The 144179-nt window shown below is 39.4% G+C and overlaps 1 protein-coding gene, 2 long non-coding RNA genes and 1 other non-coding gene across 5 annotated transcripts; 2 read left to right on the top strand and 2 right to left on the bottom strand.

Annotated features, from left to right (window-relative positions):
* Positions 1-23458: 23458 nt before the first annotated feature.
* Positions 23459-24777, bottom strand: LOC114701977 (kinetochore protein Spc25). Its single transcript, XM_028882196.2, has one exon. It carries the CDS (start codon positions 24703-24705, stop codon positions 24025-24027), a length of 681 nt encoding a protein of 226 aa, XP_028738029.1. The 5' UTR covers positions 24706-24777; the 3' UTR covers positions 23459-24024.
* A 47250-nt stretch (positions 24778-72027) lies between these two features.
* Positions 72028-84140, top strand: LOC114701976. The gene is made up of 3 exons (XR_003735908.2): positions 72028-72386; positions 81325-81384; positions 83944-84140. It is a non-coding gene; the product is annotated as an uncharacterized LOC114701976 (long non-coding RNA).
* Positions 84141-84186: 46 nt separating this feature from the next.
* Positions 84187-134220, top strand: LOC119086735. 2 transcript variants are annotated; one of them, XR_005090076.1, is made up of 5 exons: positions 84187-84227; positions 85066-85221; positions 105525-105606; positions 124897-125036; positions 130776-131130. It is a non-coding gene; the product is annotated as an uncharacterized LOC119086735 (long non-coding RNA). The 2 variants fall into 2 exon arrangements; XR_005090077.1 differs by lacking the exon at positions 84187-84227 and adding an exon at positions 133295-134220 and having other exon boundaries at positions 84590-85221; positions 130776-131682.
* Positions 134221-140543: 6323 nt separating this feature from the next.
* On the bottom strand, positions 140544-140650 carry LOC114701997. Its single transcript, XR_003735916.1, has one exon. It is a non-coding gene; the product is annotated as a U6 spliceosomal RNA (small nuclear RNA).
* Positions 140651-144179: the final 3529 nt, after the last annotated feature.

Genomic DNA, 144179 nt, shown 5'->3' with positions numbered 1-144179 from the left:
GGTACCAGCATGGCTCACATTTAAGAATACCAGCATGAGCTCACAGATAAAAGAAAACCAGAAGAGGGCAGCAGAAAACATGTACAGCATATCAATCGTTTTATAACAATTATTCTTCCATACATTAGCACAATTTCCCCTCTCTCCTCCCAGTTCCCCCACCACCTCCCTTGTCCCCTAGATTCACTCCTCCTCTTCAGAAAAGAGCACGTCTTCCAGAAATACTGTCCAGAAAACACCATAACAAGTTATAAGAAGACTAGGCATAAAGCCTCATATCAAGATGGGGCAAGACAACCCAGTAGGAAGAAAAGGTCCCAAGAATAGACAAAAGAGTCGGACACACACACACACACACCACCACCACCACCACCACCACACACTGTTAGGAGTCCCACAAGAACACCAAACTTTACAACCATAACATAGGCTGTGGCTTGGCTAATCATTACCTCAGGATGAGTCTGGCAATGGTAAGAGAATCCTTGTTGCACCAGTAGTCAGAACTACACTCTTTTTGAAAGATGTTTATCCACCAGACCTACCATTGGTGTCCAAGGAAACTTCAGAAAGAATGACTTAGGGCAAAGATAACAAATCCAAAATGGAGGCAGATTCCAAGTTTGTCAGCCCAAGTGAAGAATCACTAGGTTTAGCAAATGTAGCCACTAATTCCTTGTGACAGACACCTTATATTCCACAGGTGGTGATTCTGTACTACTTGTCAGTTATTTATGCCTCAGGATAATTGAATATAGTCATGTAAATTACACTGTTCTTTAACATCAAGAGTATTTGGGGCTTTGGGGTGGATGATATTCTTAGCATTGGTTGAAATCTCACCGATCCAAGGACTTAAGGAGCCAAAGAAAGGACATTCTGTATTTTATATGGGAAGCACTGGTCACATAAGACTAGAGAGGATAAAAACACGGAAATGTCAAGACATTTCTGGAACCCAGTGGATGAGCAGGTAGTAGCAATGAAGACATATTCCTCTCACCAGGAATAATAAGTGATTCTGTTAGCCTTGTACTGTAGGGCTTGCTAGGCCAACATCTCGTCAACCTTCATATGGTTTTCCACGACCTACATCAACTAGAGAAGGGAAACTGAACTATTTTAAGGTAGAAACACATCCTTTTAAATGTCCCAAGGCAAGTGCCATTCTGAAGTACACCATTAAGTGTGTGCTAGGATACCTTTTGGAGCTGCCACAAGAAAGGCAGGTTGTCAACATTTTACAGACACTGCATCATTCTTAGACTGTTACTTTCAAGGAAATTGACATTTCTATTCACATTTTTTCTTGAAGACATTCTAAGCACTCAGGTTTTTTGGTATTCATAGTCTCTACCAAAGCTTTTAGACTACTGAATCTTACTTGAGAAATGTCAATGTGACATGAGACTTATGCCAGATTGTCTGACAGGCCTGACACCAATGTAAATATTACCACAACCTGATGTTTTCACATCTACCATGCTGAAAATTAAATACCATGTGGCACAAGCTGATTTCTTAGGCAAGAATTTCCTCAACTCTCTTCTTTTTCTGTGATTTTTTTTTATGATTAGATAGTAAACATCATGCTGAGAAAGAACATTTACAATTCTAGGAAACACTGCAAAAACAAAAGGAGAATCTCAGATGTGTCAAATCAGTCATTTTAATATCCTCACAATGTACTTTCTCTATGGTTGTTCCCTCAAGGTTTCAATGACAATCCCTAAAACAATAATTTCATGAAGTACTTTCTGTGTGCCAAGTAGTTCGTTCATTATTGATGGAGAAACAGGATAAAAGGCAACATGATTCCTATATAAATAACAATTTAAAGTAACAATGGGAGACATGCATAAGGGCAGTAGAAGACTTATTTTTTAAAACACAGAAAACAACAACAATAAAAGCTATAAAAATCAAGTCGTTTGAGCATTCTTAGTCATTTTAGAAGGTTATTTAAAGCAAGGTAAACTTTTAGGCACAAAAGTTACTTTTTTTCCTCTGCTACTATTATACTGTTTTTTTTTTTTCCTAATAGGTTTAGCTTGACAAAAGTGGAATTGCAGAAATTATTGGGATTTTGGCATTTTATGTTTGTTGTGTGTGAATTGAGGTTCTCTTTAGTATTATTTATAAGGTTATAATTCCACAATTTTCTTTTCCCCTCTTCCCTCTTAACCCTTCCAGATACTCCCCCTTGCTCTTTTTCAAATTCATGACCTCTTTCTTTTATTAATTGTAATTACATGACTACATATGTGTGGGGGGTGGGGGGGTGTGCGTGTGTACATATTCCTAATTATAACCTGCTCAGTCTGTATAATGTTACTTGTGTGAACATTTTCAGGACTGACCATTTGGTAAAGGATAATCAATTGGTGTGCCCTTCTCTGGGGATAATTATTTCTCCTGCCCTTGGGCTTCCTTAGTTTCTTAAAGTTATTTGTGTAAGGTTAAGGCCTTGTGGGTAAAAAGACCCATTGATAAGCTAGTTGTTACCACTTTAGATATATCATTGAACTTTGATTTGTTGATTAATAAAATGGCAACAATAATACAACCTTTTAGGCAAATATAGAAGCTACTATAGATAAAATAACATCTGATAGGCCCTTTGAACCTTGCACAGCATAGGGTAAGAGCCTAGTTTGTTATATGCTAGCTAAGTAACTGATTTTGTTCTTATGTTTTGAATTGATAAGTTTTCTATAGCACCACATAGGATACAAAGCAAAAGTTTTGATCAATTATTGCTTTGAAAGCTCTCCCTTATCCTTTAAATAGGCCTGACTATGCTAGATTCTGACGTTGATTCCTTCGAGTTCTGGTGGGGGAGGGGGACTTAAATTGACCAATAAAATGGGAGCAAAAGTACTGAGAGGCTCTTCCATGGAGAAATATGCTACTGCTGACCTATGCTTCCATTACCATGCAAAATATTAAAAGGTGGTGACAGAACAAGAGATGCTGAAGAATATGTTCCAGGCCACCATGGGTGTGGCAAGAGGAGAAAGAAGCCAAAATTATTTCATAGTAGTTAACATTTCATTTAGATGCAATTGATTAAAAAATTTAGTCCCATTCAATTGAATGGCTTACGGGAGCATGGTTTCAATGCTGTGTCATAATAGACAAAATTTGTACCTTGGAAAGAGACCCAGACTTACATCAAATATTTCTCAATGAGAAATAAATTTTTATTGCTTAATTAAGACACTGAGATTACCATAGTAAACCTCAAAATATATGACCAGTAGCTTCATATTGGTAATTAGTATTTATGATGGTTTGAATTAGAAGGGCCCCTGTGGTATGGACTGCCACCAGAGGAGGCCATGTGATGTCTGGGCCTGTGCAGCCACTAAGGACCATATCTGGGTCCATGGTTCTACCATAGCCAGGGTCTGCATTGATGTCTATGGCCCGTCTTGCCACCAAAGGTCATATGGATGTCCGCGGTCTGTGCTACTACCTAAACCATGTTGACATCCAAAGGCCATGTTGCCTCTGGAGTCACACTAATCTGAGTGACTTGTGCTGCCACCTAAAGCCATGGTGACATCTGGGCCCATGCTGCAACTGAAGGCCATGTCTGGTTTCCATGGCTCTACCACAGCTGGGGTCTGTGTTGATGTCTGTGGCCCATGTTACCTCCAAAGGCCCTGCGGATACCCATGGTCTGGACTGCCCCTGAAGCATGTTGATGTCCCAGGGCCGTACTGAGCTGGTCCCACTCCTCACTGGCCCTGTGAAAGCTGGCCCAGTGGTGTGAACAGAGGAGAGATGGCTCTAGTGGCTTGGGTACAGGAGAGCTGCCCTTGCCCTTCACGGGAGAGCTGGCCACATCCCCAGCTGGCCCTGTGAGAGCTGATCCCACCCCTCCATGGCTGTCACAGCTGTGAAGGATGGGTCCTTCACAGGAGAGCAGCCAGTGGCATGGCTGTGGGAGAGCTGGATCCATCCCTCATGGGGGTTGGGGAAGTGTCCTGGTGGAGGCCTGGACTTACCAACACAGCTACCACCCAAGTCCTCATCTAGAGCTTTGAGTTGCCCACCCCAACATCCATCCATGACTTGCAGGAACATGTGAGGGGCCCAGTCCTACAGAACCATAGCCACAGGATCTCCAAGACTTGGGGCAACAGCAGGATCTCCTAGAGGAATCCCAGTTAAGAGTCCACTATTGCCTTGAACCAGACCAAGGACTCATTGCAATGAATATTTACAAGTAAAGCTTTTTGGGCAAAAGGATATACTATGTGCCGCACTGCAGTTCCCAGTGCCACTACGATGAACTAATAAATGATTGGGAGTTAGGAAAGATGGAAGAATGAAGTAATTTTTTTTTAATTTTTTATTTCTATTTTTTTAATTTTCTTTTGGAGGGGAGGCTACAAGAGTGGAAGGTAAACATTGAAGGACTGGGAGATGAGTGTGATTGGGGTGCATGATGTGAAATTCCCAAAGAATCAATAAGAAAGTGTGTGTGTGTGTGTGTGTGTGTGTGTGTGTGTGTGTGTGTGTTATAATCATATATATCAATATATGAATGACCCCATAGGCCCATATTTGAATGCCTAGGCACCAGGGAATGATACTATTTAAAAGATTAGAAGGATTAGAAAGTGTGGACTTGTTGGAGTGGGTGTGGCCTTGTTGGAGGGTGTGTCACTGGGGATGGGCTTTGAGGTTTCAAAAGCCCCATAAACCCATGCCAGGCCTAGGCTCTCCCTCTTTATTTGTGGATCAAAAATATCTCTCAATTACTTCTCCAGCACTATGTCTGCCAGCATGCCTCCCTGATGATAATAGATAAACCTCTGAAACTATAAGCAAGCCCCCAACCAAATTCTTCCTCTTATAAGAGTTGCCTTGTTCATGGTATCTCTTCAGAGGAATGTGACAAATAGTGACTAAGACACTATTCATATGATTCATAACATTTGTGTAATATTGGAAAGAAAGGACTTCATGATCAAGCTTAATGTTGGAAGACAGATGGTACTATACAAAGACTTGTTCCGTGTTCTCCTAAACATGAAGATACATGAGTAAGAGCTCAAATAGAAAGTATTGGTCCTCTGTATTCTACAATAAAATTCCAATTACAGATCTGATTTCAGAATTTAGGTGATGACACTTCATCTTTGCTAACAATGTCATCTACTTTAGTAAATTTAATTCTTGGGTGCAAAAATGATCCAATTTCCAAGATAAAACTCTTAGAAACATTTGGAAAATAAGAATTAATCTTAGCCCAAACTCAAATTTATAAGAAATGCTTCAGCAAGAAATGGAGTGTTCAAGGTCAATCAATACTATGCATTAGCTCTATGGCTTGGTTAAGTTGTTTTCCAACTTTTCTGGGCTTTAGTTTCCTAGACACATAAAGATGTTGGATTAATGATACTCAAGATCTAACACCATATTAACCTATAGAATGTAGTTTCAAATGAGAAAATAAAATTATAGCCTCTTTCTAGAAGCTGGTACTACTGACTCTGTAAAAGTGAAAACCTATGATTAAATGTGAAAATAGTTCTCCGTATGTAGACACTGAAAATTGATCAAGACAAATGATGAATTAGCCCTGTTATATAACAAGTAAAAGTGTCCAAATACTTCTTAGCCAAGACCATGTTGGATACAAGTCCCTCTCATCCTTCATCTCTGTCTGGCCATGTAGCATGGTATTGGACACACACAGAAGATGTCCCAAACTTGTTTATTTGTTGGGTAGACTGATAAATCTATGAATGGTCAAATAGAATATGTGAATAATGACAAGATTTCCTTGGCATGCTTTGTCTGATGCATGCATAATTTACTGTATAAAATTTCATTTAGTGAAGAAAAACATGAATATGATTTATAAATGCTTGAATAATTGTTTCAGAGAGCAAACTGAAATAAGAGTCAAAAGATCTTAGCTGCAGACCTGTTAATTGGTAGAGTAACTTTGGTGTAACTGTTTTCACCCACTGAACCTCAACTTCCTCATCAATAAAATGTCTATTAAAAATTTATCATGTTTCCTGTGAGTGGTTATGAAAACAAAACGGTGTGAAGCATGAGAAAGCACTATCAAAATGAAATATATATCATAATCCAACACAGCCACTGAAGAGTGGTTTTTATTTACAACAGTAAAGGTTCTCAAAGGCAATAACCTCAGGAACCATGCATGATAATGGAAGTCCTTCTCTGCTTCTCACTGGACCATGAACCTACTCTTCATCAAGAGTCTGGTGCTTACAGTTCTGTCTCTAGAAAATAAAAGAAAAAAGTTTCTCATTATATCCTTGTTCTCAAAGTAAACACTGGTTTTACTTTTTCTACCAACATTTTTGTTTTCTCTCTTAAACTACTTTGGTTGAGTTTATGTTCCCATCCTATACTCTAGATGTCAGTATGCCCCAGGTCCAACCTACAGACTTCTTCCAAATGACTATATATGCTCTTAGTCACAAGGTGATGCCATCAGACCTAGCTCATCAGTAAGCTATCACTTTCCATTTAAGGTCATCTTTTAACTTTGCATGAACTTATTTTTCTTTATATCTGTTAGCTCAATATTTCTACTTGTGTCCCTAATACATATCTTAAACTCAACTATTCCCAAACTTATTATTACCCCCATATGTTTTTTAAGTATTTAAAACACAAAAACAAATAACTATGTCAACTTGACACAAGCTTTGGGAAGAGGAATTCTCAATTGAGAAAATGCCCATAGACAAGTCAGTAGAGGATTTTTTTATAGGCAAATTAATTGATATGAGAGGACCCAGCCCACTATGAGTAGTGCCAAACTAGAAGAGGTGGTCCTGGGTTATATTGTCTTATTTTCTTTCTTGCTCCTCATAGTTGAGTAAGAGGTATGCCATGAGGAGCAAGCCAGTAAGCAGCATTTCTCCATGGTCTCTGCTTCAGTTCCCACAAAAATGGAGTTCATGTTCTGTTAACCAACTACTCCTTGGCACAGAGCCTACCATGGACTGTTGTTGATGCACCAATTGAGACTCCATTGGAGAAAATTAATTTTTCCTTCACCAATAGATATCAGTTGTAATTGACTTTTGGTTAGGGGTGGGACCCAATGTCCACTCACCTCTCTCAGTACTTGGATACTGTTTAACTTGAACCTGTGCAGGTCCTATGTGTGGTGTCAGAGTCTCTGTAATTCCATATGTGCATTAGTTCTCTTGTATCTAGAAGACACTGTTTCCTTGGAGTCATCCACCATTTCTGGCTCTTATAAATCTTTCTGCCTCCTCTTATACATAGATCCCCAAGCCTTGAGGGAGAAGGATTCATGAAGCCTATCATGTAGGACTGAGTGCTCCAAAGTCATTCTTTGCACATTGTCCAGTTGTGGATCTCTTTGTTGATTATCATCTACTGCAAAAAGAAGCTTCTCTGATGAGGGTTGAGTGATCTACTGATCTGTGGGTATAGCAGTATATTATTGGGAGCACTTTTACTGTTGTGTTCTTTCAGCAAAATAATAGTAGTAGGTTTTCTCCTAGGCCCATGACCTAACTAGTGTCAGGTTCTTGGCCACTTTATCAGTGTCAGGTATTGGTTCCATCTCATGGAGAAGGCTTTAAATTCCATCTAAAAGTAGTTTGTTACTTTGTGCAACATTATGGCAGTTTTCTTGCAGACAGGTTGCTGTTTTAGGACACAGGGTTTATAGCTTCCTCCTTCAGAAGCACAAAGAGAACCTTCCAGCACCATAAACAATAGTCAGTAGGGACATATTTTCTAGTTGGACACTGGCTCTACTTCTTCATATTCAATGACATAAGTAAGTATTGTTCTCAGCCATGGGGGCTTACCATCAGGTTGTGGAGAGCAATAAATAGTCTTGGAAATATCCTGTGATGTTTGGCTCTGTTTGCCAAAACTCAACAAAATGTAACCCACTCTTGGCACTGGAGGTCGGAGTTGGTTCCATATGATGTCGAGTGTTGATTTCTTTCTCTCTCTCACTTTCTCATTATGTGGTGACTCTATTTAAATTGTTTTCATATATGCATGTGTTTTAGGAATCTGCAACAATAGTAGGTTCCATATGACTTTTCAAAAAAAAAGTCTTTAGTTTTAGTTGGCCCTCACTTATTTTATCCTTTGCCTTGCTCTTCTATCCCCCTTCCCATTCAATCCTCCTATTTCCCCAGTCTCCCCATAACACTATACACTATTTGTTCTTCCTTTGGAGATCTCCTCCTCCTTCTCCTCCTCATCATGAGGAATTCGGAGGTCAGCACATTGAATTTTTCTTTATTATCACCTTTCTAATATCTTCCCTTGGTATTGCTATGCCCTCATTTTTTCTCTACTGCACTACTAGATTAGTGTTGTTTCCATTTTTCAGATTATTTTCTCTCAGAACAAATGAGATCTGCACTATAGATGCAAAGGCACCTTCACAGGGGTGAAGCTTAGAGGATGAGCCACAAGGAGACGCCAAGGCTGGTAATGACCTCTTACTGAATCAGAAAAGCAGAGAGATAGAGTACAAAAGAATTCCAGAACTTAAAGAAGCCCTGTTTACTTGACTTTCTTTTTCCAGTTTGAATCTTATTGAAAATTACATACATATATTAGTTTTGAGATGTGTATTCATTGTGAAATGACTAAATGTGGCTAATAATAATATTAACAGCTCCAACATTTCTCAGCTTTTTTGGTGAAAACATTTAAAACCTAGGAATTTTCATGACCTACTTAATTTGTATGTGTGGAGAAGTGAAGAATAAGAGACACGAGAGAAAAGAGGAGAGAGACATAAAAGGTGAGAGAGAAGAGGGGGAGAAAAAGGGAGAGTCAGAGAGACAGAGACAAAGACGGAAACCAAGAAAGACAGCAACCTTAGGGATAGAAAAGAGAGCTCTCATCCAATAAGTAAGAAAGGGTGTGTGTGTGTGTGTGTGTGAGAGAGAGAGAGAGAGAGAGAGAGAGAGAGAGAGAGAGAGAGAGAGAGAGAGAGGTTTCTTGATAATATCTAACAATTTTTAATCTACACAGTTGAATATCCATTAAAATCAATATTTTACACAATTATCAAAGGCCCCTACAGTTCTGGCAGAAAAAATTAAATGTGTGAATATAATAATATTTTACACATTTTCCAGACACAGTTGAATTATTCTTCACAGAAACACTTAAAATTTAATGTTTGGATGATCCAAGCCACCTTTTAAAATATAAGATCGTCGCCACTCCATAGTTTGACTAAATTCTATAGAACGAAGAATTCTAAAATGTCAAAAGTTAAGACAAACGTAGACCCGAGCTTACTGATGATTTTCTTTCTTCCTGCTCAGTGTAACAATCACAGTGGCAGTAAAGAAAGCCCGCTGCTCCCGTCACATATTCTCTTCCACATTCTAAGTCTGAAAGGGTGATGATTACATCTGCTAAATACAATACAAAAGCTGTCACGAGGGATCAACATTTTAATGTTACTGTTATTAGCACTAATGCCAATAACTTCACCTACTACATGGATATTATCTTCCTAATTCCATTAGCATGGGCATGTTAAGCCTCCTCTTCCATCATTTGCACTTTTAATTTCCATGGATTTTTTTCACATTTTTCCAGTGTCTGTTACACTCTAGTGAGACAGATGCCCCTCAGTCAATAGGGCATCGTTCCTCTTATTAACACTTTTAGAGAAGCTTCTTATTCCATGTTGGTATTAGCTGGCAGTTTCCAGGTCCCACTTCTTTTTCTTCTGCATTTCATTGGGGCAGGCTGATAAGAAGTCCAATTCTCTCTCCTTCACACAACTGGGGAATAAAAACCACACAAGATCTAGTCTTCCTGGGAACTCCCATCAATCTGTCATCAACACATCAAGCCAATCCATTTCACACTTTTACATGAAACCACTTTTTAACCTTTCCAAAGACCCTTCCCTGCTCTCTTCGGGAAGCTCATTGGGTAAATGGTGAACCTTCATGCATCTGTTGGGGGTACATGTGTAGCCGTTGCTTTTCTCTGAACAACTGATGGGTTGGATCCATAATATGTAAAGTACCTATTTAGCTAAACTAATCTGTCTCTCCAATGCATGAGTCATTCAAGGAGCAGAGACTTGGAAATTGTTACACATGCCACCAGTTTGGAATTCATCCTTGTGACGGTCTTCTCTAAGAACATGGCAGTTCATTTTAGGGAAGTTATGCTCAACACCCAAGAAATCTGTTCAAGAAATATGATAGGCTTTCTTTTAGTACTCCAGCCACATACACATGAGATGCTGAGAGGCCACCTCAAGTCAAAGCTGCAAAGTTGTGGAAGTGACTTCCTTCATCATCTTCTAAAGCCTTTAATATTTTGTCAGATTTTATAGATGTTATCCATAAGTAGGTTGGCATACCATGAAAATATTCTGTTTTTCACAAAAGCATAAAACCTTTTCTTCCAAGTATTATGCCTCAATAATTACATCTTTCATTTCTAGAATTTTCAACTGGTTCTTTATTTTCCTGAACACTTAGATATGATGTTTTTTTACGTTTATATAGTAGTATCTGATGTTTGTGGGGTATGAATTTGTTTGCAACTTTTACTGCCTTTTTTCTCTTGGGAATTGTTTCTATATGTTTTTTTAAATGTCTTCTTCATTTTTTAAAGTGAAAATTTGCTCAATTTGGTCCACCTGAGTCATAAGGGACATGAATTGGGCAACTTTTCATAAATAAAGTTGCTCATTTGCTTCTGCTACATATGTAAGCTTAGGAGGCCTTTTCCCTGGTCATCACTTTCCTGAAAGAACAATCATTGACAGGTTTTAAGACCTGTTCCATCACACAGGGCTCTCCACTTGGAAGGGCATCACCCCTGGCTTGAGTATCTGTGGTCATCACTGAAAGATTCTTAACAACTTGAAAAGCACCTATTGTTCTTTGAGAGTTTGAACCACGTGTTGTGATTATATTCACCTATTCCCCACTCCTCCCAGATCCACTTCTGATTCTCCATCTACCCATCTTTGTGTCCTATTTTATTATAGCCATCATGTCAAATTCATGCTTTCCACTGACTCTTGAATGTGTAACCTTCTGCTGGAGGATGGGGCTATACTCCTAAAGAAACTGATAACTTTTCCAGCAGTTAATAATTGCCAATATCTCCTCAGATAGAGGTGGGGCTTTTTGGTCACCTTCCTTCTCCATTCTGAGATGTGCTACAGCGTGAACTTACACAGGTCTTCTGTGTGCATATGTGCAATTGCCCTGCTGTGTTGGAAAGACACAATAGTGGCTATCCAATGACTTGGCTTTTAGATCCCTTCTGTCTTTTCTTCTATGGTGATTCTTGAGCCTTTGGAGTAGGGTGTGTAAAACGGATGTTCCATTTAAAGTTGAGCATTGGACATGCTCTTATTTGTATCTTAACCATGGGTCTCTGTTAATCACCAAACAGAAATTCTTTGATGAGGGTTGAAAGATGATTTAGTCTATGTATATAATAACAAGTCATGAAGAGTCAGTTTAATATGTTTATTGATCTGAATAGCAGTAGTTTCTCCCTTAGGGACTGTGATCTGTCTGCCCACAGGTTCTTGGCCTGATAATAGTTACTGATTTCATCTTGTGGAGTAGGATTTAAACCCAATTTATAAGTAGTTTGTTACTCCCATAAATGTTCAGGCCACTACTGTGCCTTGCAAGACCAGTCACTATTGTAATGCTCAGGGTTCACAGTTGGTTAAGATTGATGATTACTTTTTTCCTTGGTAGCATGCATAGCACTTTCCAGAATAGTGATAACTAGGCAGTAGAGATGATACTTACAGGTCAGTAACAGTTTAATATCTTCATGTTTTATGATTTAAGTGTGTGGTGTCTTCAGCAACAGAGTCTTATTGCCAAGATTTGGGAATAACAAATGGCACTGTAAATAGTCTTTAATGTTTGAGGTTTATGAGACCTCACTGACCAACAACTCAATAAAATGTAACACATTCTTGACACTGAGATTTTAATTTGTTCTTCTGTAGTACCTATTGGGGCATTGTTAGCTGGATATATATATATATATATATATATATATATATATATATATATATATATATAAACTTCTACAGTACTGTTTCCATATGAGTTTTTTAAATGGTCTTACGTGTTATTTTGCTCTCCCCAACCACCTTGGTTGTTAGATTTAAATCTTCAAATATGAGTTCCATCTGGAATTTCTAGAGAGGTCAGGAGACTAGTAAGGTGGCATGGGGGAGGGGATTCCAAGGTGGGATGGGGTTGAATGCAGTAGAAAGGCTTAAAGGGGAATATGAAAGAGGAAGGATTAAATTACAGTGAGTGATGAGATGGGATGGTAGAAGAAAATAACTCTTAATGACTTTTAAATAAGTGTTTCTCATTTGTATTTTTCACTGGGCCTCACCTTAATGATAATATATGCAAGTTCCATATTAAATCATACTAAGAGTCATAAATATTCTGCAAACCCCCATGGTTTTTGTTAGACACATTTCCATGGAACAGGGGCAGAAATGATGCTGTTCTATCATGGTTGCTACATATAAGAAGGTAGACTTTGACTTACCCACACCTTCATGAAGTATATATAAGCATTTGGGTTTATTAAGACTTTTGCTCCGTGGTTCTGCCAAACAAAGTCAATAATGTTTCCATAGATCCCGCAGTTAATTTTAAAGATGACATCCTCAGAGAACTGAAGTCACTGGGTCAGATCTGCAGGGAGAATTAGAGATTGCTAGACATTCATTCCCCAGCCTAGCCCATATTCTTAGCCAGCTATGTGTTAAGAATAGGACTATAAAGAACCAACCTCTATTCTTTAAGTCAGGATAAATAACTTGCACTTTATAATAACGCATAACTTGAATTGATGCAATATTATTTTAAACATATAATTATACTAATTACAATGTGGATATCTTTTATTATAATAATATAGCTTACTAACATACTAATAATCTACAACAGATAGATTAGATGAAAGATTTCTGTGAAACTAAGTAAAACTATCTCAAAGGATCTGGACTTATCTAAGAGACACAACTCTGTGCATGTCTTTGAGGCAGTTTCCAGGTTAACTGATGGGGGAAGACTCACCTTTGGAGTAAACTCTACCTCCCAATAGGTGACTTTCCCAGGTAGAAACAAAATCAAGGCAAAAGCAACATTTTTCCTGACTGGCTTCATCAATGTCCTTCTATCAGACTCCTTCCTCCTCCTTCTCCTCTTCCTCCTCCTCTTCTTCTTCTCTTGCCACTGCCAATGATGATGTCAGTTTCTGACATTAGGCTTCATTTTCTTTGCTCTTCCACTTGTAACTTAAAAACATTGATTCTCTAAGAATCTTGGCAAAGACGCCGGGCAGTGGTGGTGCACGCCTTTAATCCCAGCACTCAGGAGGCAGAGGCAGGCGGATCTCTGTGAGTTCGAGGCCAGCCTAGGCTACCAAGTGAGTTCCAGGAAAGGTGCAAAGCTACACAAGAGAAACCCTGTCTCGAAAAACCAAAAAAAAAAAAAAAAAAAAAAAAGAATCTTCGCAAAGAACTACAGGCAACTGAGGAAAACTGGGAATGGGAGAGGTGGCCTTCCCCAGGAAAGAGCACACCAATTGATTGTCCAGTGCCAAATGGTCAGCCCTGGAAGCATATATACAGACAGCATTATATTGACTTAATGGGCTATATTTAAAAATATATATGAATGTGCATATACTTACATGCATGCAATAACAGTAAAAGAAAGGTGCCATGAAGTGTCAGGAGGAGCATATGGGAGAGATTGGAGAAGGGAAAGGGATTGTGTAAGTATAATCAAATTGTAATCTCAAAAATAAAAAAATATGAAACCACAAAAATAATCTTCTAAGTCTGCAGGATCAGATTAGGACTGGTGAAGCATCCAGCTTCATGATCTGAGCAGCTGCTGAGTTGCCAGCCTCTCCAGCATGCAGACAACCATTATCAAACTACTTTTGGGTATTGTATAAGCCAACCTAATAAATTGCCTATCATAATATGTATGTGGAAATCAGTTGAAGTTGGGAGTTATTGTCTTTCCTGTTGTTTAGGTTTGCTTTCAGTTCAAATAGGTCAAGGGTCACCTGTCAGTCAGGGTGCATTTACTTTAGGATCTTCCCTTTCTGTGCACACCTGAAACTGTTTGGTGACTTCACTTAGTTTTACAGCCTGTGGCTTCAGAATCTCCAGTTTGTGTTCCTGGAGTGACTCCTATCTCAGCGAGGTTGTCCCCCGAGTGTGTTGGAGAATGGGGAAAGGAAACACAATGCTGATAGCTGTATGGGCATATGACCCTAAGAGTTTTCAGTCGGCAGTCAAAACACTCTGTGAGAAGGAGTCTGTAGATGTAACCTTCCCTGATGTCCCTGAGCTTCATGGCTCTCCATCCTGCCAGTATCAATCCATAAACCAAAGAGGCACCCCTGGAGGCTAGGCAACCCACTGGGCTCAGGGGCCATCACTCTCCACAACTATCTTCACAAGGAGTGGAGTCACAAACCAGCATACCCTTCCCAGGCTGAGCATCCACTGAACTTCTCAGAATGTCTGCATCCGGCTCTCCCCTCTGCACAGCTGCAGTACTTGACCATCTGTCACAGGGAGACCCTCGGCAGAGTGTTCCCAAGATCTCTGACTTGTGATTGTCTTCTTCCTCTCAAGTTCCCAAAGTAGTGCAGTCTCAAACAATAAGCTCCTTCTCAAGATGGCCTCTGGCTACAACCCTCTGAAATGTGGGTAGTGACAAATGGATTTATTTTCACATGTTGACACAAATGTGATTCACTGTTACCAAATTTCTCAATTGTATTGAAGACTTTTGAGAAGTGTGTGCTTGTCCTATGGCTAGAACCACCAGGCTATCTTCACCAGAGACCCCTGGATTACCTTGTGGATAAGTTTTCAGCTTTTAGCCTTTATTTTAAAATAGGAATGGTTACTTTCTTTAACTTCACTTATTAGAAAGACCTCTCTCATATAATGAAGTTCCATGTCAGTGTTAAGAAACTATTGATTATGTACGTGACTGTCTACTTTTAGACTCTCCTCTGCCCTTCCTCACCATGGACATTTATCTTTATGCCAATACTTGCCAGTGTTAACTTGATTAGCATAACAGTGAATCCTAAAATCCGGTAGTTTAAGGGCTGGGGAGATTGCTCAATGGATAAAACATTTGCTGCACAAAAGACAACCTAAGTTTACATTCCCAGAATGTGTGTAAAAATCTGGATGTAGTAGTGAACATATGCATAATTCCAGGGATCCACAATGAGAAGATGGAAAAGAGAAAACAGGAGAATCACAGGAAGCTCATGGACTATGAGCTACAGGCATGCAGCAACCAGCAAGAGAGACTTTCTAAAGATAGAGGAGGACTAAAAACACAAGGTTGTCTTCTGGCTTCCACATGTATGTTATGGTATGCACATACCCCCACATATACACAGGCACATTAATAAATAAATAAATAAATAAATAAATAAATAAATAAATAAATAATCTGATAGTTCAAACAGCCAATGCTCTTTCCTACTATTTCATGTCGTTCAATAATATGTCTTCACATTTCTTTTTCAAGATATCTCAGATCATATGTGTATGTATCAATTTTAGAAGCAGCTAGTCCCCGTCTGCTGTACTTATGTGTCTGTGTATGAGGGAGTGAGATAGAGAAAAAGAAAGAGAGAGAGAGCGAGAGAGAGAGAGAGAGAGAGAGAGAGAGAGAGAGAGAGAGAGAGAGAGAGAGAGACTGGTTCTGCATCCACTCTATAGGATAAAAGAAAATAGTTATCTTAGACATAGTTAAATAATCTAGATCCAGAAAGACAAATATTTCATGTCCTCTCTCATATGTGGTTCCTAGCTCCAAATCTTCAGATGTCAGTTTACAACACAGAGTAACCATATAAACCAGGAAAGGGTAGAGGGACTGTGGGAGTTGGGACCTTAAGAGGGAAATTGCAGGATACATGTGATAAGAATCAGGAAATGGAAAAATATGAAGGGGGCTCCAATTGGGGGTTGGGGAGGTCAACATGGAAAAAAAGAGGTACAAGGGAAAAATATCAAAGTTGTTGACTAAATCTTCAAGGAGTCATATTATTTTATATTACCTAAAGTTATAATATATAAACATATGTATGTTTATATGAAAAGTATTTATGCTACTTGGGCTGCCAATGTTCCCCACAAGAATCATAGACTAACACAATCCCCAACAGCAAAAGTGAGAAATTTCCTCTCACATCAGGGTAGTCCAAGTGATTCTCAAAATAACACAGAATGTTCCTGTTGTCACAGATTTCTCCCAGGGGTTAAAGGTAAGCCCCCACTGCTGAAACACCAGGTACTTAGGACAGAGGATTCAAATTATTCCAGCTGAATCTAACCTGAAACCCTCCTTCCTAAGATCTAGCTTCCAGACACATATGAACCACAACAATGATCAGCAGGGCAAGAAATCCTTACAGGAGCAATAAGTGGCACTCACATGTTTGTGGCAACCAACACCTGTCTAATTGGACTCAAGGGAAACCATGCCTGGTAGGAGAAACCTAGTCATCTTCCTGGGGCTCGTGAGGTCATAGGTCTTAGAAGAGACTCTGCCATTATCACTTTAATAGACCTGTGTAATTCCTAAATACGTTCCAAATCTTGTCCTTATGCCCACAGATAAATGTAGCTACCACCCCTTTTCAAAGAATCTTCTCTTTACAGTGAATAGCAATCATCACAGAAAACCACAACTGGACACAGTGCAGAGACCAACAGATCATGAGAAACTCCATCTCAGTGGATATGTCTCTATATCAGCTCCTGCATCTATGGTTCAGGGATCACAGAAGATGGGACAGAAAGATTATAAGAGACAGAATACCAGGAAGTCTGCTATGAAATAGTCTCTCCTAGAAAGAGCTGCATAAATAAGATAGGAACAATGGCTAGACATGCTAACACAGACGGGGGAAAGCCTTCTGGGGTCCCACTCATAGACAAAGAACTGGAGGCAGGTAGTGACTGCTGAAAGGGGAAGAATTAGCCTCTCCCAGCAATGAGCTACCTAACTGGTTTTCCAGTGGTCATCCCCGAAACCATATACACGCAAACAAAAAAAAATTATAAATTTGTATACACTTATACATTTATGTATGCATATAACAATAATAAAAAAACAGGCTATCAATTTGAGAGTGGAGCAACATGAAAGAAGTTAGAGGGTGGTGACCTGAGAGAGTTTGGAGTGAGGAAAGTGATGTAAGTATATTTTAATTTAAAAATGTATGAAAAATTAAAAAGTAATAGGAAGAATAAACTAAATGTAAATTAAAAAGATTTAATTCATAATTATGGTATAACTTTGATGAATTAAATATTATACAGCATTTTAGAAGGTATTTTGTAGCATAAAGTTTATATAGATCATTCATTAAAATTATTAAATATTTAATGTAAAGTTTTTATATATATTTTACATATATTTGCATATATAGTCTTTTCTTTTTTTAATGTGCATGTGTATATAGTTTGTGTCTCTGTGTATATGTGTATTCAGATGTATTTGGGCATATATGTGTGTGCCAGTGTGTATGCATGTGGAGGCCTGAAGTTAATATCAAGAGTATTTCTTTGTTGTTCTTCTACCTTGATCTTTGAGTCAGGGTCTCCTAATCAAAGTTAGAGCTCTCCGACAAGGTTAGCCTCACTAGCCAGCTTGCTCCAAGGACTCCCTCTAGCTGTTTTTCAAAGCTGAATCACAATCACATAGCAGTGTCCACCTGATATTTGCATAGTTTCTCAGGTGCCAAACTACATTCCAATGCATGCATAGCCAGTGCTGTAAATGCTGAGCCATATATATATTTCAAATATTTGTTGTCAATTTATAGATGTATGACTAATTTTTATGTAGAGATGTATCCAATTGTTTTGTGTTATATGTACATAATCATAGCATCTTTAAAAGCAAATTCACAACTTTTTCTAATATGTATGCCTCATATTTTCTTATGTTAACTCATTTTATACTAGGTGGAACCTCCAAATTAATGTGCAGTTGAAGTTGAAGAGTGAGTAGATGCTATTGTGTTCTGGGTACTGGCATAAGAAAATCCCATACTGGGTAGCTTAAACAACAGACATTTATTGCTCATAGTTTTGAAGACTGAGCATTCAAGGACAAGGTGTTCTTAGGAGGAACACTTTCTGGCTTTATACATTGCTGTGTCTTCACAGAGTTCTGGTGTCACTAATCCTATCATGAGCTGCTTATCATCATAACTTATCTAAATTTACATTTTATTGAGACTCCTATTTCAGCCTATGAGACCAGCTCTCGGTACTGCTCCAGGGTTGCAAAGAGAATGCCTCAAAGTAGTGCGACTTAGGGATAATTCTTATCTATCTGAGGGAATAAGAATCACATATATACTGAGGGTCATATGCTTTATTTCTCTCCAGCTCTAATTCACTCGTTCTTTTGTTCTACACAGCTTATATACACATTCAATGGAAAGCTTTAGGCAATAAAAAAAGGTTAAAAAGGCTATATCTGAGGGTCATTTTGCAATCTTTGAGTAAGCTATAAGTATCAGAGCCATTCTGATAACACATGTGAAATAAACTCATCAGCTTTCTGATGAGTGGCACAGCTGCTGCTGTAATTGTGAAAAGGGGGAAGAGGGGCTGGCTGAAATGCTATCTCCTAAGATAGCCTATAAAGGGTTACAAAGGAAAAAAGCTAAATGATTGAGAGGCCAAAGAAGTAAAGAGGCTGTGTACTATTCTACATCTCTTAAGTGTCACTAACATGATAGATTAGCACTCGTGATTAACAAAACATAAAAGTGTTAGTTTCTCTCAGGCCAGGATAAAGCTTCAACAGAGAAGTGCAGCTGGGTGGCTGAGTGAGTAACCATGGCGACAGCAAGCTACACAGTTTGCGAAGCAAAAGTGGGGATGCACGGCAGCATCCCCACCTCTTTTCAAAGGCAGGAGGGTTTCTTCTTCATGAATTCTTTCTACCCACTAGATTTGCCTCGTGACTTCATCACTTAAACTAGAAAAGTGCTTCAGCTCTTCCTGACAAGCACTGGTGTTGAAAGCACCCCAAACCTAAAAAATATTCTCTGTGTGCAATCCCAGATCACAAATAGGGAAACTTGTAACTCTTTATTCAAAGCCACAAAGTTAGAACATCCTCTACAGTTCTGGAAGATCAAGAAACTTTTCCCATGGTTAGCTGGACATAAAGCTGTTTCTCTCTGGACTTGGTTAATTAGTTAATTGCTTTTTCTTGTCATCCACATAAACTTTGGGACCTAAACAATAAATAGTTAGTTAGCTGAGCCTTGAGTCTTGTATCATAAACTGAGATAAAGAGTTCTTGCAGAGGGTTAATTGCTAAGGAATTCGTGTAGGGAGTTAATCACTGGTATGTGTTATCAGCCAGACGTGGCAAGGGAGACTGGCATAGTAACTTAAGTTTATTTGTGTCTAAAAACCTTGGTTCAATAGACCAGACACCCGCAACTCTGTCCTTGTGCAGATAGTGAAGGTTTAACTTGCAATCCATTCACAGAGAGACATTCAGTTTAGTTTGAGTTTGCTCTGAGGTTTTTAATCAGCTAATTGTATGTAATTGTCTTGACAGCTAACTAATGATATAAAACAGACTTTGAAGTTTCTCACCCTTTTGTGGAACAAAGGATTAACTATGAAGGCATATTTTGCTCACCAAAATATACAGTATAAAGAGAAGTCAATTCACAGAAATCACTGTGCCCATTAAGTGGATAACACACTATCAATGGGCTATGGGAAGAGCCTCATAGTTATTTTAAGGGAGAATTATGGTAGCACACAAGAAAATTACAAACAGAAGAAAACACTCATTCATAGGCAGTGGCCTCATAAGCCTTGCTTGATGAGGTTCCTCCAGCAAAGAATTATTCATCTGGTGGGACAACCTTATGAATATCAGTTGTTATATGCTGAATAATTTTGTGTCCTCTGGCAGACTCCCATCTCCAAACTCCATCAAATTGAAGATCTGGTGTTTAGCATGTGGATTAGGGGAGACAGTGCAGCTTAGTCCACAAAACCTTGTTTCAGTCTTTACTAATAAGTATGACAATACCTAAACACACATACACAAACACATAAACACACACACACACACACATACACACACACACACACACTGTATGCCTGAAGTATCTCTTTCTAGCTTGCTGGTGTGTGTGTGTGTGTGTGTGTGTGTGTGTGTGTGTGTGTGTGTGCTGCTGTCCAAATCTTGTACCCTATTTGTCTTACTTTTCAGGGTATTGGTCAAAACTGTGAAACTGTAGTCAAAAGAAAATAATTTATTAATTTATATGAGGCATGTAAGAGCTCCATATCACAATCTACCATTGAGAGAAGTCAGGGCAGAAACTCAACACAGGAGCATGGAGACATAACTGAAGCAGAGACTATAACAGTGTTGCTTACTAGCTTGCTCTTTTCATTGTAGATATACATAAGAATTATAAATAACCATTTCACATACTCAACATAATTCAGTCTTAAATTTTCATTTTGCAAAGAAATTAGATCATTCATTTTAATTTCACCACAAGCAAGTTCTTAGGACAAAGACAGAAGGAATCTGAATTTTTCTGTTTTTGCCAAAATGTCATAGGAATGGCCTTTGTACCAGAAGCTAATATTGGCCTCCCTCTAAAACTTGAGCTTGACCCCCATAGTCCAAATTGTTCTCAGAAATACTGTTATCCAGGTTCTAGTAAAATGGCCCTTTAATCTCTACTTATAAGAATTAACCACTTTTCTAGTCTAAAGGTCTAAAGTCTTCAACTTTTCCTCCAAAAATCAACATGGTCACATTCTGTAGAGAAATAGCTATTTCTCTGTTATCAACTTCTGTTGCTATGATAAAATACTATGACCAACTTACAGAAGGGAGAGTTAATTTGAATTATGGTTTCCATGGGATAAGAGTCTACCACAGCAGGGAGGCATGGTAATAGAAGCAGGAACCTAAGAGATCACATCAGGAAGCAGAGATCATGAACTAGAAGTAGAATAAAGCATTAGAACCTCAAATCCAACCTCTAGTGACATACATCCTCAGCAAGGCCATACCTTCTAAACCTCCCCCAATAATGCCACCAACTGGGAACCAAATATTCAAATACCAGAAGTTATGGAGAATATTTCCTATTCAAACCACCACAGACAGTGTCTAATATATAACAGACATTATATTTATACATACATAATACAAATAAGTATTTATTGGATGGATAGGTAGATGGGTGGATGGAAAAAATGATACCAAGTAAAACAAGTATTTGATGACTCTAGTGTTTTGCAGTAAAGCGGATGGAGCACATAGCTGTAAATGGGGTATCTCCATCAAATCCCTCTCCTCAGAGCTGTGGGAACCCCATGGAAGAGGAGGTGGAAAGACTGTTGAGCCAGAGGAACTGAAGGACATCAGGAGAACAAGTCCTTCTAAATCAACCGAGCAAAGCTCATGTGAACTCACAGAGACTGAAGCAGCAAGCACAGAGCCTGGATGGGTCTGCATCAGGTCCTCTGAGTACATATGATAGCTTTCAGTTTAGTATTTTTGTGGGACTCCTGAGTGTGTTAACTACAGGGTCTGCCTTCTCTTGGACTCTTTTTTCTTTTTTTGGTTTGCCTTGTCCAGTGTTGATGTGATGGTTTTTGTTTTATCTTATTATATTTTATTTTGTTATATTTTGTTATCTCTTAGAAGCCTGTACTTTTCTAATGGGAGAAGTATATGGAGGGGATCCAGAAGGGAGAGGAGGTGGGGAGGGACTGGAAGGAAAGAAGGAAGAGAACTGTAATCAGGATATTTTATATGAGAACATAATGCATTTTCAATAAAAAGGGAAACAATTCATTTCCTTAGCTGAAGAGCAAATCAAGAGGCAAGCAGGAATACAGAAGCCTGTTTGAACTAGTCATATAGGAAAGCAAAGGCATTGAAGGAAGAGAAAATGTGAAAGAAGAAGAGAACAATCAACTTTTAGCAATACAGTGCCTTTTCACTTGCATTCTTCCTCTTTTGAGTAAGGTAAAATTGCATCTAAGGCAAATATTTCAAGTCATTTAAAGTTATTTTCTATTTACAGTTTCATGTATTTTGAAAAAAAAAGCTTCATAGTTGGGGGTTGTGCTGTAAACTTCATCAGACTTTTTATTGGCTAAGGAACTTGTTCTACTATCCGAAGATTACTCTTTAGCTGGCACTTTCAATGATGGAACAGTGGTGACCTTGCTAGAACTTAGAACACAAATGATCATGAATGATAGAGTAACGCACAACCCACAAAGCAAAGGCTCACCATTATAATGCACAGTTAGAGCACAGAAAATGCCTCTCTAACATGTGCTATTTTCCAGATTGAAAATGGTTTTTCAAAATCACACAAAACAAACAACATGAATGACTGAATTAAAGGTATTTGGTAACTACAAAGTGAAAGATAAACCTAAGTAAGAAATTCATACAGAGCAAATTTAATACCCATTGTGTTTTATTTACTGAAAATTCACTATGGCCTCTTCTGACTTTTAAAAATGAAGTTTCATTTATCTGATAACTATAGTTGACATTGACTGTTTGCTTTATGTGATTCACTGTTCTGAGTTTTTAACGTGATAACCTAGGAAATCTTCACAAAGAACCAATGGAGTTGAGTAAGATTTTCTATTAAGCAATATGTACCAAATGACCAGCAATATGTCAGAAATACTGAAGTCCTGCCCTATTGATTATTTAATTTAATAATTTAAATTTAATTTTAATCACAAATTTAAATTTAATCATAAATGATTTAAATCGTTTAATTATTGAGAACACACACTACTAAAAAATGTCCCTGAGTGGTAACTACAGAAAACATAGAGTGGAATCTAAGAGTTGTGCTAGTCAATGGGAGAGAAGACTTGCATCTATTGAGTTGACATGGCAGGCTACAATGGCAGTGTCTGCAGTACCTGCTGGTTACCCTAAGAAGCCTGACATTGGCAGAACCATGTGACCAGGCAGAAAGAGAGCAATCTCATCAGCATAGACTGAATTTCAAGCCATGCAGCATGCCCTGGCATCTACAGAACTGCCATGGTTCTATGGCACAAATTGATCGACATTAACGATCAATAAAGATCATCAATTCAACAGAAATGTTGGAGAATTTTTATGTAGTTTCTATGTCAGGCTGTAATTCAACAGGAGGCTCATTTAATTAGTTTTATGTATAAATTAATGACATATCAATTATACAAAAATACCACAATAACCTTTAAGTCAAAAGAACACAATAGCCAATAAAGCAGAACTTATAAGTCAATAAAGTTATTTGATAAGGAATCTTTTTTTTTTTTTTTTTCACAAGAGAAAACTGATCAAGTTTATTAACATGTGCATGCACACTGGACAGGAGAGCCCAAACAAAAAACTCCAAACAGGCTTAGAACTCACATTTACAGAGCATCTTCAACAGAGAACAGTTCGATTTTACAGACAAAGTGACAAGACAGACAGCAGGTTTGGCTTTTGGCTTCCACAGATGGGGAATTATGGAGACTACATTTACGGGAATAAGTTAATGAAGCAAGCTTGTCCATTTCCGGTGTCATGTCTGAAGTAGTAAGAGCCCTCTTTAGCAGTTAACTTCCATCTTTCTTTGTGGGTATGAGGCCAGACACCTTTATCATTTTAGGTCCTGTGTTTAGGAAAATTGAGCGCAGCAGTTTTCCAACTCTGTTGCTGTTTAACTGTTTTTAGCTCAAAAGTGTTAAGCCAAAGGGGCATGTTTTGGAATGACGTACTCTAGTTTCCTTCATACCATACAAAAACACTGAAGAACCACAGAGGGGCAAGAGGTGAAAATTATTTTAGGATATATACAATAACAAAGTAGAACAAACTGTCACCTACTATTTCTACATCAGTTATAAACCGTAGCTATAAAAGCTTTCCGAACATTAGCAAGAAACGCTGAAAAATTGTTGGTCTTCCTGACTTTCTCCTGAAATTCTGCGAGGCACTCAAGATGAGGCGAGCAGTCGGACACTTCATAATCCCTAGCTTCATTTAGGCTCAGGGAAAACATATATGGGCTCTCGGGATTCTTGGGGTCAATACTAGTGAATATAAACTGCAGTTTATCTCCATGAATCTTTCTAATTTCTAGTCCAAGGCAATCTCTATACATGTCCGCTGACTTCTGCAGCCGTTTCAATCTCTCTTCATTAGCTTTGTTAGCAGTAGAAATGGTTTCCTTCTTCCTAGAATATTCTTCCTTGAGGTCCTGGATATTTGCTGTCAGCACTTCCAATTCCTGCTTCTTGTCTTTTACTTCATCAATCATCTTTAACAGGTTATCTTTCTTTTCTTGAATAAGCTTATTCTGCTTACAGAGCTGATTTTGATATTCCAGAAACGTTTCGACCATCTTTTCTTCTTCCTTCAGTTTCAAAGACAGCTTTTCTGAAAGCGCTCTAATGGAGTCCTTGAAGGCATCCCTAAGCCCCAGCACCTGACTAGGATTATCACTGAGGCCGTTTCTGAACTTATCTCCAAATTCATTTATGCTTTTCTCGAAGAGTGCCAGTTCGTCTTCCAACATTGTGCAAGGCACTGGGCGGCCAGGAACGCCACCGTCTTCACCCCAGACCCGACCGTCCGGCAGGAACCAGCCAGCCGCGATAAGGAATCTTTTATACGTTACTTAGCAACTACTGTACTATACTAAAGATATACTCTCCAGGTATATATTTAGAAAATAATGGGTCATATATTTTAATGTATGTAGTGGGTAGCTGTTCCAGCTTTGACCTAGAAGTACTACCCCCATTGAGGCTTCAGGAACTGTCATGCCTACAAGGCAGGGCCAAGGCAGGAGTCCTTAAGATCTGAGATCCATATGTGCCGGCTCTCTTGGTTCCTGGATTCTGGACGCTGGAGGTAGACCGAGCAGAGTTTTCCAGAGAACACTGCTGGACTGTGCTGCACCTTTCCTGGACCCTGTAACCTATCCCTTTACTTGTAAGTTACCCCACAAAATAAACCTCCCTTTTAACTACATGGAGTTGCCTTAATACTACAACCAATAAATGTACATATGAATTTAAGTAATTACATCAATATCTAGATATTTTGAATACTGTATCTGAGACCTATTTTTATTCCCTGATATGAAGATGAAAAAAAATGAGATGAAGAATAAGCCATTCATTCAAAATAAATAATGAGTAAATACCAGGACTGATACTGAAACCTAGACCAATTCTTCAGTTCATGGTTTCATCGTGTCTCCAGCCTGTCAAAATATCACCTGACAAGTTATTCCCCCACTATAGTTCATTTGCTAAATCTTGTAAATTATTGCACAGTGCTAAAATTACCTTTTAAAAGAAGATCAGCACACAACTTAAAGTTCTGGTTTCTGTTATTTTTTTTAAAAAAAAAAAAGATAAATAACCACATTTATGTTTCATTTCTAAAACTGATTTGAGAATTTTTTTTGCCCTATATTCAAATCCGCCTAAAATCAAAGCAATAATGTATACCTAACACATTTCAGTCTCCTGATGCAATCTCTAATGGACTGACAAGATTCTGTTTATGTAAAATGAAAGGCTAAGAGAAGTGTGCTTTCTTTGTTTCCCTTAGAGCCGACTCCAATGCACCATGATATATTCATAGCAATACACTTAGAGATTGTGACAGCTAAGCCCCACAGGAAGTTCTTCAGCCCGAACAGGTCAGTCAGGTTGTGGATATTTCAGTTAAATCTTTTCTATTTCAACTGCTAAGATTGGCATTTCTTCTATTACTCGCCTTTATGCTTTCTTATTTTTGTGCTTCCTTGTTTCTTTATGTCATTTCCCATTTAAAAAAAATCTAACGTTAATTTGCATTTATCTTCCTGTTTTTGAAGGTTCACGTGTCTTATTTTTCCCAATTACATGCATGGAAATTCCTAGTTTTTTTTTTTTTTTTAAGAGAACATCTTAATTTCTATTTGTCTTATCATCAGTGGCAAAAGAAATGATGTGATTTGTTTCCACAATAGAAGACAGAGAAGTCAGTACTTGTGATTCACTTCAGCTATTATCCCACACCTGACAATACATTAATTCATGATGTTTGTAAATGCTATCTGAAGTTGTAAATCAGCATTATTAATGTTGTAGTTTTATTAGTATCCTATTAAATATCTGGTGCTCGCAACTAGCAAAAACAGTAAGATCCCTAATGTGCCATTCCCCGGGCTTATGAACTAAAACTGTATGAAGACAAGCCATGATTCTTCATGGCCAACAACATTATTTATACATTGAATTCAGTGTTTATCTTTTCTACATTTAAAAATCATTTGTGTAATTAAGTATGTATTTAAATCGTACACTCTACTGTTTTATATGTTTTAAGCTTCATGAAAAATATCTACTGTAGACGATTCTACAACTTGCTTATCTCACTGCATGTTCTGCTCTTGTTGATGACTATGTTGACACATGCGCCCTAACTTAAATTATTTAAATGTAATATTGAGTAAACTACAGCCAATCTGATCATTCTGTGAATGAATGTTTATGTTCGAATGCCTCTGTCAAGATTCTTCTACAAATTTTCTCAAAAATAAGTCTTTCAGCTCAAAAGCTTTGCATGGAAGCAAGGGCTAAGCCACACCTTGAATTGTACGTACACGTCATCTTAACTGAGTATTTGACAGTTCTTCTTAAATTGAATACAGCAATTTGAATACATACAAATTGATGTTCTCATAGGCAGGTGGGCTTTCCAACACCATTCTCATACCTCCTGATATGTAGGTTTGTTGGAATTTTTTATTTTTCCTATCACACTGCATAGTATGCCTCATTTGGGTTCAATTTCTACTTCCTGGGCTAGTGGTGAGTTGGGCATCTTTTCATTTGTTTACTGGTCATGAAGGTTTAGCTTTGTTGTGCATTGCCTACTCATGTATTTTCCAAGGCTGTCTTTTTCTTATAACTAGAAGCTCTCCTGTCTTTTATTCTGAATACAAATTCTTCATCAATTATAAGTACTACTAAATTTTTTTCTAAGAATACTGCTTGCCATTTTTAATGTCTTTTCCTGCAAATTGATTCTGATTAACCAAGGCCATGTTTTAATGTTTTTTTCCTTCCCAAGATCATAATATTTTCTCCATCTTTTTTCTGTTTTTTTTTTTTTTTTATAAAGTCTTACTCCATAGACTAGTTTGGCCTTGAACCTTTGATGTTTCTGCCTCAGATTAGCAAGTACCTGAGATTACCAAGGTTCTTGGCTTCAAGTGTTTTCAACATTAACAACTTTAAACACCTAGAATTTGCCTTTGTCTATTAAATGAAGCAGATTGTGTTATTTAAATGTGCATAACAAATTACTGAAGCATATGCACATGTACAGAGTGCATACACTCATACATATGTTAATGAATACTATTCTGACCAATAAATACTATTAATAAAGTTCTTACATAAAACATCAAAGCCAGACTTGAGCAGATCTTTGTAACCTGATAGTATGAGATTGTTATAAGACTGCAACAGTTGCTCAATATTTAGAAGTCATTGATGCCATCAGTCATATTTGTAGAGTTACATAGGAAGACATGTGGCATCCTCATTGAGGAAAGAATGTATTTCACAAAACTTAACACTTTATTAAAAATGATCTTAAGCTCAATGGCTTCAAACAATATACATTTTTTATTTCACAGTCCCAAGGGACAGACACCCAAGTGAGAAAACCGGGTTGCAAAGCCAAGGTGTTGAAAAAGCTCTGGTGTGGAGACTCTAAGAGATGGCCCATTCTCTCTCCTTTAGGTTCTACAGGATGCCCACATCCTTTGGCAGGTATCTGCTCTCTCCATTGTCAATATCAGCCAGTCAAATAGACTTAGTCTTGCAGTATATCTCTCTCTCATCTCTCAGTTCTAAGAATCATATGGTTGCATTGAGTCTGACTGAGTAATCTAGGATAATGTTTGTAATTATAGTCTGCCAATTACCAATTGTAATTCTCTTTGAAATTTTTTAATATAAAAAAATTTATAAGTTCCAGGATTAATGTGTGTGTGTGTGTGTGTGTGTGTGTGTGTGTGTGTGTGTGTGTGTGTGTGTAGTGTGTGGTGTGTTCACATGTACACACATGTTTATGTTGAGGCCAGAGGTCAGAGTTGGGCGTCTTCTTCAATAAACTCCATCTTGCTTTTTTAGACAAGGTCTCACATTGAGCCTGTAGCTCACCAATTTTGCTAGACGGGATAGAGAGCAAGCCAGAAGAACCTATCTGCAGCCACCAGTACTGCAGTTACACATGCTGCCAAGCTGAAATTCAAGTCAACCTGCTCATATGACAAACACTCACATTATATGAGCCATCTTCCCAGCCCAGGATGTAGACGACAGCTTTTAGGAACCCATTGTTCTACCTATCACAGCGTTGAGAAGTTTACAAATCCCAAGTTTAAAAATCACACAGCCATTTCTAACTGTGGTCCCACATTGATTAGAATCATTCCAATGTCTTAGAGCTATTTTTCATACAAGATCCAACACTACATACTATAAACTTTAATAAAAGAATATACTCTTTGATGTTCTGTGTCTAGAATATTTTTAAAGTTTAATGCAAAATATAGAAGTTAAACATTCCTTTTCCTTTCAAATTAAAAAATATACTACCTTATTAATATTTTAGTATAATTGGAAATAAATATGACATCCAATCCAAGTTACAAGATTGAGATTTGAATGCATATTCCTTTCAATGAAACTTGAGACTGTATACATTGACATCAGAATGGAGACATTCTTTCATTAAGCACACTATGAACTTGCACGTGTCTAAAGGTACTTCCTGCCATTGCACTGATACCAAGTATTTGATCTTTAGGCTCAAATGTAAGCTGACATATTGTCGCAGTCACGACACACACACACACACACACACACACACACACCGTTGCTTTTAGTTAATAAACGTTTAAGCGTCTTTCTCTTGGAAAGGTTGGCATCCTTCACTTTGGGAATGTCATTCGAGACACTTCTCTCTTTTCAGGGAGGCATCAGGGTCCATGAGTTCTCAAAGTCACAGAAATTAGAGAGCAAGGGAAACAGAGAGGTCAGCACATCCATCAGCATGACACACAGGGACCTTCTTTTGCTGAGACCTCTTCAGCAATTTAATGCCTTCTATTTTGACACTAGAATGGAAGGTGCTGTCAGCCTGATTTAGAAGGTTACTACTGTACATCTCTACATACTAAGTGCTCTTTTCACTTAAAGTCTTTCTTTTCTTGTCATAATTCAATGCTCTCGGATATTCCTTGTCACATGCTGATTATGAGCTTATAAAGGTATTTTTTTAATCTATGGAGAGAAACTATTAGCTCACACATTTTTCTCTGAGCTTCTCAGCCTTTTTGAAGAAAGATGAGACCAGCATAGGAAGGGAACAGTAAGAACTCTGGGGCTGAGTTTGAGATTCTAAGATCAAGAAGAAAACTAATTGCTCATTTCACTGTGGTATTGATTGAAGTCCTACACCTACAAAATTCAGAGATTCCAGGACTCAATACATCCATGTGTGGGTGGGATGGTTCCAGAGATCAAGGTCTGGTGTCTTCCCCAATCTCCTCTCCACCTTCCTTTCTGAGACAGGTCTCTCTTGTTGAGTTTCTTAATGGGCTGTCTGAGGTCTGGGTATGTCTAGGGTGCATAAAAGGAATTTACTGAAATGCAGAGAAATCAATTCAACATAAATTTCTAGAAACCATCAGGTGCTTTTCTAAGCACTGTGAAGAGATCTACAGTGTTATCAGAAAAAGAGAGAAGCACAAACCAGTTCCCACATAGTGGGGAGGGGGGAATGTCAATGAGGGCTCTGTGAGGAAGACGTTCTTTTGTGGAAGCAGTCAGTCCTTTTCTGTAATCATGGAATCACACAGTGCTGGTGGATTTGAGGGCAATACTAGGAAGCAAGATAGATGGTGTCATTTAATAGAAAGAAGAAAGGCTTAGTAGTTACATACCATTGGTCCAAAAATTACTATAACACTGGCTGGGGAGGTTTGCAAAGATGTTTTACTAATATGAGAGAAAATTCTCACATAAAAAGGGTCATAGGTAATGGTTCCCCACTTGTAGGCTTATTTTTCTGATTAAAAAGTACTTAGACATTTGAAATAATCCAGAAGGAAAGCATGCCACATTTCAACTGTAATGAATAATGTCAATTCTATTAATTTCCCACTTCACTTCCCTCCAAACCTTTTCTTCATAAGGGGGCACAATTAGGAATAACAGAGAAGTGAGAATTGTGGTCAGGAGGGTCAGTCCCTTCTAGACTGATAAGAAAATTACTAACTCTGGAAGTTTCTGGTCAGTATATTTCCAACAGGATACTCCACTGCTGATTCCAAAACCCAACTTCCCATTCCACACTTTCACATCAAATTTGGTTAAAAATACTTCTCACTCAAAATCAAAGCTTTTTAACATGGAACACAAATCCACCCACAGTATACCCCCTACCAGCTTTACATTTGGAGATGTGAAGCTATTTTTATTTTCTTCAACAAATGCCTATAGGATACCTATCCATACCTGATATGAACAAGGTATATATTTATTAGTATGAAGTGACTGAGCTGGAAGTCTTTGGCAGAAAAAAAACATGATAAAGCTACAATGTGGTGATATTTTAATTGTGCTGAAATGTGGTTTTATTTGTATGTTAATAAATAAAGTCTACCTGGAGATCAGAGATCACATAGTGAGGCATAAACAGAAGTCAGGTGGTAGTAGCACATACCCTTAATCCAATCACATGGCAGGCAGAGTCTCTCTGTGGTCAAGGATACAGCCAAGTGTGGTGACCCTTGATTCTTTAATCCCAGTACCAACCATAGAGACCTGGAGGTCTGTATAGACAGGCAGTGATGAAGAAATAATGTGGCTGGACTTAGAGCCAATGAGAAGGCAGAACAGGAAGGCAATAAAAGTGCAGTTTAGACGGGAAGAAGCTCTCTCTCTCTTGGGAAACGACAGTAGGTGGTAAGCTAAGGCTAATCATGGCTATTCGCTATTTCTCTGATCTCCTTGGCTATTACCCCTGTATTTGGCTCTGTTTTTCTTATTTAATAAGACTGTTTAGAAATTAGTCTACACTACAATTTTATGAACTTAAATAATCATTGCATCTAATTCATTTTCTAAATTATATATGCATTATTTATGTAATTATTATTATAAACTGTTTGGGTCTATTCTATCTATATTGTACTAATGAGGACTTAAAGAGTATAAGGAAATTAAATAAACACCACCCCCCCAAAGACTAAAGAGATCACTCAGTCATCAAAGTGCTTGCTGTACAAGCTTGAGGCCTCAAGTTTAATCTCCAGACCCCACATAAGAAAGCCAGGTTTGAAAGCACACACTTGGAATGCCAGCAGTGGGAAGACAGAGACCAGCAGATCTCTAGCCTGTTCAGTGAGTCCCGGCCCAATGAGAGACTGTCTTACAAAGCAGGGCTGGAGAGACGGCTTATTGTACAAGCGTACTTGTGACACAAGCATAAGGATCTGAGGTCAAATTATCTGCACCTGTGCAAAAAGGTGATCCTATCAGTAACCCGAGTGCTGTGGGTGGCAGAAACGGGAGGATCCCTGGAACCTGTGACTACCAGCCTAGTTTCAGGTTCAGTGAGAGACCTTGTCTCAAGGGAACAAGATGGAGAGGGATAAAGCAGGATTCTCTACATTCTCCTCTGGCCTCTGTATATATGCACATGTGGTAGTTTGAAAGAAAATAGCCCCTGTAGGCTCATAGGGACTGGCACTATTAGGAAGAATGGCTTTATTAAAGTAGGTGTAGCATTGTTGGAGGAAGTATGTCACTTGGGGTGGGTTCTGAGGTCTCAGATGCTCAAGCTAGGCCCAGTGTGGCAGTCTCTTCCTGCTGCCTCTTTATCCAGATGTGGAACACTCAGCTCCTTCTCCAGCACCATGTCTGCCTGCATTCTGCCATGCTTCCCATCATGATCATGATGGATTAAGCCTGTGAAGCTGTAAGCCAACCCCAACTAAATGTTTTCCTTTTTAAGAGTTGCCATGGCCATGGTGTCTCTTCACAGTGATAGAAACTCTAAGTCAGTGCACCTATGCACAAATGCACACAACACAGAGAGAGAGAGAGAGAGAGAGAGAGAGAGAGAGAGAGAGAGAGAAGAAGAAGAAGAAGAAGGAGGAGGAGGAGGAGGAGGAGGGAGAGAGAGAGAGGGAGAGAGAAAGAGAGAGAGGAGGTGGATGACTCATAGGGAACAAAACTCAAGGTTGACTTCTGGCCTCTACATGCCGCATGCACACACACAATGCGCACATGCACTCAAGTCCATGTGTACCCACACAAACAGAATTTGAATTATAAAATGTAAAGATTTGTAGTTAGGGGTCTTGTTTCCCTCCATCCTCAAGATAAAGAGCTTGTTTGCATTTTTTTCATTTTCATCTTCCCTAATGCGTTCCAACAAACACTTTTATGTTTTCAGAACCAGCTTCATTTTAGTAAAAAATTAATAAAACATTAGAGGATTAGTTTTCCTGCCCTCCATACCTCAATAAATGAATTTCCTGATTTGGCCAGAAAGCACCAAATGATACAGTTGAGCAAAGTAGTTGCTGCATCTTCATAATTATTCTTTGGCCTAAGGATTTTATCCTTGGGTTGTTCGGAAGCATTATTTATACATGACATTTTGAGGCTGGTAACTCTCTTCACAAATGGTCTTTCATTCCCATGTAAAGAAAAAGAAATTCTTTCTGCACAAATATTCTTCAAACTCAGAAACTCTTAGATGTATAATCAATTTTGACCCATTTGGGAAGTACTACTTACCCAGGGAAAAACATAATCCCTATTACCTTGGAAGCAGTTGCCCCAGTTTTCCAACCTTAAGCAAGGACAGTCTTAGGGACTTGAGTCTCTTATGAAAATGTTCTCATTCATTATGTTGCCCAGGCTGGATGGTGACCCAGTTGTGAAAGAGATTGTTCTGTTTGGGACTGTTCTTGTGTTCCAGGGCACAGGAAGAATGTCATTCAGTTGCCAACCAAGGACAAGAATGATAGGCAGAAGTACAAAATATGATATAAGATTTTTTTTTTTTTTTTTTTTTTTTGGTTTTTTTCGAGACAGAATTTTTCTGTGTAGCTTTGTGCCTTTCCTGGAACTCACTTGGTAGCCCAGGCTGGCCTTGAACTCACAGAGATCCGCCTGCCTCTGCCTCCCGAGTGCTGGGATTAAAGGCGTGCGCTGCCGCCGCCGCTGCCGCCACCACCGCCGCCGCCGCCGCCGCCGCCGCCGCCACCACCACCACCAGGCTAATCTGCAACTCCCAGTAGAGAAAGGGAAAGCCACAAGGTCTCTTTTATGCTATGCGAGTTCACTGTGTTTGTTATGAAACGACATTCATGCACACTACAAAAGACATGAACCTGCAGAAGACAAGAGATTTAATGTAAGTTGCATCCTCCTCCAAAGTTCAGAAAAGCAGCCTTGGGTGGGTGAAGATGAGCTCTTCATGACCCATAGATGGAAGCGTGAAGGCTGAAAAACAGACCACCTTGGGTTAAATATTACAGAACCACATGACTCAGAGGACTAAGTCATAGAAAGACATCATATTCTAGGGGTATATGCTGGACTCAAACTTGGGCTATTCTTGTCATCTTCTTCCTTATCTCAGATAGCTGCATTTCTGGGACATTCCACAGTTATTCTTGAAAACTGCAAATAAGGAAAAGAAGGGTAGGCTGTTCTCCAGTGTGGTGGTTTGAAAGAAAATGGCCCCCAAAAAGGAGTGGCACTATTGAGAGGTGTGGCCTTGTTGGAGTAGGTGTGGTCTTGTTGGAGTAGGTATGGTCTTGTTGAAGGAAGTGTGTCATTGAGGAGTGGGCTTGAAGTGTCATATATGTTCAAGATACCACCCAGTGTTTCAGACTACTCCTTATTGACTGTAGGTTAAGATGTAAGAATACTCAGCTCCTTCTCCAGCACCATGTCTGCCTGCATGCTGTCTTGCTTCCCACCATGATGATAATGGACTAAACCTCTGAACCATAAGCCACTCCAATTAAATGTTTTTCTTTATAAGAGTGGCCATGGTCACCCTTACCACTATTGCTAGCAGTCTAGTCTGGGGTCATCCTTGTGGGTTCCTGGAAATTTCTCTAGCTCCAGGTTTCTCCCTTACCCCATAATGTCTCCCTCTATCAAGATATCTCTTTCATTGCTCTCCCACACCGTACCTCCCCCAGCTTGATCATCCCATTCCCTCATGAACTGGCCTACCCTGGTAATTAGATTGGTGAATACGATAACTGTCATCACAGAGTCTTCATCCAGTAACTGGTGGAAGCAGATGCAGAGTTCCACAGCCAAGCACCAGGTTGAGCTCCAGGGGTCCACTCAGAGATAGAAGAGGGATTCCATGAGGAAGGGGGTCAAAATCATGATGGAGAAATCTACAGAGACAGCTGGACCAAGCTCAAAGGAACTCACAGACTTTAGACTGAGAGCTGTGGAACCTGCACAGGACTGGACTAGGCCCTCTGAAACAGTTGTGTAGCTGGGTCTGTTTGAGGGGCCCCTGGCAGTGTGATCAGGATCTATCCCTGGTGCATGAGCTGGCTTTCTGGATCTCATTACCTATGGTCAGACACCTTGTTCACCCTTGATGCAGCGGGGAGGGGCTTGGTCCAGCCTCAACTGAATGTACCAGGCTTAGCTGTCCCCTCAATGGAGAACTTACGCTGTTGGAGGTGGGGATGGAAGGTGGGTTGTAGGGGGGAGGTGGGGGGGGGGAGAGTGGGAGGAGGAATGAGAGGGGGATCTGTGCTTGGTAAGTACAATGAATAAAAAAATTTAAAAAGAGAATTGCTGTGGTCATGATGTCTCTTCACAGCAATAGAAACCCTAACTAAGACATAAGGTTATAGGATAAACCTGTATTAACTAAGCCATAAATTGAATTTAAGATAGAATAAGTACTCTCCATAGTAAGGATGTGAAACAAGACTATCAGTACTTAATGAGATTCATAAGAACCACAAGTTGTAACCCCCACTAGGCTTTGCTGGGGCTGGCAAGAATCCATAGTAACCAAAACCTTCAGGTTAATAGGCACTTTTGCTCAGTGAGGCTCAGAGTCAGTCATGGTACCTGAATGTCTTCATTTTGTACTCTGAGAATTTCTTAGCTTATTACACAGATTCACTCTTTGATGATCCATAAATTCCTGTTATCTTTGCTTTAAAGATTAAAACCTCTTAGAGAGCAAGTGCATTCTGCTAAAAGCATTCCTTAGATAAGGTTTATCTTGCTCACAGAAACTACTTCGGGTGATTGACAGAAAGTCCAGCATCAGAATATTGACTGACAGTAGAATAGGTCACCTGCACTCTTTACTAAGGGGATTTTCTTACCCACTGACCTCTCTGCTGCTGAGCCCCACAAAAGAGTAAGTTAGTTGGGTCTTACTTATTAAGACGTTTCTTCTTGCTGGCTGTTTCCTTCCTAGGAAACAGTGAGCTATGGTGATGATTTAATTCTGCTACAGTGAGCCTGACAAATTTTATTCTAGAGGGCCACCATTGCAGTCCACTCTAATGTAAGACAATGAGCTGTTGTTGTTGTTAGTCGTGATAGGATATAAGTCCTTCAGTTCCTCTGCAAATGGGGCTGTGTTTTCAGCTTAGTTGGTAGATTCCTTCCCTAGGAGGCCCTGGTTTTGATTCCCAGCACTGCAGAATAGGGTTGATGGCACAGGACTATAATCCTAGCACTCAGGAGGTAGAGGCAGGAGGATCAAGAGTTTTAGGTCATCTTTGGATAACTTGACTGACATCCTGTCTCAAGAAAAAAAGAAAAAAATTCTAGTAACAGAACTTGAGCAATTTGAAAATAACATTCTTTCCCTAAATAGATTGTATTTTTGTGTGTTGTTTTTTTTTTTTTTAATTTCTAAAATACGTTTCGTAAAATGTCTAGTTGGCTGCCCCTGTTACCACACACCATGCCGTGAAATCTGGGAAATCCCAATTATTAGAATTTCATGTTTACAAATTCAGGCCTAAGTGTTTAGTAAATAACATGTCTACTTGGAGAAACACTGGTGCCCAGAATTTCTGCTTTGTCAGTTAACACCTGTCCTTTAGGAAGAGCTTCCTGAACCTCTGTGCTGAGGATCCCAAAACTAGCTGCAGACTTAACAACGACCACAAAACTGCTGGGATTCCTTAGTCATCTTGGCAATGAAGATGGCTTTTGCCATTCAAGGGCTAAGTTGTTAATAAACTCTTAGTGGGACTGGAGGACCCAAGACATGAGCAGAGAGATGGGTTCCACAGCCTTGCGCTCCCCTTTGACTGGGATAGTCCCACTTTGGCCTGCTGTCACGTTGCAATTTGTAAGACAGATATTTAAACCATTTATTCTCAAAATGTCCTGTGAGGACAGAACATTATCAGAATACAGACAAAGCTAAATAATAAATATTACCTACAGACGTAAGGTGATAGGGAAGAAACTGAGTTGAGGAGCATTGTTTCTATACTGTTTCAGGATAGAAATAGCATATTATAGAAAACAGTATTTTGAGGGAAAGTCTTATCAACCTGACAACATCCAGAAAACAACCAGCAAAAATCAATTGATAAGGCCCCTGTATGCAAGCTGGTGTTGGGAGATATAAGCATTAATAGGGGAGGGATGGCCTATATAACTCGAGGCTCTGACTTAAATAGCTTACTTACTGATTGTGGAACAACCCCAGAAGGTTTAATTGAGTCTTTCAAAGTCAAACAGTTTGTTTGTGTTTGTTTGTTTCTGATACGACTAATGATTCTGAGTTAAGGCGTCATCCACACAAGTCATCCTAGTTAAACCATTTTTATTATATAACTTGGGACACCTCAGGTAGGTAGCATTGGTGTCCCCCACAAAACTCATGTTCAAGTAGAATGGTACGGTGTGACGGGATCTGGAAAGGTCTCCAAACGAAATCACTTTGGGTTTAGAGTGGGCCCCAAAAGTAATGACTATTTGTTATCTAAGAAAAAGGGAGAATATGGAAAGACATTGCCCGAACACCACACACACACACACACACACACACACACACACACACACACACACACAATGAGAAACTGCAGAGACCAATAAAGGCAGGGACTGAATCAATGTGTTCATTAACCAAGGATTGCGACAGGTTGCTGACAATGGCTGGAAAGAGGGAAAGAGGCAGGTCGCTGATGTGTCCTCAAGGCACACAGAGAAACTGATGCCGATCTTGCCAACAGCCTCCTGATCTGGGAAAGACTAATTTCTGCTCTTTAAAGCCACACAGTTGGAGTTGGGGATTTAGCTCAGTGGTAGAGCGCTTGCCTAGCAAGCTCAAGGCCCTAGGTTTGGTGCTCAGCTCCAGAAAAAAAAAAAAAAAAAGCCACACAGTATGGAAAACTTGTGACAGGTACCTTAGAAAATTAACATATGAGCTCTGCTCCTTTACATTAATTTACTTTAAATTATAATTTAAAGTTACCTTAAATTACACAATTATGAGTACGAGGGTAGAATTTGTGTGTGTGTGTGTGTGTGTGTGTGTGTGTGTGTGTGTGTGTGTGTGTGTTCTATTATGAGAGAGTGAGTTTCACTACTCTTTTGTCCTGTTTTGGCCTTTTTTGAGTCAGAATTTCACTATACAATGATGACCAAGAATTTGGGGTCCCTAGTAGACCACACATCCTGCCATTATTGTTCTTTCTGGTATAGTTAGAAATCCAGAAAAACCCCAATCCTGCATCATGCATCCTAATTTTATCCACTCTGTTTGCAATCTACCCTTGCCCTACGGCTCAGGGTAAAACACTGCTTGCGTCTCTCCTCTCCAAACTGCACCCAGTGCTTTGCATACAGAATGGCATTCGATAAAGGTCTATGGGAATAACCAAAGCAGTTCAAATAATGCCCCTAAAATACTTCATTGCTGCCAATTCATTAGGCCAAGCTCTGTGTTGTCTTAGTTCAAACAGGAGAGACACCAATTTGTCTGTACTTTTCTATTCATTTATTCATTTAATTATGTGTGAAGTGACTACAGAGTGATGAGTCAATGTACAATACTTCAAGGTCAGAACACAGTGGGCATCTGCACATAAAAATGGACAAAGATGGATGCTGCTTCTAATAAGTGTGGTTATATAGTTATGTTCAGGCTTCCAGAGAACCACGGGGGAGACAGAACTATCTCTCAGTGCCAGAGGTTAGAAGTTCAGGTAGATGATGCTGAGGTGGGTCACAGGTGGTGAGTACAAACGTGTACAATTATAAATAAAGGGCAGAAGGTAGACTATTTGAAGCAGAGATGAGAGTTTACATAAAATCTGTACAGATGAAAGAGGATAGACTTACGCAAAAGCAGTTCGGGCTCCTGCTGTGTGTGGGGTAGAGCAAGAAATAGATGAAGTTGGAAAGCAGTTGGAAGCCATGTCCTGGTGAGACAGGGGGCACTGAACTTCATCTTTGAAAGTGGGAAACCATGATCATCATGACAGTAATGGCACCTTTGAGCACAGACGGATCAAGTTACATCCATCATACTCTGATGAAAGAAATTCACTTGAAGACTGCCATGATAGTCACTCAAAAAGTCAACTTATCAAGCGTTTTTATTATAAACAAATCTATGTATTTATAAATGAAATTTCAAATGAAATACATTAAACTATTGTGTCAAGCACTTAGCAAGGATATCATCTCTCATAATATTCGCAGTATATTCCAAGGTGAGAATTATTACTGTCCAATTTTACAGGTAAGAAAACTGAAATAGAGAAAGATGTCATTTTGCCCAAATTTACACATCTGTCAAGCCAGGGTTCAAAATATCTTCTTATCAGGAACGTGTGTAACTAGAGTTTTAGAGGGGGAGCCTCAGTTCTAGCAGTCCCCAAAAAGCTAGGTTTGGGGGCTCAGTCCAATGTGCCAATTAAAGACATGAGTGATGCTGAGAGACAAAGATTTAATCAACACATTGGAAATACGAACAAGAGCTCCAGTGACTCTGATCAAGGAAGACCCCTGACACCAGTCTCCAGTCTACACACACACACACACACACACACATGTGCAGCCACACACATGCAAACACAATATGCACACATACACAAATACTGAAAAATCATTTTGAAACAGAAAGAAAGCAGACCCACAGTGAAGGCAGAGGTGCTAGGCCTCTATCCTGCTTTTAAGTTACCTTATGCCTCCCCCCTCCCCCCGTGAGGAGTCAATGCATTTTAGTAAAAGTGTCCTTCGAGCACAGCAAGTATTCTGGGATACCCATGTGCATTAAAGTGATGATGGATTACCAAGGCTCAAGGGGGTTAGAGGGTCACCTTGGATTAGCCCCAAGTAAAAGTCCAACATGACATGATTCATATATTCCTCTGTCACCTCTTTGTTCCTTTTCCTGCCTGGCCTAATTCAAATGCTCTGCCCTGTCTTGTTGGCATTTCGCTGGCAGGTATAACCTTGTTTTAGTATGTCTAACCAATCAGCACTTGGCCCTTTCAATTGGTTTACATTGCCAATGGATTTCTGTGCCACCTTCTGCTGCAGTGGGGCCCTGGGTTTTCACAGTTCTCATAAGCACCCCTTTGAGGCCCTGCCTCACACAAAGGGAGCATCCTTAGGATTAGGACTAGGAGAGCATTTGTGGTTTCCCAGCGTGGCTATAATAACATGCCATAGTATGGTGGCTTTAATAATGGAAATTCATTTTCTTGTCGTTCTAGAGACTAAAAATCTAAAGTTGAGGCCCTAAACATCTTAATTTCTTCTGATCTTCTCTTCCTGGCTTGCAGATAGTTGTTTTCAACATGTGATCTTTCCTTGTGTACATCCATCCTTACTGCTTCTCTTTGCTCAGATCACCTTTTCTCAGAAGGACACCACCATATTGCTATAGAACCCACCTTATGGGCCCCATCTTTATTCAGTCATTTCTTTAAAAGCCCTGATTCTATGGCCACACTTGAACAAACTGGAGCCTAACATTTCTATATGTGAATTTGAAGGACGGGGACATAATCCATCCTATAATACTTGGCCAAAATATGGGTGCCACCTCTGCAGAGCAGCTAACATCTCTTTGCACTTTATCTGGGTACCTAGTGACACATCTTGAGACAGACCCTGGGAATTCAGTGTTGCTAGGTGAGATACTTTCCCTTATAAAGAACCAAGAGAGTAAAAGAAACATGGAAACTGAAACTGTTATGGATGTCTGACTGCCTTCCAATTACAGCTTTAGTCCTTGATAGCCATTGCTTTAAGAAAGTCAGTGATAATTCTAAACCTCATCAGATTGTAATAATAGTGCTTACCTCTATAGGCTTGGATCAAATCTCATAATGCCTGCTAAATCCTTAAGATATTCCCTGGCTTAACGTAAGTGCCTCAAAGATACTAGATACTATAGTAGTTGAAATCCATATATACACATACAAATCTGTATACATTATGTAGATTACTAGTCTATATTCTACACTTACAGAGATGAGCACAAACGTAAGATTTCACAATGATGGAGTATCACAAAATTCAAAATGTTGGCAACTGTTTATTGTGGTTTGTTCTGACAGCTTTCTCATGAAGCAATCACCTCCCTTATAGTAACAGATTTTGAAATTTGGCTCAGAACTGTCTATTATTCAACTAGTGATGGGGAAATGTTTTATTTTGTCAGCTGATGAAAAAGATAGATGTCTTCTGGGAAGAGCTCCTTCTCCTGAATAAAAGCTAAATACAACTTTATTTGGTTCCTAATGTCATTCTGTAATAAGGAATAAAACTCTTTAGGTAAATGGCTTTTTCTTGGATGGAGATGGGAAATATGATGAACGTGGATCCTCTTTCCAGGAAATAAAGAATTTTCAAATGACAACAACTAAACAGAAAAAAAATGCAAACATGTCAAAGGCTCACAAAAACCAAAGATTACCAGTGATGATTCAGCATGGCTGTCCACTTGATTGGATCTGGGACCAACCAAGAGACATGTGTCTGAGTAGATGTGTGAGAGCATTTCCTGGAAGGATTAGCTGAAGAGAAAGAAAGACTTTCCCCATGGTAGGCAGTCTTGTCTAGCAGCAGTCCACATAAAAAATGAGCCAAGGGAAAAGAAATAATGTTTTTGCCTGCCTGCCCTAGATCTCTGGCTGTCAGTGCATCTACTCTGCTGCTGCTGCTGCTGCTGCTGCTGCTATTCTTATTGCTACTACTGCAATCCTTTGCTAACACTGGAATTCAGCTTCTTTGGCCTCCAAATAGACTGAAGACCTATCCTGACATCCTTATGGCCAGATAGGGAATGCTAAGGTATCCATACTTATAAACTGAGCAGATACCACATGCTTAGCCTCCCCAGTATGAGGACAGCCATGGTCAGACTACACAGCCTGAATCATGTAAGCCAACCTGAGAAGTCCTCTTTGTAATGGATATCCATTCTATCAATTCTGTTCCTCTAGGGAACCCTAACTAACCCGGCACCCAATATGCAAAACTGAAGCCACCTGAGACAAAATGGTGAGAGAATATTAGATTACAACCTAACGCAAAAAAAATAATTGTTTATAAATCTACACAGATAGTAATGAAAGATGACTTGTAGAAATAAATGGAGAAAACGTTATTCGGCAGAAGAGCAAACAATGCTGTGTTTGCTTTCACAGACTTCTGCTCCATTGATGATTGTGGACTACATTCACAATGGTAATTGTGGTGCAGAAATGAGATTTGCCCTTCTCTGACTAGTTCTCAAGTTGAATCTTCTCTACCCTTCCCCCCACCAAAGCAGGATTACAGAAATGTTTCCTTCCATTCATCCTCCATCACTGATGACCAGGGCCCACCTTCTCTACTTGTGGGTGAAAGTAAACTCCAGGCCACAAAAGTGATTATTATGTACAACAAATATGAACAACAACAAGAAAATGTTTAGGGAAGATTAGGAGCTCACTTCACCATCAAGCACAGGTAATACTTGGCTAATGTTAGTGTAATTTCTCAGTGTCTTAGTCACTGCTCTATTGCTATGAAGAGACACTGTGATGATGGAAAGTCTTATAAGAGAAAGTATTTAATTGTGGGCTTGTCTACCGTTTCAGAGGCATAGTTAGTTATCATGGTGGGGAGCATGGCAGGCATGGTGCCGAAGAAGTAGTTGAGAGCTATATCCTGATTCCACAAGCAGAGGGAGAGAGACTGGGTCTGGCATGGGCTTTTGAAAACTCAGAGCCCACCCCCAGGACACACTTCCTCCAACAAGGCCACACCTCCTCAACCTTCTAATCCTATCTGAACAGTTCCACTCCCCGGTGAGTAAGCATTTAAATATATGAGCTTATGGGAGCTATTCTTATTTTTTTTAATTCTTCTCTCATATATTACATCCCAATTGCAGACCCTCCCTCTTTCACTCTGCCTAGCCCCTCTCCTAACTCTCCCTCTCCCCCAGATCCACTCCTCCTTTTTTTCCCTTCAGAAAAGAGCAGGCCTCCCAGGGATATCCACCAAACACAGCATAGCAAGTTACAGTAATATCCACACTGGATGAAGCAACTCAGTAGAAAGGAAAGGGTCAGAAATGCAGGCAAAACAGTCAGAGACAGCCCTCTTATTCAAACCACCACACTCAGAATAGGACTAGAACAAGTCTCATTCAAGAAACTGGAGGCACTCTAGATGCTGAGTCTACCTTCCAACTCTGGTTCCTTCCAGGACCACATGGTCCTCTCCCAGCTTGTGTCTATGATGCCCCCCTTTCCTCTACAAACTCTAGGAATATTATTTCTCTTCTCCTCCATTCAGTAACATAGCCTTTCTTCTTCTTCTCCTCACACACTCCAGTTTTATTGTACATGCCCTGAATTTTTTCTATTGGATACCGTCTTAAGATTCTGAATCCCAAATCCACCTTAATGTTTCCACATCCTCTGTCTTAGTCACTTCACAAACAGCCCCATTAACAAAGTACCAAACAATGCCAAAACTGGTGGCAAAAATTGGCGTTTCTAGAATATCCCATTTCATCTCTTTTTCTTGCTCCCTTTGCCTCCTCTATCCTTTGAAACATCTATATATTCCAGTCATGACCATTCTAGGGAAAGTCCATTGGGGCAGGTACAGATGATATAAGGAGGCAGAAAACGGAATCCTGTCTGATTTTCCATGCATCTGGCGGGATTGGGGTGGGGGTGAGTATGCAGTTATTTAGAAAAGATTTTCCTGAGGGGAAGAAATCCTGGAACAAGGCAGAGAAGAGAGACAGCATAGATACGGCAGCTATAACTTGGTCGATGAGTTAAATGCCACACTTCATGTTATAAAGTTCCCCATGGCATTGGAAATGGTGAATGCATTAGACACCATGTCATGTGACGACCCTATGAATCATCTGAAGAACAACTGGAGGGGACTAGAAAACAGAGGTACTGAACTGGGCCAAATACTTATATAACTGTCAGGTGAGAGCTATATAAGATGTAAATTATAGCAAAGGTTGTGGATATGGAGCATGGGATGGTCAGACTGACCCTAAAGAATGGTCAGAACTTACCAAATGACCATTTGTACCTGATACAGGGTTTCAAGTCCCACCTGGACTATTCCACTTAATCTGCATTACACTGACCCAAGCATGAGATTGGTATTATTATCATCATTACCCTTTATTTCACTCATGGACACTGATCTAAGTTGAATGTTAGTCTCTGGGACTGTTTTGTGCTACCTCTCTTCTCCTCATGTAGATTTTTTAGATATCTCATATCTAAAAGGACCATCTTCTTCCTGTATATGTACTATATTTACACCAAGGATAAGGCTATTTATTTAGTTCCTTGGTCAATAAAAGTTGTGAATGTGACACTGTGCCAATTCCAAGTACTTTGGGGATAGTCTAAATTTTCCACCTCGGTCTCTTAGAATATTAGTTTATATTGATACTTTCTCTCAGAACCCAACAGCACAGAGATAAACCCAAGCCTTATGAAGAAGCTGCATGTGGATGAAAGATCCAATACATCTTCCTGTAAACTGGCACCAACTTCTAGCCACACGGGGATGTCATCTGGCACTATCAAATGACATCTCCCTCACCTATACAAAAGACCATAAGAAAGTTGTGCAGACAAACTCAGTCACAGAGAACATAATAATGACTACTTTAAGCTTTGGGATAATTTGCTCAAAGCAATAGTTAATCAAAGCATTTATAAATGATACAACTTTTGTCTCTTACAAGTGTCCTGTGATGTGCAGTATATTACATAGTGTCTTACTTAGGGTTACTACTGTTGTGATGAAGCACCCTGACCAAAAGCAACATGGAAAGAATTTTTTGGGCTTAAGCTTCCACATCTCTGTTCATCATCAGAAGAAGTAAGGACAAAAACCCAAACAGCAGAAACCTAGAGGTGGAGCAGATGCAGGGGTCATGGAAGAGTACTGTTTACTGGCTTGCTCCATATGGCTTGCTCAAACCTACTTTCTTGTCGAACCCAGGACCACTAGCCCAGAGATGACCCCACAATAATGGTCTTAATTTCTAATTAAGAAAATGCCATACAGGTTTGCTTACAGCCTGATCTTATGAAGGCATATTGTCGATTGAGGTTTCCTTTTCTCCAATGACACTAGCTGTGACAAGGTGATATAAAACTAGCCAGGATACATGGTTAACCTAGGCTAGTATCCTAATTTTCCATCTGTTGCTGTGATAAAACATTGGCCGAAAGAAACTTGGGAAGGCAAGAGTTTATTTGGCTTATGGATTACAGTTCATCATCAGGGAAGCTGGAGCAGAAGTGTAAGGTGAAGGCAGGAACTGAAGCTAAGTCCAGGGCAGAACGTTGCTTACTGGCTTGCTCCCCACACTTGCTCAGCTTAATTTCTCATACAACCCAAGACACCTGTCTAGAGGTGGCACCACCCACAGTGGGCTGGGCTCTCGCACATCAATCATTAACAAGGAAAATACTCCACAGATACTCCCACAGGCCAATCTGTTGGAGATAAGTCCTCAACTGAGGCTTTCACTTCCCAGGTGACTCCAGTTTGTGTCAAGTTGACAAAAACTAACCACGACACTCAGTGAGTGTTGAATAGATGTCCGATGAGTAAAAACATGAATAATTAGATCAATGTATGGTTTTGATGAGTGTGTAAAAACCAACAGTTCTTAATGGCTGGATAGTTGTGGAAACTACATTATATTTTGTCTGATGATTTCCTTTAGCAGAAAAATTGCTTATGAATACATTTATACAGCTCCATTGCCTGGTCCCAGCCTGATCTTTAGCCACCTTGGGGAGCAAAGGAAGAGGAAAAAATGTTGAGTCAATGACAAAAATTGAATATGAGATTTTAATAAACTTGAGGGTAAACACTTTTCAAGTGAACTACTTTTTTTCTGATAGAAACTGTGTTCAGATTTTAAAAAGGCTCGGGCCTTCCTTAAGCACTTTTCTCATAAATTTTCACATTAGTGTCCTTGGTGCTGCTTAGCCGTAGGTCATGTGCTTTGAAACCATATTCTTTTCCTAGAGTTCATTAGAAGCTCTTACAGCTCTAGTGATGTGTGGTCCTGAAGTTAGACTTATTAGTGCAGGATGAGCAATAGATGCCTATGTGTCAGGTCTATTTACCAACGAAAAACCTGTTTCAAAGAGACATTTGTCTTCTGTGGGATGTGCTGACCATGGCTAGTTTATTTGGCTCTTCCTGACGGGAAATGATCTTCATGAACCCAAAGCTACAATCCAGCATGAGAAATTATTACACTCTGGTAGTCAGGTCACTTACCAGTTTGGTTTGAACTGAAGTTATTGCTGGCGTTTTCTAAAAGTTGCTCTGGCAGACCACAAGCTCCAGCTGTTCAGGTACCGAATCATTCATCTTTGTAGTTGTGACACTCGTTTGAGTAACTGGAACACAGTTTGCTGGCCAGTCAGCTTTGTCTCTCTTTGTCTCACCTCTCCTTTCTGTATCACATTCCCATTTGAAGAATTTGAAGAATTTTGATTCACCTATCTTAATAAATCTCAAGCCAAGCCAATCTCAGTTCCTTCCTCCTCCATTTCACCTATGTTAGGTGGATTCTTGAGTTACTGATCAACTGGCTGGGATCCTTTTGGTCTTAGTTGGTAGAAATCTTGGATAGGCCAGGAGAGGCTCTTCAAGTGCTGGACTTCCATGCTTTTGTTCTTCAGTGGTTGACAGCAGTAAGTGTTGGGAGCAGCAGCAGGTGGAAATGTCTAGTGTTATAACTCTCATGTATTCCTTAGGTATTGAGACCTTTAGCTCTGCAAGCACTGTGGCTCTAGTTTTGGACAGCTGCCAAACCTTTAGGGCCATGGGTCTTAGACCTCAGAATCATGAGTCCTTAATCATAGCTACTGGTATAATTTCTAGACCTGGGGTGTCTGAGACCCATGGCCCTAAAGGTTTGACAGCTGTCCAGAACTTTTCCATCCCCCTGAGACTTTCAATTTCTCTTCTACACTCTTCTCTTGTTCTTTAGTCCCAGCTCTCCACCCTGTCCACTTCTGCCATTGTCTTTAATGCCCTGGCCACTCTCCAGTCTGTACAACCACCTCTTCTTCAGTGGTCAGGCAGTCACCTTGCCATTTTGGCAGCTCAGCTCAGCATGCCAACTGTTCAGCTGTTGCTGCTGCTCCTGCTGTTGCTAACACCCTGGGGCTTTAACATCTTAGTGTTTACCCATTCAGTCTGCACTACTAAAGTCTGATACCCAAAGACCACTGCAGAGAAGGCCTTCGTTAGGTCCAATGTTATAATGTGGAATCAGTACAGGAAGGGTATCTCCCAGACAATACACGAAGTGAGCCAAAGTGTCTGCTTTTCAGCCAAAGGAGGGGTGTTTGTACCCGTTACAACCCATCTCCCGTGCAAAGGAAAGTTCATGTTTGCATCAATCACAGCACACCCCTGCAATGCAAATGAAGGTTAATGTTTGCACTAACACAGTGATGTTTCTTTGTCATGTCATAGTTGTCCTTCTAAGTCACAAGGGGAAGTGCTTTCTCTGCACACGCACCCCAAGTTTAGTGGAAATCATGGCAGGATTGTCGAGAATTTGCTGAGGCTTATGATAGCCCAAAGCCTGGCAGAAACTATTTGAAGCGTCACTGGTTAAAGCTTCAGAAGCCAGACTAGTTAGCTGTGATTATTGTACAGTGTCTTCAAAGCATCTGTGGAGTGTTCAAAATACCAGTGCTGGCAGATGGGTGCCCTTACCCCTCTTTTGCTCAGGGTAGCCAGACTAGCACCACTGTCAATCGGGGAATCAAAGCACTTGATTACAATAAAATGAACATTGGAAGTGTTTATGGTAAATAACTAGTAATTTCAACTTATTGGAGGATGTGTAACACCTTCCCAGTGCCCCAGGGAGATGTGTGCCCCGGCCATCTGCCTCACATGCATAATCCTTTAATCATCCCATCCTTCACCCAGTCTCCAGTCAGTGCCAAAATGCCAGTGAACTTTGTTTCACTCATGTTTAAAACACTTCTCTGTCCATTTCTCAGTGTAGGAAGAAAGGAATGTAAGCTTTTCAGCATGCACTCAAGGCCCTTTTTGATCTTGTCTCCTGATATTTTCTGGCTTCATTTTTCATTGAGCATCACTAGGCAAACTATGGCCTAATAACTCACATTCTATCACTCCACAACCCAAAATATTACATAACATTTTTCTCCTCACAGTCTTGCTGTATGAAGTTTCTCATTCTCCAGTAGTCCTCTGTCATCGTGAGTTGTCAGAACTTACCTTGCTTTTATGATCCAGTAAAAATGCTTCCAACCATCTCAGATTCTGTTCTACATTTCTCTTCTTGTTAAGTCATCTTGAGTTCCCCTTCCACCCTGATTGGTCCTGCTATACCTCGGTGTGAAAGCCACAAGCACAGGAGTGACAATCCAGAGTCTAGAGTATTCCTGCTGGGCTTGAACCTAAGACCCACTGATCAAGTGCCCCTGACCTTGGGAGGTCTATTTTTTGTCTTCTCTCAGTTTTTACTACTGGAAAATGGGAGCAGGATGATGTCAGCTTAATACTTCATTATGATAATTCTATGACTTCATTATCTGGCATGATAGAACATAAACCGGGATCACTGATTAGAGGTTCTCAGAGTACTGTCCAGTCTCACCTGACTATGTGTTCAAATCATGAATTCCAAGATCATACCTCCAACCCCCGAAATGAGAAGTATAAGCACAGGGCTAACCAGTGCACTGATCCCTCTTGGGCCATGCTAAGGCATGATCAAGCTGTAAGCCTTACAGATGATCTCTAAGGTGCCTGGAACTCCTCCCGAGCATGTAAACTAATGGCTAACAATCCTCTTCAGTCACTGGGAACTGCATTATCCCATTTGAAAAAAAAAATACTAAAAGATTGGCTGGAGAAGGAATTAATAATGTCAGGACAGTGGGAGTGAAAAAGAAAACAAAATATTCATATTCAGGAATTAACGAAAGGATCAAGAGGGGGAAATGCTGTGAGACGAAAGAGCCATGATGGAATTCTCCTTGTGGCTTCTTTTCCCATAAACACAGGCTACTCACTTAGACCCATATGTTTACTAAAATTATCAACAAAATCTTCTTTCTTTAAAGACAGGATTTGATGATGCCTTAAATTCCTGATCCCCTCTTCTACCTCAGTTTCTCAAGTGCTGAGATGCCAGGTGTACAGCACATGTGGCTGGAGAATTGTTTAATTCTTCATTTTCATAATAGTGAGCAGTATTAAATTATCTGTGAAAAATTAACAAGCTTTCCTACCTGTCTTTTGGGGGGTATTACTTCCTTGGAACAAGACAAGTAGAAAACTGTAGAGAAAGGTGTAAATGACCCCATGCTTGTCTCCCAACATAAATGTGCACAAAAGTTCATAATGAGGCATAACAAAGGCTTCACCACTTGGGGTTCAATGTAGAGAAACAATTCTCTGTAAGACTGAGGTGATGCAGCAATCCTGGCACAAAGACAAGCCCTCGTGAAACAGTCAAGACGTGTTAGAGGAACAGAACAGACATCTGCACACACCAAGTCCATCATAAGAGCCTCCACACACCTCTGCATACCTCCAACCTTTTTTTAAAGGGTTCACAATTTTGTGCACTTACAGCGCTGCAATGGATATTTATGTTTAAAGTTTTTACTTTCCAAATTTATTTTTTGACAGTTTTGTATATATATATATGATGAATTTTAGTGGTTTTCACCACCACTCCACTTTCTCATCCCCCCTCCCTCTTCAGATAAAACCCTTCTTTTGAAGAAGTAGCCCTCCTGCTGTGATGTCTTATGTGGCCCAGGAGGTCAATTAGAGCAGCTGGCCTGAGTGTGGATGGGCGGTTATTTACTGGAGACAGCTATGCCCCTGAAGAGAATGACAGCCCACCCCCCATCCCCAGGAAATGTTTATTACCAATAGTTCTTCCTGGAAGTGTTGGGCCTCATGAACCCCTCCCAATAAATGTTAAAATTTTAATTAGGAAAAAAAAAAAGGACAACACACATGTAACACAATAAATGTCCACCTTCTTCTCCACCTCTTATCAAAGTATTCAAACAGACTTTCTGGTAATGGGCCTTCCAGGCAGAAAGACCTATTTGAGGGGAAGTTTGAGGATAGTGAAAATAGTTGCAAGTGAATAAACCAATTACTGCAAATGAAGTCAAATAGTCTTACAGGAGGCTTATTTCACTCTTCTTTAAATAAAGATTTGGTACTAAAAATGTTGGGAAAAGCTCCCAGGAATAATTCCACTCTTCAAGCCAATATTACAGATCCTGAAGGTGGAAAATGAATGATTTAACTCTGTTTGCATGTGAAGATATTTGTAAGCAAGGGAGGAAAATATGTCCACATGAGCCCTTAGAGAAATTAGGCAAGCGTGTAAAGCCAGCTAAATATTTTTTCTAAGTGTGATTTTATTTCCCTGGAACTCCAGGTTGACACAATAAATAAAGAGAGCATAACGGAAAATTATAATAATGGTTATTTTATTGAGGTTACAGGTAAGACATTGTGCTGACTGCTTTAGTTAGGATGTTAAGTATCTCTCAAGGGTCCATGCATTACATCTCAGTCCCCAGGAGGACAGTGTTGGGAGTGAAAGTCTAGGAGGTGGGGCTTATGGGTCATTATGTCACTGGGAGCCTTTCCTTAAAGGAAGTCATAGGAGCCCAATCTTTCTGCTACACTTTGAGATATGCCTGCTATTTTAAGTATGTTCCTTCCAATGACATAACACTGTTGTGAGTTATTTGATTATACTGTGTAAAGATATGTCACTGTAATTGGTTTAAACAAAAAGCTAAATGGCCAATAGCTAGGCAGGAGGTATAGGTGGGGTTGCTGGACAGATAGTACTCTGAGAAGAAGAAGAAGGTGTCACTAGCCAGATACAGAGAAAGCAGGACATGCAGGGGGAGAGGTAAAACCCATGAGTCACATGACAGCATATAGATTAATAGAAATGGGTTCATTTAAGTTATAAGAGCTAGTTAGAAACAAGCCTAAGCTAAGGCCAACTTTTCATAATTAATAATAAATCTCTGTGTCATGTTTTGGGAGCTGGCAGTCTAAAAAAAAGCCTGCTACACATGGTGCCCAATGTGGGGTGCCAAATGTACCAGGCTTTTTCTTTTGGGCTAACAGCCAGATCCAAAATCATGACACATAGACTTCTTATTAGTTATGAATGCTCAGCCTAGTTTAGGCTCATTTCTGGATAGCTCTTTTAAGTTAAATTAACCTGTTTCTCTTTATCTACCTTTTGCCTCAGGGCTTTTTACCTTTTCTTTCTGTATGTCCTGCTTTTCCTGCTTCTTTTGTGTCTGTCTGTCTGTCTCACAGTTGTCTGGCTGGCTGGCCCCAGGTGTGTCCCTCTCTTTATCCCTCATTCTCTTCTCCTTCTTCTCTTCTCTCCTTCCAAGCCTAGATTTCTCCTCCTATTTATTCTCTCTGCCTGCCAGCCTCACCTATCCCTCTTTTTCCTAGCTACTGGCCATTCAGCTTTTTATTAAACCAATCACAGTGGTATATCTTTACACAGTGTAATCAAATATCTCTCAACATGCCACCAGCTGCCACACTCACCAGAGGCCACACTTGTGAATTCTTCCATCCATATAGTAGAGTCTGGGCTTCTAAAACTTATGAGCCTAAATAAACTCTTTCTCTTAAGAAATTGTCTGCTTTAACTATTTCATTCAGGGAATGGAAATCTGAGTAACATATTACTTCAAAGATGCTCATTTGCTTTATCTTCTGATTCTTATTTTCCAGCTAAGGAAAGTGACCCATGAAAGAATGAGCAACTTGTGCAAAGTCTGTGTTAGAGAGTGGTAAAGCCAGGGTTTAACTGGGTGTTTTTAAACAGTGTACTACACCATGTATCTGCCCCTCTGAGCCTCTAATGATGGGCTCTGGACCCCCATTGTACAGAAAGCCATTGGCCAATAGAGTACGCAATAGATAAAGAGAATCTAGGTAAGCATTGTCTCTTTTTTCTCACTTATATCTAACATCTCCTTGTCCAACCACATTTCAGAACCCATAACCAATGCCAGAAACTATTTCAGTTGATGTCAACTTTGCCTACACCACAGAGTCATGTAGGTAAAATTGAAATATATCAAAGCAGCAGTATCACTCAAAAGACTTTTAGCATATTTTGTTCTGGAATGGGACCAGGACTCCACCCTACCTACATGTGAATGGGTTTCTCAAATTTAGTGTGTACACAATAGTTCTTTTCATTTTCTGTCTGTTCAACCCAAAGAATCTTAAATAAACTTCATCCAGAACAGCCCCTTGAAGGCCAGGCACCTTGGACTTATCTCTTATTTCTCCTTTTGTTTCATCTACATTGAATCCATTAGATTGTATCAAATATTGAGCAAGGGCTTGTTGGATAAAGTTCATTTATTTACCATGTGCATGTTGGTATGGGCTTTCATTTGAAAGGATAAATTCAGTTAAAGCTTGCATGTACATAGACATGTGCACACATATACATGTCACTTCATAGACAGCCTCCTCTGTCATCTCTACATGTCATTGAGAGCTCAGAGCCCCTGTGAAAAGCAGGAGTCTAAGGCACCATTGCAAAGCTTTGGGCGCCTTTGAGCTCAGACACTTTCTGTATTATTCTTTTTCCTGTCTTTCCTACGTTCATAGTCATTGGCATATACACAGATAATGTGGATGGCCCTGAGGAATACTCACCTCTCTGAAAACAGGCTGACAGGGAAAAGTTCTCTAAAGCAATAATTTCCACCGCTTTTTAGTCAGGCAAGCAATAAATGCCTTTCAAGACTGATTAAACAGACAAGTCAAACCAAGGCCTCCAATCACTCACAAGTGACGTCTCTCATGTTTCACTATCACAAAGTACCTCTGACTTCCCACACTTACTAAACAGTGGTCTGAAGGGACTCTTAGTCCATGGCCACACATTGGAAAGAGTCAGTGGCCAGTGCCAGGAAGCCATAGAAGGGTATTTTTTTTTCTTTCTGGGGACTATTTTGCAGGTACAGCATGCAAAATCTGGGATTTGTATTTTATCTGAAAAATAAAAACATCCTACAGCAGTGCTGTCAAATACAAATAAATATGGGCCACATGCGGAATTCTAAGTTTTCTAACAGGCCCAGTAAAAATAAATTGTTAGAACAGGAGACATTTGTTTTAATAATATATTTTATTTGTCATAATATATATATCAAATTTTCTATGTCTAGTAAATATAGACATTATTAATGAATTATTTTACATTTCCATACTTTTTCCAAGATCCCCTGTGTATTTTATATGAATAGCATATTTCAGTTTGAGTGCTAAACTTTCAACAGCTCAAATAAAATTTAATCTCACCAAAGCACCAGAGTTATATTGAATGGAAAATGTTTTTTTCTTTTAATTAAAATTAAATTAGAAATATAGTTTTTTTGTTACAAAACAGACATTTCAAGAGCTTAATAATGTGGGATAGCTTTTAGCCATTGCTCTAGACAGTATGTTTTTACAAGTCAGAATATGGATTTTTATAACTAAATTTTATTTTCTATTTACAGTTTCATATATGTGATTCTTGCCTACTGTCCACTCTCACTTCCTACCTCCCTATCATGCAGATCTACCCTCCATCATCCTCAAAAGTCTCTCTCCTATAATTAGTATGTTTGATTTAGTTTGTATCACACCAAGATTAAACAGGGCTAGAGCTATCTGTTGGAGCTTGGAAGGCTCAGCAGAAGGTACTAGACTAAAGGCAGTGATCCCCTCTCCCAGTAGCCAATAGTGTAGTGGTAGGGGCCCATCAGCCACTTCTGCTTCCTTGACTGCTGATAGGGTTCAGGTAACTACATTTCATGTGAGTTAATGATTACAGTAGTTGTACTGAGTTTAAGAAGTGGCTTTTCATAGGCCTTCACTCCATCTCCTGGCTCTTACATACTTCCAACCTCCTCTTTCTCAATGGCACCCTAGCCCTAGATGGGGTGGTCCAAGTGATCTCTTTAGAGCTGGGCCCACATCTGTCATTTATTTTCTGAATTTGGGCAGCCAGGCATCTCTGTCTTCACCACTATTCATTGTGATGAGAGGCTTCTCTGATTAAAGCTGGAAGTGGCTGTCTCTGAGAATAGGTATTGAGAAGGCAGTTTCCAGCTGTACCAGTTAACCACTAGAAACATGTTCCCTGGGCTTGCTACCTCTCTATGCCTGTGTGGTTAACCAGGCTGGTGGGAGCAGGAATTAGTCACCCCTGGCAACTGTGGAATGTCTTCAGTCCATTCAGAGGGGCAGTTGGTTACCCCCTGACACATCAGCTAAGCAGCTATTGCACAGGCAGGCTTCTTGCTTTGTAAATGGCATCTTTATATTCCCTTTACCCAAGTTGATCCTCTCCACATTCCACATGCTCATTTCCCCAGTACCCTCCCAATAAACCTTTCCACCCCACAATATTCTTCCTCTTTGTTTTCTTTTCACCTGTGTTCTATTATCACCCTTCAAGTGATTCCTCCCAACCACCCCATTCCTTTTCTTGTTTCCGAACATTGTGTTAGACATACCATACTAAAGAATTGAAGCTAGGATCCTCATAGAAGAGAGAACATGTGTTTTTAGTCCTTTGGGACCTGGGTTATCCTACTCAGAATAATTTTCCCCATTGCAACCATCTCCATACAAAATTCATAAATACAGTTTTCTTCATGGTTGAGGACCATCCCATTGTGTATATACCACATCTTCATTATTATTCATTCTTCAGTGGTTGGATATATAGGCTGCCTCTGTTTCCTAGAGATTGTGAATAAGCAACAATGAACATGGATGTACAGGTACTTCTGTTGGAGGATATAGAGTCCTTAGTGTGTATATCCAGGGATGGAATGGCTAGTGCCAGTGCCAGTGGCAGTTTTAGCTTTTGGAGAACCCTTCAGGCTGTTTTCTAGGCTTGTACTGGTTCACACTCCCATGTAGTGGGTAGCTGTTCCAGCTTTGACCTGGAAGTATCCCCCTTGTGAGGCTTCCAGTAGTTGCCATGTCTACCTATGACCTGCCCCTGGGGTGGGGCTGAGATAGGAGCCCTTAAGACCTGAGATCTGGATGTGCCAGTCTCTTGGTTCCTCGTGATCCTGGATGCTGGATGGTAGACCAAGTCAGAGTTCTCCAGAGAACCCTGCTAGACTGCACCTCTCCTCTCCTGGATCCTGTAACCAACCCCTTTACTGGCTGTAAGTTACTCCAAAATAAACCTTTTAACTATGTGGAGTTGCCTTGTTAAATCCCCACATTACCCCCACCTGCGGTGAATATGTATTCTACTTTCCCTGCATTCACAACAGAAGTGTGATTCTTGATTTATGATATTACAGCCATTATGACTAGAATGAGGTGGAATCTTAAAATGCTTTTAACTGTATTTCTCTAATAGCAAAGGATGGTGAATACTTTTTACAGTACTTTCTAGCCACATGTATTTCTTTCTTTTTTTTTGAGAACTATATGTATAATTCTGTAGCCCATTTTAATGGTTTATTAGTTTTCTTTGTGTTTAGTTTTTTTGAGTTATTTGTATATTCTAGAAACTAATCCTCTATCAGATATATAAATGGAAAAGATTTTTTTTCCCAATTTGGTGGGCTACCTCTTTGCTTGATTGACAGTTTCCTTTGGTGTACAGTATTTTTTACATTAGGGGGTACCATCACTAATTGTTGGCCTTATTTCCTGTGTTACTGGAGTCTTATTCAGAAAATTGTTGATTGTCCTTATATTGAAGTATATTTCGTACTTTATCCTCTCATCATTTTAGATAATCAAGTCTTCTTTTTCCAAACATAATACTTTTATTGATTATTTGGGAGTTTCACATAATGCACTTCAATCACATTCACTGCCCAGTCTCCCCAGGTCCACCACCCCATATCCCTGTGACCTCTCCCAAAGAAAATAAGAAAGGAAATTTGTGTTGTCCATACATTCACTGGAGCATAGTCAAACTCCCAGTGGACAGCCCCATAGCAAGCTCTCTTGTTGGACTATTTTTGGACCACCAGCTTGCAAATAATGACCCAGAGAATTGTTATTAATTATGAAAGCGTGGCCTTAGCTTAGGCATTTCCCCAACTAGCTTTTATAACTTAATCAATTCATATATTTTTAAATCTACGTTCTGCAACATGGTTTGGTTATCTCTATCTTAGTATGGCACATCTGACTTGCTCTAAGTCTGCTTAAGAAAACCCATGCTTAGATTCCTCCTCCCAGTCTCTCTCCCTGCCTGGATGTCCTGCCTATTGTCTCTTGCCTAGCCATTTAGCTCTTTATCAAACCAATCAGAAGGCAGCTTAGACAGAGACACATCTTTACAGTGTAAACAAATACAGTGCATCACAGGCCCTTAAAGAAAATTGATTTCTACCCCACCCCCACACCTTCCAGAAGCTATCAACTGTGAAGAACTATGCTTCAGGATTCCTATCACAATTTTTAAGAGTTCTCCTCAATGTCTTTCTGTCTAGACTGCTTTTTTTTTATTTCTTGGAGCGGGGGGTGGGGGGTTGGGGGGGAGGAGGTTGCCACAGAAGCCTTCTATGTCTCTTATTCCCAACTATGAGTCTGCAGCCTTCAGTACCAAAGCAAAGTACACTTCCTTGCCCTTTACAGTAGTAGCAGCACAGATCATGGACTTCTACTTAGTTTCTGGCAATAGCACATACCACAACATCCAGATGACATCTGGCATCAGCAAGGACCATGAACCTCAGCAGGGTCTCCAGAGATCATCAAGTCTTATGTTGAGATTTTTTTTTTATCTATCTGGACTTGAGTTTTGTCTTTTTCTACATGTTATTATCCAAGTTTCATTGTACTATTTGTTGAAAATGCTGTCTTTTTTCCAATGTATGTTTTTGGTATCTTTGTTAAAAATCAGGTAGGTGTAGTTGTGGGGATTTATATCTAGATCTTCTATTCTATTAATTTTGGGAGAATTTGGTTGAATTTTAAGTGCCTGTTAGGTATAGAATCATATTATCTGCAACAGTGATACTTTGACTTCTTTTCCCATTTGTATCCTTTTCTTTTCCCCCATTCTCTTCTCTTCCTACTCTAGGTTAGTAGAAATGCTTATAATTTTCTTCATTTAGCATCATGTTGGCTATAGGTTTGCTGTATATAGCCATTAATATGTTGACATATGCTCCCTCCATACGTAGCCTCTCCAACATTTCACCACTACAGGATTTTTTTGTCAAGGGCCTTTTCTCTAACTAATAAGAAGACCATTCTATTTCTGTCTCTGAATCCGTATATGTACTAAACAACATTTGTTAATATACATATGTTTGTACCATACATGCATCTCTGAAATGAAACCAACTGACCATGATGAATGATCTTTTAAATATCATCTTGGATTACATTTGACAGTATTTTATTGAGAATTTTTACATTTATGTTCACCATAAAGTTGGCTTATATTTTTCTTATTGTGTCATTTTCTGACTTTGGCACCAAGGTAATAATGGATTTATAAAAGGAGTTTGGAAGCCTTCCTTTCTTCTCCATCTTATAGAATAGTTTGAGTAATGTTGATGCTAATACTTATTTGAATGGTAGAGTTCTGCAGTGAATCCATTTGTACCAAGACATTTTTTGTTATGAGAAATTTTATTACTGCCTCTACATCATTATTAGTTATATATCTCTATTAATTATTTATTTCATCCTGTTTTAATTTTCATAGATCATATGCATTAAAGAATTTATACATTTCTTTTAGTTATTTCCAATTTATTGGAATAGAGGTTTTTAAAGTATATCTTTATGATTTCTGAATTCCGTTAGTATCAGTTGCGATGTCTCCCTTTTTATCTATAATTCTATTAATTTTGGGCTGTCTTTCTCACTCCTTTTTTGTTAATTTGGCTACAAATTTGTCAATATTATTTATCTTTTCAAAGAACCAACTCTTCATTTTATTGATTCTTTGCATCTTTTTTTGCATTTGTATTTCTTAAGTTTTTGCTTTGATTTTTAATTATTTCTCCCCATTTACTGTTTTGAGATTTGGCTTCTTCTTATTTGTCTAAATTTTAAAGAAACTCTAAAACCTTAAGGTATATCATTAATTTTTTCATTCGAGTAGTCTCAGATCTTTTCAATGTGTGCTTTTAAGACTATCACTCTTAAAACTGTCTCCCCTTGTGTACCATAGATTTTAGTAAGTTGTGTGTTCATGTTCACAATGTTCTGTGATTTTTTAAATTTATTTCTTGACTTCTTCATTGTCCCATTTATCATCCAGTAATATGTCCTTGCAGCTTCTCTTCTCTCATTCTCTTTCTCTCTTACATTCTCTCCCTCCTCCCTTCCCTCCATCTCTTTCCCTCCATCTATCTCTCTCTCTCTTTTAAACAGTCAAATAAGCAAGATGTGATAGAGGCCTTGCTTGCAAAGTTTCAAATGAAACCAAAGACTCTATCAGAACCATTTGTGTAATATTTTGGATTAATGAATCTGTGGAAGTAAAAACAATTGCTTTGCTTAAACAGTGGATACTGGGTAGTTGAAGAATCATATGTGATTAATAAGAGATTTCCATCATTATGGCAAAATCTTCTGGGAAGCATTTCTTTATGGTCAGCACACAGAAGCTGAGGTCTATGTGGGATCATGGCTACAACTCAAACTGGACACAAGAGTCTTGTGTAGAGCACTGTTTTTGAAGGCATAAAGGATTAAAAGGGGCCATGGAGAGTGGCTGAGGCCTAGCAACACTTGGTAGTATCAGAGTCCTTAAGGAGAGGCAAGGAGACCACTGGTAAAGATTCGATCTGAGTTTTAATGAGACCCAAGTATATTGGAGATGCCAAAGCCATAGGATGTCCACCATGATGCTGGAGGGTGTGAAGTGGAACTGGCCTAACCTTATAAGACAAGCTGTGTTTGCTACAGGTGGAAAAGCCAGAGAGGTTAGACTGACCTTTGGAGTCCAGAACATCATGAGTGAGTCCCAGATGTCAGACATTGTGCTACATTGCTAGACTTTGGTTTTGTTTAAAAGTGACTGGAATAAGAAAGCATACAAGTTGATTTTGATTTCACATTTAAAAGACTTTGAATTATTAAAGATAATTTGGCATTCTAAATAATTGAAATGTAGAAAGAAGGAGTATTTTAAAGGACTATATTTTTTATATTATGATATTAAAGTGAAATTTGGGGCACAAACAAGAAAAGTAAGGTTATGGTTTAACAGTGATGTGTTTGTCAATTAAAAAGAGGTAGACTTATAATGGGAAGAAGGAATCTCAGTTGAAAATTTTCCTCTATCACATTGGCCTGTACACATGTCTGAGGAAGACTATCTTGATTGATGATTGATGTAAAAGGGCCAAGCCCAACGTGCACCACACCATTCCTAGGCAGGTGGACATGAGCTATATAAGGCAGCAAGCTGAGCAAGCTAGAGGAAACAAGCCAGTATAAAGTGTTCCACTGTGGTTTCTACTTCAATAACGTGCCTTAAGTTTCTGTCTTGGCTTCCTTCAATGGTAGACTGCAACCTGTAAGATCAAATAAGCCCTTTCCTTCATATGTTGCTTTTGACAATGATGTGTATTACAGCATCAGAAAGCGTATTAGGACCACAGGTATGACCTTACCATCCAAAGAATATAGGGAACTTTTATATTAACTTACACTTTTTGCCTAAGATAATCATCTCAAAGTCTATGCTCATTGTTCTTTTGCATTCTTTCACCTAATAGATTCTTTCTATTGCTAGAAGATAGTGTGTAATTTGTCACACATGCATACAATCACAGTATAGTGACTTACCATACTGTATATAAGTTTGACATTGCTTGCTATTAAGTGTGATTCAATAATCTATAAAATTTATCTTCAATCTTTGTTCATTCCTCTGTCATCTCTAAACAGACTATTTGATCATTATTCCAATTATGTTGCCTAACTTTAATGTTTGCTCTTTTTGATTCATCTTCCATAGAGACTCCACAGGCATCTTCTGTGGATATGAATAATATAGTTTCCATATATTATATTATGGAAATTGTAACTATTTTATAATTATATATTAGATATATAATTATAATTCACGGATAATTTAATTTCCATTCCCATTATCTTTTAGGGATTCCCTGAGAACTGAAGGATAATGTCCAAGATCTTTATGTAGACTTTTAATTTGTGGAATTGTCCTATCACTGTAAAACACCAGTGAACATGTGACTTTGACATTTCTTCCATCTAGTTGTGGAGTCTCTTTCAGGCATTCTAGAGCCTTCACTGGCCTTATAACTTGCCTTATCAATAGGTGAAATAACAGAAACACGATTTCTGAGAATGGGTTTAAGAGACCAGGTATTTTCTGATTTATTTCTTGCAAGTTAGTTAGCCATGCAGGACCCTAATTCAACTCCTGGAATATGGGAGACTATGTGGAGAAAAGACAAGGTATCAGAGCCAAAATTCAACACCAAAGGCAAGACAGCTGAGAGAGGTCATCTTCTCTCTTGAAGGCTAGTCAAGTCTCACCTGAAATAAATCACAGGAGTTACCCAGACAATATCAGCAAAAGAGTCTCTCAAGTAATCACCAAAAACAATATGAAATTTAGAAAATTAAGTCCTGAAAATGAAATTTCAAAATGAGTCTCCAATCAATGTGAGAGTGCTAGCTAAATATTTGCAATGTAGAACTTTATTTCTTTTTTCTTTTAACAGTTTCCTTTTAAGATACAACTCAAAACAATCACTCATTTGAAGTGAAAACTGGAGTTTTTGTATATTCAAATATTTTTAAACTGTCATTTCTGAAAATTATTTCAAAAATAATTTTTCTTTATCTAGCATACTATACATTCTTTATGTTTCTTGTCTGTAAGCAACCTTTAGCCTACTTTCATATGTCTACACTGGCATTTTCTGAACATTACAAGTAATACATCATGCAACTCATGGCATTTTGTGATTATCATCTTCCACATATATTGTGTTCAATATTCATCCATGTTGTAGCATGTAAAGATGTTTTGTTCTGTTTATGGCCAAGCTACCTTTTATTATACAGGCATCCCATATTTTATTTACTCATCAGTTCTTAGACATTTGGGTCGGTTCTGCCATTTGCTGTTATAAATCGCATTCATGTAGCCGGTAAACACTTGTTTGCAAGTTGTTGTGCTGATAAATATTTTCATTTCTCTTCACTGTGTATCTATGGTCAGAATTTCTGAGCCAGATGATCACTATACATTGAATCATGGAAATTGTTTATAAAGTTTCTGCACAATTTTACATTGCCATTAAAAGTCTATGAGGTTTCTGATCTTTCCATCTCCCTGCCAACATCTTCTATAACCTTCTACTTTCATTCTACCTGTTGTCATGGTCTGAGGCACTGCACAAAGTCTAGTTTTGATTTACATTAACTTCATGATTATGGTATGAAGTTGCATAATATCTTTATGTACTTATTAGAGAAATGTCTATCCCTAAGACTTGCCATTTTATTAGATTGTTTATTATCTTTATAATTAACTTATAGTCCTCCCCAATAATGAGATACAAACTCTTTATGAGAAATATAATTTGCAAAAGTCTCTACAGTTTGCTGGCTGCTTTTTCATTTTTTCACTTCCCTTTTCTGCTGTTCCTATTTGAACCCAGGACTTTAAACATACTAGGCAAGATTTCTGTTACTAGAGTACTATTGAAGTCCTTTCTTTATGCTGTCAGGGGAAAAAAATAATCATCAGTGTTACCTAACTGTAAACCCTGAGAGCTACAAGAATGATTAGATTGGTAAGACATGTCTACTGGTTCACTAATGACATGAGCATCATAGGAGTAACCAAGCATTTTATGACTAAATTTAAGTGTCACTCCACAACATGAAACTTATACTATTATTGGGTCAAGAGCCTGTGGCTAGCCAGGTCATTGGCCCTAGGGAAGAACTCACTATTTTTCTGCTAAATAAACATAGTATTAAAATTTGAATGACTTATTGTTATATCAATAAATTAAGGCATCTCTCAACATTCATCAGAGAAATTTATATTTGTGGTAGATAGTAATTAACACAGGGACCAACAACTGGTCAAGGTGCAGAGAATAAAGAACTATGGAGTGGTCAGCCTTAAAGGGGACATCTCTATCATACCTCTCCTTCAAAGGCTCGGGGACCATTGTCAATCACTTTCTGATTGTGTTTGAGGGCCACCCCACAAGAAGGAACTTATTGTTGGTTCTGTAAATCTGAGAAAGAACCTGTCACTTTTGTCATAGGCTCTAGAGGAGAACCTACTATGATTGTTTTGCTAAATGGTCAAGTTATGAGACTACCTTCTAAATGCTCATGTTTGTTAATACTCTAACTTCCTTGAGTAAGCCTTGAAGCACATTTTTTAACTTTTTGTTAAAACTCATTTTAGGCATTTATTTTGTCTTTTGTTACTTGGTCTTTTAGCATCAAGAATTTTTGCATGTTTTCTTCTGTCTGTGCTCGTATTTGATTCATTTTGTGTTAACTTCTATGTATTATGAATAAGAATTCAACTTTAATTTTTGCAAGCATCTATACATTTGCCCTATAATTGTTTCTATTAAAAATTATTCTTTCCCATTTATTAATCATGACATCCTTGTCAAAAATTAGTTGATTGTTGTCCAATGTGTATTTTAGATATCTTTGTCAAAATGAGGTTGTTGTAATTGCATGGGTTTATATCTATGGCTTCTATTCCATCTATTCCATTGATCTATGTGTCTGGTTCTGTGTTAGTATCATGTTGTATTCATCATCATGGCTCTTTCTTATAACTTGATATTGGGTATAATACTATAGACAACATTATTATTATTATGTCTATTTTTGCTCAGGATTACTTTACCTATTGGGATAATTGGTACTCCATATTAATTTCAAGATTGGTTTCTTTTCTGTTATGAATATCATGGGCATTTTTATTGGGTTTGCATTGAATCTGTAAATTGATTTTGAAAGAGTGGCCATTTTCACAAAAATGATTTTTTCCAATCTAGGACCTTCAGAGATCTTTCTATTTTCTAGTGTCTTCCTTGATTTAGTTCTCAGAATCTTAGTTTGCATCATCTCCTTAGTTGGATTACTCCAAGGTCTTTCATTTAATTTTGAGGTTATTGTAAATAGGATTGTTCCCCTGATTTCTCTCAATGTGTTGTTAGTGGTATATAGAAAAGCTGACTGCTTTTTGTATGTTAGTTTGTTATCTTAGCACTTTGCTGAAAGTATTTGTCAGTTCTAGGGGTTTATAGTAGAGTTTAAGATCTCTTGTGTATAGAATCATGTTATCTTTAAACAGGTATATTTTAATTTATTTTCTTAGGTATATTCCATATTATTTCTTTCACTTGTTTTTTTTTCTTGCTAAGACTATGGGCAGCATATTGAGTAGTTATGAAAAGAATGGACAGCCCTGTCTCATTCCTGATTATAAATTATTTCAAATTATCCTATATTTAGTATGATATTGGCTCTGAATTTGCCATTTATATAGTCTTTATTATATTCAGGTGTGTCAACTCCAGCCCTGTTCTTCTCAAGGCTTTTATCATAAATGGGTATTGGCTTTTCTCAAAAACCCTTTCGGCATCTTATAAGATGGTAATGTTGTTTCTTTCTTTAAGTCCACTTATATGATTTATTATATTTATTGATTTGCATACATTGAGCCATCCCTGAATCTCTAGAATAAAACCAACTTGATTATGCTGAACAATTTTTTTGGTATATCACTGTACTTGGTTTGGGAATATTTTGATAAGAACTTTTACAACTATGTTCAACAAGGATATTAGTCTATAGTTTTCTTTTTTGTTGTTGCATTTTTGTCTGCTTCTGGTAATAGGGTAATACTACCTTTGTAAAGGGAGATTGGAAAGGCGCCCTTCTATTTTAAGTTAATTACATAATTTGAGAAGCATTGGTTCTAGTAACATGCTTAAAACTCTGATAGAACTCTGCTATAAATCCATCTGGATATGAGCTATAATTTTTAGTTTGGAGATGGTTTTATGTTATTATTGTTTCAAATTTTTTACTAGTTATATTTATGTTCAAATTATTATCTCACTTTAACTTGGGTGGGTCAGATGCATCTAGAAATTCATTTATATCTTTTAAGCTTTCCAACTGAGTGAGATACAGGTTTCCAAAGTGTGTCCTTATAGCTTTCTTAATTTATTTTATAATCTTTGCAATAGCTCCATTTCATGCATAATTTTATTGACTTGGATCTTCTCTCTTTTGGTTAATTTGACTAAGAGTTCACCAAGATGCTGATCTTTTCAAGTAATCTACTCTTTGTTTCATTGATTTCTTTGTGGTTTTGTTCATTTCCATTTCATAATTTATACCTTCTTTTAGTCCAGTGCTTTGGGGTTTATCTTTTTTTCTTTCTTTTTTTTAAATTTTGTTTTGTTTTTTAAACAAGTTGAGGGAGCTCAGAAAGGAATTTCTGCGTACCTGGCAAGCAGAGTTCAATTCCTGATAGTCACATGTGGAAGGAGAGAACTGGTTCTTGCAAGTTGTCCTCTGACCGAGAGAGAGAGAGAGAGAGAGAGAGAGAGAGAGAGAGAGAGAGAGAGAGAGAGAGAGAGAGAGAGACTAAATAGTAAAACAGTTAAACTAAAAAATTTATTGATCAGGGTCATTTATACACATATGTCATTAAAGCCATAAAGAAACAGTGGATGTGAAGTCTGATATAAATTTTATGGCATGGGTTAAATTGAAGTCTTTTCTTAAAATGAAATGGTGAGTGTATTTCTTAATTATCACTCTTTTCCTTGAACACAGAGCTCAGGAATAGTTCAACACCATTAGTACACCTTCTGTTCAAGATAGATGGATTTAGTTGTTGCTAAACAACTGTAAGGCAATCATAAATCTCCTTCATGGTATGAAAATGATTCTGAAAAACAGTCGCTCAAGTGACAGATGCCCCTACAAAATGAATTGAATCATCTGATGAGCAGTGACAGCAAAGGTCTTTGATTTATTTATTTATTAGAATTCTGGATAGGTATAGATGTCTTCAAAAGAAAGATGAAGTGAAAAATAAATAGTAAAGTGAAAAAAATTAATTGAAACAAATAGCCAGAAGTTTTACTCTCGTAACCACAAGCCTAGGGAATTCCAAGAGGTTGGTGGATGAAACCCACAAACATTAAGAAGGATTGCTGGGCCGGGCGGTGGTGGCGCACGCCTTTAATCCCAGCACTCGGGAGGCAGAGCCAGGCGGATCTTTGTGAGTTCGAGGCCAGCCTGGGCTACCAAGTGAGTTCCAGGAAAGGCGCAAAGCTACACAGAGAAACCCTGTCTCGAAAAACCAAAAAAAAAAAAAAGAAGGATTGCTGTAGAATTACATTTCCTAGCTAGATAACATATTTGTATCTCTATTAATCTCTTCCAGATGGGAAATATATGGCCCATTGCTCTAAATGATACTAAATTCAAATTTTAAATTGCATAGTCCCTGGTCAACATATTAGAATAATTAATTCTTCCAGGAAAAATTGACCACTACTTAAGTCATAGGGTGATTTGCTGAAGGTTACTTTACATTCAGGTTCCAGTAGAAATACCATTCACTATAATTCCTATGGTCTTATTTGATGAGACTGGAACTGACCAGAAGCCTATAGAAAATTAAAAGAACGATTATTAGTAAGTAAATTTTTAAAAAAGAAAATTAAACATAGGAATCTTAATAGAACATCTTTGGTGAAAGCTGCTCACATTCCCAAATTATGAGTTACTACAAAAGTCTCGGGTCAGTATTTACATTCAAAATTAGCTCTATTTACTGGCTGGACAGTCCTCTATTAGAAGGTCCTGATTACAGTACCCTTCTAATTGGATAGAATTATGAATTGCCTCAAGCATTTATTCACTGGAATTTTACTACTGGATTTATTGCTAACAGTGTCTAGTAAGGTCTTTCCCAATGAAATTAAGAACAATTTTTCTCAAGTCTCTTCTAATAGGTGAAATAATCTTGTTGAAGATCATGAAAAGACAATTTAGAGAAACAATATAAAAAGACTTAACTCGCAATGCTATGAATAGATGCAGTGCATAAACATTTTTTAATGTTTGTCATATCACTATGCGATAAGACAGGGTAGTGGAAGAGGTAAAGGCCAGGCCTGATAGGCTATCCATGTTCCAATGGATGGCGCCACAACCATGCACATATTGGAAGCACTAACTGGACTTAGTAGGTTTTTTAAAAAGTGTATGAAGTTAGTATTGAATAACCACTTGGTGTGCTGTTTTCCAGGGAAGATTAATTTTTCCCACTCTCAGAATTCCTTAGTGCCTCTAGTTCTTTGTGCAGAGTTGAGGCCTCTTTGGCTTTCCCCTGTCCACTTAAAAATGTCTATTAGTGTCATCCTTGTTCAGTTCATGTTTAGGCAGTCATGTTGGTAGTAGTCTATAGGTAATAGTCTATGGCTTCTGACATTACTAGAAGTCACAATCTCACAGCAAACTCCCTGGTCCTCACCTATAGACCATCCCCTCTTCTTCAATATTTCCTGAGTTTGGGTGCAAAAAATATTTTTTATCCATTATTACTTGATAGATGTATCCATTAGGACTTGACTCCATCATTCTGCATTTTTGAATGGTTGGTTTTTCTATAGTGGTTTCCATCTGTGGCAAATGGAAGGAAAAGTGGTAGAGGTATGAGAGCAGTTGGATGGGAAATAGTGGGGTAGATTTGACCAAGACACATTACATACATGTATAAAATCCTCAAATAATGGTTTTTTAAAAAGTAGGCTTCCAGTATTTTCTTCACAGTGCATACCAATGTATCCTTGAGTAAGTAGATAGAAAAGGAATAGAGATACTCAGGGTACTTTTGACATATTGAATCCAATGGTTTTGGAAATTTTGCTAATTTATTGTAAGAATGTCATTGGTCTATCTGGAATAATGTGGGTGATAAATATAATATTGTTTTCTGCCTAAGGAGTAATATTTTACAGAAGTCTTTCATAAGTGTTTCTATTAAGTGAGTTACAAAATATAAAATGTCCAAATTTAGAAATGAAATCAAGCATCTAATTTCAGTAACTCCAATAAGCTGTAGTTTCTCAAAAAGAAAATAATGTACCAGGTCCTGAGAATGTATATCCAATAATACCTTTTCAATTCCTATGGATGTTGGAATCTAGATAAAATCCATCTGATGGCCTTCAAAGTGCCATTGAGAATTTGGGTCTCAGGCATGTCCCGTTTTTATAGTTCTTACAGAATTACATTGTTGGCAGGTGACACATGCCCTGAAAAATTACCAGTTATCTTGCAATTGCTGCATTGGTGGCAATTCACTCCATGGGTACCTTTAGGGACAAACTTTATTAATATTCATTTGAAATGATTTAGAATCACAAAAAGTTATCTTGAGAGGACCATAGATAATGTCAGTAAAACATAACAAGAGGGTTCTTCTTCCTGTTCAAAGTCTCACCAGGATTTACCTTTTGAGATATAAGGTTGTATCATGGCCTTTGCTACAGCAGCTTGTTTGGCTTAATGTCCTGCTCCAGCTTTATGGTTAGCATATCTCCCTGACTGTAGGAGAGTCTCAACCTTTATAACAGCCATCCTTCAAGGAAATAGTAATGCATCTAAAGCTTCTCAAGTTATCACCTCTACTTTTTAGTAAGGTGAGAAATCCTCTCATCATAGAAGCACATGAAGGTCGTAAGCTACTCCAAAACTATATCTGTTCTTAATATATACATATTCTCCAGTATTTGACTAGTCGACAAACCTCTAAGTGCAGTAATTCTGCCATCTGGATAAGTTTTATTTCAAGTTAAAAATCATGGTCTACAGACCTGTTCTAAATGATAGATAACAGATCCTGCTTCATAACCTCCAGTGTCAGATTTGAAATTAGATTCATCAACACAATGTTAGGTCATGTTTCTCAATGAGGTTTCTGGTACACATGAGTGAGGCACATAAAGTTTCTAACTGAAGCAAGACAGTCACACTAGTTCTGGTATTTTTGGGAGAGCACAGGATTCAGTCGATAGTGGAGTAAACAGGGTTGTGACAGGAGAGTATGCTGAGGTTAATGGATTGGATGAAAATTATATATGCACTCAGCCAGTTAGTGCCTGATGAGGAACCAGAAGACCAGGCAGGGATCATAAAATTTGTTCCATGGAAGTATCAAGGTCTGAAACTTCACTTATTTTTCTGTGTCTAGGAGAATGATGCTTTAAAATCTGGTCAAGAGCAGACAAAAGAGTCAGAGACAACCCCACTCCCATGGTTAGGAGTCCCACAAGAACACCCAGCTACACAACCATAATATATATGCAGAGGACCTAGCTCAGAACCATACATGGTTCACAATTGCAGCTTCAGTCTCTGTGAGCCCTGTTACCCTTCCTTAGTTGATTATTCCCTGGGCTGTGTTCTCATGGCATCCTCCACCCCTCTGACACCTGAGATACTTCCCTGCCCTCTTTTGCAGGGTTCCCCTGACCTCAGGAGGTAGAGAGTGGCCAAATAAGGGAATAAACCATGATAGCAAGCTTTAGGAATGTAATCTAATTGTTTATAACAAGGCAGAGAGAATTGGGGAAGGGCAAGGCCTGCCAGAGCTATGTTTACCATGCTTAGGCCTGCTAGCAAGCATCCTTCACTCAGTGCGTGTGCACATCACTCCTGCACAAACTAATGAAACGGCTTTTGATAACTAAGGATTCCTAAATGTGAAGCACACTGAGAAGCCTTCTTCAAAATAGGGAAGGCCTGTTGAGTCTGTACCTTCAGAATCAAAGTCTCACTTGATCAATCTAAGAAAGATGTTAATATTACAGAAAAGTTGGCATTCTTTGCCAATAGTACCCAGATATCCCTTGTGATCATTTTGAGCCTAGGATAAGTCTTACAGACTTTGAACCATCATGGAATATGGAAGATGAACAGTACAAACCAAATCTTGGTGGAATCTCCAAGAAAACTTCAAATAAACAAACATCACTAAACCATGAACAAATGCTATTTACACAGTGATTGCTAAACAAAAGATTTACCCAGCATACATTGCATAAGTTTGTCAGAGACTCCAATATAGAAAGTATTGTGAGAGCTCTGTAGCAGAAAGAAGGCTTTCACATATACCTAAACTAAGACTGTTAGTGGGGGAAAGTTAGAGGCAAATTATGCAGAAGCAGTTAACCTATAGTCATCTGAGAGAAAGGCTAGATTGAGAAACTTTCTAGCTCAGATTGGTGTGTGAGAATGTAGTATTCAGGAGATTGTGTTGATTATTCATTGATGCAGAAAGTCACAGTCAGTTGGATGATGGTCCTGGATGTAGAAGAAAGTCAGCCAGCAATAAGCAAGAGAACAAGCCAGAAAGCAGTATTCCTCTATGGCTTTTGCCTTTGAGTTCTAGCCCCAACTTCTCTGGATAATAGACTATGACTAGAAAGTGTAAGTCAAATAAATTCTTTCTTTGGGTCAGAGTATTAATCACAGCAACAGAAAGAAACCAGAACATAAGCACTGAACATAGTTAAATAGGAATGCAATTTTTGGCCATAAATTAGAAGTGTGGCAAAAAATTGTGGAGTCTTGCAATAATCAACTACATTCTGATGGATTTGGAAGCCAACATGAGAAGGATATAGATGTGCCATTAAATTAGTGATTACAAGAGTTTGTTTAGACTTATAAATGGACTGTCCATTTTTTGTCTATTAGTCCATTTTCTGATACTGTAACAAAATATCTGATGCTTATTGGTATAGAAAATACAAAGCTTACACTTTTGGAAGTCAAAGAGCATGGACCTGTCATTTGCTTGACTTTTGTGATGGTCTTCTGGCTATATCATAAATTATGGACAGCACCATAGTGGGATTATGTGCCACAGAGAAAAGGAGAGCATATAGTGAGACAGGATGCAAGGCAAAAAGGAAATGCAACAAAATTGACTTAATAACAATTGTGTCAAGAGCTACTGTACCCATCAAGAGTTGTCTTAATCCCTTGCAAAGGTGGTACCCAAGACCTATGCTCTTTCCACTAGAGCATACATCTTTATGGTTCTACCACCTCACCCTACCACATGGGAGGCTAGTCATCAGCATGTGAAACCTTGCTGCATCAACTCAAAACATACCCAGACCATAATACCTTCCATATCTTATCTAATCACACTGAATCTAATCTAAGCACTGAAGCTGCTGTGAAAATTATGTTGGTTATTGAGCCCACTGTGCTGATAAGGAATGTATGATCTAAAAAATTCACTAGACTTTCTTAGTGGTCTCAACATCAGTCTATCCAGGTTTAGAGCAGTCAAAGAGTAATCCAATGAGATGACCCAACCTTAGAGGATTTCAAAAGTTCTCAGCTTTGAGTATACAGTGATACACCAAACCCCTGGGGAAAAGACTAGCCAGCAGGCAACTTAGAGTTGCAGTAAGGGTCTAGAAAGTCAACATTTAGTTCTTAGAAAATTAACAAGAGAACAAAAATGAAACCATAGTTTATCGGTTCCTACTCTGTAGCTAAATATATAAGGAAACTAGGAAAATGGATAATCTAGTAATACACAACAACCTATGAAAAAATTAAAGATGGGGATATCTAGTGCAATTTAGACTTTGTTTGCTAAAGTGAAGGAGGTTTGCATATCCAGCAGTCACATGCAGTTTTAAAAAGGTACAAAGTAGCTCTCACACAATTGCATAGGAATAAAATCTGATAACCCAAAAGACTAGGCCACAGTCTGCTGAAACACAGCATGCCTTCATAAAGTCTCTCATTTCTTGATCAAAGAAAACCTCAAGAAAGATTATTCTTGATCACTTCATCAGAAATCCAGCTGACTTCATTAGGTTTTTCTGTCTATTCACATGTGTAGCAGGTGGATCTTCTTACATTTCTCTGCTGAAAGACACCACAGAGAATCTCAAACTGCCACAGTGTCGAGAATGTGTATCCCAGAATATATGTCATGATCCTTCTCTGCCAGGCTGGCCACCATTTCCTCCTTGTTGGAGATGAAGCTCTCTGCCCTAAAGCTTATCGAAGGGTGTAATGGAGCAACAGCGTAAAACAAACAAACCCTTCAAAATGTATCTGTCCAATGAGCTGAAACTATTAGTCTTATATTGACATTTTTCAGAAATAGGTGACCTGAACAATATTTAATATAGCTGGTAGGCACATTTGTTGGTTCTAATGCCTTACAAAATGAAATCCATCTCCCCCAAAAAGCTTTATGCAAGATATCACAATGTTTAAACACATTATTTAAAAATATAAACACAATGTTTAAAGAATATTTCCAAAGGAGGATGGATTTTGTATCTAACTTATGAAAATAAAACCTTCTTAGACATTACTTGTCATATATACACAGAATGTCACTAAAGTTTCCAGCCAAATGTGACAAGATGCCTAGGGGTAAATAGATTGCATATATCAGAAGTCGATTCTAAGCATCAATGTATTATCAAGACTTCAATGATTAGTGAGATGAATCCTGAAGACAGAGCAACCAGCTTAAGATGTACAAGCTTCACGTTAAAGAAATAACCTTACAACCATGTTAATGTTCGAAACATAACTAAAATATGGCGTAACACTACACTGTTGTCTTACATTAGAAAGAGCTGCAGTGAGACTCTGATACATAAAGGTCTATCGTGGGCAGTAGAAACATTCACCATCATCTTCATCCTTCCCATGCAGAATACAACTTTTAAAACGTTCTTATACCTAACATTTACTCACACAAAAATTTATGTTTGACAGTATTTTCCATATGTCTCATTTGCAGTGCTTCAAATACCCAGCACCATTTCTAAGCCTTCTTCCAGTGAAGGCAGGGAGAGTCATGATTTTTCAGGGGGGTCTTTTGGAGATGTCACTAGTTTTAGGGGCTAATGAAGCTAATCAAATGATGTATTTGATACAAACATTGACTGGTTTGCTAAGGGTCACTAGACACCCACCCATTGTGCCTCACTACCTTTCCCATGCTTTTAGTTGTTTGCTCCACCAAACTGAAGCTGTTTCCTGTGTGTGCACAACCACAAACCAACATTTCCTGCATTGACGTTCCTGTTATCATCGACTTTGATGGTGCTTGCTAGGCTTCGAGAACATTCATTTCCCCCTTTCACTTCCCCCACTTCTTTCCATAACCAACAGTCTGAATATAAAACTTTGCTCACCCATCCTTTCCACAAGACATTTATGATTTAAGCTTCAAGAGTCTTCGTGGGAGAACTCTCCCCTCTTCTTATTGCAATAGCCTTCTTAATGTGTTTCAAGTTCATGTCCAGTTTGGATGCTTTCCTACAGCAGTAACAATGTCATAACTTGAACAGAATTCACCCCTCAATTGTTGTTTTTCTACAACATGCCAAGACTTGGACAGAATGCTGATTCCCGTTCTGCTCTCCTCACCCAAGTGATAATACCATCTTACTGAACTCTTTGCAACCTGTTTTGGAAAGCCAAATCCACAACGGTGAGTCTCTACCCTCCCAATTCCAATATCCCAATGTTCTAGCCTTTTTTTTTCCCCTTCGGAAGTCCACTTTAATTTTCCCTCAACTTTGTCTTTTTCTATTCTTTCTCTAAATCCTTCAACACTTTTACAAATATGGCTAAACTTCATGAATCCTGCCTAGGAAACTATACCTCAGTTTCAGGTTCAAGGCCCCCAGCACTGGCAGGAGTTCTTTTCATTGTCAGGGTAAAGAGTGAATTATCTCTTACCCCTTACATCCAGACTATGAGGTACATGCTCTTGAGAAAACTTGGAATCTTCCCAAACTCTCTTATTCTGTGAAGGGCTGTTTGTTTCCATACCCCTGAGATCTCACCCAAGTACATAGCTTTTCCCCACCCACCACTTATTTGGTATAGATGGAGACAATACCATTCCTTCGAAAAGCTTTTTAGAGACATTGCTTCCCCCAAAGGCCACCTTTCTTCCCTGGGGTCTTTTATCATAAGACATTCCCATTGCTTACTCCAACATTTCTACCTCTTCTGTCTTTACTTACCCGACTTGAGTCCTTGAATTTTCTCAACTTCAAAACCTCTGCTCACTCTACTTCTTTACCCACCTCTGCCAGACCTCACTTTGTACTCTAACTTCTTATGATTTCTTGTGTTGTAAATCCCTGTGCCCTTTTTGGTGGCTCTGTGGGAGCTTAGGGACACCAACGGCAGCACTCCGAGGCTGAAACATCTAAGAAAGGACAAACTAAAGGTTTATCCACAAACAGACTTGAGTAATACCAGGCGACGGCCACTGTCTCTCCTCTCTCCCCCGCCTTGCTTTAGTCCACAATCTTCACAGAATTAAACATCAGGGCAAAGGACAGCATAAAGACGCACTACACCAATAATGGTGAAAAAAGCGTCTGCCCTTACATCGAGCTGGTTGCCTCCATTTGTCCTTCTGCCAAACTATAATCTTTATAAAAATGAAAAAGGCAGGAGATGAGACTCCATTTTTTTCTATAAACCAATGAGCTTTATATTTCTGTGATAATGCTTCAACCATGGCTAACATTTAAAATTGGAATCTGTTATTTATGCCTCTGTCTGTATATTACATATGCATGCATACATGCATGTGTATGCTTATACAAACTGTGTTTGTGCAATATTTTCTTACATCCAGATGGTATTACCACATTCAATTATAAAATTTCTTATAAGAGCTCATTTTGGATTGGCTTAGAGCTAAATAAAAGCTATAAAAATTAAGAAATTCAAGTTTCCATATGACCAATGTAAAAGTGTTATTATAAAGTCTTTAACAGAATATCTTAAAAACTCAAGTTCACATACTTTAGGTGAATCTTTAGCTAATGAGAGTAGTTTGATATGATAACTTAAGTTAACAATAAAGTCTATTTCTGAATTGTCAGCAAGGCAAGCATAAATTTATTTCATTTGGGTGTTCCTTGCTTATGCATACACACTATACTTGCTTGATATACATATTCTTGGTTTGTTCTATGTGCTTGATATTCATGACATATGATGGCTCATGACTATTACATCTGAAAATTTTCTCTCAAAATTATGCTTATCTATTTCATAAGTTAGATGCCATATGCACTCTTCCTTGAAAATAGAATTAATCTTTCCATGTATGTATATTTAGCTTAAAACTTTTGAATTGACTTTAAGGGTCAGATAATCAAAATACCATGGCAATTGCATTATTTTGTAGTTAACTTTCATTGGGTCTCTTAACTTTCAAATCTTTAAAATAATGCCAACCACAGCCATTTTAACTCTGTCTTCTCTAGTTGATTGTGATATACTCTGATACTTTCCACCCATGCCAACACATTAGCTACAGGGCAGAGGGTTTTATCAGCAACAAAAGAGAACTATCTCGGATACCCACACAAAAGGACCATGCCAGGAAATTGGAAACACAGGCAATTTAACCAAGGTTTATCCTGGAAGGCCATATTTGAGAACGACTCTCATTTCATCAGACTTGACAATACACCTTTAAGGACAACGGCTAGCTATTTGGGGGAATCTCTCCTGGTTCCTGGCTTTCAGGGTCTCCAGCGGTATAGGTGAGGAGGGAAAAGGCTTCCCATCAGGCTCAGGAGTCAGAGGTTCTTTGGAGTCCTAAGGGAAATAGAATCCCTGCCATATCAACAGGCTCTACCAGCCACGTGGGTGATGAGCCCTTAGCTCGGCTTCTCACCCACAGAGGCTTTGAGAAGTGCAGTTTGAGATTCTCGGTGTCGTCTTCCAGCAGAGCAAATGTAAGAAAATCCACCTGCAAATTGCCATTCTTGCTACACCTGTGTGAATAGTGAGGACAAATCCAACAAGGTCAACCAGATCTCTGACTGAGTGGTCAAGAAAACTCAAAATGTGGGAAAGACTTTAGGAAGATATGCATGTTTCAGAGGCACAATGATGCAGTCTTCTGGGATTCTAGTCCCATGTACTTGTGCTCAAGCTACTTTGTATCCTTTTTAAAATGCACATGACTGATACACAAACTATGTTTGGCAGAGATTTAATTGGTTTTTTCTTCCACTGCAGACATAATTTGGATGTCAACTTTCAAAATATACTTGGTTCTTATACCTTGTGCAAATTGTCAGCCTTCACCAAATTTTCTGTATCTTGCACAAATTACCAACCAAGTTTTCTGACCTTCCAGTTTCTTTCAGTGTCGGACTATCTCTCTACATATCTCCATATTTCTAAATTAACTTTCTATTTTGTCTGCTTCCTGTGAGACTCAAACCTCTTTGTACAGATATTTTCTGTAGTCCTGGTTTTTCTGCTTGTTTCTGGCAGATAAATCTCAGCGTTTGTTATGCATTTATAAAAAAAAATCATCACTGTGCGGGCTATGCCTGGGCACTATTTTCTTCTGGATATCCAACTGTCCTTACCACTAAACCTATCATTGAAATGCTAAGTCATTTTATCGAGAAAGTCTGCCCAGTTACTGTAGAACATTACCTAGAGCATCAGAAAACTCAAGGAACCGAGCTGGTGCCCCTCCATCAGAATAGTCCATCCATCAACCCTATACACCCCTGAAGTGGACATCCTCGGTTTCAGCTTCTGCTTCTTTAGTTAATACACCACTTTTCCCTTAATAGTTCCCTTTATCTTTGTATGCATTTAGTCAGCATGCCAAATAGTCCTTCTAGGGTAAAAACTCTGACCCTGGAGATGGTTCCATTCTATCATAATCTAATTGAAATTCTCATCACTGTTCCATAAAAGTACACAGCAACTTTCATTACTGTACCTCCCTCACTCTCCTAGTCACCTACCGCAGGACCTCTGCTTATAAAAGCTCCTTTTAAATTCTTCTTACCAAAAATCTCTGAATTAAACTTTGTTGCTTTCCTATTACAATAGTCTGCTTTAAAAGTATTTGCCTTACTCAACTTCAGATGTTAAGATCTCATTTAGGATTTGGTTTTCAGAATGTAAAATACATAAAGTTATCAGATAATCAGAACACAATTGAATAGGACAGTGCAGTTTCCAGAAACAAAAACTTGATTTCCCATTTAACCAAAATGGCCTTTAAAGAATTTTAGCGGTTAAGGATTAATTCAAGAGTACTATTTGCATACCATATGCAGACCTGACTTTAATCCCCAAATAAAGACAGATGATGCTTAAAGACTATATGGCTGATAAGTCACTTGTAGAACTCTCCAGATCTTTTAAGTGAAGATTGTGTTTCCTTAATAATCAAGGACATGGTAAAAAAAAAAAAAAATCAGCTTAGAACACAGAAAACTATGCTGTTAAGAATCCGAATGTTTAACTTTAAGAGATTGCTCATAAGGCAAAGAAAAGTCTTTTATAATATCTTATTAAGAGAAGACCACTAAGCAAAGAAACTGTTGCCATTTCAATAGAGAAAATGAAATAGTAGTATTGTATCAACATAGTATTTGGTGCTAAAGTCTAATTTAAAATCTTGTATACAAATTTATTAACACTGAACCAGATTTGAGCCAGGTGGGGGTGATGCACGCCTTTAATCCCAGCACTCGGGAGGCAGAGGCAGGCGGATCTTTGTGAGTTTGAGGCCAGCCTGGTCTACAGAGTGAGATCCAGGAAAAGGCACAAAGCTACACAGAGAAACCCTGTCTTGAAAAAACAAACAAACAAACAAACAAACAAAAAACACTCAACCAGATTTGACGATAATAAAGAAGTTGACCTTTCTGTGAAACTTAGACAACTTTCTCTGTCCAGGCAGGTCTTCCCCCTATACGTTCTCTTTCCATTTTATTTAAGTAAAAAAAAAAAAAATCTTTTTTTTTCCTTAACAAATAAACAAAAAATCCTTCATGCTTTTCATCCAGAGTTCCTCTCTGCCGAATGGCTCTTCTTGACTCATGCACATACATTGATTATAGCCTCTTATTACAGTTACTTATATTGTGTAGAAAACCTCTTGTGACAGAATAAAGAAAAATTACAAATGGGACACTTGGTAACTAGCGAGGCAGGTCTTAATGGAGCTACTGAAGTAGAGGAAAGAGAATAGAGGGTAAACCGAAACCAACTTCCAATACAAAATACACAGCTTGTGATTCACACCAAATGACCAAAGTGAAGCATCCGTAGACAGAAAGATGCTGAGAGTAGTTTGATTTATATTGAGTGGATGAATTCTTGTTAACTTGTCTTTAAAAGTTGTTTGCTAAAAGAAAGCTGAAAACCTAAATATCAGGGTGAGGATTGAGAAGGACAATAAAAGCATCAAATCTCAAGAATGGTCGTTTATCATGATGAAAGATTGTTAGTGACTGTTCCACAGGGATTCGTTGCTAACACTGACAGGGTATTACTAAGGCTAAACCCAGTATGAAGAATGCTCTAAAGAAGCTGGCTGAAGTTTGAAATTTGGTCAAGATGAGATCCTTGTTGTTTGTTTGTTTGTTTGTTTTTAGGAAAAGATTATTAAATTAGTTCTTAGATGACGAGAGAGAGAGAGAGAGAGAGAGAGAGAGAGAGAGAGAGAGAGAGAGAGAGATCCTCCCAATCAGTTACTTTGCAAGATTCATGACATTTTGTTTGTTGTAGCATCCCTTTGGTTTAATTAGAGTAATCTCTGTGATCATTGAATTGAGACTGTCCACTGGAATCTTGTGGAGTCACCAGTGGATACAAACTGAAAGGAATGATTCCCTCTTGCCCTGAATCAAGCCATAAGAAGTAATTCGGTGGTAAGGGGTGGGACCTCCTGAGTTCTCTCCTCCACTTTGTCTAGCTGTGGAAAGGCTCTTTCCCATGCAGACCAAGCACAGTCATTCATATTTGTTGAGAGTTCCTGATTGAAATGGCTGTATACTATCCACAAAATTTCATTTTATAGCCCTTCTCCCTACCTTCTGGTTCTTATAGTCTTTCTCCCTATGACACAGTGTCCCCTAAGCCTTGGAGGAGATGGCATAAGCCACTTGGTTATGGCTGAGCATTCAACTGCCACATTCTGGGAACCTTCTGCAACCATAAGACTTTGCCTTCATCAGTATTCACTGGAAATAGAAGTTTCTCTCTCTGGGGCTGTGAGTGGTAATTGTCTTGTTCTGTTGTCTAGACCAACATCAAACTCCTAATTCCTGTGCCTCAGCCTCCTCAGTACTGGAACTATAGGCATACAATACCATGCCTAGTTAGGGAGTAGATAATTATCACCTGTCTTCCATATATTACTACTTTGTGAAAGACTAGCAGAGTTTATGAATATGTATCTCATTTATAGTCATCAATATGATTTATGGGAGAGATTTCCATTATGGCAAAACCAAATATGTTCATGAATGTACCCAAGTATATAGCTCTTAGATATCAGATGGAAATCAAAGGCATTGGTATATAAATAGAAACGTATGTATAGCAAGTAATGCTTTGTTGTTTCATATACTCTAAATATGATCTACAGATCTAGTGAATATCAATTAATTTAATTGAGCAACATAGTAAGGTCTTAAAGTTATCAGACATCTTGGAAACAGCCTCCTATCTAACACACTATTAAAGATAGAACCAAACATGACTGGGAAAATATTCAATGAAATGATTACTAATGATATTCTGCTATACTCATAGATAGAGGCCTAGCCCACTTGTCATCAGAGGGCCTCATGCAGCAACTGATGGGAGCAGATGCAGAGACCCATAGCCAAACACTAGGTGGAGCCAGGGGAAAGCCCCCCTCAGCAGAAAAGGTTCGGGGAGAGGGGGGGAATGATAGAAGCCAGAGGTTTGAGAACACAGAGCCCACAGAAACAACTAAGCAGGGCTCATAAGGGCTCAGAGACTGAAGTGACAATCACGGACCCTGTTTCATTCTGGGCTGGGTCTTCTTCATGCATGTTATGATTACATAGCTGGGTGTTCTTCTGGAACTCCTAACAGTGGTAGTGGGGTGTCTGATTCTTTTGCCTGCTCTTGTGATTCTTTTCCTGGTCGCGTCGTCAAGCCTTGATATGAAGATTTGTGGCTAGTCTTATTGTCACTTGTTATGCCAAGCTTGGTTGATATCCCTGGGAGGCCTGCACTGTTTTTGTTGAGAAACAGAGGAGGAGTGATCTGGGGGAGAAGAGAAGTAGGAGGTGCATCTGGGAAGAGTAGAGTGAGGGGAAAACTACAGTTGGAATGTAATGTATGAGAGATGAATAAAAGCAAATATAAACTAAAGACAGGATTGTTTTCATATTGTTCACGATTGTCTTCAAAATAATGATTCAATTTGAATAAATATAAATTTATATTTTTGTGACCAGAGAAATATCTAGTAACTGAAATGATAACTTATTAAGACAACCTGTATAAATTGAGTAAGAAAATCCCTAAGTACATAAAAACTACATGATTTTTTAATACTCAGTACTGATAACTTAGGACACACATCTGTTTACATTAAATCACCAATATTAAATTAGCTTCATTTGACAAAATTTACCTATTGCACAAACTTGAATTCTTAAAACATTTGATGTTGTACTTGTAGGGAAACATTTTAGCACATGGAAATTAGAAGTTTAATTCTTTCATTTCTATGATTTTTGGAATATTTCTTTTATATAAGAACTACTGAAATCAATGAGATGGTTTGGCATATAAAGGCACTGACTACCAAGCATAATGACTGGAATTTGATCACATAAGGAAAGAACTGACTTCAAGTTTTCCTTTTGTTACGCTTGCTGAGGGTTGGGGTTGTTTTCGTGATTTCTAACTAACTGAAAATAAAGACTCACACAGCTTTGCAAATGAAACAATGTAAGTTTATTCTGATTGGAAGCAATGCTACAGACTCAAAAGAGAAATACTGTTAAGATTGACAGGGGGCCCAATAAAGTAAGCATAGACAAGGAGTCTAAAGGGAAGCAGTTTGGGTAGTTCTGTATTTTGACTGATAGAGTAGGTCATACGTTTATTTTTCCTACTGCACGTGTCTCTTCCCAAAATGCATCTGATCATAATCATATGTAAGTCCAATTATAAAAAAGGCAGAGGCTGTAAATATGGTATTCTTCCTAAAACTTCACTTGAAGGACACAGTTTGCCTTACTGTGCAGGTATCCAAAACTAGTTTGGTCCTGCTTTGCCTTTCTATTCTTCACACCAGATACATTAGGAATACACTTTAATAGAAACTGTGTTGTAGAGTATTAATTTAAAATGTGTTACATTTGTTTATGCTGTGGAGCATTTGCTTTAATGATGCAAGGATGTGTTGCATTTTTTTATGTTGCATTTGTTTACTCTGTGAAGCTGTGATTTTTTGCCTATCTAAAATGCCTGATGGTCTAATAATGAGCTGAATGGCCAATAAGAAGGCAGGAAAAGGATGGGCAGGACTGGCAGGCAAAGAGAATAAGTAGAAGGAGAAATATAGGAGGAAAGATCAAGGACCAAGAGAAGGAGAGGAGGATGTTAGGTGCCAGCCACCCAGCCAGACATGGAGTAAGAGTGAAAGCAAGATTTACAGAAGAGAATGGTAAAAGCCCAGAGGCTAAAGGTAGATGGGCTAATTTAAGTTAAGAAAAGCTGGCGAGACACAAGCCAAGCTAAAGCTGGGCATTTATAATAAGTCTCCATGTGTGATTTATTTGGGAGCTGGGTGGTGGCCCATCCAAAATAGCAAAAACAACCAACAACATTTTGGCATTGTAATGTGGGGCTAGAGTAAAAGAAAAACCAACAACAAACTGTCTAAATTTAATTGTTGTTGTAAGTGAAGAAACCCATACTCTTGTTCAGAGAACCTAATGTAGATTGGGTACTAACAGAGTCTGGGATTGCTTTGTGCATTGTTTGGAAAGAAAGATGTATAGGTCATGCAGGTGAGGAGCTAGGCTACCAAGTATAAAAGATGTGTGTGTATAATCCAAAACCAAATAGGGTCCCAGGCCACTAACTTATTCCCTGTGCTTGCCTGCCTGACCTTCCCTCTGAGAGACTTTCACCCTAATTCATCAGGGAAGCTGAAGGCAGATGGTCAGTCTTCTTGTAACTGCTTCATGCTGACAAGGGGTGTAGAGCTGAGTAGGGCAGAATAGTCTCTCCTATTCTATCCCTAATGCTGTTATATCTCCTGAGGCCCCATTGGAAAGCATACACAAAATTTCTCAACCTGCTAGTCCAAGGTCTACCTGATATAGCCTTTGGTCATGGTTTAACCAAGTTTCCCTCTTTGTTCCTGGTGGAAGCTATTGCTGAAGGACCTTCTGTCTGTAATTGGTCTGTTGGACTGTGGAAGACATGTATGGAGGCCCCAAAATAAACAAGAGAAAGTCTCCCTAGGCAATGCCAGCAGTATTTACTTTAACAACTCAGAGTTGAAAGACTGATATGTAGGCTCTCAGTTGTATACACTACCCTGAGGATAGTTTTGATATTTTGTTGTATTTTTCCAGGTTTATTAATAAAAGAAGCATCCATCCTAATGTTATGAGCAAGCTACCTTTTGTCCTGTCGTAAGTAAAGAGCTCTTATTTTTGAGGACCACTCCCAAAAGGGTTTTATTTGGGCTTGAATTTGATCCTATGCAGTCTCTTTCATGGCTATGGTTGTTTCTTTTGACAATTGCTTAAGTTGAGTCCAATATGGTATCCAGTACATTGGCCAAGGTTCATACCTCCAGATGGGGCTCTATAAGGCCCCCCATTGTGCTGCCAAATCTGTAACAATTGGATGGAAGATTCAAAGTTTTTTGGGCTGGGTTTGATTGTCTGACCTTTGATAGTCCAGAATATCTTTTTAGGATCCCATAATAGCTGAAGTAACTTTGTGATTATATTTTGTGAGGTGAAAACAATTTTAGTAGATTTTTATATGAAGAGACTTGAATTGATCCAGAGGTGGGCCTCCTGCAGCAGACATCTGAGCAGACATGGCTAGGCAAGTGAAGAGGAACAGCAGGAACATAGACCAAAGAAAGGAGAAAGTTCATGGTAAAGCATAGTTGAAGGTCTTTAAGTGTCATTCCCGCTTAAATTATTGACTTTCCTACAAGAATCTGTTAGACCCACTTCCCACCCAGGTACTTGTGCCACTTATATTGTGTAGGCAAAAGGGGAGTTTTAATAGTTGGATTCGAGGTTAAATGTACTCATCGGGGCATGGAGGGAAAGAAGATGTTACTTTGGGGGTTGATTCAGGAATGGACCCTTATCTTAAGTATGTTTATTGTTCTTCCCCTTGGGCTGATTGCCAGGAGCTAGTTGGTTTCTAAAACAAGTAAGTTTCTGGTAAGGCCCAGTCCTATGCTGATGCTAGCTGCTCATAACCCCTTTTCAGAACAAGAAGACATAAGCAATGGGGTTTGGCGAAACTTAAATGGGATGGAATGCAATAGTAAGCAAACTGCAAGTGCCAGGTTTCCTACACAGCTGTAGTTCAGTTGAAACCATAGAAAAAGAAACTTAGAGAAACTATAAAGATGGCGGTCAGGTTGAAACCACCATCACCGACCGGGTCATTTTACTTAACTTTAGATTGTTTTCTAAAGAAAGGCCATAGATACTAACTTGCCTCGGGTGAGTAATTCATTATCACTATTGGTTCTAGATAAGACTTCCTGTGATTCTTCTGTGGTGATGATGATGGTCTCCTGCAGAGGCAAGGAAAATTTTTCTGGGCTGTTCTAGTCAGCTTTCTTTTCCATAGCTAGTAGAGTCGTAGATGTCCCTTACCTTTTCCTATGGCAAAGAAACACAAAAGGGGCTGGGTAGAGATCTGTTGATGCCTTTTTGCAGTGTTCAGGCTTTGTCTGAATTTTGGAGGTTCCATCAAATGCAACCCCAATTATGACTGTCATCATTTTGGCTTATGTTTCCTCTCTTAACTCATTTTTTTCTCTTTAGAGAACATTTGGGTTCTGATAGACAGTGAATATCATGCCCACTAGCTAATTCAGTGGATTTGGGCTTCCATATGTAATTTTTGTAGTTTCCTTCTTGTATCATATTGGATGATGAAATATTGCCCCATTAAAGCTATTCCCTCTAGAGTTATAGGGTCAATATTAGTGTATTTGTAGAATGCTTCTTTGAGTCTGGATGTTATGAGTAAGTAAATTCATCTTCTTTAGATATAAACTACATTAATGGATGAATTATCCTATGAGGCCACAGTTGTAACTAGAATGAAAGTTCAAAACAGAAGTGATAAGCTCTCTAAACCAATGGTTCCCAACCTGTGGGTCATGACACCTTTGGGAAGTTGAATCATCCTTTCACAGTGGTCACATATTAGATATCCCACATATCAGATAGTTACGTTATAATTCATACAGTATCAAAATTACAGTTAGGAAGTAGCAAAAACATATGGTTTTCTAGTAAGAAAACAGAATTTCCAACTTCCCTTTTGTCTCTCTCTGATTTTATCATAACCAAGTGGCTTAGTTTTGTCCTTTTACATTCACCCAGTAAGAATCTCCAGGAATTTTGCTCCCATCTACATCTCTTCCTCAGTATTACAATCTGTATCAGATGGGGCAGTAGTTATTGTATTCCTAGCAAACATCCCTACCTCTTTTCCAGCTGTTGATAGGATTCATTTCATCTCTATGGCAGTGCGGAAAGCAGGAAGAACAAATACTCCTCTCCCCAGACAGATCACCTGACGTGGTCAGAGTCTGGACACACTAGCAAATTCATCTGGATCTTCAGCATACACATTCAATTTCTCCTTCATTTCTAACTATCCGCCACTGGAAGAGGCACCTGCACTGCCCAGTTACCTCCTTTACAGAAAAGATTGCTTCCACATTACATAGGGTTTCCCTGCAACTGTTAAAGACCAGTTGAAGTTGTGGTTCCTGGACCTTACGGAGAGCATCAGGAAGTGCAAGGGAAGACTGAGGTTTTTGTTTTGTTTTTGTTTTTTTCCTGGTGGCACGGGAGTGGCACTAGGAATTACTGCAAAGAGAATGGAATGCTGATCACCCCTAAGAGATAAAAGCACCTTTGAATCAAGGGTCCTGCACTGCATCTATATTTTCTTCATTTATGTTCCCATTTCCTTTGCAGGAGTGGTTGCGGTATAGAACCATAAAAGCCTGAACATGAAACATCTCAGACCATTTCCCCTGTCTTCTACAGTGATGATCTAACTGGCATGGGATGAAGGATGATTGATGGGGCATGTCTTTTTGTATGCTGCAAATATGTGTTGCTCAAATTGGTTGATAAATAAAATTTTGGCCTATGGCAAGGCAGCTTAAAGGCAGGCTGGAAATTCAAAGAGAGACACAGGAAGAAGGCTGGGAGAGATACCAGGGAGCCACCAAGGAGCAACATGTAATGGGACACAGGTAAAGCCACGGAACATGTGGTGATATATAGATTAATAGTTATGCACTAATTAAAGTTATAAGAGCTACATTGCATGAGTTGGCTGTTTGAAACCTGGAGCTTATGCAGGGACACTTGGCTCAGTCTGGGAGGAGGGGACTGGACCTGCCTGGACTGAGTCTACCAGGTTGATCCCAGTCCTCGGGGAGGCTTTGCCCTGGGGGAGGTGGGAATGGGGGGTGGGCTGGGAGTAAGGGGAAGGGGTGGAAGGGGGAGGGCAGGGGAACCTGTGGCTGATATGTAGAACTGAATGGTATTGTAAAATAAAATAAAAGGGAAAAAAAAGATATAAGAGCTAGCTAGCAAAAGGTTTAAGCCATGGAGCCATGGCCATGCAGTTATAACTAATATAAGCCTCTGTGTGTTTACTTGGGGAGTATGAATGGGAGAGATTTGTACCAACTGCTGGCAGACTGGAACACAGGAAATCTACCAACTACAGATGATGCTACAGTTACAGATGACATTTGAGGGCCACATTTTTCTATATCCCAGATAATATTGTAACCTAGGTGTTGTCATCTAGGTCAAACTTCTGCCAGTGTGTAAGTATATACCCTAGGGGCAGAATAGTGCAACAACAAGGGAGTTTCCCATGAGAACTTGCAATGGAGGGTAGAGGCGGAAAAAAATGGAGAACTGCTAGCCTATTTCCATGAAAAAGGAATCCACTAGAGAGGAAAGAATGGGATGAGTATCTAAGCTCCCAGGGTACTCCCTGTGGAACCTGGACATTCTCAGTGCCTTAGTTTTGATGAATATTGACGCCTCTTTTGCATCCTTCGCCTTTTTTGATAGAGTTTTAGCTGTGGCACCCCTGGATGAAAGCATAGACTTCTAGCCACCCTCCAGTAGTTGTACCTGGTCTCTTGCCACTGAATCTCTTGAGAAAGGCGTTGGATCATGTGTCGAGTTACTGCCTGAGTGAGGGTTGGAGGAGAAGTTCTATCTATGGTAAGGAATGGTGATTGATTAGTACTATAATAATTACAATTGGATCCTGACAGGCCATATACTAGGTTAAATAAGTCAATAAAGGGCCATGATATCAAAATATCTTCTCTCAAAAGATGTTGGGAAATTTGAGAGGGACATAACATAAGGTGTTTCATAAGTTTGGTCCAAGTAAAGAGTGATTCTTCCCTAAGTACAGAGGGAGGATTAGTCCAGTTTACTTCACAGAAAGGACATGGTCCCTGAGTCCTTGAATCCAGAGACTCTATTATTTGAGGACTGTGAGGCCCCCAGAGTTTAATAACGACCTGTTTGAAGAAGTCACATGACGTTAAGTCACAGGAAAAAGGGCTAAAATCAGACATATTGATGTTAGTAGACAATAGATGCTTGCAAGCCAGGAGAAGCAGTCCAGCAAGGTTAGCAGAAGGAGGCGACCCTGTTCTAGAAAAGAGCAGATTTCCCCCAATGAATTAGAGGTTGGCGTTTTGTGTTTCTTTCCCTTTCAACCATTTACTTGCCTGTGCAGGCAAACCTATGGATTACTCAAGCAGCCCTGCAAAGAACGTTCCTAGTGTTTGAATTTCAAGAATAGTAAAACTTGTAAAACCAATTCAGCTTTGTACAAAGATCAAAAGGGAAAGCAGAAGAAAATGAAATAGAAAGGGAAGAAAGAGTTTGGTTTTGCTCCAGACAGCAGAAATAATGTTTTTATGAGGAGGGGGAGTTTACCATGCAGTTGGCTGGGGAAAGGCACCAGTTGCTTTTTCCCCCTGCCCCTCTGTCGTCGTTTCTGTCTCTGGCAAAGGAGATGGTAGGTGAAGTGAAGTCCAGCCACGGCCACCTATATTTATAGTGCAAGGAAAACACAGTCTGATGATTCTTTTCAACCAAACTAATTAGTTCAACTTGCCATTACAGTCATAGATGTGCAAATAAAAAGGAGAACCATAAGGGAATGATGGAAGTGTTTAGCAATAATATAATAGAGAGTTTATTTTCTTACCTCCTGCCTGGCTCAGCAAATTATTTTACCACTGGTCAGGGTCAGAGGTAGGTTCAGAGTTGCCAAGCATTCCCAGATTCCTGGCCTCCTATCCAAATAATGGAAAATCAGAGCTCACAGAGATTTGTAAATGAAGCAATATAAATTTATTCATAGTGAAGCAATGCTACAAATGTTACGGGGATACACTGTTAAGATTGGCAGTGGGTCCAAGAAAAACAGTAATCAAAGACCCCAGGTTACAGTCTGGGATCTCTATTAATGGAGTCTAAAGGAAAGTGTGGCTGCTTACTAAGTAGCATATTTTGGATGATTCTCTATTTTGATTATAGATTAGGTCATATATCCATTTTTCTTACTGCACATATCCCTTCCCATAATGCCCCTGATTTTAATCATATATAAGCGAAATTATGCAAAGGTAAAGACGGTCAGTATGGTTTTCCTCTTAAAAGTTCACTTGAAGGACACAGCTTACCTTACTGTACATGTATCCAAAACCAGATCAGGCTGAATTGGCCTTTCTCTTCTTTATATCAGATACATTGTGAATATAACTTGAATAGAAACTGTCTAAATTTGATTGTTGTCAAGATGGAAGAAGGCTATGGCTATAGTATTGTTCAGAGAGAGATTTATCTGTAGCCTAATACAGGTGAGGGATTAAAGGGTTTTGGGGGTTTCTTCAGGCACTGTTTGGAGAAGGATATGTATACATAGTACATGTGGCTAAGTGAGCTAGGCTATCAAGGAGTATACGTAACCTAATAAGGTCCCAAGCTGCTAAATTACTCCCTATACTTTCATTCCTCTCTCTGACCTCCACACTCATGCTGTGTCATGAGCAGTACAGGTACAAATGAATGAAGGAAGAAAGAAAGAAGGAAGGAAGGAAGGAAGGAAGGAAGGAAGGAAGGAAGGAAGGAAAAGGAAGGAAGGAAGGAAGGAAGAAGGAAGGAAGGAAGGAGAAGGAAGGAAGGAAGGAAGGAAGGAAAGGAAGGAAGGAAGGAAGGAAGGAGAAGGAAGGAAGGAAGGAAGGAAGGAAAAGGAAAGGAAGGAAGGAAAGGAAGGAAGGAAGGAAGGAAGAAGGAAGGAAGGAAGGAAGGAAGGAAGGAAGGAAGGAAGGAAGGAAGGAAGGAAGGAAGGAAGGAGAAGGAAGGAAGGAAGGAAGGAAGGAAGAAAAGGAAGGAAGGAAGGAAGGAAGGAAGGAAGGAAGGAAGAAGGAAGGAAGGAAGGAAGGAGAAGGAAGGAAGGAAAGGAAGGAAGGAAGGAAGGAAGGAGAAGGAAGGAAGGAAGGAAGGAAGGAAGGAAGGAAGAAGAAGGAAGGAGAAGGAAGGAAGGAAGGAAGGAAGGAAGGAAGGAAGGAAGGAGAAGGAAGGAAGGAAGGAAGGAAGGAAGGAAGGAAGGAAAGGAAGGAAGGAAGGAAGGAAGGAAGGAAGGAAGGAAGGAAGGAAGGAAGGAAGGAAGGAAGGAAGAAGGAAGGAAGAAGAAGGAAGGAAGGAAAGGAAGGAAGGAAGGAAGGAAGGAAGGAAGGAGAAGGAAGGAAGGAAGGAAGGAAGGAAGGAAGGAAGGAAGGAAAGGAAGGAAGGAAGGAAGGAAGGAGAAGGAAGGAAGGAAGGAAAGAAGAAGGAAGGAAGGAAGGAAGGAAGGAAGGAAGGAAGGAAGGAAGGAAGGAGAAGGAAGGAAGGAAGGAAGGAAGGAAGGAAGGAAGGAAGGAAGGAAGGAAGGAAGGAAGGAGAAGGAAGGAAGGAAGGAGAAGGAAGGAAGGAAGGAGGGAAGGAAGGAAGGAAAGAAACGAAAAAACTTATTTAGCTGTAAGTCAATCAGAACAGAGCTTCTAAAATACAATCTACTTTAACAATACTGTATGATAGTAGGGAAATACATACTTACAAATACATAAATATATGTGCATACAATTTAACCATAAATCAAGCCTGAACACAGAAACATTATATGCACTTATTGGTATGCACAAGACTCTCATTTTTTCCTAGTAGCTACAAATTCTTCAAGTTAGACTTAGAGAAAATTAGATAAATAGAAAGGCGTCATTAATTCAATTCTCTGTCATTTTTCATGTAAGGGAGACAAAATATTTATAAACCATTAATTCATTTACAAAAATTAGTAAATGACCATTAAATAACAAAATCCATCACTGAAATTCAACCAAAAATGCAAAAAAGTACCAGTCAAATCCTTACCGTCTGCCAACAGAATAGAGCCTGGAACACAGGATCAAGACCTCGACTCACCTGTTTGTGCCAGTGATTTTGTGTAAAAACAGAGCTTCCAAGCCGTGGGCAGCCTTATTACCTGATGGAAGACATGAGGATCTTAGGGCAAGGTCCATATCCTGAGTTACAGCACCACCCGTCCTAACCAAACCAGATATACCGAGAACCGTTACTCACGTTACCGTAATAGGGAAACCACCTCTGGGCTGGAGCTCACTAACTGATGGACTGCCAAGGTCTGCAGGAGCTTATATAGATACGTAGTTGATTGATCACAGGATGTATACTCTGTAGTTGTTAACCGCAAGCATGTAAATTTTTTTTTCAGTTAGTGAATAACAGGAAATGTTTTTACAAAAATACGGCTAGTTGTACCAAGATGTTGATGAGGCAGGAGGGTGTGGTGACACATTTTCTCACCCACATTTTCTCACCTCCCACTCCCATCTGACACGTGACCTCGTACTTGCTGTGTAAGCCAGGCCGACTTCAAATTTGTGGCAACACTCCTGCCTCTGCCTCGCAGGACTGTGATTACAGGTTTGCGTAACCATGCGCATTTTTCCACATTTCTTTATTTGCACTTATCAAGGCCCAATTTGCATATGACCTTTGCCCTACAGAACCACTCTGTTCTCATTTATGGCTTTCCTTCCTCCTTCCTTCCTTCCTTCCTTCCTTCCTTCCTTCCTTCCTTCCTTCCTTACTTCCTTCTTTCCTTCCTTCCTTTCTTCAGAAACACCAGAAGGAGCTAAAGGAAAAATATGATTATATTTTATTACCAGTCTCTTAGAAATACTTTGGGCCTCAACATCTCTCACTCATACAATCCCTCCTCTCTCTCGCTGATTGGACTCCCGGAGCTCCACCTGGGGCCTGGCCGTGGATCTCTGCATCTGCTTCCATCAGTCATTGGATGAGAGTTCTATCACGATAGTTAGGGTGTTCAGCCATTCGATCACTGGAGGTGGTCAGTTCAGGCTTTCTCTCGACCATTGCCAGTAGTCTATTGTAGAGTTATCTTTGTATACACTTTGCTCAGCCTGGGTGAAGGGAGGAGGGGACTGGACCTGCCTCGACTGAATCTACCAGGCTGAGCTGAATCCCCAGGGGAGTCCTTGCCCTGGAGAAGGTGGGAATGGGGGATGAATTGGGGGAAGGGTGGGAGGAGGGAGGACAGGGGAATCCATGGCTGATATGTAAAATTAAATTAATTATAAAATTAAAAACATTACTATATCAAAAAAAAATAAATAAATACTTGGGGCCAGTGACATGGACCCATCAGTAAAATGACCTGCAACCCAGCCTGACTGGAATGTGATCCTCAGAACCTACAAGTGAAGGAGAAACCCTACTATTGCAAGTTGTCTTCTTCCTACACACACACACACACACACACACACACACATAAGTAAACAAATGCAATAATTTTTAAATGTTTGTATTGCTCCTTACTGCCTTCCAAAGAGCCTGTACTGTAGAGCATGACAATGTGACCCTTTATATCTGACTCACCTCTCTACGTTAGCCAGCGTCCACATGCCAGCTCTGTTGACAACCAGTAGTTTTCTCACTCCATGTTCATTTCCACATCCAGCCATGACATATGCTTCTCCTTCTGCTTCAAAGGCCCTCCTTCCATCTTGCTAAGTCCTAATGTCTGAATACGGGAGTTTCAAGAATTTTACTGCCTTAGAACAGCTCCCACTGACAGTAACATAATACCAGAGACTAGACAACGTTATATGGAATATAGGTCTATTTGGGGCTCATGGACCTGAAATCCAAGGTCAGGAATCCACAGCTGATGGTGGTCTTCTTTCTGGTAGAATCAAAGGCAATACCAAGTATGATGGTTAACCTGGGTTGCCAAACTTGATTGAGTGGAGAAATGCCTACAGAATTGCTAAATCACATGGCAAAGTATGTCTGTGAAGGTATTTCCATATTATAAAAGGGAGAAGAATGTGGGCAGCTCTACCCCATTGTGTTGGGTGCCTGGTGGAAAAAAAGGAGGTAAAAGGAAAGAATTGCTAGCTCGGGGGTTCTACTCTGTATTTTCTGCCACCCATGGAGCATGTACTCTGCTACCTCCTCTCCACCATGGTGGTTTGAAACTATATTTTTCCTGTTCCCATCCCATTGCCCCCCGACAAGGCCAGGGTTACTTGAATTCCTCTAGTCTTCACCTTATTCTTATACGGCATGGACCACACCAATCGGCATGTTTCTGTATTTTTTGCCTTAGTCACTAGACCAGAAACTTTTACTAGAACCAGGTGCCCTGTGTTTCTTTTGGTTGGCAAGAGGTAACCAAAGGTTTCAGTAGTGGATGGGCATCTATCTGTTCCTACCGGCAGTATCTGGTACACTATGAACATTCATTAAACTCGTTAAAAAAATTGCTGAATTTGTGAAAGTAATAAGAGGGTGAGCTTCTCTAATGTTTAAAACTGAACAACATGAAGAGTTGGCAAAACACATCTCACAGTCCTGATGTGGAAACAAGGCAAGCTTACATGAAGAATTAGAAAGAACTAACAATGTGTGGGAGAAAGAATGAAATAGTGATTGGTTTTTCGCCAAATTGGTTTCACCTCATACAGTCTAGTGAATATGAGCATCTGCTTGGCTGCCACTCTGAGGGTCCATATATGCTTGTATTTCCAAGATCAGATCACCTTTCTTTTCTCAAAACCAAAAGGGAGTTCCTCCGCAGAGCCCAGTCCTGAGACAGCATCAGAGCAAGCCACATACTGAAATCAGCTTACTACTTTCTAGATAACCAATTGGAATGCTATCCAGTTTCCAGGACCACGAGACAAGTTCTGCAGAGTCATATCCAGACACACAAGCAGCGTGGCTCCTGCAAAATAATTCATTGTACATAAATAGGACAGGAGACTGTGGACAAGTGTTGCTAAGTACCTGTTCTTTGTATAGTCCAGTTCTAAGTGGCAAGAGATATTGTTAGAACACAGATTTGATCATATTTCAGTTAAATCTAAGAATTGTCTATACTATGTTCCCTCAGCTGATAGAGGAATAGAAAACATGAATCTACTTTGTTGCTTAGCTGTGAAAACTGTTGTCTAATAACTGGGTTTCTAAACTCTCTTCTGGGCTTTCCATCCACTGCTTTTCTAACTATATCCGATAGCTTACCCCCAAGCATATTCAGCGTGTTTGTTTTCTGCTTTAAACTTTCTTCCAATCCTCTATAATTTCTTATAAGCCAAACAGGATCCTCAACAACTATGAACTTAGGAAGTATACCTACAAAACAGGAATGGAGGGTGGGAATCAAGAGGTGAGGGGACAAGCCACCCAGAATATGTTTCAAAAAGCCCCAAACTGCCACCTGGGCACAAATTGCTTCCTGAATTCCTATCTTAACATGGAGAAGCTGGACTATTGTGCTCCATGGTCTATCAGACGTTAGAAAGAGTATTTCAGAGGGGGACAAGGAAAGTCTAGTCTATAGATCACAATGTCTCCTATATTCAGGTGGTCACAGTTCAGGACAGGAGACTTAAGGGTCAGTGCAGTTAGTTAATCCCTTCTCGGACATTCTTTAGATTCTCCCCTGGGCTTTGACTGATGTTTCTGCCAGTGTCGGATGCTGCTCAAACCATCCTACTTGAGAAATCTGGGTCCCTAGCAGCCAGGTTTAATAGGCCACGAGAAGTCTGAGAGTGGCACCTGTGGGTTACTTAAGGGCAGAACCTATTCCTGCCCGGCCCCACTGTGGTGTAGCAACCCTTGTTCATCCCTTAGTGACTCTTTCACACTTAATATTGGGTTGTACTTCCACTGAGTTTCGAACAAGATCTCACCGCCTCTATGAAGCATCCCCTGATCCTTGTAGACTTTTGAACTCTTTTCTTCCTGTAACTCAAAGTACTTGCTCTTAATGCTTTTTTTTTTTTTTTTTCTGGCTGAGTTGAATTTTGATTCTTCATTTGGGGATTTTTTTTCCATTGGCATTGGACAAAATTATTTAGTCAGCTGTAAGTCATTTGGTCAGATGTAGGTCTTACCTTTCCAATGGGAACTAAACAGATTGTGTCTCACCTCACTGAATTCTCTCCAGTGCCTACCCAGACTGCTACATACCCCAGGCTTTGTGACCCCACATGGAATCAGCGACTTGAAGAGCATTAGCTGCACTTCTTGCCTGGATTGTGATTTTCTGACCTTAAATCCGTCTTCTCAGAATTCTCCATTTTATTTGCTTTTCTATGACATTCATTATCATTCAAACCACAGTTCTCTTTTGTTTTTTAAAAAAAAATAGCTTTGAGAGATTTAACCACTTCACATTTTAAAGACCAGCTGAAAGTCTTAAAAGCATATATTTTTGGAGAATTCATTACAATTTGCTTGCAAATGAAGGCCATAACTTTTTCCTACACAGACAGATCATGTTCTTTTTCTAGCATTACTCAAACCTTGATAGTGACCCCTCTTCTCTGCCTATGGAAACCAGCTGGTTGTGGGGAAGGCAGAGACAACAATTCTGCCCCTCACATAAAAAGGCAATTCAACTTATACTGGACACTGTTCTGATGCCAGAAATGACCCTGGCTTCTAAATACAGACTGCATTGTCTGGAGAATGTCATTTTCTTTGTCTCTGAAGCTCTCAGGCTGAATGCCTCAAAATGCTAGAGCCTCTTGTGTGTGTGAGCTTAGGGAGACAGGAAGAAACTCAAGCCTCTTCGTTTATAATTAATTACTTCTTTAGGGAAGACATTGCCTTGTAATTACAGTATTTATCTCTATGTATCTATTATTTCTGATTGTTTCTGTCTTATATGCTCTAGTTAGAAGCAAAAATTAAATGCAAAATATAGAATTGATCTCAATTATGTGACCCTTAGTATGCAATCTAGACTCCATAAGCAATACAGAGATGAGATAGAATATTTATATCGCCATTAATACAGGTTAAGATCTGTTGAATGCATGCTGTGAGCCAGGCACCCTGCACAGCTCTTTACGTGCATGGACTCATTTAATACTGTAGCAATTTTCCTAGACAGGTAATACCATTAACTCTGTTTAACAAATACGGAGAAGCTGAGTCAATTCTCAAAGATCAGAAAGTCAGCACATAGAGAAGCTGCAATGTGATACTTAAAGAACCCCAGCTCTCTCATTAGACAGAATCAGCAGTTGTCTTCTCAGCCCTGGTCTTGCTGCCCAGGAGATCAAAAGTAAACCATAAACTTCCTAGGTTTCAGTTTTCAGTATGAGCTAGCCACGTTACTTCATATCATTTAAGCATTTGCTTATTGGTTCATTTTAGAGCAGGTAACATTTTGCTGTTTTGTATTTTCTTGTAAGAACCACTGGTAACTCTGAAAGAGAAGAAGTGTAGCACACCACTTAGACCCCAGTTTCTAAGTCACTGCATTACATGCTCTAAATGCACTAACTCATTGAATCTGTGGCAGACTGTGGAGCCGATTCTCTTCCTCCTGTACTTACTTCATAGCCAAGGAGGTGGTTTGATCCCAAGCAATTATATTTGACCATGTCAGGTGGATTAGAATCTCAGTAGTCTGGCTCTGGGGTGTATGCTTTTAATTACTATGTCATACAAGATGGCAATTTAATTTTCTTCTTAAATGCAGGTATTTCAGAATGGGTTTTTGCATAGATTCTTGTCTCCTTTACTGCTTTACCTTGTAGTTCTTGTCTTAAATTTTAAAAATTTTAAGGTCACAGATCTCTATTTTTTAATTTTTAAAAAAATTATATATGCTTTATTATAAATATTTGCAAATAAATAAACACAGCAAGCTATTTTTGTACAACTAATGATGTGATTTTTATTAAATACTCCTTTTAAAGACCTAGATATTAAATCAAATATGATTTTCCCCTCCTATAAGCAATGCTAAAAGCTAAGTTCTTCCTCTCATTTTTCAACTTGTATTACTTTCGATGTGAAGGGTAACAGAATCTGCTATTCCCAAACATGCCAGTTTGGTATAATGATTATTCTAACAAGGACTTAGTGAAGGTCTATGCAACAAAAAAAAAAAATCCAAAAAACAAACAAAAAAACCAGTCTGTCTTCTGTCTTGCCAAAAAGTAGGAAATAAATTTATGAAGGTGCCTATCCTTCCTCCTTTACCAAGTTCCTCATCAAAGATAACTTCAGACCCTTGCCAGCGTAAACCAGAAACAGGAAGCATCCTGCATCTCAGGCTTCCCTAGTCAGGATCATCTTCCATCAGGGTACCAAACATTTGTCTTCCCCAGGTCCCTACATCTTTTTCCATTGTCTTACATTTCTCCAAAAATGTAGTCTCCTTTGGCTAAAACACTGTGGAATTCCCAATTCAAACCAAAGTTTTTGACTTGTTCATCTGAGTCTCCTTGTATGTAAGGCACATACATGCTCAAAAACTCCAACTTACTTTTCTTCTGTTAATCTGCCTTTTGGCACAAAGTCCAGGTAAAATCCTACAAAGGAAGAAGAAAAACATTTTTTCTTTTTCTTCCTCTGCAAATGCTAGAATATAATTCTACATGGACCCAAGAAGAGAGTTAGTAACATGAATATTAAAGATAGTATGTTTAAAGGACACATTCTGTGCTAAGAATTAGAGCAGTGACAGATTTGAGGAAATCAACACAAATATGGAAAAATCAGAGTAATTATAATAAGCAGTCGGTCCCAGATTGGCTAATTTTGTTTTGTATATATCATAAAAAACAGTTAAGTCACAGGGGCTGAAAAAGACTGATAAGTAAGTCAGTCCCTCATCTTCAAAAAAAATGGAATAAATAATTCAAGAACAAATCTCAATGGAATGTAATTTTTAAAATAAGATGCTGTATTATTTTTAAAGGAAGTACTAACATGATTTTTTTTAAAAAAGCCAGTCAGTAGGAATTTCACTGCAAAATCATTGAGGTATAAACTAGCACATATCTAAAAGAATTTCTAACAATCAACACATTACCCCAAAGATTTACACCAAAAAAACAAAGAAGAGACCTAAAAAGCAAACAGATTCACTTTTAGTGGGACATCTACTATTTACTTAAAAATATGGAGAAGGGAGACCATTCAGCATTCAGAGCCAAGCTAAGCTTTGCCAAGTTCCATGCACAGTGAAGTGGATTGCTGGAGACAGAGACAATCACCCTTCCTGGCAAGCCTACTCTCCATTAGTGTAAAGAGCTATTGTGACCACAGTTAAACAAATTAATAGGAGAAAACCTAAGAGAACAGCATATAAGTATAAGATTTGAAATCAGGGAAGTAATGCTATGCAAGATGAAGATAAATGATGGTGTCCTAGAAAGGGACATAAATTATAAAGATTTACAGATCACAGATGATTATGAAAACAGATAGACATATATGTGTATTCATACATAGATGACAGACAGAATACATGATATATAGATATGGAGATGTGGAGAAAGATTTCAATAAGTATTACTTAATGAATATTTATACAATATTCTTTAAAAATACTAGGATACTCTATGACTGTTCAGACCAAAACATATCCATGAATCTTAGTCTTTGATTTAAGAGTTTAGTCCCAAAATATAGGTAAGTCTACAGTGACCTTCATGGCAGAAAAAATTTATATATTGATTCTAATAAGTAAAATATTTATGGTTTATATATTTTTACAATTGTTATACTAATTCATTGCTGTATTTTATAAAAGAAAAGCCTCTGATGGAGTAGACCTTTTATTTCCACTTATTGTTTGAGATAGAAACAATAAAGTTACATTTAGTCTTAGGGATACTATAAATCCTTAGCCTCTGTGGTTTTCTAAAACTACATGTTTAATTAGACTATCATTTATCATTCTAAGGAGTTATTGTTAACAGTCACTTTAAGAGAGAATAAAGGCAAGTAGGAAAGCTGATGGGGATTAAACCTCCCTCCTACTTATTATTAGTAAGATAAAGCAATGAAATTCTGCAGTCATGGGTAGCCAGTAGATTGCCCATTTGCACCAAGAGCTTCAACCAAGATCATGTTCCTCATATCTGTACACTGTTCCTCAGTCTATTCTTATGGGCTGTGTCTAGTCATTCACAGATTGCAGGGCACCCTCTCCCTTAGCCTCTAGGCTAAAGCTGCCGCTGAGGTGACAAAGCAGGGGGCACTTGGGGTCCCCTCTCAGGCTTTAGGGAATTAGGTGGAATCTGTCAAGTGGCCCAGCCTCATCTTGCTTCCGTGGTATCTTTTTCCTACAGCGGTGCAGGGCAAAGCTAGCTTCCAGTGGGATTTGTTTTTTCAGAAGCTACAAAGGTATAAAGGGCTAAAAACATTTCTGCGAAGAAGGAAAAACAAGCTGAAAGCTGCAAACACCCCTCCCATGTTTACAGCTTATCTCCAAACCACAAAAAGTACATTCTCAGGGCTGTACATTTCACACCCTCTGAGGAGAGGCAACGCTTCTCAACTCAATGCACTTATTTGGTCTAGCCTTCAGTTTTCTTCAGAAAATTGGCTGGCATTAGAAATCATATGCCTTGGCCCCCACACAATGCCCCTGTTTCCACCATCTCTTGAGCACCCTCTCAGATCTGTAGCAACTCTAACCCAAAAATCCCAGATGCCAGAGCCACCTCGATTTTCTACTCGCTTGATAGTAGTAAACAAAGTTGTTTCCCTGCCCCTCATCTTTGTATCTTTTAAAGACAGTTTCTGTTTTTATCAGAACAGTGTTCAATAGACTCCCGAGTAGTTGCTGCAGATTGCACTGTATAGGAGAGGCTCTTGGAACAGAAGTGAGTTTGATAATGTGTCCTTCATCCTCGGGATGCTGAATAGAACATCTGGAAGACAGTTATCATTGTCCCTACATGACTTTTCCACTGATCTGTAGCCCATCTGGCCATTCTACCAGGAAGCACCTAAGAATGCTTGTACTTGTAGGCTGACCTACTAAAATAAGCACCTGCTAGCATGAGCTGAGGCCAGGACGCTGCCTAGATCCCTGTTGCTCACAATAAAAATAGTTTGATGGTTAAAATAAAAACAATAAAAAATAGAAAGAGTTCTAGAAAACTATCACTATTTTAAAACATAAGAAAAATTAGATGAGCTGTAGTTATATTTTCAAGTGCATTTAAAAGGGAAGGAAGGAGTTTAAAAGTACTCATTGCACACACACACACACACACACACACACACACACACACACACACCAAATACATGAATAGGAATAAGTACAGTAAATGTATAGAATTAAGAGACAGTGTAAAATAATGTCCATTATCACATTTATTGTGAACATTTTGTGGCTTCTTAATAGAAGGGTTTATTAATCCTTAATAGAGGATTAATAAAGGATCCTTAATAGAGATACTTTTTAATAAAAGGATCCCTTCTAAATTTCAAAATAAAATGTAGTAAAGTGTACCCTAAAAAGATCTAGAGATATGCTTTATGTGACAAAATGAAGTGTCCTTAAAGTACAGTGTAGTAATATTGAATGGGTAATTAACCAACAAGAAGTATAAATTCCCACCATCACTGTGACTAAGGGAACACCATTACAATATTCCTACCTCCACCTAAAACATGTAACAAATTAGAAAAACTTCAAAGACATAAAAGGAGGGAAAATGTTGACACAAGACAATGGGCATCTAGGCTGCTTCTATTTCCTGACTACCATGAATAGAGGAGAAATGAACAATGATAGTTAAGTATCCTGTTAATAGGTAGAGAGCCCTTTGAGTACATGCTCAGGGATGGAATAGCTGGATCATATGGTAGCTTTATTTTTATTTATTTTTTTATTCATTCATTCATTCATTTATTCATTCATTTATTCATTCATTCATTCATTTTTAGGAATCTCCAGTCATGTTTCTGAAGTGGCTGCAATAGTTTACACTCTCAATTATAGTATAATCCACTACCCCATTTGTTGTTATTTGTAATTTGTAATGTCATTCCTAATAATAGCCATTCTGACTGGTGTGAAATGGTGAGATGAAACCTTTGTTTTCCCCTTTGAGAAATGGTCTTACTTTGTAACCCTGTCTGGCCTGGAACTCACTATGTAGACCAAGTTGCCCTTAAACACACAAAGATCTACCTGCATCTGCCAGTGAAATACTGGAATTAAAAGCATGTGTGGCCATGCCCAGCTGAGATAGAATCTTAAAATAATTTTATTCTGCATTTCCCAGATGGCCAAGGGAATACCATTTTTAGTGTATCAGGTCTGTTGAGGTTGTTCATCCACTTGGAGTTTTGTGTGCAAAGCAAGAAATAAATATCTAGCTTCATTCCTCCACACTGACTTTCAGGTTTCCCAGCACCATTTGTTGAAGATGTTGTCCTTTACAATATAAAAAAAAAAAATGTACATTTTTTAGCATCTTTGTCAAAAATCTGATTGTTGTAGTTGAGTACACTTATATTAAGGTCCTATATTCTATCCAATTGATTTATGCCTGGCACTGTAAGGCTGGCTAACAACATGGGTCTTGGTAAGTTGTAGGATTAAATAAGGAGTTTATTGCTGTTGTTTAACAAATTGACAGAGCAGAAAACTGCCACCAACTATCTGTACTTACACCTATGGACAAAGGCTGCTCCCAGATATAATCAGAAAAACTGCTCCTTTAAAAGAACAGTAGTGAATGCAGAGATTCATAGCTGAGTAGGATGTAGGAGCTAAGCCCTAAATAATATATTTATACCACTCCATTTAATACTGGGGGACATTGTGTAAGATGTGTGGGATATTCCTTTATACTGTGTGAATATATGCCACTGTGATTGGGTTAATAAAAAGCTGATTGGCTTATGGCTAGGCAGGATTTTCAAGGCAGAGAGAATGCTGGGGAGAAGAAGGGCCGAGTCAGAGGAGATACCATGAGATTCGGAGTGAGCAGGATGGGAAGTACATACATGAATTAAATGAGCCTTGGGGCAACACATAGATTAATAGAAATGGGTTAATTTAAGTTATAAGAGCTAGCTAAAAGCACGCCTAAGCTACTGGCCGAGCATTTATAATTAATATTAGATCTCTGTGTGGTTATTTGGGGAGCAGCTGGCAGGACAGAAAAATCTGCCTAAGAAGATGAAGTAGGAAGTATGTAAAAGACTCCTGAGCCCCACCCCATGCTGGAATTCTGACTGGCTTGTTCATGTGTAGGTGAACCCTACTGCTGTGAGGTGACAGGTACGATGGCCGTAGCATGTCCAGAAGACACTGTGTCATGGCAGTTCTCCCCAAACTCTGACTAACAATCTTTCCACACTCCCTTCTGTAATGCTGCTGAGGCTTGAGGTCGGGACTCTGATATGCACATCCCATTTAAGGCTGGGCACGCTGCCATCATTTTTTGACTAATTGTGAATCTTCATATTAACAGCCATTTATTGTAAAAAAAAAAAAATTCTCTGATGTGGGCTAAGAGCTACACAAATCTACAAATATAAAGATAAGTATTTAGAAGGCAGTTTGATAATATGTGAATTTAGTGAAGTAGTAGTAGTAGATTTTCCCTTAGGGTTTATGGTTATTTTTATTTCTTCCTTTGAGAACTGTTTAATAGTTCAGTTCAATAGCTCATTTATTGATGGATGATTTTTAGTGTTTAATTACTACAGTTCGTTGTAGGTCCTAGCCAGATATAAATCTCCTGTCAATAGTTAGCAAAGACTTTCCCCATTTTTCTGTCTCTTCACTCTGGTGATTTTTGTTTGGTTCCCCCCACCCCACCCCCGGGAGTGGGGGGGTAGTTGTTGTTTTTGTTGTTGTTTTTTCCCAGGAAAAGGAATTTTAACTTCACATTTGTCCATTTTCAGGGTTATTTCTTATGGCATTGGGGTCCTTTCTCAGAAAGTCCTTCATGCCATCTACATCTGGAAGCATTCTATCTGTATTTTACTAGAGTTGTTTCATCAGGGTTTACATTGTCTTTGATAAATTTTGAATTGATTTTGTGCAGAGTGAGAGAAGTGGACCTATTTTCCTTCTTCTAGGAGGATATCTGGTTTTCTTCTCACTGCTTCTTGAAGAGGTTTTCTTCTTTCAGTGGATGTTTTTGACACCTTTGTGAATAACTAGCTTGTTGCAGCTATGTGGGTTTAATTCTGGGCCCTCTCTCCTGTTCCATTGGTCTACATGTCTACTTTTGAACCAGGACCATGTATTGTCATGCCCCAGCATTGGTTTCTATGCTAAAGGTGACTGCAGTTACTTGGGGTGTATGTGTTTCCATTTGAGAGGCAGGGTATGTTTGCCTAGTGCTGTGAAGAATGTCACTGGAATTTTAATGGAGATTGTTCTTAATCTGCAGATTTGATCAGTGATATAAACACTTTTTGAATATTAATTCTGACAAGCTGTAAGAATGGGACGGCATGGCATCTTCTAGTATTTCTGTAATTTCTTTCTTCCATGCATTAAATTTTCCACTGTAAACATTGCTGATCTCCTTGAGGCTTTTTGTCCCTAGATATTTTTTTTTGCTTTGTTTTGTTTTACTTTTTGTTTTTGCTTTTGTTGTTTAGTTTTTTGTTGTTGCTTTAATTTTTGCTTAAAGCTACGGCAAATAGAATTGTTTCCTGATTTCTTTCTCAGGAAGTTCATTGTTGGCATATCAGAAGGCTACTGGTTTTTGTGTATTTTGTTTTTGTATACTGCTATTTTGTTGGAAGTGGTTATATTATCCAAGAATTTTTCTGGTAGTTTTTATGATCCTTCAAGCATAGGACAACATTGTTTGCAAATAGGGATATTTTGATCTCTTCCTTTCTGTTTACATCCTTTTATCAGTTTACCACATCTCACTGGCCTTAGAATTTGAGGAGAACATTGAATAAGAATAGAGAGAGTTGGAACCCTTATCTTGTTCCTGATTTTAGTGGAAATGTTTTCAGTCATTCCCTACTTAGTGAAGTAGCATCTATACATTTGTTATATATAGTCTTTCTTATGTCAAAGTATGTCCCTTCTGTTCCTGTGTTCTTTGGCACTTTTATCTTTAAAGGAAAGTTGAGATTTGTCAAATGTCTTGTGACTACTTAGATTATCACGTGTTTCTTGTCTCATAATCGATTTGTGTGCCCTATTATGTTCAAAGTTTGCCTATGTTGAGCCAGGCTGACATTTTGAAGGAGAGGAACACACTTTTTCTTGGGGATTTTTGTCATTCTAGAAGTAGAAGCTAGAAGATGACTAATTTCAAAAGTTAGAGGTGCTGGTGCCTGATGAAAAGTCTGAAGACAGCAAGGAGCCCAGCTGTCCAGAGGAACACTTTCATTTTCAAGGACTGCACATTTCTAAATATAACATTGTCCCCTCTATTCTTCAGAGAATGTGTTCCAAGAAGGTCCTTGAATGCTAAAATCAGTTTTGTATGTAATTGTTTTAGATACCTTATATAAGTTAAATTAATGTATATTTGTCCTTTTTTATGAACTTAACTTCATTTAGGAACATGTCTAATTTTATCCATATTTTCAGATTTACTGCATATTTCCATTTTCTTTTTCTCAGATTGCCTGTTAGTGGCCTCTACTGCATACCCCACCCATTTCCCATCCCTGAATTTTTCTAGTTGTATTTATTTTCATGAAGATTCCCCAGACTTTTTTTCTAGATTTTTCCTATAGTCCTGATTCCTTGATTAGAGATTACTGCCACTTACTGCAGTGAAATATCTTATAGGGTTTGCTCGTAGTACAATTTAACAGTCTGTGTTTCTGCTTAATGTTTCCAATTAGGCTAAATACGTGTATTTAATACAATGTCTTAGATGTAATAAGTGTGCAGTAAATATTGTTTAATTGGTTGAGTACTCATAAACTTCTTGGAGGAACATTTCATTTGGCTTACTATCCCCCAAGGCTTAGGAAGTACCTGATGCATAGTAAATGCTTAATTGTATTATTTATAGGATGAACAGGAGAGATTAGGGTAGGGGAGCTGAGACCACACTGTTGAATACAGAGGTCAGTTTCAGCTCTTGTCCTACCTGGCCTCTCAGCAGTATTTGGTCCACCTTTGAACACTTCCCTAGAGGTCCCAGAGTCGCTCAGTTTCCCCCTTCCATCCTTCATTGTTACTTCTTGTCTACCTGTTGTCCTTTCTCTACCTCCAACCTTGAAGAATGGTTTTCTGCTACATTCTCTCATTAAGAAGACACTGGTTATCTTCTCTTTAAGGACACTGGCTTGCCTATATGATATCATTCATTCATGGATTTTAAAAAAAAAAAACCATGTGTTGCTGACTCTCTTGTTCAAATCTTCAATCCTGACACATTCAGTAACTCCAATACTATATTGTCCTATAATCCACCTGGTATTTCCACTGGAATTCCACATCCAATATCTGATACATGAGTATATTTCAAGCTTTCTCCTTAAACTTGTGCCTCCCATTGTGTTCTTTGCCTCTTCTCATGAGGTTTTCCCTTCTTCATTTGTCTCACACTCATTTGCTAAATATTTATTATAGTCATCTATCACTCCATACCTATTAAATCTCTTAAAAATAAAAATTCAGGGTTTTTTTTTATATGTTTCTGCATGTTAACTGACTTCTAGGGGGATGTTTGCTTCTTTAATGTGTGGTACCTGAGATCTAATCACAGGGACACTCCTAGGTAAACAAACACTGTATCTCAACCTCAACCCCAGTTTCTCCAGTCGCTCAAGGTTCTTGTGTGATTACAGCCCAGTAACAGTTGAGTCTGCAGCTGTCTGAAGACTACTTAGGTTTTATATCTAAGGTGGCTTACTCCTCCATTGCACAATTTATTCTGGAAACTTGAATGGAGCTGTGAACCAAAGCTCACTGGTAGCTTCTCCACTTGTCTTAATATTCTCAGAGCAGAGTGATAATGAAATCCCTTATTCTGAGAGTCAGTATTCCAAGAGAAAATTTACAGAGGACAGGAGATAGAAGTTACCAGACCAACTGAAATGACTGCCACAGCCTTTACTTATGCTTCATTATATTGGCTAAAGCAACCCTAAGGCCTTGAAAGATTTGAATGCATAGAGAAATAAATTCCAGTAACTCATGAAGTTGTAGAAAGATAACATACCAAAGGACCAGATTCAATGGCAGGAAAGGAGGATCTATCATTTTACTTTTAAAGATATCAGTATACATGCCTCCGTGCCTTACACTGGCTTTTTCCTCTTCCTCTTTCTGGGATGTTGTTCCTCGGAAACCACCACGTTTTGCTTCTTGCAACTTTAAGGTCTTAGCTCTCTCACTTTTCTCACTCTACTGTCAAGCTAGCCGCTATTGTGCTCTTCACTGAACAAGTTATTTGATAATACATGAAAGCATGCCCCCTTGTGACCATATATGACTCCTTGCCTGTGACATACCCACTGAATTCTTGCTTGACCAAACTTTAGTCAGACCCTTCAAATTTGGCTTCCCTTAACTTTTAACACAGACTAAATCACTAAGGTCTGAGTCACCTTCCCTGAATAGCTTATTCCAAGAGCAGACCAGCCTGCAAAGGGAAAAAAACATCGAAGCAACCTGACGTTGCCACCTGCTCTTCCTGCTTGTGCACCTTCCTGTCTAAAAAACTTCTAGTTAAATTCACCTTCCCCCGCCCATGCATGAAGACACTTGCTCTGCTTGATTTTGAGGTGGTTAGAATTTTTAATATCAGAACTTCCTCCCACCTGCAATAGCCTTAAAGTTCTCATCTCAATCTGTTTATTTTGATTTGTCATCAGGAACTCTTAATTCATTTTAACTCACATCATTTATCATGTTACTTATGACTTTCTACGAGTCTATATAGCACACCTATTTAAGTTCATGTACTTGTTACGTTTTCCTCTTTCCCTTATTAGAATCTAAAACACAGGGCAAAGCATACTTTCCTGTTTCGTCTGCTCATCTCCAATCACCTATTTCACACATGGTAGGTTCTAGAGAACATGTAAATTTAATGGGTAAACCTACTCTTATCTGCAGTGTGAGCAAAGCTGAACACACCTAGCACATCAAAATATAGAATTAAGAGATATTTGGTACTGGTTCAGCCAGGATCTCATTCTCTACCCCATAGTTAACATAGTCTAATCCAAAGGGTAGCACTCTGTTTATTTATTTTAGTCCTTTCTAAGTCTTTTTTCTTCTCTTTGAGCCTTTGTTCAGAGACAAAAAGCCAAGTTATTGCCAAACTGTTCTCCATGATGTTATTAACCGAATGAATTTTCAGTTGCCTCTTGGTACATCCCTGTTGGTTTGTGTTAAACTCAGATTGCACTGAATAAAAGCCACTTCTCTAGCCCTTCCTTGTAGCCTGACCCCTTGTCCTCAACTACAATGTTCTATCTGCTGATGTAACTCTTCCTCCCTTACCCACTGATCTGGGTCTGTCCACCTACCCATGTTTTCCATACTTTCACGGGGTGTACCATCGCTGTCTCTCTCACATGCAGTCTTCCACATGCTATTTTACTAAAATAAGTTTTTATACCCACATCCAGAGACAGAGCAAAGACAAATTTTCTGAATTTATCTTTTCTTTGCAATCATTGATTGAATATTTATAGTTTGAATTTTTGTCAAAAAGATCCAAGGAAACAGACTTTATATCCCAGCATTTTTCCATTCCTCACACATAAAGAGAAGAAGAAAGAGCAAACGTCAGTGTTTTACAACCACCATGGTCTCCAGATCATAAGCACATTATTTACCTTATCACACATTGCTGATCACTTTAGCAAACTGTAAGAACCCGTTAAAATGAATGAGATGCCAGTGCCTCTGACTCTGGCTCAAACATCACAAACCATGAGATCACTCAAATATATTCAAAGTACACATTTTGTGGATTCACAAAATCAAGCTGGGAACCACTTGAAAGAAATTTATAGGATTTCTGGGCCAGGAGATAAAGCAAGAAAGTTAAAAACTGAAAACTGTAGAGAACAAGAAATCTTCTCTTACATTTGAAAAGAACAAAACAAAACAAAACTGCATTGTAAATGTAGCCATAGTCTAACACTGTATTTTATATCTTCTTATCTTGTTTTCCAAATTTTAGGCCTTGGAACAAGATAGTGAAAGAAGGAGCCTCAAATCCAGGTCAACATGATCAGTCAGCATCTGAGTCTCATGTGGCACATGTAAGTCATTTTTGTGTCTAATCCATAGAGTAATAATGTGGACTACACAAGAACAACAACAAACTTCCCAGTAAACTTATAGCCAATTGCAGAGCTAGACGTTAATTTCCAATGAGAACACACTGCTATACAAACAACTAACACTTTAAAATTCTGTTCTCCTAAGTTTCTATGTAAATTATATAGATTTTCTAAAGACTATGAACCACAGATAGAGTCGTGAATTAATGAGAATAACAAACACTTTGGGGTGAAAGGAGATTTTCCTAGCTGATACAGAAAATTCAATACAAGGCTGAAACAATGGTGATTTTTGTATGCCGAGGGATATTTGATAACGACGCTAGAAAGGGTTTTGTTTTTACCGTAACTGAGTTGAGGGTTAAGGTTGATACTACTGGTTTCTGGTTGATAGCAGTCAGGGAGAGTGCTAGCTATCCTACACAGTGCAGGACAAGCCTCACAATAGAGAATTTCCTAGCCCAATATGCTAATGCTATCAATATTTAGAAATTTTCAGTAAAGAGTATAAAAATTGTGCTATAGATGTGGAACTAATTGTGTAATGCACTGGAAATTCTTAGCATAGACTCTGGCATATGTAAAACATGTCATAAGATAAAAATGTCTAGTTGCGTGTGTTTATATATAAATATGTATACATGGGCATATATATAAAACAATAATAACTAGAAAAAGAGGAGGATATGGATTTAAGAGAGAGCTATGAGAGAAACATGGGAGAAGGTAAAAGGAATGGGAGGGTGGAAATGTTGGAGATGCAGTGTACTTGTGTGTAAAAATGCCCCCCAGTTATATAGATTGTTTAATAAAGACTAGCTCAATTAACTAATACATTGAGAGGAGAAGAGTTACATATTTTACATAAAAATAGATTCAATTTTTTAATAAAATAAACCAAAAACTGTAAGGTGAAACTGTTTAGCCTTGGATGGAGAAGCTTCTAGGAGAGATGCTGATGCCATGCACATGTTTAAGATCTGTTTCTACTCCCAGTTACTGAGGTTCAGTCAGTGGGAAGAGGACTGAGAGCAACACTCTTGTTGCCCAGTGGAAAGCAAGTGTCAATCCTTGGGAGGCTGGCTTGTTCCTGTAGAAAATAAAAGACCACATTAAAGAGATTCTGTAATAAATAAATAGATAAATAAATAAGAATAAAATTTTAAGAAATCAGTGCTTATTTCAATAGTTAGTTTGTGTTTTCCAAATAAGGACAGGTGTCTGGCCCAGGCTTGCATTTCTTTCTCTACTTGAGACTAGGGAACTAACTACATTTTGGAATTTGTGCCTAATTATATTCTCTCCTGAAGACAAAAATAAATTCAACCATCCCAGTTATTTTCTAAGGCAACAATTTCCTTTAATAAAACTGCTAAGTCCCTCCATTTGTTTGATAGGTCTCTGGAAGCATGTCTGGGCAAAGGGGTCCTCATATCTGTCTTCAAACAATGAAATGGAGAATAGTCTTGGAGGATACTTAATTCCAAGGAGCTGTGTATAATCAACTAGGTCATGAGTGTATTTATCAAAGCTCTTCCTAATCTACAGCATTTCATTCATTTATGATCTTGGCATAGAAGTCCATGTGGACTTAGAGCTTTTTTAGTTTTTTAGTTTCTTGAGTATGAGCCCATCCAGTTCCTGGAAGCTCAGGGACCATGTACATAATGAAGCAATAGTTAAAACGAGAATGGGAGCTCCAAACCGATGATGTTGTCCACTGAGAAAAAGAGGAAAAGCAGCAGCAGCTTATGCACCAAACAGAAAAGAGACAGGATGACACACCAAACAACACCCTATTGTTTTTCAAAGAACCCTAAAAAACACCGCCATGTCACACAAAAAGCAAATTTTAGACTATTAACAGACCAATGTTACATAATCTTTCTTTGAAAAGATCTCCCAGCCAACTCCATCTTCAGTTTCATCTTTGAATATTCACATTATCTTCCAATAAATTTTTTTCACAAAATTTCTCCTTTCTTGGTATCATTTAATTATGCCTGGGATTCTTTTTTTTTTTTTTTTTTTTTTTTTTGGTTTTTTCGAGACAGGGTTTCTCTGAGTAGCTTTGCGCCTTTCCTGGAGCTCACTTGGTAGACCAGGCTGGCCTCGAACTCACAAAGATCCGCCTGCCTCTGCCTCCCGAGTGCTGGGATTAAAGGCGTGCGCCACCACGCCCGGCATGCCTGGGATTCTTAACCATTCTTTGGTTGTTTATTTTATATCCTACAGAATATGAAGCTATGAAGCAGGACTTTTTCCCCAAAAGCCCTGCCATGTGTGATTTTTAAATTATAATTAACTGATAAATCTATGTAAGTCAACACTGCTCCTCTTCTTTACTTGAAATATGTAAAAGAATCAATCAGTTAAAAAATAATAATAACAAAAGCTATCAAACATCCAAAGCAAACACTAAGAACTCAAAATGGCTATAAATAACTAACCAAAAAAAAAAAAAAAAAAACAAAGCCGGGTGGTGGTGGCGCACGCCTTTAATCCCAGCACTCGGGAGGCAGAGGCAGGTGGATCTCTGTGAGTTCGAGGCCAGCCTGGTCTCCAAAGCAAGTTCCAGGAAAGGCGCAAAGCTACACAGAGAAACCCTGTCTCGAAAAACCAAAAAAAAAAACACCCAACAACTATTACTTCTGAGAATTATCTTAACACTAAAAGTGGCATAAAAACATCTGACCTAGTAAAACAGATTTTTTTTGATTCATATAGAATAAAAATCTGAATGTTTGGGTAACAAAGAGAGCTTCCAATAATTTTGGGGTATGCTCAAGAGAAAGGGAAAAATCCACAAACCCAGCACTTTCGTGGATGTGTACAACAGGCTATAGGAACAAGGATGGCTAAACAAACACTGTGGGTAAAGACCCCGCCCTGCTTGGCATGCTCTTGGGAAGCACGAGTTTAGAAATTATCTCAAAGCACAGACACAAAGTAGTAACAGACTTAGCCTGTATCTGGGCACAGACAAGTCCAAAGCAAAAAATATTCAAACAGGCATATCAAATCTGATGCTTATTCACATGAACATCAGGTCAGGCAGCTGACCTGGATTATACTCAGCACATTACCAGGTGACATGCCACTGTGAGAGTGTGGAAGGTAGAGGTAGCATCCAGTGATGTATCATTTGTACAGTAATGTAGAAATCTGTCCTTCTAGCTGGACAGCCATTGCCATCATGAAGTCAAAGCAGCTGTGATTAGCCCATGACACCTCACAGGACTGAGCCTAGAAAGATTCCCTTATAGAGGTAGGGGAGGGCTCTTAAGGCAGTACAGCATAAGATGGTTGCATGTGTCCCATCCCTACCCCATGGTATAAAAGAGGTTAACAGTTGCTGTGGTGGGTCCAAATCTTCTATGATCTGCCCCTATGTTGCCCACATTTCCGTAGGTTACTTTTGACCATGCCACTTTAAGCAACTCCAATTATACTCACTGGTTTGGCAAGCTAGACATTAGAGAAACCACTTTTTGGTCTGTCTTTAGCTCCCTGTCTAGATGAATAGGCGTTGTCCATGTCTCCCAGGCAAAGATCCACAACAGGTGAGATGATAACATTTTACTTAAGTAAACCAATTAGAAAAGCACTCATAGTTGCTAGGAGGTTAAACTTGCCATTCCACTCTGGCTCTTTGCATCACCTTTAAACATCCTCATGTAAAAAGCCTTGTTGAGGTCTTGTTAGAAAGCTTTTCCATAGTAATCACAGATGTAATCTCATTGCTCCGTGATGGGAGCTTATAAATGGGGAAATGGCTTAATATGTTCCCTTCCAAGTTCATAAACATGAAGAAATTATGATTAGATAGGAAACGTTAAAAGAAAACACAGCTCTGATAAAATAAACTAAACGCATTTTGTTAGACAAAAAAAAAAAAAGGTTCATTTTAAACCCAGCTTCCAAACCCACTTTCTTATTCTATTGATGTTCAAGACCACACTCCATCTCTCTACAAAGATGGACAAGTATAACACTAGTGGGAAATAAATGAAGATTTGGAAGTAAATGGGAGCAGGGTATCTAATAATTAGAGAACCATATTTCCTAACTCCCTGCCCTTGGGAACTGTCACATGCAGGTGAAACCCAAGGAGGGAACCACAGTCTACTGTGTTCATATTTGTAGATTGGAGGTGGGGGCTGCTAATGCACTTCATGGAGTTTGCATGGCAGAGGACCGAAGGGGATCACACAATTCATACAGAAATCCTTGGGATGTGTGAGGGAACTCCCTGTGAAATCTTGACCCAGAGCCAGGTGTACACATGGTGAACACATCCCTTCTGTAGCACTCAGGGTTCCTTGATACTCACAGACTGTACTTAGTGAACGTGAGGGAAACACAGTTACGTAATAAAGATATATACCTGTATAAATGCTTAAATTAGCAAAAATATTTCTAAAAGCTACTTGGATAAAAGAAGAAATCACAGGAACCCTTAAAATATTTCAAGTAATCATAATGGAAGCACAACATTTCAAAGTTTTGCAGGCACAGCGAAGCCAGCAACAGAGGATCACTTTTTACCTCTAAATACTTAGACAAAAATGAAATTGCTCACACCTTTATATACTTCTTTTTAAATAGTTAGAGAAAGATGCACATAATAAACTCAAGGTAAATAGAAGGAAGGACATGATATATATAAAGATGAGAACTAGCAAAGTCATAGGTAAATGTAACAGCAGAGTTTTTAGAAAGGATTACCAAATATTCTCAAACTCTATCTGACACAGCACACACTGTGCATTATGCTACATGTTAATTACATAGGCGTTCCTGTCTCCATAGTCAGTATATCTAAGAATTCAGAGATGGATGTCACAAAATAAACCTACAATAAAACATTTGAAAGTTCAACTGTCCAGAAGCGCCTGAAATAGTCTAAGAACTCAGTATGTGTGCCAAGTGAACGAATGAACTCTAAAAATTTTAACTAGCTTTGTTTTTAATTAACTTTATGGCCGGGCGGTGGTGGCGCACGCCTTTAATCCCAGCACTCGGGAGGCAGAGCCAGGCGGATCTCTGCGAGTTCGAGGCCAGCCTGGGCTACCAAGTGAGTCCCAGGAAAGGCACAAAGCTACACAGAGAAACCCTGTCTCCAAAAGACAAAAAATAAATAAAAATAAAAAAAATTAACTTTATGATTTAGAAAACCTTGTACATAAAAATAAATTTTAATTTTTTTAATTTTTTCATTGTTTGAAAATTTTATACATGTGTATAATGTGTTTTGATCAAATCCAATCTCCATTCCCTCCTCTTATTCCTCCCCTATTCCTCCACTACTTTTCATTCTATGTGCTCTTTTTTCAAAACCCACTGAGTCTCCATAATGCTGCCTAAATGTCCATGGGTATAAGACCATCTACTAGACCATGGATAGCCTCTTGGGGCCGACTTCCCCCAAAGAAAACTGATTCTCCTTCCCCTAACAGCCACCAATTGCCAATAACTTCTCAGATAGAGATGGGATTTCATGAGCTCCTCTCTCATCCATGCTGTAGTCTTGGCTGTATCAATCTCATGCAGGTGTACATGAAATCATATCCACTGTGAGCCCATGTATGTAACATTCTTGTCATGTCCAACACATACTTTTTTGCAGTAGACACCCACTACTTCTGGTTTACAATGCCACCATCCCTCTTCTATGACATCCCTCAGGCGTGGGGTAAGCGGTATGTTATAGATGTTACATTTAGAGATGAGTACTCCCTAGTCTCTTATTCTGTGTGCACTGACCAGTTGTGGGTGTCTGCATTAATTGTGACCTACTGTAAAAAGAAGCTTCTCTGATGAGGGCTGAGAGATGCACCAATCTATGAATATAAACATAAAAACTTAGGTAGAAGCATATTACTATATCTGTCCCTTTAGTAGAATAAGAGTATTAGGTTCTCCCCTGATGCTTACAACATAGCCAGCTGAGGATTTTGGTTGGGCCCAGCTAACAGTAGCAGGCATGAGTTTCAGCTTGTGGAAGGGGCTTTGAATCCAATCTGAAAGTTGTTGGTTACTCACTTAACATTCCTGCCGCTATTGAGTAAGCATACCTTGCTGGCATTACTGTACCTCCCAGAGTTCACACTTGAGTTAGATTAGTCATTACTTCTTTCCTTCAGTAGTATGTATGGAGCCTTCTAGCACTATGGAAGATAGCCACTAGGGAAAGAAGCTTCCAGATGAGTACTAGCTTGATTTATCCACAAAATCGCATTAACTCGAGAATGTGGTATCTTTAGCAATAGGATCTTACCACCAAGTTCTGGAGGACAGCCAAGACCAATGACAATGGTCTGTAATTTTGAGAGGATTTTTAGTGCTTCACTGAGGCCCAGTTAAACCTTTACATTTGTATACACAGGTATCTTAGGAAGCGTCTACAGTACTAGTTTTCCATATGGCATTTTCAAAAGTCTTTAATGTTAGTAGCTCTTTTGTTAGAGTCCCCTGGAAGCCCATCTTGGAGAGTCATTTCATTGGCATTCCTGTTTGTGTGATGTCAGTTTTTAGGTCAAAGAGTTCATGAGGAAATGAAAAGAGGATCATTTGGTTCAAAAACTAGTACCAGAACTGCAGTCACATCTAGCGTAGAGGAGTCAAGTCTTTCTCCTACCGACAAAAGTCACTTCTCTCTACTCTCTCGTCTCCCAGAACTGTTTCTCTTGATTGAATCTGTACTTCTTCTAGGAACAGAGATGAAGCTTAATTTCAAGGTGATAGGACTATTTCTCACCAGTTCAGAACTGGGAGTTCGCATTGGGAACCATGGAGATAAAAAATAAAAAAAGGAAATCACAGGTCAAGGGTAAACATGTTTAGCTCTGAAGGAAGACAAAAGCCACAGTTATCAATAAATAAATAAAACGAAATAACAGGAGAACTGAATCACTCAGGAAGTGATTTCAGGTGTTGGCACTTGAAAATGCACAGCAAGTTCTAGACCCTAAATAGGTTTATTTTAAAAAATAAATAAATAAAACTATTGGAAGTATTTATGAAGAATGACCAATATGTCAGAAACTGTTGTAAATCCTTTGTTTTACATATATATATCTGTTCATGTATATTCCCTAGTAGGTTAGCAAAATCACACCATAATTTTCTGTCCTCTTTAAAGATGGTAAAATCCCAGTTAGAGACATGTTAAGAAACTCATTAAATTATGAGAGTTAATTTGCATTGGAATTGGGTTTTAGATTAGACAATATGCTTTTAAATCCATTGCTTTTACTACTGCCCAACCCACCACCAATATCATAGGCATGTTTACTGTGGGATTGAGCTCCTGGTTAGATAGGCAGGCTAAACTGCAAAAGCACTTTAAGGAGTCAAAAACCTGAAAAGCAGTGTGCATCCTGAAGCTCCAGCCTTGCAGACAAATTAAGACTGTAAGAGCCCATGGTATCCTTCTTCACTTTCTCTGTCCTGAAGTGTGTGGGTCTGAACTGAGTTAATTCCCTGAAAGGGAGTCACACCAACATTGGTTTAATAGCTGCCTTAGACTAGCCTCACACAGTGGAGACTGGGCTTCAGAGAGGATAAGGTGAAGCCTCCCAGTATGTGTCTGTGATGGGATACCATGGAAGGTCTTGTCACAGTCCTCATGGAATTTCGTGGTTAAAGAGAAAGACAAATATCATTCAACCCAACGGTGAGTGTGTAGCTGCATGGTGATTGAGGATCACGGATCTGTGTGAGTGATACACAGAGGATCCGCTAGCCCTAGGGTGGCAGCAGTGTCCGTCTTGAGAAAGAAATGCATGGCTGGGAGATAAAAGATGAAAAAGATTTAGATAGGTGACACAGGAGAGAGGAGAGGAGAGTTCTGAGCAGAATCAACAACCCTTATTAAGGCAAGGGAGCAAGTACTGAAGTCTCCCACTGTGGCCAGCCCCAGGGCTGGGAGCATGGTGTGCAGTGAGTCGGCAGAAGAAAAGGTGGGCCAGGCAACCTTTGATAGGGCCACAGACTCTGTACAAAGACGACTGGGGAAGCCATGAAAGGAAATATGCAAGCTAGTGGCCTAGGCAACGGATAGCCAATGCTCCCGGGGAATGACTAAATATTGTTGACTTTTGGGTCTTTCTTCCCTCTTCCAACCTCACTGCATTCTCAGCTGAGGTCTACCTGCAGAGGCCCCTACCAAGCACCTGAGGCCTAGGAGAACTTGGACATCACACATGCACAACCTATTCCAGCACAACCTTCTCTTGCCACATGTCGATCCCAATATGTTCCCAGCCTGCAGGAAATAATCATCTTAGGCTTGCTAGCAAATTAAACTTACCTCATGAGCCTCTCTTCCTTCAAATGCCCAAAAAAGGGATGGTGGTGCTAATTTATGATTAAGATAACATGTGTAATGTGCCCAGCACTATATCCAATTCCTGCTAAATAAATAGTAAGTGACACTTTAATTTGTATTCATTATCATCCAGTTTGAACTGTTTTTCTTCAAATTCAGCCGTGTACATTCTAAGAGCTTACTCTGCGAAAACAGACAGCTCATCATCACATCAGCCCAGCAGTCCACTAACACATCATGCATGTGAGAGCAGCCTGTTGACAAGCAGACAATTTGAGGACCATGAGCTTTCCCAAGGTATATAAAGAATGAGCCGAAGGGAAGAAAAGGTGACTTCTTTCCCCCATAATTTTACTGTTTTGTTGCTTAAATAACAGCATAATTCTATTGGGCTCAAAATTTCAATAGCCTCCTGCCAAAAGACAATGAATTGTAAATATTTCATATGGAAATAGGTATTTGATAAAATTATTTCTATACGTACGTACGTACGTACGTACGTACGTACATACATTTTATATTTATTCAATTTACAACTGCAGGATCATTCCATAGCATCTATTCTGTATAATGTATACTCTATAAAAGTAAATGAAAAAAATGCAGTGTTTCCTTTCAAGGACATCGTAGTCTACAAAAAAAGAAAAAAACATTTAAGTGAAGAATTGAAACTGAAGTGCTGACTAGGGATGTGAATTGGATTTGAAGTCTGTGCTTTGACGCCCCAACTAAGAGGGAAGAGTACTGATAACAGCAGAATCACCTGCTTGAAAAACTGAAAACCCGCTCTGTAGACCAGGCTGGCCTCAAACTCACAGAGATCTGCCTGGCTCTACCTCCCGAGGGCCGGGATTAAAGGTGTGCGCCTCCACTGCCCAGTGAAGAAGACCATGGTAAATAAATGAAGACCACATGAGAAAAGGAAGAAACAAAGTGCTAAAGAGGCCCACAGAAATCCACAAAGATAACCCCACAAAAGACTGCTGGCAATGGTCGAGAGACAGCCGGGACTGACCTACTCTGGTGATGGGATAGCTAAACACCCTAATAGTTGTGCCAGAAACCCCATCCAAGGACTGAGGAATCTGGATGCAGAATCCACGGCTAGGCCCCGGGTGGAGCGCCAGGAGTCTAATTAGCAAGAAAGAGAAGGGTATATATGAGCGAGAATTGTTGAAACCAAGGTTGGATAAAGCACAGGGACAAATAGTCAAACGAATGGAAACACATGAACTATGAACCAAAGGCTGAGGGGCCCCCAACTGGATCAGGCCCTCTGAATAGGTGAGACAGTTGATTGGCTTGATCTGTTTGGGAGGCAACTAGGCAGTAGTACCAGGTCCTGGGCTCATTGCATGAGTTAGCTGTTTGAAACCTGGGACTTATGCAGGGACGCTTGGCTCAATCTGGGAGGAGGGGACTGGACCTGCCTGGACTGAGTCTACCAGGTCGATCTCAGTCCTTGGGGGAGGCTTTACCCTGGAGGAGGTGGGAATGGGGGGTGGACTCGGGGGAAGGGGAGGGGGGCAGGAAGGGGGAGAACAAGGGAATCTGTGGCTGTTATGTAGAACTGAATGGTATTGTAAAATAAAAGAAAAAGAAAAGAAAAACTGAAAACCCAAGAAGTGGGTTTCCCCACCTATATACTGAGGAATGCCCTTTTAAACCTCTGAGTAAATATATTAGACTTAGCAATGGCCCAAACATTTTCATCTGCAAGGAAAAGCTCTAAATTACTAGCATTAGCCACTTTAAGACCATCATGGCATCTTGACTTTAGAACTTATATGTGAAAGATGTAAGTCATAGGAGGAAATTGTTACGTGTGCAATATGCTTGTGATCTCACAAAACTGTACTTGATATCTGGTTATATAGTGAGATTCCTGAGTACTCTGGGGCTAAGAAAAATTGCCTAAGTTATTCTAATATGCAACAGAAAGAAAGAAATGGGCTTTTAGACGTGCTATAGCAAATAGTTGCCTTTCATCTGGACTGAATTTGAGCATAGGGAACAGGACAAAGTAGGGCAGTGAAAGGTGTCAAACACATGAGAAGGGGTGTGGACATAACTGGTAGAGTCACTTAAGAAGGTACCTCACCTTCATTTCATAATACATTCAACAGCTGTGAGCTTGCCTCTTCCTGGAAGTAAAGGCTAATCCTGCCTCTTTCTGAGCTCAACATGTCTGCACAGCCTTCCAGATCAGGAGCACTTCCATGTCACTCTCTTTTTTAAGCATGTAAATTTTCTGATAAATATGATCTACTCCTAACCCCCATTCTCACTTCATTTTGCTGATGAAAGACCAGTTCAGTTCACTAGCTAGAAAGAAGCTAAGTGGTACGATTATTCTTACAAACCAGCATCCATTCTAACTCTGTTCTTACTTGAATCTGAAGAGCACAGCTAGGGAGAATTACTTATGCCTAAGAGAGGCATACAGACATGGACAAGCCCAGGCTGGGGAAAAAAAATTAAGTAAAAGGAGATGGTTCAACTGAGGTTCTGCTTTTCCCCAGCTGACAATCAGGTAAGGGTAGCCCTGTTGTTGATAGACTGCTATTCAAGTTGCTGTGACTCCATGAGCTCATGTAGCCCAGAGCTGGCATCCTGGAAGTGTACAAGCAGATAATGATGCCCAGTAATGCTGCATACAAGATGTATGATATCTTCACGCTGGTATTAGTAATCTCTTGCTTTTCTTACAGTTTCTCTATTATACTTTTCTTTCAGAGCACACTACTCAAATTTGGGGTAGTAGAATAGGCTAATGTTTTTGAAATAATTTCCTGGTTTTAGATTCTAAGTATTTACATCTGCAAACACTCTTAACAATGCTGGAGTCAATAACGTGTGTGCTCTGCTTGACTCTTAATCCTTCGTGAATACACAGCTCTGCAATCGATACTTGTGGAAGTAAAATGAAATTGTTGAGTGATATTCAAATGTTATATTTTCAGTTTCATTGTGTGGTGTTGGTTATAAGCAATAAAGTTGGGCTCATAGAAACTGCTTGAGAGAGAGGAGAGAGAGAGGGAGAGAGAGAGAGAGAGAGAGAGAGAGAGAGAGAGAGAGAGAGAGAGAGAGAGAAGAGACCTCTTCCATCTTCTCAGTTTTGGCAAGCTGTTGAGAATCAAACAATTCAGCAAGCCATTAGGTGACTTCATTTTCTATCCAAGCAGACAAATGCAGAGTCCTAGAAAATATGCATTAGCTTTGATGGCTTAAAATGAACCCTACAGAGCCAGGTGTGGTGGTACACGCCTTTAATCCCAGCACTTGGGAGGCAGAGGCAGGCAGAGCTCTATGAGTTCCAGAACAGGCTCCAAAGCTACACAGAGAAATCCTGTCTTGGAAAAAAAAAAAAAAGGAGGGGGGCTACAATTGGCATGTTAGTTGGGAATGTTAATTAAATCAGAAATTCTGTTTTTCCAGTAGTAAAATTCAGACAAAAATACTAGTCGCTGCAGGGGGGAAATCATGATGCAGATTAAGAGGTCACATTTCTTTCACCATCACAGTAGAGAGCTCAGCTCAGATTCCTTCCTAAACTTAGAAACATGTGTCATCTTGCAGTTAAGTACTTCCCCAATAATCACCCTCTGTGGCTGACTTGCCAAATACTCCATCCTGTCTTGGGGACATTCCACAGGGGTTCAAGGTGTGGCTTGCTTTGTTCAATAAAGGACAGCTTAACTGAACCATTCCAGCACCATAAATGCCAGCTGGATCAACTTCAGTTTGTTGAAGCCTCTTTTCACTGGGGGACAGGAGCTTTTCCAGAGAAACCACCCACCCCACTGTAAACTTTCTACAAGATAATCTCCAATTCCAGGTCTCTTCCCTAGCAGTGTGGTAGCTGTTATACTGGATATTTCTTCAGAGATCAAAGTGTCACCCAGATAAGTGGACATGGTAGCATTAGAATTCGAGTAAGCTTCCTGTGGTTTCAAGTCTAGCCCCTCCTCTTCCCCCTTTGCCTACATCACCCTGTCTCTGCACATGAAATTGAATGAAGTTATACCACAATAAAACTTGGCATTTTATGATTATTAATATCAATGTTTTTCTGTCCTTAATGGTAATGAATGTCAAAAGTTGAATATTCCATCAGAATCAACATAATTCAGTGTGATTTTTCTATGAGAACGATGCTTAGGACTCAACCGCATATGCTTAGCTTTATGAAACCTTAAAATTCAATATTTTATTTACTACTTACTGAACTGATAGTGCATACAAGTCTGAGCAATAAGAACTTTGGGAAACGATCATTCATACAAGCAAAGTTCCTGTCATTTAGTGATTCAATCCTTCTGTTCTTGTCCACCCAACCAAATGGCATGCATCATATGCTTTCCATGCACTTAAAGTGCTAAGAACTTCTGATATAGTCTCCATTTTAATCTTCATATCAACAACCTGTAGCCTGAAAAGCAATAAAGTTTGTACAAGATGACCCAGATAGGACAGGCAGAGTGAGAACTACAATCTAGGTGTCCCCCAAACCTCATGCTTTTAGTGCATGTTGTATCACATTGCCCTCCCTACCCCTGGAACACAGATAAAATCAAAGTAAGACTGAGAGAAGCTGTAGAATTTAATATCAAATTCCAAGAGACCACACGTATTTAAATACATAAATACTTCTTACAACAGGTACAAGTTGGCATTCAGGTGAGAAGACTCACTTCTGAATAGAAAGCACAGAAATGTTGTTGAAGAGACAGAGTGGAAAGGGGCCAGACTTGAATCTGGCAGATTTGAGTCTGAGTCTTTTCTTCCCTTATTAATAACTGCATGGCCCTAGACATCTTACTTAACCTCCCAGTACCTTCATTTTGTTATTTATGAAAGGCCTCACTGACTTGTTGTAGATTAAAGAAAGCATGAAATATTTTAAGGTCAATAGCTGACAGTGTAGCAGACGCATAACATATGATGTGTGATTCAAGCTAAGTCAAATGTCTAGATTAGAGTAAGAAAATTGAGAAAAGTTAATCAGCTCTCTGTCTTCAAGAGAGCTAAGCCCAGGCTGGGGAAGATGGATCAGTGGGTAATAGGCTTTCTGTGCAAACATGAGGACCTAATTTGGGTTGCAAGTACCCACATAAAAGCCAAGTGGGGTGATGCCCCAGAATTTCAAATGGAACAGAGACAGGTAGATCCCAGGAGCTTAATGGCCAACAAGTGTAATGTGTTCCAGGTTCAGTGAGAGACCCTGTCTTAAAAAATGTAGAGCACCAAAGAGCCAGCTCATACACAAGGGATGGAACTTGATCCTACTGCCAGGGGACCCCTTAAGCAAATCAAGCTACACAACTGTCCCTCACATGTAGAGGACCTAGTCTAGTTCTGTGGAGGCTCTAGGGTGTTTTCGGAGCCCACTATCTATGGTGGGACACCTCCCACAGCCTTGAGGCATGGGGAGGGGCTTGGACCTGCCTGCCCTGGATGTACCATGCTCTGCTGACCTCCCATGGGAGGCCTTACCTTCTTGTAGGAGGGAATGGGGGTTAGGTGGGTGGGAAAAGGATGAATGGGTGGGAGGAGGGAAGAGGGGGTGTCTGTGATTGGTATGTAAAATGAATAAAAATTTCTTAATTAAAAAAATACATGAACACCCATGGGGGGCAAAATGGAGAGCAACAGAAGGCATCAAACACTGACCTCTGAAATTACACCTCCCCTCTCTCTCTCTCTCTGACACACACACACACACACACACACACACACACACACACACACATTCATACTTGGGTATGCCACATTCACGCAGAGAGGGATGGCGGATCACTAAGCCAAGCCAAATGTAGTCTTGGCTCTTGTCTTCCTGCTTTGTTTGTGCACTGGCCATGAAAACTACAAGTTTCCATGTGTACCCTGTAGGCAAACATGAAAATACACACAAAGAGTCATGAGCCACAGTCCACAGTTCTCAGAGTGCTTGGAGATAATAACAAACTTTCACATAAAGTACAGCAGTACTGTTCTTAATTAAAATTTCTAAAGAACTCTAGTTGTTGACAGTCTCACCACGCTTAGTCATATTTACCTTTTTAATTATTCAAGTTGCAGTAAATTAAAAAAATGCCCAGGCTTCCAAAACATTCCAAAAATTAAACTAAGGAAATGAACAATAAATGTCACTTGAACTGGTACTGATCCTAGGTAATTGCAAGACAACGCTAAGATAATAAGTACAAGGTGCTTTGACAATGCCTAGTTAGTAACTCTATGGACATTTTTAGGGGAGAAATAGCAATTACATGATGAAAATATTTAGAAGTCATCATCAAAGGCCCTTTACTAATAAAATAATAAGCTAATTAATCTTCCCTAAAACACCCTGGCAGGAGGCAGCAACTAGTTCCCATTTGAGAGAGAGTTTAAGAGAGACCAAATTATGCAATGGAAAATGTATTTCTGTTTAGCATCACCAACAATTTGGCACTCTGCTTCAAAGCATCCAGGAGGATCCCCAGACCAATGAAGACAGACTGTATTCTTAATGAGTAACTTGCCATATGATGTATGTAGTTAGTCAGTACAGCAAATTTTTGGCTCCTCCTAACCTCCAACCTTGCCTCACATCATCTTATCTGTCCCAAAGAATTCCTCACATTGAGTACCACCCCAGGCATTCACACATTCTTGTTCTTATATCCAGTGAGAATATTTTGACTTCAAACATATAAAATTAAAAGAAAGCCAGAGGAAGCTATGCCTCCTTCTTTAAAACCAAGCTTATTATGTTAAAACATGCTCCATAACCCTCAGCTTTAGTCTAACTATAAAATCAAGAATTACTTCAGTAGTGTGATTAATTTTTTTACTTAAGTAAAAATGTAAAAGAAAAGTGAATTACATCTTATATAACCCAATTTAATCCACATTAAAGTCTAAGACAAAATCTCATTTACATATAATATATTCTTTAACCAAAAGAAGGTCCAGAATTTGTACATATTCTAGACCCAAGACCAGCTAGACCTGCCTATCTTTTCAGGTGAATCTGTGATGCTGGGTTTGAGGATATGGGACTTCTGGGAGTCTGATACCCTACTGAGATAGGCTCAGCTTCATCAGTCACAGGAGGCCTACACTGTTTTTCCTTACTTATTTCCCAACTCTACTTATTCTATAAAAGCCTATTTAGGTACTTCCTAAATAATGAAGAAATGAAGAACAAAGGCAGTAGGGGGTGAAATGGAACAGAAGGAAGATGAAAAGAAGGGAGAATAAAATGACCAGGAATGGGAAGAAGAAGACACAATGGCTTGTGTCAGTCAAAAAGTTAAGGCTTTATGTGTGTCACATTCACTCATTTTTATATAACATTATTAAGGTAGGATAATTACCATCCAATTTTATAAATGCAACAGCAGAAGAATGGGCGTTGGAAGTACAAGTGACCTTTCCAAGTTCCCATAGTAAGCTGTATGGTAAGCCAAGACATCACCTCATCTCTACTCAAACATGATATTACAGTTTTTCCCATCCCACTATCTAAAGGTGAATTTTTTTTTACTACCTAAGAGTGAATTTTTTTTTATCATTTTTAATCTGCCCTTTAAGCCCTTAGGCAACCTACAGCCGATGGGTAAGCTTAAAAGACATTTCACTGTATTACTAGGCTAACACAGTGTTTTGTGACAACCAATTCCAAGTCAAATCCAAATACAGTTTCGACAGGGAGGATGGACACTAAGCTTAAGGATCTGATGACATAGTTTCAAAGGTCCTCTGTCCCATTCCTCATCAGTGAAACATGCACAATAATAGTACTAATTCTGTGAGGCTGAGACAAGGATTAAAGAAGGGAGGGTTTAGTGTCTGTCACACAAAAAAAAGCATTTAGGAATTCTCAGCTATTTTTAAAACGTATTCAAATCCATGAATTATTGCTAATGATCATCTTTCCTTCAAAGAATGCTGAATTAACTAACTTTGGTGGCCTTGGAGTCACACAACCTAAACTTTAACCCTGTGTCATCAGCCTAGTGTGATGGAACACACCTGCCATCCCAGTACAGAGGCAGAAAAACAGATTTTGAGATCAGCCTAGGCTATGCAGATAGTCGCAGTCTTAGCTACATAATGAGACTCTGTCTCAAAGAAGCAAACAAACATATAAATAAATCCCACATTATCTACTTTCTGTGTTAAACCAGGAGGGCATTACTTAGCTTCTGTGCGCCTCCATTTCCACAAAAATGAGAAAGCTGATGAGGTGCTGTTTGATCATAAAGGTTAAATGAGTTTTGTAGGGAAAGAATTTAGACTGATTCTGGGTTAATTACAAGAATTTAATAAATTTAACTATGTGTAGATTTCAGGTAGGCAAACCTTGTACAATTAAAGGACTCAATACACTTTTGAGACACACAACTAACAAAACTTGGAACTCACTCAACAAACATTCATTGTGTGCCTACTCTGTGGAAAGCAATATTGTATGTAAATAAATGTAAAGCCCTCAGATGAGATGACAGTATATTCTAGCTTAGACAATGCACCCAAGAATTGTGAAAGAAGTCTTATAAAGACTTACAAAGTATCAAGAAAATATACTTTAATTCCTAAGCAGTACAGCTTATTTGTACCAAACTCTTCAATAATGTACATATTGTGACTTTGTCTCATTAACCGACAGTCATTCTCAAATGCATCTACAGACAAGAGGTTTCCTTAAGCTGCTGTTGCTCCTGCTCAGTAGCTCTGAAGTCCTTCTTCCTGGCACTTATTCTAAAGCAAGCATCTAGATGGTAGAAGTGGCAACTAGGGTTGAGACCTGGTACTTAGCACTTGGTACTCTATGTGTCTTTATATGTAAAGGGGTGTGTGTGTGTGTGTGTGTGTGTGTGTGTGTGTGAGAGAGAGAGAGACAGAGAGAGAGAGAGAGAGACAGAGAGAGAGAGAGAGAGAGAGAGAGAGAGAGAGAGAGAGAGAGAGAGAGAGAGAGTGTGTGTGTACAGGTGTACTTGTATGTGCACATTAAGAACAGAGGTCAACTTCAGCTGTCATTTCTCAGATGTTGTCCACCTTGCTCTTGAGAGAGTTTCTCAATTGGCCTGGAACTCTCTGTAAGAAGAAAGTGTTTTGTGGGGGTATCTTTGTGGATTTCTGTGGGCCTCTTTAGCACTTTGTTTCTTCCTTTTCTCATGTGGTCTTCATTTACCATGGTCTCCTATTCCTTGTTCTCCCTCTCTTTTCTTGATCCAGCTGGGATCTCCCATTCTCTTTCCCTCGACCCTCGCCCTTCATTGCTCCCACTCATGTCCAGTCTGTTCATGTAGACCTCATCCATTTCTCCATCATTGGGTGATCTCCATGTCTTTCTTGGGGTCCTGTTTTCCAGGTAGCCTCACTGGTGATGTGAGTAGCAGTCCAGTCATCCTTGTTCCACATCTAGTATCCTCCTATGAGTGAGTACATACCATATTTGTCTTTCTGAGTCTGGGTTACCTCACTCAGGATGATTTTTTCTAGATCCATCCATTTGCCTGCAAACCTCATGATGCCGAAGACTGAGGGGCCCCCAAATGGATCAGGCCCTCTGAATAGGTGAGACAGTCGATTGGCTTGATCTGTTTGGGAGGCATCTAGGCAGTAGTACCAGGTCCTGGGCTCATTGCATGAGTTAGCTGTTTGAAACCTGGGACTTATGCAGGGACGCTTGGCTCAATCTGGGAGGAGGGGACTGGACCTGCCTGGACTGAGTCTAACAGGTTGATCTCAGTCCTTGGGGAGGCTTTGCCCTGGAGAAGGTGGGAATGGGGGGTAGGCTGAGGGGAAGGGGAGGGGGCAGGAAGGGAGAGAACAAGGGAATCTGTGGCTGTTATGTAGAACTGAATAGTATTGTAAAATGAAATAAAATTTTAAAAAAAAGAAGAAAGTGAGCCTTAGGAATCTCTCAGCCTCTCTAGTGCTGAGGTTATAGTCACATACCCCATAACCAGATCTTTTCAACTGATACTGAGGCTTGAACTCTGGTCTTCACCCTTGTGCTACAAGCACTTTCTGACTAAGCCGTCTCTTCCACTCCCTACTGGATCCATCTTAATCTCTGCATCTCCTTTGGTCCCCTGGTCCTGCCCACACTTGTGAATTCTAGCCAACTCTGCCAGAATCTTCTACTTAGTCCTCACCAAGGGCCCAGCTCCTGCTCAGTTCTCAGCCTCTAGACAAGAGAACTGCTATCAATCTGTCCCTTGAGCTTCCAAAGATTTCATAGCTAAGAAAGTGACTGAGCCACTGTAACTCTTGAAAGCCTGTTAGCAAAGGGCCAAGGACCTGTCTAGGTCACCGGTCCTCTTCCAAGGAAGAATTACTAATTTCATCTCCAAACTCCCAGGACTTAGAACACCACAGTGATGGAGTTTGGCCAGAAACCAATGAATGACTCTGCTTAGTGACTTTTCTATTCTCCTCAGAGAGAAAAAGTAGAATGCATGCCAAGCCCTCCATCTTACCCCCAAATCCTGAGCTAGAACTCTACATGTCTATTTCACCTTATTTTACTGCATCCTCTATCACCACACCCCAAACCAGAGCCACACTATGCTGGGTCTCATCTCAAGCACTGGCAAAAGTCACTTTTTCATTTTTGCTCTACCCAGCGTCCTCTGTACCAAAGACCTGATCAAATTCTATTTCCTATGAAGTTTTCTGACACTTCCTCTAGGTAAGATGACTCAGCCCCAATTTTTGTCTTTAGACTCAGAATACTTTGGGTCCTCTCCGAAATTATTCAAAAACTTTTTATAAGCTCCTGTTTGCTAAGGGAACAGCATGTAATCATCCCCCAAATCATATGAGGCAAGTATAATCATTTAAGATATTCTTTTTTAAAACAAGAAAGCAGATTAGCATCTAGCATCCTTCCAAAATATGGAATGTGGAATGATGGAATCTTTTCTATCTGTCTCCAGTTTCTGCTTTGTCACCCACTGGTTCTGCTTCACACTGAAGACCCCTGCAGTACTGGAAGGTTCAAAAGAGAAGCCTGCTAAGGACAAGTTTCTCAAAAGCAAGCCCTCTGCCTGGAAAAGGACACAGTGCAACCTAGAAGGTATTAGTGGACAAAGGCCAGGAGGTTGTGGACAAAGGCCAGGGGGTTATGGCCACTGAACAGAAATTTCTAGTGGCAAATGCATGAGCTATCTGGAGTGGAGAGAGTTATAGAGAACTCTCATGAGTAAGTGGGCATTTTCAACTGAGAAGGTAAGAGAGATACACCAAGGTACTGAGATGAGACAGGCATGCCCTTCCCATGAACAGCTTTAAAAGAGCACTATAAATAAGAAAGAGAAGGCTTCCAAGGTAGTATCCATCCTGCCAGAGGATCTTCAGATTCTGCTCTAAAGAGTTAGGGAGTCCTTAAAGGAGCAACAAGCGGGGTGGTTCCAAGCTTTTTCTAGAAGGGCATAGGTTATTGTGTCCTCTATCCAGGCTCCATTCAGCCAATTCATGTCCTGTGCTGTGGTGTAAGTGTGAGTGCACACTGGGAAGTCCTGGAGCTCCTCTCTGCTCCTGCCCTTATCTGAACAAAGTCCTCCACTTTAATTGTATACTAAGGGACTAATATCTAGCTCTGGGGTTAAGAAAAAATTAAACAATTATTTTCATAGTAACCACGGCTTTACTCAATAAGGATTAATAAGTCCTTAAAATGCAATGTAAAAAGTCTCAGAAGTGATGCATGCCCATATTGAGAACAGTAGAAAGGTCACATCTCAGTCACCAACTCTGGCTCATTAGTAGTGTCTAACTGGAAGGACATGAAAGGGATTATGAAGTTGACTACAGGACAATGCAAGAAAATGTGCCATTGTTGATTGTTAGTGTCTACTAGAAGGGAAAGGGAGAGATGTGTTTCAGCAGCACTATGGGCAGAAGAGTAACAAGGAGCTAGGGATGGCTTCCTTTGCAGGGGAAATACTCAGGGAAGCAAGAAGCAGGCAGGCAGGTAGCAATGACAGTGGAAAATGGAAACACCTCGGTCCTAGACATAACTATCATGGACGCTTAAAAACATCACGAGGAAAACTGTATTCAGAAAACCCCCAATATCGGAGCATGATTCACATGTAAACAATGAGGGGTCAAGGTCAAGATGAGGTTGAGAGGTAGATTGGAGACAAGGTGAATGGGACCTTTCTTCCTCTGTGGACACAGTTGATCGGACAATACCAACATAAAAATTAAAACATATGTTCATGGAATAAGATTAGTTAAAAATTTTGCTCAAGCACATGGATCACACATGCAGGAGTACTTTTCTACATCATTCAGCCAGTCGACCTGTCTGAGTGAGTCAAGTTCAATGACATGGAACAACATGATAAAAAAAAAGTCTCATCAAAATATCAAATCTAGAATTAATTATTTTTGAGATGGGTATCAAGAATGGCTAATAACCCCAGGAAAGTTCATCTGAGGGAACTTATTGCCCAGTTCAGAAATTTGTACTTCACATTCCTGATGTGGTCTTCCTGAACAACTCTGAAAATAGGGAGTTTGTGAAGCAGCAGCTTCTGGTCCTCAGCCATCTTAACGGTCTTCCACACCAAGATGAGTTGACTGTCCGATTCTGTTAATCTCAGCCTTGGTCTGCTGTTGTCGTTGGCAAAACAGAGCTGATGTAACTCCACTTCCTTGAATAGATATCTGCTTGTTTGAGAGCTTGCTCGTGTTCCCATTTGTATTTATGTCTTTGTTCCTAAAGCTTTCATGTCAAACTTTAAAGTTCCTCATTTGCTCTCTAAAGTTATATGCCAGTTCTTCTCCAGATAAAGGTCTTCTTCTGTGGGCATCTGAAGGTGTTAATGTTCCTTCCTCTGAGGCTCTAGTGTGCAAATCTAAACGATCCTTACAGTACTATGCCTCTAGAGAAAGATAATATTTCCATAGTCCCAAGTTAGGATTCTCTACATCGGAGTCCCCCATGTATCAGAAATGCCATGGGTCAAGTGGGAAGGCAGGAGCCTTGAAACACCTTCTTGTGCTTGGCACCCTGCACAGGGCTCATATTTTGATTCTTTACCCACATTCTCTTAAGAACCATCTCTCCAAGTCAACCTGAAGGTTAATTCTTAAAACATGCTCATCATTAACTATCCCATTCACTAGTCCCCATCCATATGGCATTTAGCTTCATACTCTATTAGGTGACAGAATGGAGCCATCTGAAAATGAGACTTGTCTGGCTTCCTTAATATACAGTTGGATTAATTTCTGGTCCCCTAATTAAACATCTCTGTGACAGAAACTGATGACAAGCAGATCTGCCCATAGAATTAAATGTTTATTAGTTTTTTCTTCAAGACAAAAGGCATCCACAGTGTTTTAGATTAGCATTTTGATGGAAGTGGAGGGCTGTGGTTTTAAAAAGCAAACATACCTAAATCCAGAAGCAGAAAAGAGCTTGGGCTGCATGGAGAGGGTTTCTTGGAGATGTGTGGACATAAATGACCATCCCATCACTCCCCAAGAAAGAGAATGCTCAGGAGAAATGCAGATACATCCTGGAAAAAATAGCTTCACTTCTGAAATCAAATGAATCATTCTTCCCTGAGTCTAATACGAAACTTGAAAGAATACAGTGAACATTGACCATGGAATCCATAACCAGGGTATCAGGACTCAAATGTTTCTTGTTTACAAACTGTTATAGTTTTCTAAACAGCAGATAATGAGAGTGCTTGCTAAACAGCCTGAAAGCTTACTGGGTAAGGGAGATGTTTTGTGTTACAGTGAGAGGTTATTACAAAGTAAACTATGAGTAATACCACACTCCACTCATATGATAATTAGTTAGTTGTCCATGTCACACAGTAGACTCCAAATGCTAGCCCATAGAAATTTCTAGTGCCTCTTCCTCCTTGGTCCCTACTGTAGAACTTGTCATGTATTATAGGAGCTTGATAAATGTTTGCTGAATTGACTTCCTCTGAATTGAATAATTAACTTGCAAGGTCTTAGGGAGCAACTGTGGAATCTCATTTTACACTAGCACCATTGCCTTGCTCACAGCTGACATGAGAAAGTGTGTGGTAAATGGCAAGCGAATGAATGAATAAGTTGAGAACTGAAGAGATGTTTCTTAACCCTGAAGACACTGTAGAATCACCTGGAATACTTTTAAAAAATTAATCTCTGGGACAGTGCCCCAGAGAGTCATTGAAAAGTTCCCCCAGAATATTCTAATCCACACTCAACGTTGAGAACCAGTGACTTTGAATAATCACCTCCACCTGCCCCTTTTTGTTTCCTTTAACCAACTGGGCTTTATCTTCTTGTATAGAACAAAGCATTCTGAAAAGCCTGACACTCTCAAAAGGTAGAGTAGCATTGCTAGTGCTTGTAAAACACCATTAAAAAGTGGTGTTGTTGGCTGATAGACCTCTCAGCAGTCATCACCCAGGCAGACACTTGACCCTGTTTTCTCCTAACTAAGCCCCTTAGGCAAGATCAACCACCATGTGGGTACTCGGGCTGCCACCTTGTGGCCACTCTGCAGTGACAGATACAGCAGCTTCCTTACAACAGGCTTTTATCTCTCTCAGAATAGATGCAATGCCCAAGCACACAGTCTCTGATAGGTAAGAAAAACGAATGTTTCTGTAAGGAAGAGCATGTTCTGAGTGCTTCATGGTGAAGAGGATGCTGCAGGCATGAACACGAGGCTGATGATTGATCTGTCCCTGAAGGAGAACAAGTGGCAAAGCATTAAAAAAAAAAAAGACAATGTATCATTGTATCAAGGACAAACCATAGATTCTGACAAATCCATTCATAAATCTTCAATTCCTTGAGGAAACAGCGATAAGATCCATTACACCATCCTCAGTATAATTGCCAGATGGGAAGACTGAGGTCCCAGGAGTTTGTTGCCTTCGTCCAAGTAGCATGACACCACCCAGGAAACTGAGGCAGGAGAATTTCTGTGAGTTCAAGTCTAGCCTGGGCCACATAATGAGTTCAAAGCCAATCTGGGCTACATAATAAAACATTGTCTCAAAGAAGGAGGAGGAAGAGAAGGGAGGAGAGAGGAGAGCGGACAGGGAAAAGGAAGAAATTGCATGGCAAGCAAGATATAGTAGGTGTGTACCTAAAATCCCGGCATTCAGGAGAATAAGGTAGGAGAATTGTGTGTTCAAGGCCAGGATCAGCTCTGTAAAATGACTATCAAATAAACCAATAAATAACTGGTAAATAGGTTCAAAGTTTGACTTTTTAGGTGGATATCCTCAGAAAAAAAAAATGAGGTGTCTTTCCATCCTAAGAGGAAAAATTCAAGAACAAAGGTCATATTTCAAGGCAGGATTTACATGTGTGCAGACAGGAAACAAAAACATACACAGACACGAATATGCACCATTTTGACACCCTTCACAATAAAACATAATTGGATAATAGAAGTTTTTTTTACCTCATGAAGAAAATAGACTGTAGTACTACTAATGTTTTCCTTGGAGACAGGAACTAATATCTTCATTTTCAAGTCTTGGCTGGTCTGCTGTGATGAATACTTAAGACTCCTTGGTAAAGGAATCTGGATGCTAAATATGAAGTGTGGGTCGCACACTTCACACTAGCCTGCTTTTTCGGGGTTTTAAATGTGGGGAAAGTGGTGAGAGCTGCAACTGAGGCCAGACAGACCCTGACTGGTGTGTTAACTCCACCGCCAAGAGCTGTGAAATCTTATGGAATCCACTCCAACTCCCAAAGCCTCTGCTTCGTCGTCTCCAAGTAAGGATGATCATCTCACCTCCTGAGGATTTTATTCTATGAATGGAGGGAACTGATTCAGACAAAGGCTCTAAAACAGACAACTCTAGAATATTAACTGGGTAAATGGGCTTTCCCTTATCCACATTTCAATATTCATAAAATCATAGCTTGTCAACATGCGAACAAAACTGGTGGAGCAAAATTGCTTTGATTCTACACCATTTTGAATGTCATGGGTATTAAGAGCGTGCTAGAAACAAATTATTCACAACATCAGTAAAATATGCGAAGGACTCAAAGGGGAGTTGGAGAAATGAGAAAGCTTGTTGAAGGGCCAGTTTAATCTTGACAATGAATTAAACCTACATTATGACACCGGTTTAGAAAGTAAACTATTTAACCAGCAGTAGTTTTTAATTATTTTTGTATTTTTAATTAAAATTTCATAATTTCCCCCTTCCATATTCTCCTTCCAATTCCTCCAATGCACTCGCCCTTACTCACTCTCAAAATCAGGGCCTCTTCTTTAATTACTGTTGTTATACACACACATACACACACACACACACACACACACACACACACACACACACACACACCTAAATATATAAATACAAACTGCTCATTCTATTTAATGTTACTTATATATATGTGATTTGGGGGTTGACCACTTGGATAACCAATTAGGGGTGTTATCCCTGGAGCAGATTTGTATTCAGCTATCAAGGACATACAAAAAGAAAGAGTAATTAAATAAAAATAACCTCTGCCTTCCAACTCTCACCTGGCTCCCACCTCCCTCCCAACTGGCTGCTGTCTAGAAAGTCAAATCATAAGCATCAATGAGCATCAGTGGCTCCGGTACAGGAGCAGTCCTCTCAGCCATGACTGGTGGGTGACATGACTTCAGGAACCAAGATTTCAAAACTTCCCGAAGTAAAGTCCCCCAGCCAGACTCTAGACCACAAGATGAAAGTTCTCTAGAAAATATAAAAACTTCTGGGGAATTTCTTTAAGCTATTTGTCTTCTTCTGCCTTTGTGTGCTAATCTTTATTTCATTTTCTCTTCTTCCAGCACAAGCTGATGGAAGGTGGGGAGATTTGTGTGATGAATTAATTCAAGATTTAAAAGAATGTTGGCACATGTGAACTCACAGAGCTGTAGCTATCTGCACAAGACCAAGCCAGCCAAAATTCCAGCAAGGATGAGGAGGAGCTCATGAGGGTCCATCTCTAACTGAGAAGCCATTGGCAGTTGATATCTGCTGGGGATATGGGAGGAGGAATTCTTCTCTGGAAGTGTGGCCATTGGTATGTTGCCCATGCTCCGGTGGACAGACCACTCCTGCACACATCTAACAGCACTAATTGAACTTGGTAAGACATTTAAAAAAAAAAAAAGAAAAAGAGGACATGATCTGGGAAAGGGATATGTTACCAGGGATACTGGGAAAATTGGAGGGGGGGTTGTGGGGAAGACAGAATCATATTTCAGTGTATTTGTGTGTAAAATTCTTGATGACTATTTCTTTAATTTTTCAAAACAATATTTTTTAAAAACTACTGCTATGGCTGAGATTCATGTTGACAGGGCAGCATGGGGACAGGGAGACTAGAAGCAGACGAGCAAAGTCTGAAAAAAGAAATCATGGGACCTGTTTTAAGAGTCAAGCCTAACCTGAAAGCTCTGAAAGACATTGGCACTAAAATCTGTAAGAAGAAACACAAGAGAGCAGACATCATTGCAGCTTATCAAGAGACATCAGCGTCAGCAGCACAGGTGATGCTCAGCCAAGACTGCTCGAGCTGCCTAAGGGGAACTTAGGTGTGCTTTGAGAGGCACAGGATGACCAAGACTTCCTTAACCCAAAGGGTTTTCCCTGCCACAACTCTAAAATTCCAGTATGTTTACCTAATTTAAGACTGTCTCCAAAAGGATTGCGTTAAAAAGCATGTGGCTATACTTCCTTTGAAGAGTAATAGTGAGTATACTATTTGGCTGGGTTACTTTATCATGTGGGGAGCGGGGTGGGGGTGGGGGCAATGAAGTAGGGTTGAGATTGTAGAAAGGAAAAAGAAAAGAGCACGGATAAAAGCAGCCTTCTTTCTATCCACCTAGACTGTCAACTTCTTCCATGCAGTAGACAGCCTCTATGCACGTGTGGATAGTTAAATTTAAGTGAAGTGAAGACTCCAGCTCCCCTTTCAGATTAGCCAGATTTCAGATGTCTCACAGGCAAATGAACCTTCATGTCGTCATATTGGTCAATATCAGTCAATACGCCTTTTCCGTTACACTTGTATTGGAGAGCCCTACCAAGTGAGTAATTCTAAAGGAAGTACTCTGTCTTATGCTTCGGAAGTGATGGATTTCCAAAGGAACTGAGCACATCGTATTGTACTAGGGAGGAAGGGGGAGAGGGAAGGAGAAAGAGGGAGAATAAAGAAAAAGAAAGGAACTCTGATATTTTACAGTCTTTTCTAAAGAACCAAGCAGTCATGTTTTTGTTTGTTTGTTTGCTTATGACTAACCCACATGGGAAAAGAGAAACATATAAAAAATATTTAAACAAGGCAAGCTTATTCCTTAGCAACTCCAAATGTAAACAATGGACGCTCGACATAAACTAATGATAAATTGACCTTTTATTCTGAATTACCCACTGATAACAGACATTGTACATACTGAAGTTCTCATGGCAAAGTCTATCAGCTGCTCACACACTTTCTGTTACCTTTATTGGCTTCTTGATTGGAATTCCATAATAAATAATTCTACTATGATCCTCTCTGTGTCTGTCTGTCTTTCTCTGTCTCTTTCTCTCTGTGTCTCTGTCTCTGTCTCTGTCTCTCTCTCTCTCTCATCTTCAGGCTCACTTTCTTCTATTTGCTGGAATCTATAAACTTTCCAAGGGTTTCTTTTAACCCTTTGTTAGTTTTATATTTTCTAGGTTCTGAACTTCTCCGTTACAGGTAGATACCCACTATCTGACCATAAAGATTGTGAGATAGCCAAGATTATAGAAGAATGGGGACATTTCAACATAAGCAGTCCACTTCTGTATAAAGGCCTATATGACACACCAGGCTAGATTCTTGCAATATACTCTTTTGACCCTGTAACAAATAAAAGTATTGTTAAAAGGCTGTTTTTACCATATGCAGCCTGAGAAAAGTTCCCATGACAAGGACTCTTGTTACATTGGCAGTGTTTGAGGAACATGGCCTGATCATAGGATGATTATAATTTTTCTGAATCTCACTACCTGTTTCTAGGAGGTGAAGAGTTTGGGTCAAAGTATCTCAGGCTCCTTCAGCCCTATGTATTGGTTTTCATAGCCTGAGAACCCAGTACGAAGCCTAAGTGAGAAGTGCCTTGTTACCTAGTAAAAATGGTTTCTCTGGCATATTGTTTTAAGAGTCAAGCCTAGCCTTTCAGGTTAGGCTTGCCTCTTAAAACAGGCCCCATGATTTCCCTGCTACGGGAAGGCCGTCGGAGCACATCAGAGAGCTCCAGAGTTGATGACTAATTCATTCACTTGCCAAATTTTCCAGGGCACTGGACTCTAACAGAATTTTTCTTTTATTAAAAAGAAATTACTTTTTAGAGGAACTACTGTCAAGTCTTTTGTCAGATTCATCACTGAATGGATCCAGCACGGTGAGGACATCTTTCTGTGCGCATGCGCTACTTCTGCTCCTCCTTTCCCTCCACACTAACACTTCGTTTGAAGCTGCTTTGTAAATCTCAAGAATACATCGGAAGATAATTAAAAATCCCTGCCAAAAACTATAACCGTCACTGATCTTGGTCATAAACTTTAATTGGAAAACTGATATTAAGAATGTATCTTTATTACATTTTGAAAGCATGAATAATATATGTTATGTAATCATCCAAAGGCTGAGCTGTGCACGTGGCTTTATTATTCAGACATAAACAAAAGTGCAGTGTACTGTGTTATCAATTAGTGTCCAGCTTCTTTGGAAGAGTGAGGGGGGGAAACAGTTGGACCTCAGCTGGCAATTTACCTTCTCAAACATCTTTATTCACAAGCTGTAAAAGCAGGCTGGTAACAGTCGCCAAAGTGGTTGCCAAGACAACTTATCTCTGGATTTAGTATCGCTGCTTCAGGAGGGAGGCTTATGAGGAATTTAATTAGCTAACGCCTTGTCCTCCTTAGCCAAAAAGGATGGATTTTCTTTCAAGTTAAAGTTTCTATGGAATCAGATTCAGTGGAATCAGGGTAGACACACACTGAGATGGACTTATATGCACCCTCAACGCTTGGTGATTACAGCATCAGGTGTGGCTTACATTAACTCTGCCTCAGTAATTCATGAGTGAGAACAAAGATGGAGCCAGGATGCAGCATATAAATATCATATGAATAAATAAGTAAATGTGTTGACACGTGTGCATCCAGTCGGGTAGTGTATGAATGCTGCTATTTTCCTTGTTTTTTCTTCTCAAAAGTAAATAGGCAGTTTGCCAGAAAGTTAATTGAAAAAAAAAAATACAACAAAGAGCATCGAAGGAAAGATAAATTGGATGTAAAACTGATGGAGATTTTAGAGTTGTTAGGACTATGCTTCACCATTGGTTCTGAGCCTCCGGGTAACCATGGCGATATTGGAAATGATACAAATTGCATAGCTTAAATTGTTCCTAACAGAAGGAAATACTTTTTCTCTTCTATATTGTAAAGGAAAGCATTGTTGTAAATAGTGTTGGATTTTGTTTAGGGAGGGCCTGAAACCCATGTATAGTTTCTACTACCATTATAAAATTGTTGATATGTGTCATACTTCAAACTTCATAGTCTTTGCATACTTTTATTTTTTCTCCCAAACACCTACAAAGACAAAAGAAATTACAGTGCAAATCTTGGTTAAGAATATTAATCATGCCGGGCAGTGGTGGAGCATGCCTTTAATCCCAGCACGCAGGAGGCAGAGGCAGGTGGATCTCTGGGAGTTCGAGGCCAGCCTGGGCTACAGAGTGAGTTCCAGGAAAGGCACCAAAGCTACACAGAGAAACCCTGTCTCAAATATATATATATATATATATATCACAGAGTCAGCAGGATGGCTCAGTGGGTAAATGTGCTTGGCAGACAAACCTGCTATCTGAATTCAACCTCTGGACCCAAATAAATTTGGAAGGAGAGGAATAATTCCGCAAAGGTTTTCTCTGACCTCCACATGCACACTACAGCACACATGTACACACACTGACAATAATCAACTAATTAAAAAACAAAATAAAAGAGTATTAACTACTAGTTAATTTGATTATGACTCCGTCTTCTGTACAAGTTGCTCTCCTATATTAATAGTCCACCCCAAACTCAGTCTTGCAAGGTTCCACCCTATAAGTCAGCTTCCTTAGGCACACTTTTTTCTTGAGAATTGGTAACATTTCAGTAATTTTTCCATTTCTGAAGAGTTTGTAATATACACTATGATAGATTTTATCCATGTGAAATATATATATGCATATAGAAAGATGAGATAGATTAGATAGATAGATAGATAGATAGATAGATAATATAATGTGTCTGTATTTCCCTGCTAACAATTTTAGAATTGGATAGCCCTTGCCCTTATACAGCATACTTACATACATTAATCCATACAATGAATAAAGATAAGATGGTAAACACTACTTATCTATTTGTAAGCATTAAGAAATTGGGTTTCTCGGGCTGAGAAGATGTGAAAGCATTTCTTGTGTAAGCATGGGAGCTTGAGTACGAATCTCCAGCATGCATGTAAAACATCAATCATGGCTGCATGTGCCTATGAGCTCAGCACTGAGGAGTGGACACAGGTGCCCTGGGAACTTGCTAGTCCTAATCATAAGAGCAAATAATCCTGTCTCTGTACTTAGACATAATTTTTTCATACATATCTTGCATCACATTGAGAGTTCCCCCTTTTTTTCTAGTTTTGTGTGTGTGTGTGTGTGTGTGTGTGTGTGTGTGTGTGTGTGTGTTACACAAGTATGTGTCTTACATGTGAGTATGTGGCTGTGTGCACAGGATATCAGGTATTTTCCTCAGTGGTTCTCTGTCTTTTACCTTCAAACAGTCTCCCATTAAACCAGAAGCTCTACACTCCATCCATGCTGATTGGCCAACCAGCTCTCAGGATCTTCCTGTCTCTGCCTCTAAATGCTGGTGTTATAGGCATGCACAGCTTTTTTTTCTTTATTAAGAAATGTTCTAATCACTCTACACACCACCCCCAGATCCCATCTCCTCCCTCCTCCTACCCCCCCGCCCTCCCTCCCAAGCCACCCCACATCCCCATATCCCCCAAATCAAGGTCTCCTCCCATGGGGAGTCAGCACAGCCCGGCACACTGAGCCTAGGCAGGTCCAAGCCCCTCCCCACTGCACCAAGGCTGTGCAAGTCATCACACCACCAGCACTGGGCTCCTAAAAGCCTGCCCATGTACCAGGGACAGATCCCGATCCCCGTCTGCAGGCGCCCCAAACAGTTCGAGCCAAACAACCGTCTTCCGTATCCAGAGGACCTAGTCCAGTCCCATGGGGGCTCCACAGCCACCAGTCCACAGTTCATGGGTTTCCACCAGTGTGGCCGGTCATCTCTGCACTTCTTCCCATCATGATCTCAACGTCCCCTGCCTGTAGAATCCCTCCTCTCTCTCTCATCGACTGGATTCCTGGAGCTCAGCCTGGTGCCTGGCTGTGGATCTCTGCATCTGCCTCCATCAGTCACCGGACAAAGGCTCTATGATGGAGGTAAGGGTATTCACTAGAACGGTCACTAGAGTAGACCAGTCCAGGCACTCCCTCGATCATTGCCGGTAGTCCAAGGTGGGGTCATCCTTGTGGATTCCTGAGAGCCTCCCCAGCATGCTACCTCTTCCTATTCCCATGATGTCCTCATCTATCATGGCATCTCCCTCCCTGCCCTCCCACTCTGTCCCTGTCCCTGCTTGACCCTCCCATTTCCCTATGTTCTCATCCCCCACTCCTCACCCTCCACCCCCCTCACTCCCAGTCTGTTCATGTAGATCTCATTCACTTCTCCTTCACTGGGCCATTCATGTATCCCTACTAGGGTCTTTCCCTTGTTAGCTAGCCTCTCCGGAGGGTTGCAGTCTGGCCATCCCTTCCCTCACATCTAGTATCCACTTATGAGTGAGTACATTCTATGTTTGTCCTTCTGAGTTGGGTTACCTCATTCAGGATGATATTTTCTAGATCTATCCATTTGCCTGCAAATTTCATGATATCATTGTTTTTTACTACTGAGTAGTACTCCATTGTGTATATGTGCCACATTTTCCTTATCTATTCTTCAGTTGAGGGGCATCTATGTTGTTTCCAGGTTCTTGCTATTACAAATAATGCTGATATGAACATAGTTGAGCATGTGTCCTCGTGGTAAGATTGAGCATTCCTTGGGTATATGCCCAAGATTGGTATAGCTGGGTCTTGAAGAAAACTTATTCTCAATTTTCTGAGAAAATGCCATACTGATTTCCAGATTGGCTGTACAAGTTTGCATTCCCACAAACAGTGGAGGAGTGTTCCCCTTGCTCCACATCATCTCCAACATAAGCTGTCTTCAGTGTTTTTGGTCTTAGTCATTCTGATGGGTGTAAGATGGTATCTCAGAGTTGTTTTGATTTGCATTTCTCTGATGACTAAGGATGTTGAGCACTTCCTTAAATGTCTTTCAGCCATTTGAGATTCTTGTTAAGAATTCTCTGTTAAGCTCTGTAGCCCAGTTTTAATTGGATTGTTAAGTATTTTGAAGTCTAACTTTTTGAGTTCTTTATATATTTTGAAGATCAGCCCTCTGTCAGATGTGGGTTTGTTGAAGATCTTTTCCCATTCTGTAAGCTGTTATTTTGTCTTATTGACTGTGTCCTTTGCAATAGCTTCTCAGTTTCAGGAGGTCCCATTTATTAATTGTTGCTCTCAGTGTCTGTGCTACTGATGATATATTTAGGAAGTGATCTCCTGGGCATGCACAGCTTTTTATGTGGGTTCCTTGGATACAAACTGAAGTCTTAATGCTTGCAGAGCAAGCCATTTTGCTTCCCACGCCATCTCCCCGACTCTTCTACACAATTCTATGCAGCCACATTCTTAGGCCTTACTGTATATGTAAATTATGCTCTAGTCTGAAGACCACATACTTCCAAAACTCTCCACCACAGTCATCAGTGATCCTGATTTTTGAAATACGTATTTTCCCTTATTTTATGTCTAATGAAACCTGAAATCTGTGGAACATTTCAGTACATAACAAGCACCCAGTTTACCTGATGTGCGACCTTTGGCTTCCTCTATTTTATCTTCCATGTGAATAACAGTGCCAGTGTCTGCTATAGCCTATTTGGGGAAACCTAATTCAATTTCATATACTGTAGCATGAATTCTAATTGGCCTTAATAAAAACCCAGAGCCAGATATTAGGTTAAATGTTGAAAGATCAGAGAAGCAGAGCAGCCAGCCACTAAAGAGACTTCTTACCTTTATTAAACCCTCAACCTGAAAGGGAATGAGCTCCTGGCTCCTCCTGCCTTCTATTCTTCTCTCTGCCCAGCTATATGACTTCCTGTCTCCACCTCCCTAGTACTGGGATTAAAGATGTGAGATCCCAAGTTCTGGATCAAAGGTGTTGGCCACCACTGCCTGGCTCTGTTCCTCTTTTGGACTGGATCAATCTTGTGTAGCCAGGGTGGCCTTGAACTCACAGAGATCCATCTGCTTCTACCTCCCAAGTGCTGGTATTAAAGGTGTTCGCCATCACTGCCTGGCCTCTATGGCTAACTAGTGGCTTAGCTCTGCACTTTGATCTTCAGGCAAGCTTTATTTGTTAAAGCACAAACAAAATATCACCACAATACACAGTTTAATGATGCTTCATTACCTAAATATTAGAAATATAAAGTTAAAAAGAAATAAGGGTGCTCAATAGAAACTGCACGCTTCTTTCCCTGGTGCAACACTGCATGCTTGTTCAGATAAGGAAAGACAATGATAGTTCTACCTCAGGTGTCAGGTTTGAACATCTTCTCAAAAGGGAAAATGCCCACATTCTGATGTTGCTTGTCCTTTGAGTCCTATTGGGTACCTTCACATCTCCCCGTCTCAGGAAACGTGTTTCAATTGGATACTCATCTTCTCCACAATGTCTCCATGCAAACCCTGTCCCAATTTTAATTACTCCCACTCCCTAATGCCTACTGTGCAGGCCACACAGAGTTGTTTTGACTTTCTCTGGGGTACTGAGAATTTGTATTTGTAAGTATAACACCTGCATCAGAACATTTTTGTGTGGTTATTCCCAGGTAGCTCACTTAATAGAAATTAGTAACTTGGTGTACCCATTCATCTTCAGTTACTTAAAAAAATGCTCAGAAATCCAGAATATATAATAACATATTATATCATATGAATATGTAATTATGAATAAATTTATGATTATACAACTTATATGATGTGAACACAGACTTTTTTTTTCTTCTCTGGTATTCTGCCTGGGAATAGCTGAGAAACAGATACTGAGTTATAATAGGTTTAATTAATATTAAACAGCATTGAGCTGGCAAGTCCTTGTCCTCTCTGCTGCCAAATCTCTGATCTCATGAAAATCTAAATTGGCTCTCCATGGGGGACTTTGGGGGAGCTGTTTTCCATGCCCTGACACTGCAGTTAATTCCTCAGGACTGGCCATCTACCCTTTAACAAGACTGACTTTCAGAAATGCAGGCCAAACCACCCTTGACAGGAGCTAATCCCTTCACACAAATATTCATTTGTAATGAAACTTTATCCCTTTGTCCTAAATGGTCCATGCATTGTCAAGCTTAATGCCCAAATGAAATGGTAGAACTTTGATAGTTTAACAATAAACTCAATGCCATGTTTCATCTGAGGACTGAAAAAGATAGAAGAGTGCTGTTTACATGGGTTACCAAAGTTAGGAATGTTTCACCAGGCTCAAAAGGGACTCTGATCATACACATCAGCAGATGATGAAATGTAACTTTTTAAAAACTGAGAGACATATGTATTTTATCTGAAAAGCATTAAGAATCATGAATGCTATAATTCTCAAATTAGTAAGGGGAAGGGAGATTTAACCGGGGGTAACAAGAAGAAAATGCAAAAGCTTCCTGAGCATTTAGAGTTTGACAAGATGCTCAAAGACATTTTTTATAACTTCCCACAAGTTGCAAATCACTGATCCAGCAATGCCTGACAGCCATGACTACCATCTGAGGAGCTTTCAAAAATCCTTACTCACAGGTCACATCACAGACAAGATCGAAGCCTCAAATTGGATTCATCACCCAAACTTTATAAAAGTACTTGGGCTGGATGGCTCACTGGTTAAGAGTACTTGCTGTTCCTTCAAAAGAGTAGAGTTCAGTTCCAACTACCCACATCAGGTGGCTCACAACCATCTGTAATAGCAACTTCATGGAACCTGAGACCTCTTCTGGCTTCCTTAGGTATACACACACACACACATACACACACACATACACACAGGCACATGAACAGGCACACACACCACATAATTTTTTAAGGTATGAATAACAGCCCGATGTATGTATCAGACATTTCTTTATCTATCCATTCATCCATCAATGAACACGTGTTACTTCCATCTTCCAGCTATTGTGAATAATGGTATAATAAACATGAGATGCATGTGCCCTTTCGAGATTCTGCTTTGAAACTGACTGCCAGATAATTTGGCAATTGTTTTTGATCTTCTGAGGAACCTTCATACTAGTTTCCATAGCATTACACCATTTTACATTTTAACTAATGGTGTAAAAGGCTTCTAAGATTATGGATTGCTTGCAGTATTTTCATGTCATCTTTGTACAGGGACCATGCTAATCTTTTCTGTGTATTTCCAATTTTAGTAAATGTGCTGCCAAAACAAGTACTAATTAAATAAATGGTGATGCAATTTTCAGAAATTCTTACTAACAAATCCCGTGAGGGTGGCAGGAAGAGTCTCCCAGATCTTTTAAAATATGCATGTCTGAATAATTCATTTCATTTGAAAGGGAGTCAGATTGATGGTCAAGGAAAAGTTACTAACAGGCTCTTCAACAGTACCAGCATTCACCCATGAATATGAAGAGTCTCAGATTCCATGCCAGACCTACTGTTTTTTAAGTCTGTGGGTGGGGCTCAGAAGATGTTTGGAAGACCTTCTAGGGTTACTGATACATGCTCAAGTTTGAAACCCTTTCTTTGTTATGAATTGATAGATGAGTTTTAAGAATTTTCTAACACTCATACTTCTATGCTACATTTTCATCAGACCCGGATGCCAACAAATATACTTCTTCTTGCTTTTCTTTGCCTTTTTAAATTATTATTATTAGTTTAATGGTTGGTTGGTTGGTTGGTTGGTTGGTGTTTTCTACTGTGAAAGTTTTCTTGTCCTAAGAATCAGTAAATTGAAGATTAAAAGCAGGTTTGGGGAATGGTTGGCCCCAGGAATTATAACTCTTAATATTGGTTTTTCTATGAAGTGAGAAGATACAGAAGGATTAAGATAGTAAGTATCTGCCTTAATGGTCACCACTTCTCCAGAGCCCAAGGTTGATGTTCAGTATCAAGACATGTTGAGCAGTCTAGTCTGGATGGCTCCTAAATCTTTCTACACACAGCCCTACCAGAAACTTAAAATTAGATCACTATTCTAAATCCATTTTCCATGGCAATTTCCAGACAGTACATTATCCTCTATCTCCATCCTCCTCAAATGCTGAATTATAAACATTATCAATCTATAGGATTCTTTAGTATCACTAAGCATCCTATGAGCTTAGTTTTCTCATCCACAAAATATTACTGATATTGCCTCCTTCATGGAGTGCTTGTGACACTTAAATCAACATGGTTCATCAGCTAGACCAATATAAGTCATCATGTTTTTTTCAAATGTCAGTAAGTCTTAGTTTTTGCATCCTTTTCACTTTTGTGCATCTATTATTCTTATCACTCATCTCAGCCTTGCTCACAACGTATAGCTGATCCTGCTCAATGATGCTCTGAAAATGACCAGTGCCCCTAAGATTAGCTGGGGAATCTCATTTCCTATCCTTGGCTTCTGTTGTATTTCCCTCACCAGGCTGCACAATTTTTAACAGTAGCTATTGTGTGAATATGGAGGTTATTTTCTCATTTTGCATAATTTATTCTAACAGCAACAAAACCCAAATAACCATCTTTCCCATCTTAAAACCGAACTCTGTGTACATACATTCCAGTTCTTAATGCTGACAAGATGCTAATGAAGAGGTTCATCTCCTATTGTAAATGCAAGGAAGTTAAGATATATTAAGGACTATGTTTGTACAAGAGCTCCCTAGAGACCTTGCCACTGTTATCTTGTTTATTCTGCACCAGAACAACACACTGAAGTACATACAACTTTATTGTTTGTGATTTACAGATGAGAAAACTGATATTCAAAGACATTGGAGTAACCAAAATCATGAGCTTACAAGCATGGTCTCTCGTTCCATACATTATAAGGAATTTCACACCAGGACTAGTGGCTCATACTTGTAATCCCATTTATTCAAGAGACTGAGGAGGAAGATTGCAAGCTCAAATCCCAACTAGGCTATAAATGAAGTTCAGTTTCAGCCTGCACAACATACTGAGATCATCATGTCTCAGAAAGAAATAAAAGAATAGGAATACAGCTCAGTGGTAGAAAGCTCGGTTGACATGCATGAGACCCAAGATTCACATCTAATAATGAAAAAAAAGTGACATTACACCAGGTACAAGGTCCTCTGACAATACACACTCGATCTATGCCCAGACTTAGCCTGCAAACCCTTCCCTGCTTGTATCAGAACCAATATCAATCTGGGTTATTCTTCTAGTTTATCACATGTAAGAACCAACCTAACAAGAAGTGTGCCTTCGATGTCTGGCTTTAGGAAAAGATTCAGGGCAAAGGAAAAAAAGTAACCTCCACACCAAGACAGATCAAGCAACTCCCTGGGTTCTCACTGAGGAGCCACCACCACCATAATTATCATAACTACCCAGTGGAGGAAACACTAGAATTGAGCCAGAGGGGAGCAGGTTCAAATCCTGCCTTGAAAACATTTACCTGCATGACCTCCAGCAAGCTATCCAACCCTTTTGAGCCTCTTGCACCTCCACCTACAGAATGAGGGCAAACTTTTCTTCCTTAATCCATACATTCAATTGTAGAAGTAACCGTCTTATTAAATAAGAAACAGAGCCAATGTAAAGATGAAAGCCCAAGAGGTCAGAGCTAAGAGCCTTACCCTTCACTGCTGCAGCTATCCTCTTCAGCCAAGAGACCTACTTCCTGTGTGTTTGTCTTTATACAGACTTTCTGTTCTGCCTTCTCATTGGTTGTAAACCCAACCTCCAGGTCTTCTATGGTTGGTATTGAGATTAAAGGCATGTGTCTCCATGCTGGCAGTATCCTTGAACACACAGAGATCTGCCTAGCTCTGTCTCCCAAGAGCAGGGATTAAAGCCGTGCACCACCACCACCCAGCTCTGCTATGGCTTGCTATTGGCTCTGACCCCCAGGCAACTTTTATTATTAACATACAAATAAAATCACATTTCAGTACAAATAAAATACCACCTGGACAAGAACACAGGAATTCATGCAGCAGCAAATGAGTTCCTGGGAACATAGGCTATAAAGTTAACTGAAGCTACAGACAGGCTCTCCTCCCCTAATCTCCCTACAATCTCTCACAGATTGTGTATGTCTTCATTGATTAAAATAGGTGCTGAGAGGTCTAAAAGGCAGAATTGGGTGGAATTATATCGGAATCCATTGCTTCACTCTCCTGTTCTCCATCCCACAGCAGCTCCAAAAGTGCCAGAAAGGTTTTGGACAAATGGACTGATCATGTGGAAAATAAGTTAAGCGACATTAAGAAAAAGGATATGTAGCTAGAGTTTTCCTGCCTTGCCACAGTCAGGACAAATCTTTGTCACCCACCAGTCCCACAGCCAGTCAGACCCAACAAAGTAAACACAGAGACTTATAATGCTTACAAACTGTATGGCCATGGCAGGCTTCTTGCTAACTATTCTTATATCTTAAATTAATCCATTTCCACAAATCTATACCCTGCCATGCGGCTCATGGCTTACCAGCATCTTTTCATGCTGCTTGTCAGGGTGGCGGCTGGCAGTGACTCCTTCTGCCTTCCTATTCTTTTATTTCTCCTCTCTGTTGGTCCCGCCTATACTTCCTGCCTAGCCATGGGCCACTCAGTGTCTTATTTATTGACCAATCAGAGCAACTTGACATACAGACCATCCCCCAACACAGCCAAGTGCAGACCATCTCAGACACCTGCACTCAGGCCTGTGGTCCTAATCATCCTCTACGTGGACTTGCTGGGTTAAGCCACGAGGAACCCAAGAACGGGCTCCCACAGGACATAC

The sequence above is a fragment of the Peromyscus leucopus genome, chromosome 16_21 (genome assembly GCF_004664715.2).
Source record: "Peromyscus leucopus breed LL Stock chromosome 16_21, UCI_PerLeu_2.1, whole genome shotgun sequence".
NCBI classification, from domain to species: Eukaryota; Metazoa; Chordata; class Mammalia; order Rodentia; family Cricetidae; genus Peromyscus; species Peromyscus leucopus.
This window is presented reverse-complemented; position numbering and strand designations above follow the sequence as displayed.

Bases quoted from the DNA above. Each gene is read 5' to 3' on its own strand.
- LOC114701977 (XM_028882196.2), bottom strand. From the start codon at position 24,705: ATGTTGGAAGACGAACTGGCACTCTTCGAGAAAAGCATAAATGAATTT.